The 144,179-nt window shown below is 32.3% G+C and overlaps 3 protein-coding genes and 1 long non-coding RNA gene across 5 annotated transcripts; 1 reads left to right on the forward strand and 3 right to left on the reverse strand.

The window, feature by feature from the left end:
* The first annotated feature begins 27,724 nt into the window (after positions 1-27,724).
* Positions 27,725-41,770, forward strand: LOC123695094 (homeobox protein Hox-B4). The gene is made up of 3 exons (XM_045640813.1): positions 27,725-27,897; positions 28,284-28,891; positions 40,583-41,770. Exons 2-3 carry the CDS (start codon positions 28,366-28,368, stop codon positions 41,230-41,232), a joined length of 1,176 nt encoding a protein of 391 aa, XP_045496769.1. The 5' UTR covers positions 27,725-27,897; positions 28,284-28,365; the 3' UTR covers positions 41,233-41,770.
* A 21,971-nt stretch (positions 41,771-63,741) lies between these two features.
* On the reverse strand, positions 63,742-80,244 carry LOC123695134. 2 transcript variants are annotated; one of them, XR_006751904.1, is made up of 3 exons: positions 80,136-80,244; positions 68,309-68,357; positions 63,742-65,764 (listed from the first exon to the last, which is right to left on the reverse strand). It is a non-coding gene; the product is annotated as an uncharacterized LOC123695134 (long non-coding RNA). The 2 variants fall into 2 exon arrangements; XR_006751903.1 differs by lacking the exons at positions 68,309-68,357; positions 80,136-80,244 and adding an exon at positions 66,983-67,498.
* A 4,115-nt stretch (positions 80,245-84,359) lies between these two features.
* Positions 84,360-115,461, reverse strand: LOC123695054 (homeotic protein Sex combs reduced-like). The gene is made up of 3 exons (XM_045640749.1): positions 115,274-115,461; positions 111,100-112,012; positions 84,360-85,963 (listed from the first exon to the last, which is right to left on the reverse strand). Exons 2-3 carry the CDS (start codon positions 111,857-111,859, stop codon positions 85,659-85,661), a joined length of 1,065 nt encoding a protein of 354 aa, XP_045496705.1. The 5' UTR covers positions 111,860-112,012; positions 115,274-115,461; the 3' UTR covers positions 84,360-85,658.
* Positions 115,462-137,179: 21,718 nt separating this feature from the next.
* Positions 137,180-138,631, reverse strand: LOC123695197 (segmentation protein fushi tarazu). The gene is made up of 2 exons (XM_045640961.1): positions 137,710-138,631; positions 137,180-137,598 (listed from the first exon to the last, which is right to left on the reverse strand). Exons 1-2 carry the CDS (start codon positions 138,629-138,631, stop codon positions 137,180-137,182), a joined length of 1,341 nt encoding a protein of 446 aa, XP_045496917.1.
* Positions 138,632-144,179: the final 5,548 nt, after the last annotated feature.

A 144,179-nucleotide genomic window follows, 5' to 3' on the forward strand; every position in this document is an offset into this window, starting at 1 on the left:
GACTTTTGTTATAAAATTTTCATAGTATGTACCTATATGGAAGAAAGATTTACAATTTAATCATTGAATTGATTTCAAACTGAGAAAAGTGAAAACAGAAAGAAACTTGTCTTATATACTTACCGATTATTACATATATAAAACTTAAACATTAATAAAGAAATAACTTGTACCTATTAGAAATAACATTTATACTCACTGACTTGCATCACTACATATTTAATGTTTCAGCCAGTTACCTTCGATCTTCTGGGTTTTTCTAGAACAATGTCAAGACATCAATTGCATCAAGTTACTATACAAAAGAAGAATTATTATGGCACATTCGTGATCTACCCTGTAGATCCGGGCTTTTGTAGAATATAGCACATCAGAAGCTCGTCTCTACAGGTATCTCACGGCTGGAAGACCTCGCTACTAACTACATCTACTACTACTTACTACTAGATAATTATGTATGAAGATTATGCTGGGCTGGGGGCCGAAAATTTGATGGTTACAAAGAACAGCTTATATAAAACTAGCTTACCGCCCGCGGCTTCGCCCGCTTTGTCTAAAACCTAATAAATTATATACTAAAACCTTCCTCTTGAATCACTCTATCTATTAAAAAAACCATAATATCAAAGTCCGTTGCGTAGTTTTAAAGATTTAAGCATACAAAGGGACATAGGGACAGAGAAAGCGACTTTGTTTTATACTATGTAGTGATGATGTTCCAACTTCCAAGATGATGCTGGAAGAAGACTGAAGAAATATTATTAGTTGAATTCTGTTTATAATGTATAATTTATGTAGTAATGTACAATAATATTGTCGGTTGATAAACTGAAAACTTATAAAGCTTTTTATAGAATGTGTTGGTTATAAAATTAATGTTATGTATGACGTATCTTATAATCATAAAAAGCTAACTTTTATTCGTATCTGCAAACAAAATATTGTTCCATGAAATAACATGGCTCACTGTTGAGATACTTCAAGCTATATTTATAAACACCAAACGAAATAACATTCTTGTAATTTAACAAAAGTATAAAAAGCTTTATAAATACTTCTACTAATAACAATTTCATGTACATCTATACATATAATAAATCTGTAGAAGGGTCAATTCTGTACATTGAAAATATTGAAAAAATAAATAGCAGGGGGTGTTACTGGATCGATACCAAACCCAAATATGTGATTAAAAAAATTTTTGTCTGTCTGTCTGTCTATCTGTCTGTCTGTCTGTATGTTCAGGCATCACGTGAAAACTAACGGTTCGATTTCGATGAAACTTGGTATAATTATACCTTATTATCTTGGGCATAAAATAGGATACTTTTTATCCCGGAAAATTACATAGATCTTCATTTTTCCGCGCGGACGGAGTCGCGGGCGGAAGCTAGTACTTTAATAACCGTAATTATCCATACAAGATCCATTCAGAATTTACATAATCATTAAGAACATCAATAAAGGTTATCACCCATTATTCACCATGGAATTCCTTTGTAAAGTACACTTCAATACAATGTATGTGACAAGGTAGCAATATAGCGATGTGCGATACCCTTTATTGCGCTATATATTACTATCGTAAATCCTGTATATGGCTTTTACAACGATTTATGACACTTGTAGTAGACTATAGACTGTAGTGTATTCACACTTGAGCGCTTGGATGGTGTATGGATATCTTTATTAGTACCTAAGTGAGTAACCTATGTACCTATATAAATAAAGAAAATTTTATTTCATAATTATTATTTATGTATTAAACAATTTAATGTATCACATAAAATAAAAACATTTACATAGGAGTATATAATGAAATTGTATGTTAATAAATTTGATTCATAATAATATCAACAAAATGAATAATTTTACTGTCCTCAATCTTTTGTTTTGCATACATAATCACACTAGTTGAATGAATATTTTATTGAATGAAAACAACATTTGGCTTCAATTTATATTTTCAAAATAAACATAGTTTTAAGTATTACTAAACGAATGGAACATGCAAAGAAAGCAATGTATAAATGCGTATTGTCGTTATGTTACAAAATATTCGTTGTGCTAATGGTTGTGCTGATAAAAATGTACAACGAATATTTTGTAACATAACTTAATCTACTTAGATTTTATTTATACAATTTTATGTTTAACTCTCCCAGGAGATTAAAACTGAACATAGATGGATTTTTCATTTAAATAAATTCACTGAAAGTATTTATTATTCTACTTTGTTAAAAAATCAGTATCTATTAAATTTTCTGTTACCAAAATACGATAATATTGTGATGTTTTATTTAGAAAGAATTTAAACAAAATATTGTCTTTTATTTTCCCAAAAATACCTATGTTGTACAGTGTGTTATCTAAAAATACGACAAGTAGATATTTAATTTAAAACTGCTATGTTTATGAAATTATACTAATTTAAAAGCATTAAATTTTTTGTTAACTCAATTATTTTCTGAATTGACTAAGCCATTTTATATTATGTACTACAAACATAATATAATATTTATCTTTTACATTGAAATAATTTTATTAAGTCGTTAGGTCTACTAATGATACCTAGTTCTTATTTCAAAGAATACATTCCTTTAGTTATCAATAATTGCTTAATTATTATTGGTTTAAAATATTAACTCTGCGGGGTCAGTTGAGGTAAAGATAGTGAGATACCCAAAAATATATATTTTCAGGTGCTTACTGAACTACTTTTTACTAATTTAACTTGATGCCTAATAAACAGATATGATTTTTTAAAAGGAAAGATGGAAGATAAAAGGTAGTAGTAGATTCATAGAGTAGATTCTAACATAAATGTTATACTAGCCACATATAATGAATTTATCAGAACCTATACTAATATTATAAAGCTGAAGAGTTTGTTGGTTTGAACGCGCTAATCTCAGGAACTACAGGTCCGATTTGAAAATCTTTCGGTGTTAGATAGCCCATTTATCGCGAAGCGCAGCTAGAGTTTTATAAAATCTCGCTAGACAGGCGATACAATTGCCTGTACCGTCATTGCATGTAATACGTAGTTTAGTGTAAATCAAAATACTCATTAAATATAGCAAAAAGTGTATCTTTTGCAATGATAACATTTTTTATACGAAACTTATAGGTACCTATTATTAAATTTTGTATCTATACGTTTGCCTAAAAGGATTTATTTATTTATTTATGCGTTTGTTAGTTCAATAAAATAGGGGAAATATTTGTATATTACTAGCTAACAAAATTATCTTTATTTTCAATACTGTAACAATAAAACCATGACCATATCATTTATTTAACTGTTTTTGATAATATTTTACTAACAAATATACAGGTAATATTTATATGCATGTTTTGTAAATAAAACTAAATATTTTTTTATGTAAAGCTTATCAAATTATACAGATCTTGCTACTCAACAACAGATGGCGGTATTAGCTAGAAGCTGGTATCTATGGTAGCACATTTCGATTTTACGTTTTCTACATAACGAGACTTAATCAAATAGATGGCGTTACTTATTGATATTTATAATTTGTAAAATAGTAGCAGGCATCTTTTTGTACCGGCTGAAATTCGTGAATCTGCGCAATGACAAAAATATTTATTCAAATTATGTCAGAAATACGTAGGTATTTATAGTTGATATATTTAGGTACATAATAAGATTAGTAACTTGTAGTAATAACAAGGGCAGTGTATTAGGTACTGTATTTACCGTATTTCAGTAGGTACTTACGTTAAATAATTTTATAATGATTAATTATTATTGAATTAGCTTTACCCAAAGAATTAGTTCCATCTAAATGCTGGAAAAATCAGGTTGGCAAAAGTTGCTATTAATCTCTCAAAAAATGGTATTTCATTAAAGTGTAAGTTTTTGAAAATTACATAATTTAAGTGTTGTAATTACAAAAACTGTCTGGAAATTAACCTATAATTATTGTGATACCTTGATAACCTGAGAAAAGCCTCGATTGTTCTTTACACTTATAAAGTATAATAAATACTTACTTTTCGACTAAATATTGTTATCCTAAATATTATCCAGACTTGATGATCTTGAGGACGTGACTTCAAGATCCATATAAGCATATGTCTTAAACTGCATAGTTCATATTAAATTGGTCACCATTCGTAGACTTATAAAATAAATCACCTGGCTTACAACACGGACCGCCCATTTTGACTTCCCTTATCGGATATTGATTAATAGCTTATGACAGAGTTATTTTTTAATAGTTACCTAAAAGCATAATCGGAAACACGACAGGATCTTGGAGGTAAATGAGTAGTTTTTGAGGAAGAATTCGAATATTTTTAATATTATTATAGGTAAAGGACTCAACCCTTCCATTGTATTTTTAGTCTTCACACTGTTTATGACTTGGATAGGTACACGTATGGGAATAAAAAGAGAGAGGATTTGATTAGCATAAAAAGAATTACCTACATTTGAAACACATGCTTCTTGATACATAGGTACGCTTTGTCATTATTTTTTTTAATCTTTCTTAAGAAAGAAATTGGAAAACAACTCCTGAAAAAAAAAGATTATGCCATAAAGCAATACTAACATTTTATAATTATAGTGCATTGAATCAAAGATATAAATAGACGTGTAAAAGTATTTTAAATTTACATTAACGACCCCGATAAGAAAGCACAAACTTTACTTAGGTACTTTCAGATTAGAAGATATTGTAAGAATAGATAATTCTTACAATATTTTACAAGAATTTATAATTGAAATTAAATACATCATATAGACTTCACACTTATAAACTTAACCTTTACGAAATACTAACTACATTTTTAAAGCACCATACAATACAAAAATATATTATAACACCAACCAGCTCTATTCATTTCCGAAGACGACAATGCTTCCAGTTAAAAAGTGTCCCTACAGTAGCTGATCGTCGGTCATCAAGCAAGATAAGGTGTTATTAATGTGGACGTAATGTCTATAATCACGTCAGAGTAGCTGGAAACGACTTTCGATAATTGAAATCAATTAAGGCTATGATAAAGAGTGTATGTACGGTTGGTGTCAATATGGGAAAATACTTATATTTTTAACTGTTGGCAAGTCAAGTTTAAAGAGACAACACGGTAGTAGGTACATAGTCTAATTAATAATTTTATTTTATTGTGCATAGTCACTAATCATAATCATTACTTACAAATTACGATTGAAGATCTTTTTCATACAAATTTGAATACCTAATAACATTGTATACTTAATGAGAAACAACGATAACTTTATATTTCGGCATAACAATATCCCAATTATTTCAATGTACTAAGAACGATTAACAACTCTTAAAAAAGTCGTTTTAAAACAACATCACTCAAAGGAGCGAACCCGTTGAAAGTCCTAAGCCTTCACTATTTCTTTATCATTTCGCCATTAGTACAATTCCTTAATAACGATAACTTCTCGATGCGAAAATTCGTAACATTTAAATTCATCTGATTGATGTTGTTCATTTATCACTCCCCTCGTTCCCGATCGCCTTCATATTATAAAACTTTTAAAACAGGTCACGGGGTCTCTCCTTGATTACTTCGAACCACTTAATATTTGAGTAATTAAAATCTGCCAATCGATTCTAGAGTGTTTTTGGATATTTTAATCGTAGTTCGTTCTAGGATTGATGGTGCTTTTATTGCTTCGGTACAATTTTTAGGTCGTTTTATAAGATTGACTTCTTTTTAATGTAATTGATCCATTCTTATTTAAGTACAATATTGAGGACAGACATGTGTTTAGTGTAGTTCACATCACTGTATTAAAATTGGTTATTAATTATTAAGGTTGTTACATTGTGAATAGATAAAGTGTTATATTATTTGAGCATTAATCATAAGAAAATTATAGACTTGGCTACATTTATAGAATACGATTCTGTTTTGTAGGTTGCCATTTCCGATATGAAGCTCACCTTTTTTTCTTACCTCATTACAAAGAACCAGGCGTTTATTAACTTCAAAAAAGTCATGCATAACAAGTTCACTTGGAATTTGTAAACTACAGAACTAAAGTTTGTCTACTTTAGTTCGTGTTATCTGCGCTGCGTTGCAAAAAATTATTAAATCTGTACCTAGTTACAAATTCAGATTTAAATATTTTCACACTAAGAAGAGCAGTAAAACTACATATATCAAAAGTACTGACTGCAAGGCGTTGTCCGTCCACCTTACTGGGTATGATAAGTCCATAGCTCTATCACATACTCCATCTTAGTCCATATTAGCATCGTTCATGACCATCGTTCAAAACTACGGGTGTTGTGTAGTTGTTCTGTGAAGACACTTTTTTTTAACATACTGCTCAGGCATTTGACCGCCATCTCACCTGATGGTAAGTGAAGATGCGGTCTTTCAGGTTAGCATGCCTGATCAGTAAGGTAAAGCCTATTCACTTTGGCCTTGAATAGATCCAAATACTTCTACTGCTAACTTACTAACTAACTAACTTCTGCTTATACTGCTGCAAAAGATGAATCTAATTTGGTTCACACATTAAGCTCGATTTTCAGGTCGCCGTATAACCTTTTGAATGCTTGATTCGCATCTGACTATTCTTTTCTTTATAGTCTTGTAATCAATATAAAATATAATGAAGCTTCATACCCCGTAAACTACTTCAGTATCCTCGTCAAAACATTGACGTGAGATCACGTCACGGCGTGGCGTAGATGCTATCATCCGATGATTGGGAATGGGCGCCCCCGCGTAAACTTCCAACTGATTTGAAGATAAGTCAATCAACTTGAAATACAAGATTTGTTGTGAATTATTCATCTTCAGTTTTGGAATGAAATTTTAAAGAAAACTGTCCGATGCACGATGTCAGCTGTTGGAGGATCAGAATTGTTATCACCATTACAGCTGTGAGTAAACATTATATTGTGCTGCGAATAGAGCAACGTATGTTTTGGGTCAATTGGAATTTGGAAAGTTGGTTAAAAGATCTTTAAACTGTGCTGACAATATACCTATATCTGTACCTATAATTGTATTACTACGAAATTAATGTACCTATAGATTTTCCCACCCATATTATACAGCTTATTATCTTAGTTTCAATAAATTTGGTTACCTAAGACTTTTTAACACACCAATTACTTTAAATAGTTGTAAGGTGTTTCTCATCCAATTTGTCAAAGCACAAAAATATGAGTTTAGTAAATCGAAATGTATCTGCGTAAAAACGTTTCCGGACGATTCATAGAATGAAAGCTGAAGCGATGGCAAGCATGTAGGACGTGTGCATGTGCTCGCCTGTTTGCCACTGATATCATTAATTTTGATTTTTTCGACTTTACTCGTCTTTACAAATCCGGGCTGCTTGACATTTTAGTACCGTTCGCAACGACACATTTTCAGTATTTTGTAGGGTCATATTATTCGTATATATTTAAAGAATTTCAAGAGTGAAACAATGTTTTTTTTTATTTATTTAAGCGAGCAGGTCTTAAATATTTATGTTAGGTAGGTGAGTACTAAGTTGTAAGTACATTGTACAACCATTTGGAATTGTTTGTTTTAAATATCTTAATAAATAGTATGAATATGCACATAAACAAAGAATATGTGGTCGTCCATTTATGACTCATATAATTTATGATCTGTTAAACGGCGTGATAATTATTGATAATTAATGATCAACGCGTTATGTTGTGTACGAGTTATTTACACAGTTTATACAATCTAGCCTAGAATAAGATTACATCATTGCTAAGTAGGAGTTTGTTGAAGTCATAGGAAGTCCTTATTACTTGCTTCATTGATATTCATTATTATCAACAATGTAGAACAGTCTGTACAATATCGTCAGATTTATTTTCAAAATCTCATAAATACATTTCATTGACCCACTTTAAACTCTTATCGGTGACTATAGGTACAATAATTTCATGAGATTATGCGTGTTGTTTTCTTTTAACATTTTGAAAAATAAGTATTACATTATTTTTCAATAAATATTTTCGTTATTAATATAAGAATGCTTATCATTGTATTCAATTTTGAATTGTGTAAGCTGCTCGTAAGGTTTCTACAAAAAATAAACATTAATTTTTCAAATCTAAATTATTTTGCAAACCGTACTAGTCAAGTATATAATAATTACTCGTTTTCTAGTTCCGTGCTTCGCGTAGCTACGTATATATCGAAAAACTTTTAATTTAGCCAAGTCGCTATTGTGAGTCTTTTAAAAAAGCTTCAAGTATTGTATGCATTTAACAAGGAGCCCTGGTGACAGTTATTAATGGGTTTTCTACTATTTTTCTCTGCAAAGGATCGGTTTAGGTATCTACGCTCTTTGTTAGCGAGCGTCGTTCTGCTTCGCTATAGAATTGTACAGTTGGTATTTTCTTTGGAAATATATCAAATATTATTTGGTGTTTTTCGTGAATCGTGTAGTTTCAAGATATCGTCCATATAGGTAGTATGTGGATTATATCTAAGATAAACCTAATAAACTTAATTTGGGTATCAATAGTTACATGTTTTTTATAAAGGAAAATATGTGTAGGTACCTAATACATGACTTCCTATCGACCATCACTTGATAAACCATATTCTAAACTTTGACTTAGCTAGGTTGAATTTTCTTTTATGACTGAAACTCGAAAACGGGAAAAAAATGTTTAAATTATCAGTAGACGAAAAACTAATTCCAATAGAGATACTTTTTAAATCTCTATAACTCTACAATTGCTTTCTTAAATTGCAACACATAATGAACGGAGAAATAGGTACTTTTTTAGAATATAGTATATTATTTTTTAATATTCAAATAATTAAATAATAAAGTTTTAATTTCTGCAGATATGCATAATTTCAAGTTTTCCTTACACGACTAGAATAAAAAATATAATTACCTACAATATGTTTCGACTTTCGCAATCCACATTTCCACATTCGCATATACGAATGTAATTCGCCACAAAAAGCCGCTTTCTACAGCAATGTCAATTATTTTTGTAAATTTCAATCGTTTCGGATGCGACGAAGCGGTATTTTTCGGAATCCTCGTACGCTTTCACCAGATCATTAGTCACTGGGTAGCGCTGTAAAGCGCTTTTTGCGCTGCCTTCCTTGCTGCACTTGTGTTGAAACATATACGTATAATTGCACTCGAATTTTGCAAATCTTATGGACTTTCACGAAATAAGCATATCGTGATAACGAATATCATTACTAATTGTATATTGTAAAAGGTAATATCATGATCATAATTTAATTTCATAGAGATGTAATTGATAAGATGATGTTAATTTCCTTTCTTTCTACGATCGATGTAGCGTTTATCGCATTTTTCAGATTCAGTTTTTAATATCGGTTAGCAAATATAGTTCAAAATAAACATTACAAGTTAGTTTAGTAAACGTATTTCTGAGATAACATGAAACACATTTGAGATCGCTGAATAAACAATCGACAATCGAAATTGATCTGAAATAAAACAAAGCAAAATTAAATATGTAGTAAGAGCAGAATGTGTAATTAGATCTGAAAAACATGCCTAGGTCTGTAAATATCTATGCTAAATAAAAAGGTTTATGAATTCTACTAAATAAGTAATACCTACGAATTACAACTAAATCCATAAAAATATTGTACATAATGTTCGGTTGTTAAAATAAAACGATAGAGCATACATATTATAAAGTTATAAACAAATAAATCTAGTGTTTGAATTGTATTCACAATACAATTTTTAAACAATCATTGTAAACAACATCATACACTATACTACACATTCCATAATTCGCTAGAGTAACAACTTTATACTGTTTCACTCCCAAGCGGTAGCATTCGGTAATCAGGCTTTGTCACTGAATCCCAAAGCCCATGGGGCCGATCGCTCAAACTTGGGACATTGTAAACTTTGAAGTATTTGTGCATCGATTGTTTCGTAATACGATATTGGGATCGTGTCAAAATATTTACGCCAATTCGGTACAATTTTCCACGCGATCGATCACTTGTTTGTAATACCGGTGGTAGTTAGAAAGTGAGGTGATATAGAGACGCGTGAAATTGGAGTTGATTTAAGTGTAATGTAACAGTCAGTGTAAGATTGATTGGGCGAAAAATTGAGCGACTATGAAGACGTGATCATGTCGGAGATTGAGATATTGAACGAATGATAGAAAGTTAAAAGTTATGTTGGTACAAATCTAATGTTATTCGGTAAATAAACATAATTCTAAATTAAGTGTTTCGAGATTAGTCGTTCATTCTGCTTTAAGACAATATAGGAATTAGCATCACAGAGAAAGAGAGATGTTTACCAACTTATATTAAGTTTCAAGATGAACTTCCACGATGCATTAGCAATCAAGATTGTCATTAGATACTAACTTATGCTTAAATTATCCCTTAATTATTACACTATCTTTGAAAAAGAATCCAACATTGACTGGCGATTTCAAATATCCATATTCTATCATCAAATAAAATCCATATCAAAGTATACATGTATAACCTCCCTCATTGATATTCAGTGAGCGTTAACAAAAGTAACAGAAAAAGCGCGCAACAGTCCTCATTCCCAGAGGGATTATTCGCGGGATGGAGTGCAAAGAGTGACTGAGGGGTGTAGATAAGGGCGATATTTAGGGACCTCCAGCTCCGCCATGTAGGTTAAATTATGCATTAAAATGTAAATTGTTGGAGGGTTGTTGAAATAGTGGGTAGTGGGAACACATAGTTGAGAGGATATTTTTGTTTTTTGGTGCAGGGGGTTTTTTAAATCGATAATAGTTTCAAGTAGTTGCCCTCCTATAGGATTCTGAATTATAAAATTCATAATGTACCTACATAATATTTTTTTAAATATTTTTTTTAAGATTTCACTAAACGATTTCATTTCATGATAACAACACACTTACCTAGGTTATTTTACGTCTGCAATCCAACTTTTCTCGTAAATATACCTATTATACTTTTTGTGAATTGTGTTTTGCAGTGTAAGAAATAAAATAACTTAAAATTGAGTTAAAAAATGGAATTAATAAACGATTTGGGTCAGATATACACGATTCAGAGAAGTTTCAATATGAATGTTTACATTTTCCGTTAACCACGGGACTACTATAATAATTACTCATCACACGAGACGGAACGTGTACTTAACTCTAATGCTACATATACGAGTAATACGTTCTATTGATTAAGACCACCCAGTCCCTCAGAATCCCAGGAAATCGCGTCCAATAACAGCATAAGGGCGCAAGAGGAAAAAAATTGTACCGAGACGGAGTACTGCTGCACTGTCGCGACTGCTCCCTGATTAATGAAACCTCTGCTTACTCAACTGTACACAACCTTATCAACATTTACCACTTCTTCGAAAATCTACTCTATAGCTGTGTGTCAAAGATCAAATTGCTTTGAATCTTTTGCCTATACAAGATCGTTGATTCCATATAGATCAAGAATATCAAACGTTTCCCCTCAAAGCTGTAACATTTGACGTTTTGGTACGACATGCGTATGTATGAAATGGCAAATATGGGATTATTAGCTTTCGCAATATATTTGAGAACTTTCGTCGCCAATATTATTTTGGAGCTGCAATTCGAAATGGGATGACTCAGGTTCAAAAGTAATTGCGTGTAGGAGTGTAGTCACAATAATATGTTATACACAAATATATTTCTTTACTTACGACGTAGGATAATAATAAAAGCCACTTATAATTTTAAAGTTATAGGTAGTTCTTCTCTTGCAAAACAATAATCAATTAACAATTTTTAACAAAAATCAATTATGAAATATTATAGACCAATCCAGGCACCTCCTATTATACTTCAACTTTTATGATTCTTTAAGTCCTGCATATGAAACAAAATTTGTCACAATACCAAATATTAGAAGAATGATATATCTACATGTAAGAATCATGCACAAAAATACTCTCAACACAACATAAAGCCAAGGGCGGAGACGTTTGTTTTCAATATTTGACACACCCTCATATTGCCACGTCAGAAACTTGCGGTTCTGAAGTACATCTTGAAGAGCAAAGTTTATAATTGGATGATAAGTGTATGTAATATACTGAAATATATCCAGAATTTTGATTTAGTGTCATTGTATGGCTCTATTTTGTTTAGGGTCAAAAAGTAATACCAACATAGATAAATAGTAAAGGTTATAATAATTAATTAATACTATTAGCAGTATGAAGAAAGTCAACAATAATTAAAATTAAAGTTCGGATTATGCTAATATTTGATAATGGTTACTTATTCTCAATCATGAAGGAATTCTATATTATGAACTAAGTTTCCGCCCGCGGCTTCGCCCGCGCAGTCAAAGTAAAACCCGCATAGTTCCCGTTCCCGTTGCGTCATTTTCCCGGGATAAAAAGTAGCCTATGTCCTTTCTCGGGTATCAAAATATCTCCATACCAAATTTCATGAAAATTGGTTCAGTAGTTTAAGCGTGATTGAGTAACAGACAGACAGACAGACAGAGTTACTTTCGCATTTATAATATTAGTATGGATATGCATTTAATAAAAAGGTAGAGCAATGTACCTATCTATATCAAAGCTCCCGTCTATATATTACATATGCACGCCTTAAGGAATGCAAATAAAAACAGGAATAGCTTGGCATATTCACATGTTCCCTATGAATTCATCGCCAAACCTCGAAGCGGGAGGGGAGCAAAAAACGGCGGCATTCCAACAAAGATAGGAAATGCAACCCGCCATCACAGAAAATTGGCTATACGCTCCCTGCCGAACGATGTAGACAAATCGATTTTTTTGTTCAAGAAACAGATCAGAAATTGGGCAATATTTTAAATAAGTTCTCGATTTGATATTAATTACAAACATATGTTAATGTCCTAACAGATACAATAACAGTAAATAACTAAAAGGTATTAGGTATCTACCTACATCGTAAAAAGAATCTAGATAAATTATAAAAACTTGGAATAAATTGTCGTAGTAAACTTTTAAAGAAGTTCTTTAATACAAAGTAGATATATTTTATATTTACAGTAATATATTTAGAGGCAAAACAAGAAATAAATAACATGATCAAAGTCGGCTAAATAGGTTTTTCTTCTGTTGACAACTTGGAATACGAAACGCCTTAACTGTCCTGTTTGAACAGAGCAATTTATACTTTGTATTAATGGGGTAGAGTTTAAATTAGTTTGTTGCTAAAGTTAGAAAATTCAAAGTTTGATTAAAGGCCTGTCGTATTGTTCATTAAACTTGGATTAAGTTTGTGCTGAATATAAGGAGCTAGCATCCAGTTAGCGTTTCAAAATATGCTAAGAAGGGGCGGCCTGCAGTTGAACAATTCCTTGTTATTATTTTAATTAAAATTATTTGAAATCTAATTTAATATTAAAGAGAGAGCTAATCGCATCCGTAATTATGGTATGGTATGGGAAGGAATTAGGAAAAAAAGATACCTAAGTTAAAATAAGACAAAGTTCAAACTATTTAGATACATAGTTCGCCATTTATACATTACACACTGTCGTACCCATAAAATAGAGATATCGATTTAATATAATATTATAATTTATAAATAAACCCATTGACTATGATATATCTTGCTCCAATGTTCATGATATTGCTAAGTGATGTAAGGACTAAGATATTTTAACTGGCTTAATTAACAAATCAGACGCTTACATTAAACTCTTGCTATCTGATTGTTGTTTGCATTGCATATTGCATTACATATCTCAATAATAAATGTTTTATTAATATTTCAAACTAGAATTTTCTGGTATGAATTGAATTCTAATACTAAGTATTGTGTGGTATTGTTTTAATAATTATAAGTGACGTAGGTAAATGGATGGATGCCTGTAACTTTTGTATGTAGGTACCTATGGCTGATCAGAACTGGATGCAATATTTTTGGTCAAAAATAGATATCTAATATTAAACTTATTTACGTTAGATACTACCTAGTTACCTATAGGGTTCCTTCAAATGACTCTGCAAGTTTTCGAAATTATTTTAAGTAAGGAAAAGGTCCACATTATAATATTATATTTAAATGATTTTAAACTTCAACAATGTTTATTTTGAAAAGTTGGTGGAAGCGGTTATAATAAAGAATACCTTTTTTAGAAGGCACCACTGTAAAGACATCACAATAATGATGGGTACATTAAGTTTCACCTCATTTTGCAAACAAGAAAAAATGTTCAATAGATAAAAGTATATCACTTCGACTTTTCATAGGTATAGCACCAATTAGGGCACAGTATTCATCAGTCTGGTTTACTCAACACATCGTCAAACAATTTACCGAACCAAATCAAACTTCAGAAGATACCGACTATTGATCAAATAGCCATTGAACGGGTGTTCCCACCTTTTGTATCGCTCGTTGGGAGCTACTGACTCAGCATTTTTACATTACAAGCATTGTGATCGTCTAATTCAATAAGAGCTGGACATTTTTGTTTATTTGCCGGCTCCCTTGACGGACTTACTGTTGTATTAGGCTTACATGAGTGGTTACTGTTTTGTTTTTGATATGAGGATGGTATGATAAGCGTAGGCAGCATATTAGGTATGTAACTGATAGTTATGGGTATATACATTATACATGCAAGTCTATTTTTTTGAAGGTCAGTATGTTGCAATTTGTGTTAAGAATTTGGTTTTTGGACCAGTCTTTTGTGTTTTTTGCAAGCTAAATTATTAGATAATATGGAAACTGGAGTGAAGAAAATGTTTTTTTTTTAAATATACATTGTTCATACAATCGTACATAAGTTGGGCAAAATATGTTGTCATTACCAAGCAGCGATCTTATTTAGACGACAGGGTATGTTCCTAGATATTAATGTTTCTTATGCAACAATTGTGTAGCATAATGTCATATAATTTGATTGTAATAATTATTGCAATTGTGAATGGAAATTATATAGGACTAGGTTTATATGACTAGATAATAAAATACTTACCTAACAATAATAGACACAATAGTCTATTTAATAACTAATAAGCATTTCACAACGATAATAATCTGCAGACATAGGTAGGTACCTACAGTAAAGCTCATTCAGATCGAATAGAAGAATAGGAAAATGGAACTTTAAAAAAAGTAAAGCAGTCAGCTTATTGTAAGTTGGTACTTTTAAATATTACAATTAATAATAATTTAGAGAAATATAAATAATACCTAGGTGATAAACGATTTTGAAAAATTAAATATTGTCCAATCATTAAATTTCAATTTTTAAAAAAATATACATATTTGAATTGTCTAGTTTAACAGAATAACAATTATTATTAAATACGTTAAAGTTAAACATATTATTTAAAAACATAATTGGCGTGAATATTTATTCACAATTCAATGACAAAAATATTTATTCAAATTATGTCAGAAATACGTAGGTATTTATAGTTGATATATTTAGGTACATAATAAGATTAGTAACTTGTAGTAATAACAAGGGCAGTGTATTAGGTACTGTATTTACCGTATTTCAGTAGGTACTTACGTTAAATAATTTTATAATGATTAATTATTATTGAATTAGCTTTACCCAAAGAATTAGTTCCATCTAAATGCTGGAAAAATCAGGTTGGCAAAAGTTGCTATTAATCTCTCAAAAAATGGTATTTCATTAAAGTGTAAGTTTTTGAAAATTACATAATTTAAGTGTTGTAATTACAAAAACTGTCTGGAAATTAACCTATAATTATTGTGATACCTTGATAACCTGAGAAAAGCCTCGATTGTTCTTTACACTTATAAAGTATAATAAATACTTACTTTTCGACTAAATATTGTTATCCTAAATATTATCCAGACTTGATGATCTTGAGGACGTGACTTCAAGATCCATATAAGCATATGTCTTAAACTGCATAGTTCATATTAAATTGGTCACCATTCGTAGACTTATAAAATAAATCACCTGGCTTACAACACGGACCGCCCATTTTGACTTCCCTTATCGGATATTGATTAATAGCTTATGACAGAGTTATTTTTTAATAGTTACCTAAAAGCATAATCGGAAACACGACAGGATCTTGGAGGTAAATGAGTAGTTTTTGAGGAAGAATTCGAATATTTTTAATATTATTATAGGTAAAGGACTCAACCCTTCCATTGTATTTTTAGTCTTCACACTGTTTATGACTTGGATAGGTACACGTATGGGAATAAAAAGAGAGAGGATTTGATTAGCATAAAAAGAATTACCTACATTTGAAACACATGCTTCTTGATACATAGGTACGCTTTGTCATTATTTTTTTTAATCTTTCTTAAGAAAGAAATTGGAAAACAACTCCTGAAAAAAAAAGATTATGCCATAAAGCAATACTAACATTTTATAATTATAGTGCATTGAATCAAAGATATAAATAGACGTGTAAAAGTATTTTAAATTTACATTAACGACCCCGATAAGAAAGCACAAACTTTACTTAGGTACTTTCAGATTAGAAGATATTGTAAGAATAGATAATTCTTACAATATTTTACAAGAATTTATAATTGAAATTAAATACATCATATAGACTTCACACTTATAAACTTAACCTTTACGAAATACTAACTACATTTTTAAAGCACCATACAATACAAAAATATATTATAACACCAACCAGCTCTATTCATTTCCGAAGACGACAATGCTTCCAGTTAAAAAGTGTCCCTACAGTAGCTGATCGTCGGTCATCAAGCAAGATAAGGTGTTATTAATGTGGACGTAATGTCTATAATCACGTCAGAGTAGCTGGAAACGACTTTCGATAATTGAAATCAATTAAGGCTATGATAAAGAGTGTATGTACGGTTGGTGTCAATATGGGAAAATACTTATATTTTTAACTGTTGGCAAGTCAAGTTTAAAGAGACAACACGGTAGTAGGTACATAGTCTAATTAATAATTTTATTTTATTGTGCATAGTCACTAATCATAATCATTACTTACAAATTACGATTGAAGATCTTTTTCATACAAATTTGAATACCTAATAACATTGTATACTTAATGAGAAACAACGATAACTTTATATTTCGGCATAACAATATCCCAATTATTTCAATGTACTAAGAACGATTAACAACTCTTAAAAAAGTCGTTTTAAAACAACATCACTCAAAGGAGCGAACCCGTTGAAAGTCCTAAGCCTTCACTATTTCTTTATCATTTCGCCATTAGTACAATTCCTTAATAACGATAACTTCTCGATGCGAAAATTCGTAACATTTAAATTCATCTGATTGATGTTGTTCATTTATCACTCCCCTCGTTCCCGATCGCCTTCATATTATAAAACTTTTAAAACAGGTCACGGGGTCTCTCCTTGATTACTTCGAACCACTTAATATTTGAGTAATTAAAATCTGCCAATCGATTCTAGAGTGTTTTTGGATATTTTAATCGTAGTTCGTTCTAGGATTGATGGTGCTTTTATTGCTTCGGTACAATTTTTAGGTCGTTTTATAAGATTGACTTCTTTTTAATGTAATTGATCCATTCTTATTTAAGTACAATATTGAGGACAGACATGTGTTTAGTGTAGTTCACATCACTGTATTAAAATTGGTTATTAATTATTAAGGTTGTTACATTGTGAATAGATAAAGTGTTATATTATTTGAGCATTAATCATAAGAAAATTATAGACTTGGCTACATTTATAGAATACGATTCTGTTTTGTAGGTTGCCATTTCCGATATGAAGCTCACCTTTTTTTCTTACCTCATTACAAAGAACCAGGCGTTTATTAACTTCAAAAAAGTCATGCATAACAAGTTCACTTGGAATTTGTAAACTACAGAACTAAAGTTTGTCTACTTTAGTTCGTGTTATCTGCGCTGCGTTGCAAAAAATTATTAAATCTGTACCTAGTTACAAATTCAGATTTAAATATTTTCACACTAAGAAGAGCAGTAAAACTACATATATCAAAAGTACTGACTGCAAGGCGTTGTCCGTCCACCTTACTGGGTATGATAAGTCCATAGCTCTATCACATACTCCATCTTAGTCCATATTAGCATCGTTCATGACCATCGTTCAAAACTACGGGTGTTGTGTAGTTGTTCTGTGAAGACACTTTTTTTTAACATACTGCTCAGGCATTTGACCGCCATCTCACCTGATGGTAAGTGAAGATGCGGTCTTTCAGGTTAGCATGCCTGATCAGTAAGGTAAAGCCTATTCACTTTGGCCTTGAATAGATCCAAATACTTCTACTGCTAACTTACTAACTAACTAACTTCTGCTTATACTGCTGCAAAAGATGAATCTAATTTGGTTCACACATTAAGCTCGATTTTCAGGTCGCCGTATAACCTTTTGAATGCTTGATTCGCATCTGACTATTCTTTTCTTTATAGTCTTGTAATCAATATAAAATATAATGAAGCTTCATACCCCGTAAACTACTTCAGTATCCTCGTCAAAACATTGACGTGAGATCACGTCACGGCGTGGCGTAGATGCTATCATCCGATGATTGGGAATGGGCGCCCCCGCGTAAACTTCCAACTGATTTGAAGATAAGTCAATCAACTTGAAATACAAGATTTGTTGTGAATTATTCATCTTCAGTTTTGGAATGAAATTTTAAAGAAAACTGTCCGATGCACGATGTCAGCTGTTGGAGGATCAGAATTGTTATCACCATTACAGCTGTGAGTAAACATTATATTGTGCTGCGAATAGAGCAACGTATGTTTTGGGTCAATTGGAATTTGGAAAGTTGGTTAAAAGATCTTTAAACTGTGCTGACAATATACCTATATCTGTACCTATAATTGTATTACTACGAAATTAATGTACCTATAGATTTTCCCACCCATATTATACAGCTTATTATCTTAGTTTCAATAAATTTGGTTACCTAAGACTTTTTAACACACCAATTACTTTAAATAGTTGTAAGGTGTTTCTCATCCAATTTGTCAAAGCACAAAAATATGAGTTTAGTAAATCGAAATGTATCTGCGTAAAAACGTTTCCGGACGATTCATAGAATGAAAGCTGAAGCGATGGCAAGCATGTAGGACGTGTGCATGTGCTCGCCTGTTTGCCACTGATATCATTAATTTTGATTTTTTCGACTTTACTCGTCTTTACAAATCCGGGCTGCTTGACATTTTAGTACCGTTCGCAACGACACATTTTCAGTATTTTGTAGGGTCATATTATTCGTATATATTTAAAGAATTTCAAGAGTGAAACAATGTTTTTTTTTATTTATTTAAGCGAGCAGGTCTTAAATATTTATGTTAGGTAGGTGAGTACTAAGTTGTAAGTACATTGTACAACCATTTGGAATTGTTTGTTTTAAATATCTTAATAAATAGTATGAATATGCACATAAACAAAGAATATGTGGTCGTCCATTTATGACTCATATAATTTATGATCTGTTAAACGGCGTGATAATTATTGATAATTAATGATCAACGCGTTATGTTGTGTACGAGTTATTTACACAGTTTATACAATCTAGCCTAGAATAAGATTACATCATTGCTAAGTAGGAGTTTGTTGAAGTCATAGGAAGTCCTTATTACTTGCTTCATTGATATTCATTATTATCAACAATGTAGAACAGTCTGTACAATATCGTCAGATTTATTTTCAAAATCTCATAAATACATTTCATTGACCCACTTTAAACTCTTATCGGTGACTATAGGTACAATAATTTCATGAGATTATGCGTGTTGTTTTCTTTTAACATTTTGAAAAATAAGTATTACATTATTTTTCAATAAATATTTTCGTTATTAATATAAGAATGCTTATCATTGTATTCAATTTTGAATTGTGTAAGCTGCTCGTAAGGTTTCTACAAAAAATAAACATTAATTTTTCAAATCTAAATTATTTTGCAAACCGTACTAGTCAAGTATATAATAATTACTCGTTTTCTAGTTCCGTGCTTCGCGTAGCTACGTATATATCGAAAAACTTTTAATTTAGCCAAGTCGCTATTGTGAGTCTTTTAAAAAAGCTTCAAGTATTGTATGCATTTAACAAGGAGCCCTGGTGACAGTTATTAATGGGTTTTCTACTATTTTTCTCTGCAAAGGATCGGTTTAGGTATCTACGCTCTTTGTTAGCGAGCGTCGTTCTGCTTCGCTATAGAATTGTACAGTTGGTATTTTCTTTGGAAATATATCAAATATTATTTGGTGTTTTTCGTGAATCGTGTAGTTTCAAGATATCGTCCATATAGGTAGTATGTGGATTATATCTAAGATAAACCTAATAAACTTAATTTGGGTATCAATAGTTACATGTTTTTTATAAAGGAAAATATGTGTAGGTACCTAATACATGACTTCCTATCGACCATCACTTGATAAACCATATTCTAAACTTTGACTTAGCTAGGTTGAATTTTCTTTTATGACTGAAACTCGAAAACGGGAAAAAAATGTTTAAATTATCAGTAGACGAAAAACTAATTCCAATAGAGATACTTTTTAAATCTCTATAACTCTACAATTGCTTTCTTAAATTGCAACACATAATGAACGGAGAAATAGGTACTTTTTTAGAATATAGTATATTATTTTTTAATATTCAAATAATTAAATAATAAAGTTTTAATTTCTGCAGATATGCATAATTTCAAGTTTTCCTTACACGACTAGAATAAAAAATATAATTACCTACAATATGTTTCGACTTTCGCAATCCACATTTCCACATTCGCATATACGAATGTAATTCGCCACAAAAAGCCGCTTTCTACAGCAATGTCAATTATTTTTGTAAATTTCAATCGTTTCGGATGCGACGAAGCGGTATTTTTCGGAATCCTCGTACGCTTTCACCAGATCATTAGTCACTGGGTAGCGCTGTAAAGCGCTTTTTGCGCTGCCTTCCTTGCTGCACTTGTGTTGAAACATATACGTATAATTGCACTCGAATTTTGCAAATCTTATGGACTTTCACGAAATAAGCATATCGTGATAACGAATATCATTACTAATTGTATATTGTAAAAGGTAATATCATGATCATAATTTAATTTCATAGAGATGTAATTGATAAGATGATGTTAATTTCCTTTCTTTCTACGATCGATGTAGCGTTTATCGCATTTTTCAGATTCAGTTTTTAATATCGGTTAGCAAATATAGTTCAAAATAAACATTACAAGTTAGTTTAGTAAACGTATTTCTGAGATAACATGAAACACATTTGAGATCGCTGAATAAACAATCGACAATCGAAATTGATCTGAAATAAAACAAAGCAAAATTAAATATGTAGTAAGAGCAGAATGTGTAATTAGATCTGAAAAACATGCCTAGGTCTGTAAATATCTATGCTAAATAAAAAGGTTTATGAATTCTACTAAATAAGTAATACCTACGAATTACAACTAAATCCATAAAAATATTGTACATAATGTTCGGTTGTTAAAATAAAACGATAGAGCATACATATTATAAAGTTATAAACAAATAAATCTAGTGTTTGAATTGTATTCACAATACAATTTTTAAACAATCATTGTAAACAACATCATACACTATACTACACATTCCATAATTCGCTAGAGTAACAACTTTATACTGTTTCACTCCCAAGCGGTAGCATTCGGTAATCAGGCTTTGTCACTGAATCCCAAAGCCCATGGGGCCGATCGCTCAAACTTGGGACATTGTAAACTTTGAAGTATTTGTGCATCGATTGTTTCGTAATACGATATTGGGATCGTGTCAAAATATTTACGCCAATTCGGTACAATTTTCCACGCGATCGATCACTTGTTTGTAATACCGGTGGTAGTTAGAAAGTGAGGTGATATAGAGACGCGTGAAATTGGAGTTGATTTAAGTGTAATGTAACAGTCAGTGTAAGATTGATTGGGCGAAAAATTGAGCGACTATGAAGACGTGATCATGTCGGAGATTGAGATATTGAACGAATGATAGAAAGTTAAAAGTTATGTTGGTACAAATCTAATGTTATTCGGTAAATAAACATAATTCTAAATTAAGTGTTTCGAGATTAGTCGTTCATTCTGCTTTAAGACAATATAGGAATTAGCATCACAGAGAAAGAGAGATGTTTACCAACTTATATTAAGTTTCAAGATGAACTTCCACGATGCATTAGCAATCAAGATTGTCATTAGATACTAACTTATGCTTAAATTATCCCTTAATTATTACACTATCTTTGAAAAAGAATCCAACATTGACTGGCGATTTCAAATATCCATATTCTATCATCAAATAAAATCCATATCAAAGTATACATGTATAACCTCCCTCATTGATATTCAGTGAGCGTTAACAAAAGTAACAGAAAAAGCGCGCAACAGTCCTCATTCCCAGAGGGATTATTCGCGGGATGGAGTGCAAAGAGTGACTGAGGGGTGTAGATAAGGGCGATATTTAGGGACCTCCAGCTCCGCCATGTAGGTTAAATTATGCATTAAAATGTAAATTGTTGGAGGGTTGTTGAAATAGTGGGTAGTGGGAACACATAGTTGAGAGGATATTTTTGTTTTTTGGTGCAGGGGGTTTTTTAAATCGATAATAGTTTCAAGTAGTTGCCCTCCTATAGGATTCTGAATTATAAAATTCATAATGTACCTACATAATATTTTTTTAAATATTTTTTTTAAGATTTCACTAAACGATTTCATTTCATGATAACAACACACTTACCTAGGTTATTTTACGTCTGCAATCCAACTTTTCTCGTAAATATACCTATTATACTTTTTGTGAATTGTGTTTTGCAGTGTAAGAAATAAAATAACTTAAAATTGAGTTAAAAAATGGAATTAATAAACGATTTGGGTCAGATATACACGATTCAGAGAAGTTTCAATATGAATGTTTACATTTTCCGTTAACCACGGGACTACTATAATAATTACTCATCACACGAGACGGAACGTGTACTTAACTCTAATGCTACATATACGAGTAATACGTTCTATTGATTAAGACCACCCAGTCCCTCAGAATCCCAGGAAATCGCGTCCAATAACAGCATAAGGGCGCAAGAGGAAAAAAATTGTACCGAGACGGAGTACTGCTGCACTGTCGCGACTGCTCCCTGATTAATGAAACCTCTGCTTACTCAACTGTACACAACCTTATCAACATTTACCACTTCTTCGAAAATCTACTCTATAGCTGTGTGTCAAAGATCAAATTGCTTTGAATCTTTTGCCTATACAAGATCGTTGATTCCATATAGATCAAGAATATCAAACGTTTCCCCTCAAAGCTGTAACATTTGACGTTTTGGTACGACATGCGTATGTATGAAATGGCAAATATGGGATTATTAGCTTTCGCAATATATTTGAGAACTTTCGTCGCCAATATTATTTTGGAGCTGCAATTCGAAATGGGATGACTCAGGTTCAAAAGTAATTGCGTGTAGGAGTGTAGTCACAATAATATGTTATACACAAATATATTTCTTTACTTACGACGTAGGATAATAATAAAAGCCACTTATAATTTTAAAGTTATAGGTAGTTCTTCTCTTGCAAAACAATAATCAATTAACAATTTTTAACAAAAATCAATTATGAAATATTATAGACCAATCCAGGCACCTCCTATTATACTTCAACTTTTATGATTCTTTAAGTCCTGCATATGAAACAAAATTTGTCACAATACCAAATATTAGAAGAATGATATATCTACATGTAAGAATCATGCACAAAAATACTCTCAACACAACATAAAGCCAAGGGCGGAGACGTTTGTTTTCAATATTTGACACACCCTCATATTGCCACGTCAGAAACTTGCGGTTCTGAAGTACATCTTGAAGAGCAAAGTTTATAATTGGATGATAAGTGTATGTAATATACTGAAATATATCCAGAATTTTGATTTAGTGTCATTGTATGGCTCTATTTTGTTTAGGGTCAAAAAGTAATACCAACATAGATAAATAGTAAAGGTTATAATAATTAATTAATACTATTAGCAGTATGAAGAAAGTCAACAATAATTAAAATTAAAGTTCGGATTATGCTAATATTTGATAATGGTTACTTATTCTCAATCATGAAGGAATTCTATATTATGAACTAAGTTTCCGCCCGCGGCTTCGCCCGCGCAGTCAAAGTAAAACCCGCATAGTTCCCGTTCCCGTTGCGTCATTTTCCCGGGATAAAAAGTAGCCTATGTCCTTTCTCGGGTATCAAAATATCTCCATACCAAATTTCATGAAAATTGGTTCAGTAGTTTAAGCGTGATTGAGTAACAGACAGACAGACAGACAGAGTTACTTTCGCATTTATAATATTAGTATGGATATGCATTTAATAAAAAGGTAGAGCAATGTACCTATCTATATCAAAGCTCCCGTCTATATATTACATATGCACGCCTTAAGGAATGCAAATAAAAACAGGAATAGCTTGGCATATTCACATGTTCCCTATGAATTCATCGCCAAACCTCGAAGCGGGAGGGGAGCAAAAAACGGCGGCATTCCAACAAAGATAGGAAATGCAACCCGCCATCACAGAAAATTGGCTATACGCTCCCTGCCGAACGATGTAGACAAATCGATTTTTTTGTTCAAGAAACAGATCAGAAATTGGGCAATATTTTAAATAAGTTCTCGATTTGATATTAATTACAAACATATGTTAATGTCCTAACAGATACAATAACAGTAAATAACTAAAAGGTATTAGGTATCTACCTACATCGTAAAAAGAATCTAGATAAATTATAAAAACTTGGAATAAATTGTCGTAGTAAACTTTTAAAGAAGTTCTTTAATACAAAGTAGATATATTTTATATTTACAGTAATATATTTAGAGGCAAAACAAGAAATAAATAACATGATCAAAGTCGGCTAAATAGGTTTTTCTTCTGTTGACAACTTGGAATACGAAACGCCTTAACTGTCCTGTTTGAACAGAGCAATTTATACTTTGTATTAATGGGGTAGAGTTTAAATTAGTTTGTTGCTAAAGTTAGAAAATTCAAAGTTTGATTAAAGGCCTGTCGTATTGTTCATTAAACTTGGATTAAGTTTGTGCTGAATATAAGGAGCTAGCATCCAGTTAGCGTTTCAAAATATGCTAAGAAGGGGCGGCCTGCAGTTGAACAATTCCTTGTTATTATTTTAATTAAAATTATTTGAAATCTAATTTAATATTAAAGAGAGAGCTAATCGCATCCGTAATTATGGTATGGTATGGGAAGGAATTAGGAAAAAAAGATACCTAAGTTAAAATAAGACAAAGTTCAAACTATTTAGATACATAGTTCGCCATTTATACATTACACACTGTCGTACCCATAAAATAGAGATATCGATTTAATATAATATTATAATTTATAAATAAACCCATTGACTATGATATATCTTGCTCCAATGTTCATGATATTGCTAAGTGATGTAAGGACTAAGATATTTTAACTGGCTTAATTAACAAATCAGACGCTTACATTAAACTCTTGCTATCTGATTGTTGTTTGCATTGCATATTGCATTACATATCTCAATAATAAATGTTTTATTAATATTTCAAACTAGAATTTTCTGGTATGAATTGAATTCTAATACTAAGTATTGTGTGGTATTGTTTTAATAATTATAAGTGACGTAGGTAAATGGATGGATGCCTGTAACTTTTGTATGTAGGTACCTATGGCTGATCAGAACTGGATGCAATATTTTTGGTCAAAAATAGATATCTAATATTAAACTTATTTACGTTAGATACTACCTAGTTACCTATAGGGTTCCTTCAAATGACTCTGCAAGTTTTCGAAATTATTTTAAGTAAGGAAAAGGTCCACATTATAATATTATATTTAAATGATTTTAAACTTCAACAATGTTTATTTTGAAAAGTTGGTGGAAGCGGTTATAATAAAGAATACCTTTTTTAGAAGGCACCACTGTAAAGACATCACAATAATGATGGGTACATTAAGTTTCACCTCATTTTGCAAACAAGAAAAAATGTTCAATAGATAAAAGTATATCACTTCGACTTTTCATAGGTATAGCACCAATTAGGGCACAGTATTCATCAGTCTGGTTTACTCAACACATCGTCAAACAATTTACCGAACCAAATCAAACTTCAGAAGATACCGACTATTGATCAAATAGCCATTGAACGGGTGTTCCCACCTTTTGTATCGCTCGTTGGGAGCTACTGACTCAGCATTTTTACATTACAAGCATTGTGATCGTCTAATTCAATAAGAGCTGGACATTTTTGTTTATTTGCCGGCTCCCTTGACGGACTTACTGTTGTATTAGGCTTACATGAGTGGTTACTGTTTTGTTTTTGATATGAGGATGGTATGATAAGCGTAGGCAGCATATTAGGTATGTAACTGATAGTTATGGGTATATACATTATACATGCAAGTCTATTTTTTTGAAGGTCAGTATGTTGCAATTTGTGTTAAGAATTTGGTTTTTGGACCAGTCTTTTGTGTTTTTTGCAAGCTAAATTATTAGATAATATGGAAACTGGAGTGAAGAAAATGTTTTTTTTTTAAATATACATTGTTCATACAATCGTACATAAGTTGGGCAAAATATGTTGTCATTACCAAGCAGCGATCTTATTTAGACGACAGGGTATGTTCCTAGATATTAATGTTTCTTATGCAACAATTGTGTAGCATAATGTCATATAATTTGATTGTAATAATTATTGCAATTGTGAATGGAAATTATATAGGACTAGGTTTATATGACTAGATAATAAAATACTTACCTAACAATAATAGACACAATAGTCTATTTAATAACTAATAAGCATTTCACAACGATAATAATCTGCAGACATAGGTAGGTACCTACAGTAAAGCTCATTCAGATCGAATAGAAGAATAGGAAAATGGAACTTTAAAAAAAGTAAAGCAGTCAGCTTATTGTAAGTTGGTACTTTTAAATATTACAATTAATAATAATTTAGAGAAATATAAATAATACCTAGGTGATAAACGATTTTGAAAAATTAAATATTGTCCAATCATTAAATTTCAATTTTTAAAAAAATATACATATTTGAATTGTCTAGTTTAACAGAATAACAATTATTATTAAATACGTTAAAGTTAAACATATTATTTAAAAACATAATTGGCGTGAATAACAATGAATCAACATAATAAAAATTATCCATGCGATAACTAGAACATATTATTACAATGCACTGACTATTAATTTACACCAAATTATAACTCACATTAAAATGACCCAAGCTGTTATAAAATAAAGGAAATTGCATATTAAATATTTAAAACGGCATGGCGCAAGGAACGAAACCATGTTCGTTCTGTATTATTATTAAGCAGCTTCTTAATCTACGCACTAAGCTTCTATAGTAAGCGCTATCCCTTTTTCGTAAGCTCAAAAGCTCTTATTAGAGAAAGAGACAGCACGACATTTAATGCGCTGTTTGCAAAATTCTCATCGATTATTCTGACTCACTCGCACGAGTCCAATTGAGATACGTGGAAGGGGGAGCAATGTTGTTACGGCTTCTTGCTCGAAGTACAAAGCGAACTTTAAATTGAGCTTTATTGTTAGAGATGTAGAGTTTATATCAGTTTGTTGTATTGTAGTATAATAGAGTTGAAAAACAGCTCCGCCTTAAAAATGGAAGGTGGTATGTAAAAATTGATGGACATGTATAGAAGTCCTTAAAGTGACAGAGTGCGCTGGCGTGTCGGGCAGTGTATATTGTCTCAAAATGTCGCGAGAGTGCGCGTTACAGAACCCATTGTTTATTATCAAAAAGTGATAAATCAAATGACTTTGCGATTATTTTCAGTACTTTGATATTGATGCTGTGAACTGTTTCAAACTTGAGTGCAAGTGAATTTAAAAAATTTGTGGACTAATTAATTGTAAGTGAATATAATATCTGCGTCGTATTGTAATTTTATTATTTTTGAACAAAATTTTATGTTGTGCTGTATCTTTGGTGTTATAAGTAGAGTTACTGAGTGTAGAGTTAACTACAGCAGTAACAATTTATGAGTATGTATCAAATTACAATACCTATTTTTTACATAACAAAAGTAATTAAAACGCTTTAATACCTAATAGAGATCGATCTGCTTATACCTATGTTTATTTTGCAAGTATAGAGTTTAACATGATAATATAAATACATTTAAAACAGAGAATTCATTAATATATTCAACCAATAAAACTATCAAACGAGAATTCTAGACACAGCAAAATTACATAACGGCGCAGTATAGATAAGTCACAAAAACATTATTTACAGGGAATGGGAAAAATGCGCTCACATGTACGGCGGCCATATTAGCGGGCGTGTAGTGTGATGCGCCGAACGAACCCCGCCCACCATGAGCTCCTTCCTCATGAACGGTGGATACCAGCCGCAGCCGGACCCCAAGTTCCCACCATCGGAAGAGTACAGCCAAGCGGACTACATACCGCCAGGGGAGTACTACCAGCACCAGCTTCAGTATGGCTACCAGCATCAGTACCCTGTTCAGATCGGGACAGGGTATGGATACGGGGGGTACTACCACCCGATACCGCAGCATCCGCCTGTGGCTCCGCCACCGCGGCCGCCGGAGCCTTCCCATCCTTCAGACGCTGATCACGGCTACATTCCACCACACAGTGACGTCGCTCCCGGTCTAGCTGAACTAGGCTTACGGTTAGAGAGGCATATTGAAGAAGCTGCCCCTGCAGGGAGAAAGCTCCAAGCATTAGGTCGGGAAGGCTCCCCTGTATCTGAAATGGATGATGAAAGACTACTCCTAGATAGTCCGCCGATGGAAGACGATGACTCTTCAATATGTTCGGATAACACAGATCGGGTCATCTATCCTTGGATGAAGAAGATACATGTTGCTGGCGCGTGTAAGTATTTTTTTTAATTCTATCAGGGTAGTTTTTGAAGTAACTTAAACATTATAATACAAATAGGTAATGTTTTGAAAACCTTGTAACATTGATATGTTGCATGACACGTTGTGAAGAGATATGACTATAGTTGTTATTATACCTAATGCTTATTGAGAGTTGACCAATAACGGCTGATGTCTCCATTTTCAATTGAACCTAAACTAATCTAGACTTTGAACCAATGTTATTTGCGTGCTTAAATGATACAAGAGGGAAATGTATTGTGTACTTAGATTTTGTAAAATATATCTTATTCTGCCTGCTTATTCTTTTGTACACAAACAACGTATAGTGTACGAAAATTCTTCCCATTAAAAACGACTGTCATTAAACATAAAGCATCTTATTGGTAACATTACAAGCTACGTACTAGAATGAAAGCTACAACTATAAACGGTTTTGAAAGGAAAAAATATCTTATACCTAACTACATTATTCTATATAACATTCATAATATAACTGTAGAGTCTTTCCATTCCTATACCACAACAAACACTTACTATAAAGTTACTTACAAAAGTAGTTTTTTAACTTCTATCTCAATAATATTAGGTATCATTAGGTATCACCGCAACTCCACAGAAAAGTTTGAAAGCGCTGAATAAATTTGTTTTAAATTATACTACATGTTGACAGAAAATTGAAAAATACTCCCTAACTATGAGTTTCTTACCGATTCTTCTAAGCAAAATCGAAATTCCGAATCGGTGTGAGTTTAAAATTTGTAGTCTAATTACATATGTTTATAATTATTATTATCTATGCCTAGTACTCACAATTACTAATAAATTAATGTAAAAGTTTGCACTCATAAAATCTTTTGAGTTTATTTTTGAGATTCGAGACTAAAAATAGATAGTTAGGTAGGTAGGTACTTACTTTGCTTACAATGTGATTTCTATTGAGTAGTGAGAGCTAGCGCGCAAGAGCAACTTTGTCTCCGCAACTATTTTGTCTCTTCCATCAACGCTTTTATGAACTTGCGTCGCTACGTGCGCGCACTTTCTTACTAAGCCATAGAGTTGATGGGAGAGACAAAATAGTTGCGGAGACAAAAGTTGCTCTTGCGCGTTAGCATATTATATTATTATATTCAAATTTCAAAATGTCAAGAAATGTTTATAACGCGTAATGATTGACTGCCTAATTACTGTCACTCTATACTCATATTGTGAGTATATTATTACATTAATAGGTATGACGTGAAGGAATTATTTTCGAACACAATTATAACTCAATGAATGAATATAGAGAATAAATGAAAAAAGTCAATAATTATTTCATCTTAATCATTAATATATCTACCTATACAATTTTGATATGAGGCTCTAGCTCACTTTCGAAATTAAGTTTAAAATAACACACAGGTGTTATTTTAAACCTGCCAGCCAATACAATAAATAAACAGTTATTGGTCCTGAAAATAATTAAAACTGTTGTTTGTTTAAATATGTATATTCTACTAAACACGATTTTTTACGTCGTAAGTCACGTAATAATAATATGTCAACAGACAGTCAAATTTACATAGAAGATATGCCGTCAACTCGCCGTCAACTCTACAACATTATTTGCCCTATATTGGCATCTACTTTGAATAATATATTGAAAAACATACATTTCTTTATTTTGTTAAATCTTAAACTTAATTTATTTGGAATGAAATTTTCTCACGGCTTTTCTTTTGAATTTCGTATTTTAAACAATTAATTAGAATTAGATTAGTTATTGTTTTACGAAGCTTACCTACGTTGTGATATTTACGTATTTTATTCGTCGATTTTTTAACCATAACTGCACTGTGAACTGTTGAAAACAAATAGTTTTACAAACCAAAGAAAATCAAACGAAGCTTCTCTTGAAAAGACAATTCGCAGAATGCTTAAAATTAATGAAACCTTATTGTTAGTTATTAAGGTATTTACAGTCAGTACTAGTAACTAGGTACCTACCTACATAAAGTTCGTAAATAAAAAATGAATGACTTTTAAAGGTCCAGTATATTAATTTTATAAAATTAAAGAAGATTAGTTTCAACAAAAAAAAATAGTTAGGGAGTCTAAATAATTATTTTGTACTTTTTACCCGACTACGGCAAAGCAAAAGGAGGGTTATGATTTTGACAGGCTATGTATGTATGTATGTATGTATGTATGTATGTATGTTCATCTGTTCCCTCGTAACGTCTAAACTACTTATCAGAATTTGACAAATGACATATCATTAGAAGCGTCTTAATTGTCCGCTGGTTATAGGCTATATGGGGTTTCACAAAATCTAATGTGGCGTCCTCTATCGGACAAAACATACAAAGTAAAAAAATAAAGTTAATATAAATATCCCGTGTTTAGTATCATTTGAAAGCGCTTTCCTTGTACATTTTGAATATATATATATATATATTACTAGCATTTGCTCGTGACTTTACCTGTATTCATGGGCTGATTGCATATAATTCACATCTTTTCGTCCATAGCTTCTTTATTAGTTCATCAGTTTAACTTTTGTTAATATTATGCCCCCAAATACACTTTAACACCAAAATAGTACAAATAATATAAAGTGAAAAAACTAAAACCCAACTACGACAATAACCGGCGCTGAAAAAGTATAAAACAAGATTTCAGAATACTGAACTGAACAAAGTTGCTAATGTAGTTTCAAGTAAAAGGACACAGTAGACTCTACCAAGATGCCTTCGTTGTAAATTGACAATAATGTCATACAATACTATTCTGAAGTATGCAATATTCCACTATGTAAAGATAAATTTTCATGTTTGGAAAGGCGTAGTCACACCAGTTACATAATATACCTATCTACCGTAGCTCTTCAACAACGTGTGACTACGCCTTTCCAAACATGAAAATTTACCTTTACATAGTGGAATATTGCATACTTCAGAATAGTATTGTATGACATTATTGTCAATTTACAACGAAGGCATCTTGGTAGAGTCTACTGTGTCCTTTTACTTGAAACTACATTAGCAACTTTGTTCAGTTCAGTATTCTGAAATCTTGTTTTATACTTTTTCAGCGCCGGTTATTGTCGTAGTTGGGTTTTAGTTTTTTCACTTTATATTATTTTACTATCTCATTTGGTTAAGGCGAAACATGAAAAATATTATGAACTAAAATTAAAATAATATTTCTGCAATTGTCGATCATTTATGTAAGCTTATCACTATCATCACTACATAGTATAAAAGAAAGTCCCTATGTCCCTTTGTACCTACGCTTAAATCTTTAAAACTACGCAATGGATTTTGATGCTGTTTTTTAATAGATAGAGTGATTCAAGAGGAAGGTTTTAGTAGGTACTCATATATTTTTTTAGGTTTTAGACAAAGCGGGCGAAGCCGCGGGCGGTAAGCTAGTTTTTAATAAGACGGAAGAAAAGTTAATTTTAGAACGAAGGACCAGAACAAAATTTAATGCTTATCAGTTCCGTAAGAGTTTTCGTATTATACTTAGGTACGAGTATATTGTAGTTTTTAAGGTTTACTTAATTTTGTCAGGTCTCTGCAGATAGATACTTATAATACCTATTCATGCTGTAGGTATGATTAGGTTTGTACATTCTCTCTGTTTTATGTTTTTTATTGTATTTTTTTCAAGTTATTTTTATTTTTTGTTGTTATAGCAACAGAAACACATCATCTATGAAAATTTTATTTGTCTATCACTGTTCATGAGATAGCCTTGTGAGTGGTGATCACGATGGTAACAGACGGATAGACAGACCGACGGACAGCGAAGTTTTATTAAGAGAATCCCGTGCCCCTTGGGCACGGAACCCTAATTATATTATATATTATATTGTGCTCTTTTATATTCAAACTTAAATTGGTACTGATATTAGTAAGTCTAAGTTTATGCTAGCTTCGCTAAGCATATCAAAAAAATTCCTACATTAGATACCTATTAAAAATGCAGGTCTCCGAAGAAAATGCTCAAATTGACACACGTGAACAGTATGTGAACATTGGTAGGTAAATGTTACGAAAAATAAAAAATATAAACTTGTATTTACTTAGCCTAGCATAAGCTAGGGCAAGTTTACTCTATTATTGTTTAAACTATTTTTAAGCTGCGGTTACAATATCGAGATCACTATAAATAGTAGTTATTTTTCAACTTCCTACCTATCTTTATCAATATTCTTCTGAGTACCTACTAACCACAGGACGGATTTTGTTTTCCACTTTGAAACTCTTTATTGTTTAATTTCTGTAAACAGTTTTTTTCGGGTTTAATTTTTATCTACTGATTATTTTTCTTAGGTGGAATAGCAAATATTTATAAAACACAATGTAGGTAACCTATCTATACGGTAAAAAAATATTAAATTGAATTTAAGTAACCTAGAGCAGGTTAGGTAATTGCGAATTATGAGGTATAACCAATAATGTAAAATTAGCACTTCGCAAGTAATCAGCTAAAGCTCAGCTATAATCATTTTTAAATCCGTATATTTTCAAACCGTCCGTATATTTTCAAATCCGTATATTTTCAACGTGGTATTCACTAATTTCTGAGCGATATTCACTCCAAGCACTAAAAATAGTTTTTTTTTAAATTCTTAAACCTACTTTAAGAGTTTTGGTGTATTAGGAAGTAGATAGAGTCTTTATTTTTAAAAGTGTTTCGTTTATTTTCAAAAACTATGAGATATAAAAGTAAAAAAAAGTAAAATTTATTCATATTAAATCGATAACGAGATGGTCCGTTACAAAAGCCAGTCTTATAATTATTTTCATGAATGAAGCATTTTTTGAGACGTAGGTATCATACATAGACTACAAGCCCGCATAGGAAAAAAATATGGGTCAAATGAACCACCAGGGGACATAATATCTAGAACGATAGCAGAGCAAAAAATAATAAGATTCATCACTATGCCGTCACTTGTAAGCTGTCCAACTGAGTGCAGATGAGAATTGAAAAGTACAGGTAGACTCGGTAAATTTTGGTCATTTGACCATGTACGGCATTCTTAACCATCGATAGATCCATTAAGGGCCGATTTTTCAATGCCCAGATAAACAGCTAGATAGACTTTATTCTTCAGATAACAAAATATTCAATTTTTCAATAGACGAATAGGACTTATCTATCGAATAACTACGTTATTTGAGGAATAAATCTATCTGCTGCTCCAACGGCCAGATAGCATGCTATTCGACGATTAGACGTTTGAGTTGACAACTGACGCGTCAAATTTGGGATATTTTCGTATGTAATAACATAGAGCGTAGAATTTTTACAATAAAGCCTCTTTCTATAAAATAATTATCAATTAAAATCATATTGAAATTGATGTTTTTGATAGTACCTACTGATGATCATGCCATTGAAAATTTGCCGGACGCTGCCTTTATGTCGTTTCCATCGTAAAATATATAAATTTTAACACAAATTTAATCAAAACTCTTTTCTCGAATCAAAACAATAATCAACAATCATAGAACACAAGATAAACTTAAAATGCACTCCTGACGTGAGTCATAATGACGGTTGTTGACATATTGCAAGTTGACTCTATCCCGCTCTAACCTGACTAATTTAATATGTTTGTTTCGCCACTCCAAGAGCAGAGCTGCCAATATGGAAATATTTGGTCAGATAGTTATTCATCAAATAAATCACGATTGAAAAATAGGCGAGCCGTTATGAGTTAGATAAGCAATTGAATAAATCTATTCGAGGGGTAGTTATTAGACTGTTTATCTGGGCATTGAAAAATCGGCCCTAAAAATAATAAGAAACCGCTCAGTGCCGTACAAAAATGGTGGTCCACAAAGTCGGAATTTTTATTTAATTTCCGAGAGTTACCGGGGGTAAATTTGGTCATTTGACCATGTACGGCATCTGTGTCATACTATGCCTATACTGCTTTTAATCCATTATTCCGCAACGCCGTACAAAAATCATGGGGACAAGGGAAAAAAATCGAGAGTTGTAATCCCCTCTCTTTCCCCACTCCAGGGGGTCATTTGACACAACACGAAATAAATTTATTTTTAAAGTATTTTATGCATAGATAATATTTTTTCATGTGCCGTACATTTTCGTTGGTTCAAAGGGGAAAAATCTGAAAAAGAAAAAATCCATATAACGAAATGTTTGCTTTATATTTTGATAATAAAATATAAATATACATTAATATTAAGAAGCTCGAGGTGGTTAATTATCACCTTGGAAAGTCGGAGTCAGGTGGAATGGACTCCGTTAAATTGATGAACTAATAAAGAAGCTATGAACGAAAAGATGTGAATTATATGCAATCAGCCCATGAATACAGGTAAAGTCACAAGCAAATGCTAGTAATATATACATATTCAAAATGTACAAGTAAAGCGCTTTCAAATGATACCAAACACGGCATATTTATCTTAACTTTATTTTTTTACTCTGTATGTTTTGTCCGCTAGAGGGCGCCACATTAGATTTTGTGAAACCCCATATAGCCTTTAGCTAGCTGGTCGCTGGTTATCCAGTGAACAATTCAGACGCTTCTAATGATATGTCATTTGTCGAATTCTGATAAGTAGTTTAGAAGTTACGAGGGAATAGATGAACATACATACATGACCTGTCAAAATCATAACCCTCCTTTTGCTTTGCCGTAGTTGGGTAAAAATATGTTAATGCCGTACTGTATCAAATGGCCATAAAGCACCCTTAAAATTGTAGCTTTCGTCGCTTTCATCAGCCTAAAAGATGTGGTCTGCACAAAAATGTACGGCATCGTTTTTTCCTAATTTATCTATGTTAATACTATTTAAAACAACGAATAAAGTGTAGAAAACTATTATATTTCATTAATCTACGATGTTTAAACTTTTACAAAATTTCTGTTTTTGCATTTCTCTATAACTTTTTTTAGAACGGTTTCTTTTGAACGGCAATACTATACAACAATTGAATTTTACAATATCATGTTAAAAAAAAGTTCCCGTACAGGGTCAAATGACCTTACAGCTCTTTATATCAAGAATTCGATGAAATTAAGATGATTATTGGTATACATTTAAAAGAACAATTATTTTTTGACGGCATTGCTTTTAATAGTACTTTTGAGTGCTAGATAATGTTTTGGAACCGAAGCCGTACTTAGTCAAATGACCCCCTGGAGTGGGGAAAGAGAGGGGATTGCAACTCTCGATTTTTTCCCCTTGTCCCCATGATTTTTGTACGGCGTTGCGGAATAATGGATTAAAAGCAGTATAGGCATAGTATGACACAGATGCCGTACATGGTCAAATGATCAAATTTACCCCCGGTAACTCTCGGAAATTAAATAAAAATTCCGACTTGGTGGACCACCATTTTTGTACGGCACTGAGCGGTTTCTTATTATTTTTAATGGATCTATCGATGGTTAAGAATGCGGTACATGGTCAAATGACCAAAATTTACCGAGTCTACCTGTACTTTTCAATTCTCATCTGCACTCAGTTGGACAGCTTACAAGTGACGGCATAGTGATGAATCTTATTATTTTTTGCTCTGCTATCGTCCTAGATATGTCCCCTGGTGGTTCATTTGACCCATATTTTTTTCCTATGCGGGCTTGTAGTCTAACACTCAGATATAGAGGCGAGCTTTAATGAGCTTTTTACAGAAATAAGATATCCATCTATTCCTTTAGGGCAGCAGTCATGCGTAGGCTTTTTACTGTAGTAAAAGTTTGAAATTGGATTCGAATTAAGGTATCGACTTCTCTGCAGGCCCTTTACACTTTTAATACAGACAAATATAAGAAAAGCCCTATAATGCAAAACATCATCTTTGTATATTAAATTTCACATTTGAATCAAAACAGAGAATGTTCTGGGCCTCCACTTAAAAATTCTCATATTTTTTACACACATATGGGTTTATCACCCGAAAAAAGAAATAGGGAAAACGTAGGATTTTTAATGAAAATAACAGCACAGAGGTAGATTATAAACTGCATTAACATGAAGTAAAACCAGTTGTAGTATAAAATATTATGTCTTTCGGGACGATATTTCATAATGAACAACTTGGTTACTTAATTAAATTTTATTCAATCGGTACGTTTTCATAAAAACGGTAAATTGAAAGCTAAAAGAACACACGTTACACGCCGTCGAAAAAAATATTAATGATTTTTAAATGAACTTAAATGTAAATACAAAAACTATTTTCAACTTCTCCAAGAGATTAATAGCTCACATTAATAATTCTGACACTTAATTCGGCCATTGTTAGTATCACGAGTGCAAAAATCACTTTCAATAGCGTTTAAAGTGGCTCCGCGGTGCGTTTTAAAGAAATAAACAAATTGCATCCAATCAATAACCCCCAATGTTTACGAATACTTGAGTTCTTCAAGATCTTTTGATATGTTTTGACAGTTTACTAATGTGGTGTCATTAAGAAGGTCCTGTAAGACGCCAAGAGCTTTGTTACGCGACAATAGGGCATGAGGCTAATGAGTGTCATTTATTTTATAGTTTTCAAATAGATGTTTGTGGTCCGGAATTCGCCGCGGTGATTATTGGCTTTTTGTTCGATTTCGTTCGGATGTTTTGGTAACTTTCTGTCATTGTGTTTTTCTATCTGTTAAATTATTCAAGTAGCATGCATCAGGAATTTTAAGTGTTGAAATATAGGTATTGATCGTTTTTTTGTATTTCAATGAAAGTTTCTTTCTCGAATTCATGACTAGATCTAAACTTTACATTACCTATACTATTTCGCAGGGAAAGTGTAAAAATAACTGGTTTCTATGAACCAGTTAGCGTGTTTCTGTATAAACGTAAAATTTATTTTTGAATTGTGAGCAAGTTTGAAATTATAAGGAAGAAAAATATGTGCTATTATGCCTAATTCTAACTGATCGTTTCTGTAGGGAGATAGAGGGAGTAGCCTTTTGAATGGATATGTTTAAAAAGCATAAAATTAGCCAATTTCAATTTATGACACAATTTGGTACATAACTTTGGTTAGTATAATACAACCAATACCTCTAACCTTTCAATAAAACCATATCACACAGGGCATTGCCTGCCACGCTTTGTAAACTAAACAAAACAAGTGGTTTAACGACAACGTTGCGAAGTTTTCAATCCTATCGCTTATCGTGGGCTGTCAGTGGGCGAACATTTTTCACTCTATAATAGTGATACGGAGGATGTAATGAGGACCACCGAGCGGCGGAGATAGTGCCGGCCGAGATTGTTGATTAGCAGATCAGTTATGAGACCACACGGTCGCCAGGTAGCGGGTAATTCAATTCTGATTGTCATCGTCGATGACGCGTATGATATGGTTAACGAACGGCTGCTCGTTTTGCATCGGGTTGTGCACTTGTTTGAGCGTTGTTTTGTTTGAGTGGTTGTGGAACTGTACTTTGGTGTGGTAACTTTCGAACTACTTTCGAGTGAATTGTTTGAGTTTTGAAAACTGAGATTAATGTTACATTTGGAACACTATATTTATAGCATACTTAGTTTTCATTTCTTGTTCAAATATTTTCCAAAAATAATAATTAGTGTTAAATATCTTTTGTTAACACACTAGCTAGTCACGGTTATAGGAAAAGGAAAAAGGATTTATTTGTACCTACATCTCTCCAATTCGTACGAGTGTAAACAAAGTTAGCTAGTTATATATATAGCCAGAAACCAAAGGACTGAACCCGGATCAATGCGATGACCACTAGAAATCTCAGCCGACCGCACATACCTCGCCCAAACCGCGATCCCGAGGCATTCCACCCCGGTATTCCTGTCCCTTTCTAACGGCCAGTGTCTTATCTTTTGTGCTGAATAGGATATAGTTTGCATCTTGCGGATTTATTCTGGAAATTCCTTCGCATCCTATGTGACCTTTTTGCTATGTATGTTTAATTCGCCTACATTCATGTCTTATGTACCTAGATCTACCTACCTGTGTTGGAGAATATTTTATATTGTAATCGAGAATATTTTATTTCTAATCGATGAACATAATATTTTAATGGATTTAGAAGACCTTACCTACTTCTATACCTAATTTCGATAAAGTTGGGAAAATTTTAAAGAAAAAATTGGATTACGAGGCAGGATTCGAACTCCTCTGCCAAAATAATAATAGGGATAAAATTGCTTACCTTAATTTCACATTATTCGGCCATATCATTATTTCCTATTGAATTAAAAGCTTTTCCAAAAATATGAAGCTTTTATATAACTTATGAAATTAACATTTCAACAGAAACTCCTACAATGACACAATAGGCTACATACAGCAGTATAATGTCCTGGAGCCTTTAATTTCCGCTCTACTTCTGTATGGGAAATTGCCTTTGTATTGGTACAAAAGATCGAGGCACAATAACGAATTAATCAGTATTCACACTATTGACTTATTTGTAAGCAAAAAATTGGTTATATTCAAAAGATTTTAATATAGTTTATGAAAATTTGGTTACATAAAATTAGGATTGAAAGAAAGACAAGCAATTTTGATATGCAACTAGCGGTCCGCCCCGGCTTCGCCCGTGGTACATGTTTACGTTTTCTCTACATAAGAACCATCCTCGTACTTCAAGGAATATAATAAAAAAAGAATTATCGAAATCGGTCCACTCGTTCACGCGTGATGCCGTGACCAAGGAAAACGGGGTTCATTTTTTATATACATAACTATGTATAGACACATTGAATTTTGTCAAAATAAAATAAAAATCGTAAAGAAAAATGTAAAACCATAAATAAGTACAGCACAAGTTATCAGTTGGCTTTTTATTTTATTTGTTTCGTAAGTATAATAATACCGATGAAGCGTCGAACTTTGAAGGATCACAATTCACAACACAATAACACAAAAACATGTCTGACGGGTACATTCCAAGTCTGGACCAGCGAATTTAATATATAATATTACCTTTAATTTTTAATTACCAGTGTATTGTTTGTTCTTTATCGCAAATCACGATATGACCTTTATAGTCAACATTTGTAGAGAAAAAATCAAAATGTCATAGTATTTAAGTTCATTTTTCCAAAAAATTATGCTACTTTAAATTACTCAAGATCGTTTATTAGATTTTATGTTGAGTTATAAATAAACTTTGGTATGTCTTTTAGAAGTCTATAAAAAAAGAAATAAGGATCCATTATTTGTAATCGATAAGTTACGTAATGAGAAAACAGCTGCCAATACATTTTCCTCCATATTGTGTTATAAACAACTAATTTGCTAAGCGCAATTAATCAAAGCAAAAAGGAAGCTCATGGTACAGTAATTATTATGCACATTAATTAACAGAGTGCCCTGAGAGGTTGTTACTAACGCATACATAATTCAGTACCGCGGTCCCTGCACGCAACCTATTTCAAGTTTTATGTTCATTATTGGTTTTATGTTTACTAGTTGTAAAGTAATTGGTTAAAGTGAGATGGGTAAACTCGTCATATTTTGTTTGAATAAAACATGTTAGTTTTAATATTTAATATGAAAAGGTATACTTTATATTGTAATTTAGAATGTTTGTCTAATTTATTACAATGTGCATGTGCACATTTATGTAATTTTGACGATATTTTTAGACTATCTATGCTTGCTATGCATACTATGCTTTGCATATAGTTTGTTACCTTTAACTAACCTATTTTTGTATTTACAGCGAACGGAACCTTTCAACCTGGAATGGAGCCAAAACGGCAGCGGACGGCGTACACTAGACACCAAATATTAGAATTGGAGAAAGAATTTCACTACAATCGATACCTTACTAGGAGAAGAAGGATAGAAATAGCGCACACTCTAGTCTTATCTGAACGACAAATCAAAATTTGGTTTCAAAACAGACGGATGAAATGGAAGAAAGACAATAAACTGCCGAATACCAAAAACGTGAGGAGAAAAACTAATCCCGCTGGTATCACGACGACGACAACGAAAGGAAACACACCAAAGAGTAGATCGAATAAGAACACAAACAATAATGACAAGAAGAAGTCCAATAACAACGGAAGACCGGACAGTATAGAGAATGTAACGGACAATATAATGAACGATTTGCACTGTGTGGGGGCGCAGAACATGTCGCACGATTCCGTGATCAGCCCGATGTCACACCCGGGGCAGATGAACCACGGGCACTCGATGACGCCGCACCACCTGCACATGATGGGCATGCACGCCGGCATGGACCCCGCGCTGGTGGCCAGCCTGTCGGCGCACAGCTCGCCGGTCGGCAACGCCGGCTGCGGGACCGGCGTCTCCAACCCTCCCCCCGTTATCAAATCCGACTACGGTCTCACCGCCTTATAATCTTTAGAATTGTAAAGAAAATGATATATTTTTCATTAACAAATTTTCTTTAACTCTTACCATTCCCGCGTGTTGATAATTTGTAAAGTGATTATTTATAATTTAAGATTTGTAATAAGTTGTGTAATTAATCCTAGCGTAACCAGTCATTAATTGAATGTTTGAATAGTTAAGAGGAAAACTTTACAATGTCAAAAGTGTGATTATTTTAGGGTAGGCATAGAATCTCATGAGTGTTGATTTTTGTACTTTTCTCTTCAAGTCATTGTCATCTTTAATTTATGTCTATTTTGTCTTGTATCTAATGTGTTTTGCATTAAAAGTAGTTATAATAAATAAAATGTATTCACTAATGTTATAAACTGTGTACCTAATTCATTATTTTATTGTAAGCATTATATTTTCTTATATTAAAAAAGAGCCTATAAGTGTTGCGGTCATAATAAAAAAATGTACCAATTTTATTTTTAATTCAATTTGCTTTGGAACCAGTATTATACTTAAATGAAATACAAATATAACAGTATTGACTATTTGTTTATAAATAATATTTAGTGATGTATTAGAGTACGGAAATGTATAATTCTTATGAATGTTTATATAGAGTTAAAAATAGAAAAGTTGAATTTTATTATTGATGCAACAAATTGTGTAAATTTTGAGAGTGTACCGTGATATTTTCTAACACTTAGACAATGACTTAAGTTTAAGTACAAACTCTGAATTAATTTTAATAAAAATTGTTTTGTAATTAAAATAGGTGACTGTGAATACAAAACCAATAAAATATAGTATAATATAGCACTTTGTTTTCTTTATTTCTCAGCCACTAATAAGTATGAGGAATGCTGTCTTGCAAAGATTTGGTATATAAAATATTACATTCATTATTTGACAATATTATACTTGCACTCTACTCAGTCTTGATCATGTCTTGATAGATTTGTGCACATCCAAATTGAACAGAAACACGAAATAACTTCCACACTTATCGCTTCCATTTCTAACGCTCGCCTTATCGGCGAACGGTGTAAGCGTTACTTCTATATCATAACCTTGCTATTCGTATCGAATGAAATGAAAGCAAAAATCGTAATGTATTCGTTGAATGTACGGTCATCAATCTCTGTCGGCTCATTGTGTGGCCGGCACGCAACCTCTCTGGAACTACGCAAGCCTTGACGCCGTTAATACACACTTTTATCATTTGATTCGAAGCCATGTTTTGTGTTTTCATAAATGAGATCGTGAGATTCGTTTTCTATTTGTGGATCCGATATTGAATTCTAGCGCTAGCGCAAATTTTTTGATTAGGTAGGTATAGAAAAGTTTGAGTAGATACCTAAGATAGAGAAAAGGCTAATTTTAGATACGACAGACGATGTTCAGTTACTCTATAAATTACTTAGAATGTCAAAGTTCATTAAATAAGTTTAGAATATAAAAAAAATTACCATCAATACATCTCGAAGGTGTTGATTTTGGTACAATCATGATCGCTATCTAAATAACGTGCCGAGTACTTTATTATATAGTATGTGGTTTATTTTGAACTACTTGTGCCCTGCGGATAAAACGGACACATCTAAATTTTCTTACATTTAGCTCTAACACTGCAAAGTTCCATTAAATAATTTGATTAAAAATACCCATACCATACCTACATACAAAAGTGTTATTCTCATCTAAACTATTCGTACAGATTTATACTTATTTATGCTTTAACAGATTAGACTTAATTTTAACGATGTAGAGCCGTTGTTATTATAATATAAAGTGAAAAAACTAAAACCCAACTACGACAATAACCGGCGCTGAAAAAGTATAAAACAAGATTTCAGAATACTGAACTGAACAAAGTTGCTAATGTAGTTTCAAGTAAAAGGACACAGTAGACTCTACCAAGATGCCTTCGTTGTAAATTGACAATAATGTCATACAATACTATTCTGAAGTATGCAATATTCCACTATGTAAAGGTAAATTTTCATGTTTGGAAAGGCGTAGTCACACGTTGTTGAAGAGCTACGGTAGATAGGTATATTATGTAACTGGTGTGACTACGCCTTTCCAAACATGAAAATTTATCTTTACATAGTGGAATATTGCATACTTCAGAATAGTATTGTATGACATTATTGTCAATTTACAACGAAGGCATCTTGGTAGAGTCTACTGTGTCCTTTTACTTGAAACTACATTAGCAACTTTGTTCAGTTCAGTATTCTGAAATCTTGTTTTATACTTTTTCAGCGCCGGTTATTGTCGTAGTTGGGTTTTAGTTTTTTCACTTTATATTATTTGTACTATTTTGGTGTTAAAGTGTATTTGGGGGCATAATATTAACAAAAGTTAAACTGATGAACTAATAAAGAAGCTATGGACGAAAAGATGTGAATTATATGCAATCAGCCCATGAATACAGGTAAAGTCACGAGCAAATGCTAGTAATATATATATATATATTCAAAATGTACAAGGAAAGCGCTTTCAAATGATACTAAACACGGGATATTTATATTAACTTTATTTTTTTACTTTGTATGTTTTGTCCGATAGAGGACGCCACATTAGATTTTGTGAAACCCCATATAGCCTATAACCAGCGGACAATTAAGACGCTTCTAATGATATGTCATTTGTCAAATTCTGATAAGTAGTTTAGACGTTACGAGGGAACAGATGAACATACATACATACATACATACATACATACATACATAGCCTGTCAAAATCATAACCCTCCTTTTGCTTTGCCGTAGTCGGGTAAAAATAAAATATCAACTAAAGACGGCATGACTAATGTAACAAGTACTGAATATAAGATTTAAATAGATCTTTTTTAAAGTAACAAATTACTTTGCGCTTTGTCAGATAGCATGCGACAAAAACCCTTTTATTTCGGCGCGTCAAAGGATTAAAATTTCTTGCAAATTTTTGCAAATAAACAAAAGAGCTTTGTGACTGGAGTTGTATGCAAATAACAGGATTTGCTACCGTTGCTTTTTGACGAATTTATTACTCATTTTTTGCATAGGTTTCTTATCCTGTTTGTCTCTGGAGACAGATTTTGTAACAACCGGTAGCTATCCGTTTACAGTTAAGTAACTTCTGAATTCCTTGTGGGATTTGATTTTTACGACATACCGAATATTGGGTATCTCTTAGAAAATATTGCTTGGTAGTAGATGTGTAATTTCATGTAGGTACAGTTTAGAATTATTTAAATAAGCATCTTATAAATATACAATCAAACACGAGCATGACTGACTGAGTTGTCTGTCTAAATAGTTCCTTGCTTCCAAGTGATATTGTAAGTGAATATTCTTTCCATCGAATATTTCATATAAGTAGAGCCGCATGAAACAACACGAAAGAAAGCTTTTATTCCCTATTGTATTGCTAACGGCGTCGCACATTTATACACTAATAAAAAGGGCACATCATCAATCCCTAGACAGGGACCTTGAAACAAAGGCGGTAAGTAAAAGGAGCCCTCAATCTTAGCAATTGGCAGGTGGGTCCCAGGTGACCATCCCTGAGGCTATATAGAAAGTATTGCGAAGGTACACCTGATGACTTGCCGATCCTTTCGGTAAGAAAGCTTTAGGATGCCGCTACATTTTGCAACTCAACATTTTTGTCTAAGGATAATAAAATGGTAACCTTTTTCCAATAATAAATTTAAAGAATCTAGAAACAATTTATCTTATTTTTGTAGATCCTATAGGTATCTATCTAAATAAATGAGATATGCTATATGTATAATTTAATGTCTCTGTACAATACGCTGATATTATCTACACTAGATTGGAAAAACTAGTTAAAACTATTATATCCTACCCTCTAGTAATTATACATTTATTAGCGTTGGTATGACTTAAAAGCAGGAACCAATTACATATAATATTGATCTGAAAACAAGAAACTTCCTTGATAGGACGATCAAAGCAAGAGCCAGAACACATGATATAAAAGTACCTATATAGAGTTTTTGAAGACCCTACAAAAACAAACCTCATCTTTACTTGTAAAAATACGTATTATATGCCGTGTATGATCCAAGAAGGGGAGGTAAGTACATGTAATCCGTTCAAGTAGATTTTGAGAGGAGCGTACGTGAGGACGCGAGGGAGCCGCGAGTGGATTCCTCTGTTTCAATTGCTTTCTACGGCTTATTGTTTGCGTTTGTATTACGAATTTAATAAAAATATGTAGCTGGTAATTTTATTGATTTGTATGTCCGTTATGTGATATATTTTTAAGTTGTTATTGTATATTTTGCTACAGCAGCACAGCCAATAGCTACATTTCTAAGCTTAGCTCGTTATTGTGTCTACAAAATATTAATGTAATAGGTACCTATATTAAGTCAGGCACAAGAAGTTAGGCACTTTGTTGTAATTGTAAATTAAGTATCTATAGCTCAATTTATTAGCTAAAGCTTGTTATAATTAAATCAAGTATGCATATTTTGATTTCAAGGTGCGTCGAGATGTTATAAGAGATAGATTTACAGTAACGTAGACAAATCTAAAGCTAATACTCAAGGTTCTCCTTAATTATGTATATTGTATATAGGCTTCATATTTAGATCTATCACGCGATACATAATAATAAAAAAGTTCATAGGTTAAAATAAAATTTGAAAGTATAGCTAGAGTGTGGTACAAAAACACGAGAAATCTCTATCAGAAATATAACTAGATTAATTATAAAATGAATTAACTACTTGTTTTGATTTCATATCTATTGCTTTACTAGCTAGTAAGTATTTATTTTTTTACTTTAAGATTGTACTGTATTCACTGTCAAAACAAAACTTATAGAGTATCAAAAAAGCGACAAATTCTTCCAAGTCGCGAGTTATACATAGCTATTATGTACGATATGGCGGTAGTCAGTCGCAGTCCCTTCAGTGGGGAACCATACAGTGTTCGTGCCTGTTGATGTGTGTGTTGATTTCCCGACACCGCCCGGTACGGTTCAATAGAGTAGGGACAGCAGAACAGATGATAATATGTACTTATTTATGATTATTGTTTTTGTTTGCCTATATAGAGGAATCCAACGTTTGTTATACATCGTAAATTTTGATCAGTTAAATAACTAAGTTCGCAATGAAATTGATAATAGCTGTTGTTAATGCAATTTTTATATAAATAATTTAATATATTTTTTTTCCCAAGGAGTTGCATATCATAATATGCGTAATATTATCAAATATTATGCGTTTTCATTATTGCATTATATCCATTCATTTTGATCCTAATAAATGAGAAATGAAATCGATAATTGAACCTCTTCCAATTCATTTTTATTATACTCGCTGATATTTGATTTCATTCTTTCGATCGATAATACCTACTGTACTTTATTATACAGATGTAAGTAATGTAATTGTTTATCTGTAACAACATCAACTAAAAATGTTTATTGAAGCTTTCTTTGCCGACGCTACTTCAGTTCGTCTACACGACTCTACCCAGCTGTCAGCCGTTTCGACGAGGGCACTCACACACCGACCGTCTACGTACGCACACAACCACACGAGGGGTGCGTCTAAGGGTGGCGGTGGGGACTGTATTAAGTTCCTTTCTTTTCTCTAAAATAATTTTAGGGGATGGTTTTACTTCGATATTTTTTCCGAGGGTCCTCGACCGCTGCGAATGCGTTCAATTTGAGAAATGGCTGATTTCATGCAGTATAGTCGCTCGAGGTTGAGATGTCGACGACCGTGATAGGTATTTGTTATTTGATCAATTTCAGAATTCCACATTACTTGGAGAGAACTTTGAACTTTATTGCAAAAGAATCAGCTTTCATTTTGATACAAAACAAATACCTAGACGTGAATATCAAAATATGTTCTGTATAATAATCATGTCACATGAAGAGATTCATAACATTATAATACTAAAAATAATATGAAAACAAACGCCTCTTAACCTCCATGTACCTTTCAAACTCGCAAGCTTTCGCTGAAATATTTTTAATCAAAATTTTTACCTGATACCGGCGTCCGAATGAACCGACCTGTCAATCTCTCAAATGGTAGATTAAAAACATCATCTTCACTTTTTTAGCATTCGAAGGATCAGGGAATTATGTTTCTTTAAAAAAAGAAATGATTATATAGATAGATTTGACGAAGGTCGACACCGATTCTTCGCTATGTTTTATTACCTGCCGGTGTATTTAACAATATTATATACTTGGGAAACTGTTGGAGGTGTGGGAAATAATCGTGGGTTCTTAATTGATCTGAGGAGCAAGATATACTGGCCTCTAATTATCTTTTCAGACAAGCTTTGTTCATAAGAAATAAGCTTACAACGGCGCTAAACAATTGCTTGTAATAAGATCGTTCTCATCGTAATTAGTTAGTATGTCACATTGTTATCTCTTCTAAACTACCATCGAAGTTCTTATCAGACTTTCGGTTGTGGAAATGTTGACCTTCTGTCGTTGGTATAAGAGCGATATTGCGTTTCCCAAGGTTCTAAGCAGGTGGTTTATAAATTGCTGAGTCAGCGCAGTGGCACCGGTAGTTTGTGGTAGCGCATTCGAACCTCCGTCCGATCACGATTTACATGTCACTCGCGCCGCTTGATATCGGATTTTGTAGTCATTCTAGTCGATTCTATGAAAATAGGATTATAATGCGGATTTAAATGGTTTTATAGACGCGATTATAGATAAGGTAAAAATAATACAAGTTGTGATTACAATCAAAGAATATGGAGTGTTTATGTTAAGGAAACTGATAAATATTCATGTAGGCAATTGAACACATACTAATAAATTATACTTGATATAATTAATAGCGAGCAAGCTTATATAATAACTACCTACAGCTTTAGAATGAATGCTATTTTATTTGTATAAGTATCCTCACAACAGCGTATCACACAAAGAAGAAGCTAACATGTACTTAAAAGCCAATAAAAGTATCATTTATAAACACTATATTATCAGCAAAGTCAAAGTATAACAAATACAAATACTTAAACTCTATGCAGTGATTTGCTAATTTGAAATTTAGCGTCTTTATTGTATTTACGATAATCCGACGGCTTCCGTTATACAGACGGACATGTCAATTGTACCAATAACACCCACACTTGATGCACAATTACCGTCTGAAAGGGTAGGGTATAAATAAAAATCATTTAGGTATATTGTAGTATTTCTTTTCTCTTTAAATAAAAATAGTCAAATGAAATGGATACCTAATTAATGGTTTAATATGATATATCCATAATGGAGGCATAGACATGTAAATATTACAAAATATATTTAAAAAGCTATATAAAACGGAAGCTTTCTTTAAATTCGGCATGCAGTTTTCATAATAGTCTTTTAATACTAAAATATAAAAAAACTGTTTAATATCTACTTAAGCATGAATAGATTGTTTAGAGAAGATGAAGGTGCTGCTAGAATGATTGCGAATCAAAAGTATATTGTAAGTAGTATTATATAAAAATTATATCAGTAACAAATACATGTAAAGATTGAAACCTCAATATAATCTACGTATAGTAGGTACCTACGCAATACTCCGAAGTTAACATTGTCCGATCTTTATTCAATTTGCCTAACATCGCTTTCTTTTTGAAAGTCACGCTATAAAATATCAGTCTTCATTCATTTGACGTCTCAATGTTAGTAAATGTGAGATGGAGCTAAATTTTGATACTGACAGTCGAGCTTCTTAATTAAATTTCGATTTGTTTTCTTTACGTAAAACGAAACGAAGTTTTGTAAGTTTATTTTCATTCATGGAAATATTTGCTGTTACAGATTAAAATTTGTACGCAAATATCATACTGTACGTCTTAATGTACGAGATTGAAATATAGGTACTTAATGGTCACAAGGACGTTGTAGAAATACAGCATAATATATCATAATTTAAAAATAATGAACAGAATACCATAACTCCTTACAACGATGAAATAGGCACCTACTAGACAAAAAAATAGTTACAACATGCCAGCATGTAGATCTCAAATCAGCGCACTTACAGAAAGATTTTTGAAAAAAGCAACGCCATCTGCTGAGTTATTATCATATTAATAGGTCATGAATTACAGTGATCTTATCTTTCATCAACTAATCACGAATTAGCATCTGCCTTCAGTAAGGCAGTAGGCACGTGCTCACATGCACCGTCATCGGGCAGCCATTATCAGGGGTCAACGGCCCGTTGATTACCTTTGAGCACGCCCTGTCGTTCATCATTAGCCTAGGTTAGGATGTTGGTAAACATTACTTTTTAAAACGGGTTGTACAGATGTAGGTCACTCATGGGAATGCAACTAATTAGCAAGACATGCCACATTGAAACATGGAAGTGTGATGCACACAGAATGCTATAAATATTCAAAGAAAACAATTCTTGTTTATTTACAACTGAAAAGTCGTATTTCAGAATTTATGGCAGAAATCAACTTAAAATAATTGGCCAATATAATTAATCAAAATCCTTCAAATATAATTTATAGATCAAATATAATTAATAGACTGTCGTTTTCGCTATTTGGTTATAAATTTACGTTCGAATTTTCAGATTTATGTTTCGAATACAGTTATATATTTATCACAAACATAAACGTGAAGCGAAGATGCACTGAATTATGTTGGTGCAAAATTTGTATCAAAATATGTTTTTAAATTGTAGTACGCTATTTTGGTCTGTATTACATGTCGATAAACTGTACATTTGCTTGAATTTTTCTTTTATTGGTGTAATAACTTGTGTTATCTACGGCTATATAGGTATTGACAGTTAATAAATCAAAACGTAGGTACTCGGGCGCACGATTTTGCAGTACAGCATATATTAAAGCAGCTTGGTGCCTCACGACTCTATGGAGTATCTACCCTTTGTTTAACCGGCGCTTTATTTAAGTGAATTTATGATCGTTAACCTACTTACTGGCTACTTATATGAAAATCAAAATAACTCAAGCAATGTAAGCTAGTATTTCGATTTGTGTACAATGTTAAACGCAAGTAGGTAATTTGCTTAAAATATGTTAATGTTGTATCTGAGTCCTTAATCTGAGTCAATTCAAAATTATAACTTATTAAAACTAGTCTTCTTCCGTATATACTGAGCCTCTATTTTATTTCAAGATTTCATCTCGATCTCCAATTACATTTCATATTTCAAACAATGGAGCAGATGCTGTGGGCGGCGCGTCTCTACATTTGCTAATTACGAGTATAATAATTTTATACGATAAAATGCCGTGAATCCACATTTCCCACGACTCTATATATTATCAAAATCAAATCTATATATAAAGGTATATTATCTAATGTATATTTAAGAAAAAATCGTGTTAGCTACTCTAATTTTAACTCTAGAACGGTTGAACCGATTTTTATAATCTTTGGTTCGTTAGATTCGTCTCCAGTAGGATACGAATATAAAACTAATAATTTGAAAAAATAAACTACCAGGGTACAGCGAACAACCAGTATATTTATAAAGATAGAAGTTTGATTTGGGAGTGTTATGTTTTAAAAAAAATATTAATAGGTCGTGGTACTGTTACGGTAATTATGCTTTAGTTTCAATAGCCAATAGGCCACAAAAGGGCAGATCTTTGTCTAAACTATTATAATGGATTGTGCAGTTGACCCAGTCTACGTGATTGTTTATAACTATATCTGTCAATCTTTTTTAATCGACTTGCACAAAATGACGAAGGTTATCATTTCGCAGTAGAATCACTTCTTAAAAACATAGAGAAATTTACCACAAATTAACATTCACTTACATACATATAATATATATCTAATTGCTGCTTAATACTATTAATATTTATACCTAAAAGTTTACATACATTTTTTTTTAAACATGAGTTTGACTGCGCTATTTTGGGTTGTTAGGAAGATCCCTTCCTGTGAAAAGATCGCCATCTGAAAATTTGGTATGTACAATTTCTTTATGTGTCTTTAAACTGGTGTAGGTAATAAAAAATATTTTTCATTAAATTACTTATTCAATTTACTTTTCAAACAATGCACATATACCTCTCACATCTTTCTTGTTTTTATTGTTAATCAATGCTTCAGTGCGATATCAGCTATACATGTCCTATTATAATTACTATAGTCGAAATTCTTAGAACTGTTAGGCTCGTAGGTTTTAGATAAGTTATATATCATAATTCAGCTAGTGTTGCGCATACGCACGGCCGCTTTGATCTCCGTTACAATCGGCCATAATTGATGATTGCACACCACTCCATACACGGCGAGACCAATCGAGAGCGCGTTTCTATGTCTAAAACCTTCGTGTAGGTATTTAATCAATTTATATTTTATGATACATAGTTTATGACCTGTATTTCGGCATAGATGTGAAAAATATTGTAGATTAAATAGTCACTTTAATTAACTAATCTGGTGTAGAGCAAACGGGGATACTTAGCTTTACTTTTAAAAACAAAACACAAAGAATAAAGTCTGCTGTCTGTAAGTTTTTCAAAATGTATGAGAAGTGTACAGATACGTGCCCTTAGAGTAACTAAATGTAATATGTTAGTAAGAGCGAACTAATTTAGTAAGATGTCGTCATATTTAAAGCAATCACGGGACACAAATACCAAACAAAATTAACAATTTGCACAAAAAGTATAGTAAAATATTCGCTTATAAATACATTTTAATGAGTCCATTGAATTCATAATAAGATATGAGTACGCGATGATTACGTGTCGTAAGTGGATGATATAAAAACCTATAATTTTCAATTTTCTTGCGAAGTTTTACCGCGGTAATAATGCAGTCCTTGTGGTGGGTAATGAAGTCATAGCCTGCGCCATCAGCGTAATGGATAAACGCTTTTAAAACTTAATCGATCTTCGTAATAATGTGTTCGTAGTTACTTCAATAAAAAACACATTATTGATTTTTTCTACAGCGTGTGGAAAGACTGGTGGCCGAGCATTTACGACATAAGTGTGCTAGTTATTGCTTCTTATTGCGGGTTTTTATGCTCACTCTGTATTAGTGTCTTTCAGTGGTAATACACTTTGATTGATGTTATTGTTGTAGGAAAAACGAAGAATGTGTTATTGTCTTTTTTTTCAAATTATAAACAACAGAGGACACTGAAGCTTTAGGTAGGTACTCTCATATTTGTAAATTATGAAAAATGTACGTAGGTACCTATATTATGCCCTTAATCGTTATATAAACAGTGATAGAATTTTATAACTGTAGTAATAAAAATTTAAAGTCTGTTGAAATTGAAATGAAACATTAATATATTGTATTATATATATATGGTATTGTTTCATGTTGGTAATTGAAGTTTGTCTGTCGTGTTGTGGGTCCGCTCGATGTTACCAAAAGTCGAGCACCAAAAATGTAATAGCTGTCACTGGTTATGATTAATGCAATTAATTCCACAATACCCGCAACGTTTGTAGCTACACTGCGGGACATACTTTAAAATGTTGGTACGTTTTTAAATATATTTTTAGATGCTATCAGCTTTAGATTATATGTGAAAAGGTTCTTACTGAAATGTATCCTCCTAAAATAATATTTCGAACGCAAAAGTTTGTAAAATGTAGGATGTATGTTTGTTAAGATGAAAACTTCTTAACGGGTTTTGATAACTCCAGATTCTGTACCAGAATACCATATAGCTAGTGATAGTACCATAGCTAGTGATCAATAAGTTCCATTGGCTCCATATTTCCTTTCAAATATTGGCAGTAACTATTTTGAATTTCATACGCAACTTCAACTAAAAATAAAAAAAATATGCAATGTTCTTAGTGATGTCGAATTATTCATTCAAAAATTGATTCACAGAGCCTATATAAATAGGCTCAACACTTCCACCTAAAAATGTTTAAACCTCGTGATGTGTCCACATTAATGCACCGCGTTGTAATCAGATAGTTCGGGCTCGTACAGATAGATTTCATAAATAACGTGTAGAATTTTTGTACATAGATTTATTACGTTCGGCGAGCGAAAATGGTGGGAGATTGTTTTTCAATTTAACCAGGGGTCTCCTGCTGTGCGCCTGGCGGGGTCTGGCGGTACGGATTGGTACATACGAATGCGCTTGTACATGTAGATGTAGCTTTATACTATGGTAATGTCTGTTGTTCTAACGAACGCCGACTTAAGGGATTTAATTTATTGATTCTTTGAGAAATGCTAGCTGATTTATATAAGGGAAGTTGTGATCGGTGAAATTTTTATTGTGTTTGTGTTTGTGAAAGAGATTTGTAAGAAAAAAATTTGATCATCCAAGTTTTCTTTACTCAGAAAAATAACAATGGTGTTATGTTTTTTACCCATATGTTATATTATATACCTATCCTCTATACCTATCAATATTTTGAGATACGCAAACAAATAATATAATTCAGCGAACTAATTATTTCAGTGTTTTGAAATCAAATGTTATCAAGGAAACTGATATAGAAGGGTATCTCATTTATTTGATCAGTTAATTTAAATCTGTTTCTCAACGACGTATTTGACTAATAAAATTAATTGTAATAAAATATTAGATTTTATTTAATGTATACGGTTCTTTATACTCTACTTATTATTCATTTCGCACGGCTTCCGTTCAACTTGAAGTATTTTTAATTATGAATGCAAAACTAGTTATTAACCAAGGGGAAAGGCGTGACCTTTGCTAAGTGAGATCAATTCTGAACCAAAATCTAATTACATTTAACCTGATATAAGTAACTCGATCGCAAAAAATATGTATTTAAAATATTCATAGATGAGCGAACGATAAATTTGCTACAGAACCACCTATTATAATATGTAATTTTTACTTAAAAAAATAACACGCTCCAAGAACATAACCTCTGCCAGAAAAGTCAGTTCAAAAGTAATAACATGTGCGTTTCCATTAATATAGTTACTTATATTAAGTCAATGATAATATAATAGAGTATAATTTAATGTACAATTATGTGATAGCTGATAAGCACAATAAGGGGCATGCGTGGAAAATCAATAGCTTTTCCTGTAATGAAATGTCACTTGGTAATGCGCACGGATTAAAACCCCTTATCAAAAATCTTTAATCCAATTAACAGCTCTGGACGCAAGCCTTCCTGAATAATACAGGAGTCGTGGTCACACAACCAGTTTAGAAACAACCTGGCTATCAAACATTTTGTTACCTGGAAGGGGTCATTGGAAGTGGTCATTTAGGATTCCGATCAGAGGGTGTGGAAATGACCATTCCAACTCAAAGCCAGGGCTTAATGGACTCTCTGGGAAAATCTAACAATTAATTAATGCCTTGACCCGAGGGTTAGGCTTCATCCATTATTACCTGGCTAGTGTTAAAAGTTTGTGAGTTAAACTAAGTTTGCTGTTTGGGTTAATGTATAGCTTTGTTCTTGGTTAGAATTACATTCCTTTTCCAGCAATCAATTGGTGGTTGTTTTCTTTTAAACAAAACTCACAATATACATGGAAACTTTATTAAAAGGTTCTATATTCACATGTGATTTGTTCTCCGTAGTTTTGTAGGAATATTTTAGAAATAGTTTATTTAGGTATCAGACATTATTATAACATAGATTTGAGAGTTTATGTTTTGCCTTCAAAAGCCTCAATAAATACAATTCTCAATATCTTATTCACTATAACGTTACATACGTTATGTATAAATGAAGCACATGACAAAAAACGTTGGCAGTCCCTCATGTACGTTGAAATCTTCCCCAATCCCTGCGGCATTATCCTCGAAGGGGTGTTGATTGGTCCAGCTACACTGGATTACAGATGCGTTATGGCAGTTTTCCTTTAGGATTAGGATTGGTATTGGGTTTCTTATGGATTTTTGTAATGTTTCTTGTAGTGGTAAAATAAATATAAGGGATAAGATACAGAAAGTAGTAATTTATTGGATTATAGTGACACAGAAAGTATTTATTTCTTTTTATTATTTTGAAGTGAATATTTGTGCCTCTTTCATATTTTGTTTTAGTCTGTACAGTAGAAAAAATAATAATATACAAGCTTTTCTTCTTTATGAAAGTTTATCCTATTTATATTTATTACTACATATATTAAAAAATAAAGAAGTATGATATAGACAGTTCGATAAACACACATCCCAATACCCTGTTTATTTATCTGTAAAATGTATCTTTCAATGCCTTACCCGTATAAAAAAACATAGGTAGGTATCACAATAATGGAAACGATGTGATTTTTAAAAAAGAACACAGATATCATATCAAGAAACAAATCGATTAATAACATTCGCAACGGACTCCAGCCGATCGACGTTATTCCATCTCGCCTCGAAAATTTCTCGAATGCCCTGGCAATACTTTATGACGCGTGAAATTGTTCCATTCAATACATTCCGACACACGGACCGACAGTTTTTCCATTTTCACACCGACAATACAATTCAGTTTAGACGTTCGTTGTTAATGATTGCGTTGACGTGGCTCTGAGGGGGCTTTATTTGGTGGATTTTCAACAATCTATTGTCATATTGCGATTTAAAGTTTTTTAGAAGGAACTGATGAGGGCGCGTTTTTAATAAAAACGTGAAATTTCTTCGATGTGGGAATATTGTAAAATACATATCACGATATGATTTGCGAAGGTTTTGGCGTAAAAAATGTAATTCAAAAGCTCTATATTAATCTCTACATTAGTACCTAATCATATGCTACAAGATGTAACGATGGCTATACCTATATTATAGTTAAGTATTATAATTCCAGAACTTCTGAAATATGACTATCTACTGTTTCAAAAAATCTCCTGAGAAGTTTTTAAACCTATAACATATTTATAAAAATGTACCACAAAATATTATGTAAGTATGTACCTATTCTTCTTTACTCTAACTCTACATCTTACAGTAAATCATATTTAAAAGTTTTTGTATGGAATTGTTCGTAACAGTTCTTTTTACGTTAGCCGGGCAGAACAGGGAAACCGTATATTTTTCAAAGTTTTGTAATAACAAACATAATCCTTGAAAATACCATCTAACCTTAACGTTGACAGTTACCAAAAAACAATACACCATTAAAAATCTCAAATTTGCAAACAAAAACCAAGAATTCGTATTGTGTAAAAAAAATAATTAACGTATATTTAGTATCCAAGATATAAAAAGTTAATGAGGCAAAATAAAGCAGAGTTTCGTAATTCTAATTATATTTATCCCTCTACGAAACCTGACGTGGCTTGAGTTTGTGATTAATAGATCTTTGTGTCACATGTCTTGAACTATGTACACTGTATAGTATAAATATATACTGTACGTATTTTGCTTTCATAGTCAACATACCTAAGTGAGCATTATTGTCAGTTATTTAGCTATTTTGGTACTAATTCAAGATTAATTGTAGGTATTCTGTTGCTGTATGGACTAGGTTTTGCCTGTTATTAAACTTTTTAATTACTAATAAAAATTATGCTACTAATACAGTAAATTCTAGAAAATATTGCTTTGTTAAGTTTTACTATTATTTGGAGACGCAAAATATTAAAATACAGCTAAATGTTTTCGAATAAAGCATGTCATAACAATAACAATACAATTGTAAAAGCACGAAATTAAGCTTTTTGCTTAAAAATTTATTAGTCTATAAACATGTTTTTGGGTCTATTATAGCTGTTTGTTTAAGATGTTGTTGTGATATGTAAAATAAACACTGAACATGTAAAATAAATCAATATACGCACTTTTAACATGTTTTATTGCTTTCGGTAACAAATTTAGATACAGTTCTTGTACCTACAGTATGATCCATTATGCTAAACCTTGCACAGCAACTTCTTTCTTACATACACAAAAATTGCGGCTAAAATCGTGTGTATGTGTAGCCGTTGATTAAACTCATTACGTAGGTGTGTACGACTCATTCAAGAAGCAACTCGTGACCTACATCCTTCAATCATTTGCGTGCGTTTTGTATTTAGTCTCTTGTATCGTGCTGGTTGAAAAATAGCTTTGCGAATGAAAAACTTTGAGTTTTTGGAGACAAAAGGCGTGCGTGGGTGATTTGAATGCTAAGACGATCATTAGCCGGCTATTGTCGATAATGCCAGGAGTTCGCAAGCAGCGGTGCCCAAACTGTTTTTGGTTATTGCGCCAATATCGCTGTGTGTCGTTGTTAGTGACTATGACGTATAGTCCCAAAAATATATAATCTATTACAGACTATCTCCATTTCAAAGTATAAATCTATTAACTAACTCTATCAACGCTAAGAAGTTAGGAGTAGGTACCTATACTTGAACATGATCATATAGCTAAATGATAAATCCAATGTTTTGAAAGCGTTCTGTTTAATATTTAATACTTTTCTTAACTATATAAAGTACTATATCATTGTTTCATACTGAATTTACAGGTATTTAATTCCGGGAATTTGCAGGGCTAAAAATTTGAGAAGCACAGACAGCTGTATGCCAATAAACACAATATCTGGAAGGGGCTCCAATAACTGACCTACAAAAGCGCATGACTTGCCAAAACAGCTACCAAAGACCACCAATATACCCCATAAATTACAAACCAGTAAAATTGTATCATTTGAAAACGGTAGTAAATTCGCAAAAGGGTTATTCCTTAACTGTATTGGCAATAAATCAATTTCTTTTGTCTAAATCTAACAAAACTACGACAATAGCTCTGGAACAAACATGTCTACCGTTCAGGAGCTAATCCAATTTTGTAAACAGTTTTGCCATTTTTTATGATGGTAGACTACTTTTAATACATAGAATATAGAACTAAGTATAAAAAAGTTGTTTTGAAAATTCGCACACGTTAGCCCTTTCCCATAGGTACTATTTTCCATCCACTAGAAACTTTACCAATCATAATATTATTGATTGAGTAGAAGTTGTACAGTATAATATTAAATATTAATACTTGTATCTATGTTTGTAGATATATGTATAGAAATAAAGCATGAAACATTTTATAAATTAGTTAAGCGGCTTGGGCGGGAAAACTAGAATACTACATTTTTTATCTAATTATGTTAAAATCGTTTGTATATCACATAGTTAAATTATTTATCAACATCAAGCAAGCATTCAATTAACCCAAGCAAACTTATTCAATTTAATACCTATCACGGCTGTTATTATAAATAATGAATAGATATTTCGTACCAAAGAACATCTGACACTAGCCTAGGCTATGGAATTAGGCTTGTAAATTGTTCGTTCAATGTAATTGAACCTGATACGGATCTAGCTACTGTTCGGTGTTAATTCCGAACCAATGATGACTCAGCAAGACGAACAATATGACACGCTGGGGCGGATTATCGACAAATACGTTGTTTGTGCTCGTATCTTGATGATATTGTTTGAAATATTTTAGGTAAAATAATAAAGATATGAGAGATATGTTATAAACAAAACCAAGTCAATTTTTTTATAGTTCGAGCTTTAATGAAATTAGTTATAACACAATCACAAAATATATTTGTATTATTAAAATAGAGTTATTATCTCTATACTTTAAGCTGAAAATGAAAAGTAACAAGTTACGCTTCGTGAAGGAAAAAAATAAACTTTTGGTAAATGGAAAAACCTTAATATTATTTATTGCTAGCTGTACATATTGTTGGAATCATGGAAAAAGATGGAAAAGATTAAATATATTTTCAGAACTCATTACTAGGGTACACGTAATTATTATATGTATATTGTAAATGTTGTAGTTGTAGGTAATTCTGAATGTAATTTATATGTTTATTCTTACGATTCTGCAATTTATACTTATGAATTGAATCATCATGTGTTAGATTATATAGATTCTGGAAATCTAGTAGGTAATGATTGGATGATTAGATGCTTAAAGAACTGACAACTCTATTCACTTTTGAAATCAATCATTTATAGTAGGTACCTAGTAATCTTGTAATAAAGAACTGTTTTCATAAAACGTTTTTAGAAGAATAGTTGTGTTAATTAGTATGTTTATTTATTTATTTCAGGCAACAAATGTAGTTACAGTTAAAGTAGTAAAAGTATAGAAGATATTACCTGGGAAACAAAATATCTATATCCAAACTAGTAACCATGTTTATACTTTTATTTATGTGAATAGATTTAAAGAACCTAAGGTGTGCTAAGATGTTGTTTAGTAGATAAGTTTTGGTCGTATTAGATTTCTTGCCGATACCTAAAATTACATAATCAACTCATTGGAACTAGACCTCAATAGGATCACAATTATATTGTACATGAGAACTTAATAGCTGCTAATATTCAATGCTCATATGTATTAAATTTTCTTTGTTTGTATATTCTTAATTCATCGAATAATCAATCTCAAAGAACTCAATCCTAACCTTTTCATGTTATATACCTTGCCTAGTAATAAATTTATTTTTATTAAACTGCTAGCCTAGCCAAAGTTTTAAGCATCGTTTCCAAGATATCCCGATTTATAAGAAGCGTAGGATATACTCGTAGCAGTATAGTGCAGCGAAATGTAGTGATTAATGGAGAGCTGCCCACGGTGGGCGCCGGCCGACGACTGCGGACGATTGCTATAGATGCATAAGCTTTAGAGCGGTACGTGTTTTAAAATATTGTTTTTGAATACCATTTTAGTAAGGTATTCATGATTACAAGAGAATGTGGCTGTAAACATTGAACAGTTAAATGTTAGTCTTTGTAAAAATATCCATCCAATTTTAAGGAAATTATAAATGAAAACGATAAAGATTTTTATTTGCCTTGTTGGAGAAAATTGTATTTGAAATTTCATTTCTTAATTCATAAAAAATTGTAGCCTTAAGTTATTATGTATGGTTTTCTAGTTTCTGAGTCGTGTAATATTGTTCTGTTATAAATTTGAGGGGAGAGTACTAATTCATCTGTGATAGCAATTCTTCTTCTATGGATGCTTCGTAATGGCTGAAATAAGTAGGTAATTCTATAATAAATATGTAATTCTATAATATTTGTGTGCCATGTGGCCATTTACTATTTTAATAGTATTACGATCTCATCAATGCCGTATAACCTATAAAATAAAAACATTTTCGCCCTCTCTATCGCTTTATAAGTCTATGGTCATAGTAAATCGTTTCTCCAGGACTTGATTAAAAGTTCGCTGTGCAATGTTGCAATGGGATTTCGATATGGCAACTGCATTATTATAAGTTTCAAGACGGACCCCTTGGAACAATATCTCTCTACCTATTATCTTTTGTTTTGTATGGAACAGTGGAATACTGGTAGATAAGTATTTGTATTTAATCTATTTATGTTAACATTACTGTTCATAGACTAGGTGTTCTAAATTTTATTGCAAATTTATTACATTTGCTTTGTTTTTATTAATGAGATTTTTCTGATATGGTATAAAATAAAATTAGCTATACATTATTATGTTTTCATATAGGTACATTAAAAAGCTGCCAGTATAAAGCTTTCCTTAAATTTCCTTACTTACATTAACTTTTGATTAGGGTAGGTATTTTGTAAACTTAATATTTTAAGGTATTAAATAAAATATGAGTAAGTATTCCATTTACATTCATCTAAAATTATGTTAGAAAATATTATATTTATTCAGAACCGTACAATGATACTTAGTGATTTCAGTATAAAAATGTAGTAAGAAAATTTTCATTCTAAAAGAGTTAAAGAATAACGACTATTGTACATCAAATTATTAATTAAATTAGCATATAGCATTTCATCCCAACACATAATAGAGAGTTACAAAAAATATTTACGCCTTAAATTCGTTACGCCTTTCCTAAGCGGTATTTAAAAAATTGCATTTAGTAAAATTTTTAATTAATTCTCTAAAGAAGCCCTTTCATAGAAATCGTCGGAACTTTTCAAACGTAAACGGTATGAATAATAGTTTTAAATGTATTTGAATAAGCAGTTCATTAATTATGTGTCGGGGGTATAATAGTAATTTTTGACGTGGCCCTTCCTGCTTTCAATGCAGTTGGCTCAGTTACACAATTTTTGAGCGGGGACTATTTTTGCAAGCGTTCGATATAATGGCGAAGTGCGAAATATTATCGAATGTTGTTGTATAAAATTGGATGTAATCGAAATTGTATAAAATATCGTTCATGAGAGAATGAAATGCAGAGTCATAGAGTCACTTTTTTATGTTAATTAAAAGCTTTTAAATTTTTAATCATATAATTAAGTTTGAATACGACTAGGTACCTAAGTACCTACTTAAACCTATTTAAATTAAAATAGATACCAATTCAACATAATTTTGAGAAATGCATGAGGTTTATTTTTGATAAAAAAATCGTTCACAGAAACTTCGTGCAGAATTTTTTATTAAATCGTATAATCCGAGCCATACGTGATAAACACCACCCAATATATCGAGTACGTTCAGAATAACCACCATTTTCGTTTTTTTAATGCACAGGTCGTTAGTTTTGGCACACATGCAGTAGATCCTTATGTCAAGGAGTGCTTATGTAAGAACAAGAAGGTCGCCACTAGGTATGATTAATAGTGCTCATTACTTAGAAAGGTACCCTGGATACGGCAGATTTACATGTTCTAAATAGCATTTGTTAGTACGTACTTGGATCGCGTTTACGGATCTTTTTGGGTAATTAATTATGCTAGTTTAGTCAAGGGTTTGTGTAGAATCTTTGGGAAATCTTTGAGTGACTTAAATACTAATAGTATCTATGTTATTTTTAACAGGTTTAACGAGTGAAATAAGGCCATGCTGAACAGGATATTATGTGAAAAGCTGAAACTTGGATACTGAAACTTTGGAAATATTAACAAAAAAAATACTGCTTATCATATTTACCGCATTTAGTAGGTGCAGTGGCATACTTAAACTTTTCCCTTATTTCGTTTCAAACCCCAAATCCTATTTAAGATTATCCTTTCAGCAAATTTCTGGATGCCTGATAACTGTGTTTTGCCTACCACCGCTTTCCCTTGCGTTACAGAGGTAACGCAAGGGAAAGCGGTAAACTAATAATTATAGTATCTAATACTGCATTTTAATAAATAAACATTAGGTATATATTTGAATAAATTTTATATTGGAACCATGGTGCTTTTATGAAATTGTGATACTGGAATAAAATTTGCCTGTTCATTAATGATTGTTTTTTTTTTTTGTTTACTCAATAGCTATGTTCACGATAACAGTCTACCAACTATATCCCACTATTTAATACGGCTATAAAAGTTCCTGAAAGCTGAAAGGGCGCGTACAGCGGGTCGGGCCAATTATGAAAATAGCGCACCTGCGCTTGTCAAACACCGCCGCGCTTGTCGACCGGCCTGCACTAATCATTAATCTTCTTCGCTCCTTATGTATTCCTGGTACCCGCTCCTTCGCCGATATGAAAATTATAAGTTTAGAAAATAATTGGATTTGCAATTATTTAAATGTTTCAGAAATAAAACTTTGTTTCCGATGAATTTTCCTAAAAGAAAAACTGAAAGTCATAGATTTATAAAATATAATATTGGCATGCTTTTATTAGTCTGCATTTATTTCTTTATTTTTATTCCTACTGTGCCCTTTTGCAAATAACCTTTTTTCATCACATCTTAGCTGCTGCGTGGCTGCTGCAGTTTACCTAAAAAAAATTAAAACCTGTATGTAGTTGATACTGTCGCCATCTCTTGGTGAAAAGCTTTAGTTTCTGTTTGCTTGTGATCATAGAATATAGACGCCATAAAATAAATATAAAACAGCGCCATCTTGTGTTCAGTAGCTGGATACGAAAATGTAGAGCGCACAAGAGCGGAGCGTTATCGATTTTTTAAATAATATTGCTAGTAATAAATATTTTACTTACTTTTAACTTGTATTTTTATATATTCTTAGAAACAACAGAAATTTCTATAAAGGCTTCTTTCTTATCTTTGAGAGCTTACACATTTATGATAGGCACCTGACTAAAATATCCTCTTTATATGTATTTTCCAAGTATTTATCACTTAAAGCAACGTGAACATTGTGTAAAATTACAATAAGCAGGCACCTTAATTTTTAAACATACTACACGGACCACGGTTTTGAAACAAAAATTTCATTAGGTACTTCTGTATTTTTAAAAACACAGTTGATATTGTATTTCTTATAAGAAAATTTTGAAATTCAAAATAAAATGGCAAGCTAGGATTACCTTGCACCACAGCCTTGCACCTTGTAGTATCTATTTTCATTCAAACTACATAAATTTTTCAGATATTATTTTGTTAAAGAGATACTTTTAGTATGATAGAGTCTTTAAAAACGTATGAAAAGGTATTGTGGTAAGTGTGAAAATTATGGCAAAAATTACCTTTTAACAAATATATGGTTAAAATTCATTGAAATTAGGATTTAAATGCAAAAGACTGGAAATTATGTATTGATAGATCGTTGTTTCATTGGCTGGTTTAGTTCGAAATCTTATCATATTTAATATGCAATCTAATTAATCTATATTGAAGGTTTAATGAGAAAGAAATGAAACAAAAAGATTATGATGGTATTTTTTATTATTTTGTATATTCAACCTAGGCACATGTAAAAAATCAAGAATGTATATGAATACCGTTCATAATACTTAGAAACAGACAATCACATAATAATATCACATAAATTTACCAGCTAGAACATGGACAATTGTTCCAAATAAATACCTATAGTAATACAATGTTTACAACATGATATTATAAAGGACCATTAAAATTTTAAATCTAAATTTTTGTAGGACAATGTTATGCATGTTACAGTCAAAACCCTGAACCAGTCAATATCCTTATTGACGGTTATTTTTACGCGTTAAATTAAATATATCAACATACCAGAAAATGTAGTTCTAAAATTATACACAGTTACAATAATTTGTATTAACATTATACAAAAACCACGTAAATACATTGAGGGCACATAACATATTATCCTAATCTAAAGAAGAAGAAGAATTGTAAAAGGAGATTTTTTTAATCTGCAGGTTTATTTTTTTATTATATACAAAAAGCAGAAAGCATACAAAATGTAATAGATTAATTTAACAGTTTGTTAGAAGATATTTTCTATAGTAATAACTTAAGGAAGTAAATAAAAAATAAAAATAAATATTTACCGGGTTAAAGTACCATTGAAGTTAATTATTATAATTGTATATTGCTATTAATCTAAATATTATTGGTGTGTTAAATAAGGTTTTTTTAATTTTAGCATTTAAGTTTATTTCACTTATTAATATTGGTAGGTAGATATATAATTATACTTTAAGCTCGAAGAACGGAATATTTGATATTTCGTGGTAATAAAACACTTCATAGAGCTAATATTTACATGCAGTTTTATACTGCTTTTGAAAATTTTTGGCACTTGGTACTTTGTGAACATGTAATAAATTATTTATTCACTTCTATGTAGGTACGTATCAGTGATATGATTAAAATAATATCTTTATTTATTTTAAAAAAGCTGTGACTTATAAAATATACAACCATATTATCCCTTCACTATTACTATAATATTATATAAACATCCACACATAAATCTTGTTACATACAAATACACAGTTGCATTAATACAAATGACTCTACCTTTATGGAATTTATAAAGATTGAAGTCTTTATAAATTCCATATACCTCACACATTACACACAATTTATTAAACACACCAGAACATTACACACATCCTATTCTTACATCTATGTCAATGTACAACCAACACTACTTATTAATAAACTACTAAGAAACTCCATGGTTTTTTTCTTCCAGTCTCCCCACATTGTCTTGAAGGACGCAGTGCATGCACCACACAAACCTCTCTAGAACCGAATTTGTCGCCTCACTTCAAACAAATTCGGATCTACAGGGTAGATGTAGGGCACTAATATTGATGCCGTAGGGCACCAACTTCCTTCCTTGATCTTCTGCATCTTCGAACCCAGCTAGTTAGATATGGACTACAGAGGAATAAGTAGTGGAAACATTGCATAGACACAAATAATGTACAATTATGTACATATTCAAAAGTTACATACGGGTTATATTATAAATAAGTACAATTATGTATGATAATAAAAACTAACATACTCTAGGTACATAGAGTTTAATATTTTAATATTCAACGTCTCGATTTAAACAAATTACAATGTTATTAGGTATACACATGAAAAATTTAAACATACCTATAACATGATATAGTGAGAAAATTATTTACATCGAAATATCGAGAATACACACAAGTGAAAAATTATATAATTTTGAGATTTTAGTACCATTTTGATAGAATAAATTTATAATGAAATGAAATTACCTACAATAATAAAAATATTAGGACTGAAAAAATGATATAGATGCTTCAGATACAACTTATATAACATAAATAATTAAATAGCATAATACCAGATTGTATTGAAATGAATAATAATTTTTTAATCAATTATTATTCTAAAATAATTAAACTAAATTACATTACCAAGTACCAACCAAGAGCGCCTTGATGCGTGACCCACTCGGCGACGAAATCACATCTGAAAACTATAAAAAAGGAATTTATAACGCTGATCTATTTCACGAATGATTCATCATGTGTTAATATAAACACGTCATAACACCTATCCATCATAATTAAAAGTGGTGATGTCAAACAGTGGAACAATTTTGTCGATGTTCGTGTTAATACAATAAACGTTACATAGTAGCCGCTTTCTGTCGTCATCAATCAATATATTGTATAAAAAATCCCAATAGGTTGTAGTTACGACATCGTGTAAGCAATTTGATAACACCAAATGAATAAATATTTTGTAAAACGTGACTAAAATTTGCATTAAAATCTTGCATTTTAACGTCCGACACCGGAAGGGAAGCGCCAGCGGGCGAAGGAATGTATTTTAGACGGCACATGCTAATTAATATTCAACAATGAACATACATATGCCTGATGATATTCCACAAGTATTGCATCACAGTGACTCACGATATAGTAAATACAAAGAAAGAAGATTATTTTAATGTTGATATTGTAAAGCAAGATTTTTAGGAATATTTTAATTAACAAATTTTAAAATCGAATTTAAATTACAAAGAATGCAGAAACAAAGGCAGTAGGTACGTAGCCAATGTACTGCGAATTTAACAGAAAAAATAGATGCGCCAACGAATTTAAAAATAAAACTACACGCTACCAGACGTACCTGTACCTATCAGACTGCTAGACAAAATACAAAACGGGTTTAATACGAGCAACAATTAGTAGCGCGTCACAAAGTCTGCGCGGGCCGGCGGTTCCACGATTCGCCAAGGCTGGATCGGGGCCGTTCCTCACAAGTGGGTCAGAGGACGCGCATGCGTACTCCGGACGTAGGCAATGAGCGCCGCCCCCGCCCTATCGAATGAATGGCTCAGACCCCCACTTCGCATCTCCAGGATAACTTGACCCACCCTTTTATGAATCTTTGTTATATCGGAAACCGTGGAACTAACTGGAATCGGCCGTTATAGCCAGCTGTTGTTCTGCTCGATACACGTTCAGTTAAATTTAGAATCGATAATGCAGTTTTGAAATTAAAATATTTCGAGACGCAACTATTTCAAGATAGAACAATGAAATGTAAAAATTAAAACACGATGTGTTTCCTTTCCAATAAAGGTATCTATCTATAAAAATATAATGAAACGAAATTAATAAAATATCTATGAAACGCGTGTTAAAAAAAAACGTTAAAGTACACGATAAATCAAAGGTCGACTCACCTAAATATCCGGAAAGTCAGTCGTAAAAACTACAAGGCAACTATTTGAACGCAACCTAATTTAAAATCGAACGATAAAAAATTTGAATATCGAACTCCACAACCGAAATCTGATGCGATCACAGCGAGAGACGATCTCGATCTGATGGAGCTCCCACACGGCGCGTAGCATGAAACTATTGGTGATGAAAGCTATTAGCAAGCCACTAATTGTACGGCAGCCTACATAGCCAGCGGTAATTGCCCCATTTACACGTTTTGTTAGTTCTCTCTGCATAATTGTTGTCTGTTTACACCGGAGATGATACGAATGTGCCAACCACGAAACGGAATATTATATTAGAAATTATTCCCGCATCGGTCACTAATGAAGCGCCTGATGAAACTGAACGTGTTAATAGGTTCGTTTATAGCTTTTATTAGTTGCGTGCTGTTTTATCAATACCGGAGTAATGAATGACTCATGAAGTAACATTCCATATAAACCCAACGGCCTGGTAAAAACGTACATTCAAATCGACAGGAATAGTACCGCATGTGTTGAACTTAAATTATTTTAAGTACCTAGGTACCTACACTAGTATTATGAGTTAGATATGTAATATAAATACGGTCAAAGCCGTACGTACGACCGGTTAGCTGTCATTTGCATTTCTAGTATTGAATACGAGACAATAGCGATAGATCACCTACTGATTGCAAAGCCATGAATGATGACGAACAAAAGCATTATGCAGAATTTGAATCAGACTGGTAATCAATGCAAACATAATTGATTAGAACTAATGGAATTCTTATCGATCATCTAATATCTAGGTAGGTAAATAAGGCATTATGAAATTTAAACGATTGCTTTTAAAGATCATATTGGAGAAAAACTGAGACGCTAATGAATACTAAGAAAGTCCATTTCTGTATTACGAGCATTATCAAAGAAGCTTTGTTAAGAAAGATTTACAGATGCTGTACGGATCCATTGTTAGAAAATTTTACGGTTTTACTTATACAATTTCTATAGGTATATTACTTCTATCGCCTCTGGGGATTTTAACTAGAAGCCAAATAGCTATTGATTTAAATTTTCTAGGAACTAATATTTCAATTATTATACTTCTTATTTAATTAGGTAACATAAATTGATTGACATCACGTTTGAATTTTGGTATTTGTTAATACAAATACCAAAATTCATTCATTGTATTTTAATAAATACAATTAATTATATCAGTTTAATTTTTGTTCTCTAATTGAAATATTATAAAACGTATGAATCGGATGTATTAATCTAAACGACATTTTTTACATAAAACAGATGGTGGCTACTTACAAAATTAACGACGATTGTCTTCCTCAATAGCTCTGACAGGTCGCGGCACCTGAAAATTTTCGAAGACTTCATATTAATATTGGTCTAAAAATAAAGCGTCATCGATACAAGGGCACCGCTAGATTAATTCATTAAAAGCTTCCACTGATGGAAACTGACCTTGTTCATCCTGCTTGAATCGCGCCAAACTGGCGTTGACTTGTCAGTCCCGCCAAACATGGCTGCCGGTCGTGTGGGAAGCGGAAATACACGAATTACTACGAGTCAAAAAGGATGGAGCAATCCATGCGCGTGTGCAAAAACGAGACAGGCGACAGGTCCTGGTTGCTCCAGTATGTAGAGAGAGACGGCGATATCGCCCCCGATTGGGGAGTGAAGAGAATAGAAATCTCATCTAAACGGTTTTTAGGGTGGAGCTGTCTGGACTATCGGGTCGGTTCGGCGCGCAGATGGCAACAAAAAGGGACCCAGTCGGGAATAAATTTTGGGCATAAATTGAACGACATTTTTGCCACATTGCTTCGAAGCCCTCTCAACATTTCGTCTGGCCTTTCCTTTTTAGGAAATCATGTTAGTTCTAACCTTTAGATTTGACACTGAATTCTTCGACAGTCTGGATCTTGCCGCATATAATAAATACCTTTTTTATTTGTTGTAATAATACTGTGTAGTTATTTTAAGCAAAACAAAACGCATTCGCCTAACGGAATTAACCATATTCAAATAACGGGGTCATTGACATGGGATTTATTGTGTTCTTCCTGTCATTTTATTAAAGTTCATTTTTAGACAAACGCGAATATGTAATCGTGACAACAATACTAACGAGTCCAATTGAAACTTGTGTCTATAGATAGAAAAACATCGTACCTTCCTATTTAAAATATAGACGGTAGGTAGGTATAAAATAATTCGTGCTCAAAATAAAGTGATACTCTATGGATATTGTTTTGTAGTCAGCACACAATGGCTTCACATCTTAATTAAGTTTTAACTAGATCAGGCCCCTAAGGATATTCTCCGTATAAGGAATCCATCAGTCCTTAAGATTAAGGGCGCGTACACATTGAGCAATGTAAAAGAAACAAAAATGGTACGATAAGATAATAAACACAGGGGTCCGTTTAAATGTCGCCAAATCCCTATGGAGTATAAGTGTGCGTCTGTCTGCATTGCGTATTTATGCGAATATCGATTCGATTAAGGAGAATACATATACAAGATACATAGACATAGGTATTAAACCAAAAATATGTTAGATAAAAATAAATAGATACGAGACGCATTAATTACGATTTTTAACTTTCTGATCGCATAAAGCATTGAATCTATTAACACAGTTTAGTTCGAATATGAAGCACATATTATAGTGTCTTAAAAATAATAACACCGCTTCTATGAATACAATCCTAACTTTCCACGCGTTGATTAAAAACCATAAGCCTTGATTATGTTAGTCTAGTACATTTGCTCTATAATAAAATGCGCTAGATAAGAGATTAGAGCAACGGAAGCTGCCGTATCTCTGTTTACCATCCAATGTAATATCATATCAAATGAGATTAAGGCTGCATATTGTTTGTCATCTATTTAACAGGTAGCTGCTGATAAAACTTTGTTTAACTAAGATAGCCCGGATTATCTGGAGAGTGAATTACGGCACTCTTGTTTTATAAAGTTAAATGAAAAAAGTTAAAAATTACGTGGAGAATTTTCTAGAAGAATTCACGCGGGCTATACGTAGATTACTTTTAAAGTAACTGTACCTACGGATCTACTCTATACCTACATTCAGTTGAGGCAATTTACGCGAAATAATAATTCTTAAGTACCTATGTACCTAATAGGTACCTACCAGGTTATCTATTAATAAAAAGATAGGTAATCAAACAACAACAAACAAACAACAGTTCTACCATTGTATACTGGACGTTTTATAAACATTTTAATCCTGAATAACACAATTTATGTTATGATAGAGCCCTATTTGGTATTGACTACTTTACGTTTATATTGTTCAAAATGTGCATTAATATTTGTTCAGTCGTGTCTATACAATAAAAAAACTAAATAATATCATTTACTTCATGTTAAACAGAATAATGCTTTTATATTTGTTCTCCGATCTTATTATCTTGCCTCGTTTGCTTGGGTGAGCCGTGAGCCCTTAGTTATTTCTAGTAGGTACCTTAGAAGTTAGTGTTTACGAAACTATATAAATGTAACTGAATAGGTGATATAGTTTCTTATTATAGGATTAAATAATCCTATAAAAAGAAACTATATCATATTTAAATAAATATCACTATAAATCAAAAATATTGCCTATCAAAGGAGCTCATCAGTTATTGCGTCTCAAGGAGCCAGGATTAAAGGCTTGTAATTCATAAAGTTAAATCGTCAAGTAGATGACAAGGCACGCAAGCCATGGACAAATTATTTATTAACAGGCCTGTTTATGAACTTTGGAAGTTTAATGACGGTAGATATAACTTTGCTGAGTAATAAAATACATTAATTTTGATATAAGTTTGTCACGCGAGTGACAATTTTAAGGAGAAGTTGGGCTCAAAGTTGTTAAAAAAATATTATCATGCGTATATGTAACAATACATCGATACCTACTCATATATCATTTATTATTCATGAATACACTGGTAATAAGAAGATGATATAAGTAACTTAATAGGTAATTTTGTAGTGGCATGGTTACTTTTAACAGAACTACCTACAAATCAACGCCACGCCATATATTTTTTATACTACGGGTTTTCATATATTTTCATTAAACGTTATCTAATGAAATTTAGAAATATTCTAATTATTTTAAACATTAAAGGCGCAAATGAATACTCATTGCAGAATTGCTCCGAGTCTCTCCCCTCCCGGTAGATCGATAGAGAGAAGCCGTTTGGTAATTCTTATTTATTTCGTTTTACATCAAGACTCCTATTTTTCATAATACATATTGTAACTTTCATTTATTTTTGTGCTCATTAGTTTATTGTTTCGTAACTTTAATATGATAGGTACCTACCTATTAGGTAGGTATCTACGTTCGAGAGAGCCTTTATGTGTCAAATAATGATACTGTATTAAGTTACTCATATTAAATCTTTGTGATAAATAATAATCTATTTTACTATTAGCTTTAATAATCCAGCATATACAAGAATATCTAATAGTAATACATAATATATAATGTAATCAGTGCCCACTGATGACGAAGGGCAAATACTCAAATTGCAAAAATTACTTACTAAAAAATAATATAACGTCTGTCAGTCTTAACTTATTTACTTCATCCTACTTTCATTATATATAGTAGGTATGATATTTCATATATGTAGTTATAAACTTATACATAAATAACTCTACATTTCAACGTTGAAGCTTACAATGTTTCAAAGAATTTGTTAATATTATTGTTTTCATACGAAGATGGAATATGAAAAATGACTAGGAAATTAATAAATTTCTTATGTTTTCCGATTGGGTCTATTAAATATAAGGTTTTCACTTTTCATATTAATAATTTTTATATACTATCTATATTTAACTTCTAATCGAAAATAATAATTAGACTAGGAGTTCTTAATTGAATGGGTAAAAAGTATAATAGTAATTTATTACAGTACAAATATAAAACAACTTTTAATAAAACGTTAGATGATTTATGTTTTGTGCTAAATAACTGGTCCATTTAATTAAAGTTGGCCTTGATATTATTCATACTCATATGCAATATCAAATAGACGCTACTACAATAAAAAAACAAGTGAATGCGAACAATATTTTCCCCTATTCAAATATACCAAGATTGGTCTGATTTTCATATTATACATTAGCATACATAATAGGAAGAATCAGAATATAATCAAAGTATGTACCTACAAGTTTCCGCACATGCGTACAAGGGGTCCCTTTATCGACAGGCGGTGTAGGCGTCACTGCGCAAACTCACAGCCGTCCAATAATTTAATACAATAAAAAATAACAAAATTATATCCAAATTCCAAATGTCTTGGTACAGAGCTCTAGTAACAAAAGATTCCCCAAACGCCCTAATTCAAGAAACGATGGTATTCAGTTGAGTTTTCTGATGCTGATGGATGTAAGAACAAATATTGGCCGAAAGATAGTATAAGATTAGTTAGATTAATAATCTTGATGACTTTTCAAGGATTTAGTTAATGGATTTCACCCATATATTCATGAAATAACCTACTAGTTCATTCCGATGTTGGATAAATCCAGGGAAAAATCGCTCTATATGTAGGTATATTCATAGAATAGAATTTTAAATTATTTGTTAAATACCTTGATATTGTATATTTTGAAAGTTATTTGATTCTTATCAAAATCCAATCGCTCAATCAGTATTACCGATAAAAGAAAATTAGTTTACACTTCCACTGAAAACATCATTAGCGTTTAAAATACAATCACAACAATCTAAATTCTCAAAAGATATTTACTGCAGCTCATAATATCTTTTAAAATCTAGGATTCAGAATGAAAAAAACAAAGCTGGAACTGTTAAATTTACAAAAAAAATCCAATGGGATAAACGAGCACAATACAAGCTATTTATAATGAAGGTAAACGAACGAATGGTTTATCTTTACCCAAATTGAGATTTGATTATTTTGTCCTCAATACTTACATCACTCATTCATTGAACACTTATTTACATGAAACACAAACTAAGCGCCGCATTTAGTATTGAATAACAGATTTGTGTCCAATTAAAGGATCGATTTTAATAAGATTACCATTTTAGTAGATAGTTAGTCTACGAACAGTATTGAATAGACCTACATTTTATAAATATTTTAACTAGAAGTAGGCTGTCGTATTTACCTATAGTGCCTACACTTCCCTTATATAGAGTGACAAGATAACGTATTACATTGATTTAAAGGCATCGATAGAAATTGTTTTTAATATGGAACATGTGAATTGGTCCTTAATCTGTTACAAGGATTCCGAATCGGTTTGACTAAAAGCGGCTGTTCATGAACTTGTGAAGTGAATTAACTAAACATTTATTAATACCTACGTTTTATAATTCGTTATATAGGTATCTAGCAAATAAGGTAGAGCCCATTTAATTATTTTTGGGTTTTTGTTGATAGCTTTAGTAATGTTTTGATAGGTAATCCTAAATTACCTACGCCATGCTTGTTTCAACATTTACGGGATAGGTTAACCAACTATAGTAAAAGACTTGAATTCTCTCAGGAATATCTCTAAAAATGGCCATGCTCTAAAACGTTACTTTCCAAAAATACCTATATTAAAACATTACAAATTTCAAAAGTAACTTCCAAGACTATTCCTACCTCCCAAGGAATAAAACACAAGCTCATAAAGATGGGCGATTCGATAAGTTACAAAAGCATCGTAAAATTATAAAACAAGTCACGATACAACAATACTAACAATACTTCCTATGTAACTAAACAGAGGCCGGTATCTATTTAAAATAAGTGATTAACTTGTAGGTACTATAAATATATGAAGGCCGGAAGGAGTACGACATCGTTGGATTTTTACATATCGCGTACACGTAGCAATTACGTAATAAAAAACAATGTTTAATTAACATTTTGAACTATGGAAAATAACTTCGATTAGCAATATTCGATCAATAGAATTAACGTAATAAAATGTGGTAGCAAATTTGAATATATAAAACTCCTCTGTTGTTAAAGCATATGCAATGAAACACTTAAAAAAATTAAATAAAAAAATGAAACTACCTACACACAATACAAGTACATGTCTGCTTACCTAAATCAGGAAGGCGTGGGGTATCTGCGCAGGGCAAACTGCGACTCCGTCGAGAACCACCCTTGCTGCCGCCCCACCCCGCGCCGTACCTACAGCCTACCCCTCGATAGAGACGCTATGATAATATCCGTTAATTGCTTTCGAGCTTCCAGTTATATTTGCTTTCATGTTATAAATTTTTGATTTTTTATAGAGAAGAACACGTACGTTTATTGCAGATAGAGCAAAATAAAAATTATTTTGTTTTTTTTAAAGTGCCATTTTAACTACTTTTATATTACCTTGTTAAAAAAACTACTGAAATGCAATAAAAAAAAACAATGTACCTAACATATAATTGGCCCTAAAGCTAATATAAATGCTTGCATACGACGCCTAGATTAGCTTTTAAAAAGATACGATCTTTAGTGTTCGAGGAAGACTAACAGTATATTATTATTATATAAACGATTTATTACAACAATATACAATCGATAAAAAACATGAACTTTCCTAGCAATAAACACGCGCAAAACCAACATTGCCAACGCAATAAAAACGAAAATAAACTTAAAGATTTCGTGGCTATCAAATCTATTGTTGCTAATTGATTGTTTTAGGTATTGAACAAATATGTGACGATAAAAATTACGCAAATATTACGCGTACAAAGTGCCAATTGACAGTGAAACCGTTACGGTAACCGGCCGTATGTGAGCTGTGACGTAATGCTCAGCCTGTTCGCGCTAGCGGCTAGGGCGTGTGCATACTGGATATATATGCGATTCTTGCAATAAAAGTAGTATTTTTATTTATTAGTTACCGGCTTTATAGAAGCTTTGAATTTAGTGTGTGGCTCCACTTTTTACTACAATAGAACTAAGTATCCAAAATTTTGATTTGAAAAGAAAGTCAACGAAATTTTAAATGTAGATATTATAGTAAATATAAAAGTATCAAGTAGCTATATTTTGTTTTTTATCCGAATTTTGAATGTATATTACCAACAGAAAGAACGCCTGTTTGATGTTTTGTATGATATTTTTTACGTAGTTATTCAGTTTATTCTGATCAGGTATTTTCTATACAGGATGTCCCAGCAACGGTATACTAAGCCCCAAGGAGGTTATAGTTTTGCATACGCTGACTACGTAAAAAATACTGATAAAATTCCAGACGAATTCTTTTGACAAATTTTTTAATTCTTAAAACTCTATGTGTACACCCCTATCAAGCAACCCGCTCAACTTTGCCACCCGCACGTGAGCTATGGTTTAAGATTATGTTTTCATAGACAAAATGCTCACATTAGCGAAGCGGTATATTATGCCGGCCTCGCGAAGCTAGAGACGAAAACATGGATTTTAAGGAAAAATTAAGCAAAAAATTTTTGGCGTAATTTTGTTGTTTAAGTATTTTTTACGTGATCACTGATCAGTGTTTGCAAAACTTCAAGTGCCTTCGCGCTTAGTATACCAATAGTGGGACATCCTGTATACTCCTGAACTGATGTTAGTTTCACAATCAAAAAAGTCTGTTAAAGCTAGAGCGCATTCACAATAGCTGATACTGTTACGTTTATTAATGGTGCCCTCAAAATTTGTTAAGTAATTTAATTATTATAATATGTATTACGACCATATCAAAATGCATTATTTTTTATTCTGAATTTTATAAAAAAAAATGTTTTAAAAACAAAAAGAAGATAACAACAATAATAATGTGGACTTAATCTATTAAATAACCATAATATTTTAACCCATTCAACAATAATATCCTATTAAACCTACTAATAGAAAAAAAGTACTGAAATGTGATGAAATTAAATACACTAAGCATTTCTCTGAATATAATTACTCTGTAGATAGGTATTTACTTTTCAAAAGCACATATGTGAAGAGCTCTATGTGTGTCTATGTTGACATTTTTAGTTAGCGTTTTAATTTTTGCGACATTGACTTATGCTTTTTAGCCTTGAACAATGAATTTGCTATATTATAATATAAAAGTCATGAAAGCATGGTAGGTAGATTTATTGATATATATTTATTTTTATTTATTATTCATTTATTCAGGAAAAAAATATTTACCTACTATTCCTAAATACCAAACAATTAAAAATATAGAGCTACCTCTAAACAGCTACTTCTCAACAATTAAAATTATAGAGCATTTGCGATTAAAATTAAAACATAATATAATAAAAATCTGTCAAGTGCGAGTCGGACGCGCATCACTATTTTTTATTATTTGTTGTTTAAGCGGCAACAGAAATACTAATTTATCTCTGAAAATTTCGGACGAAACGGAGAGACTGGCAGAAAGCGAAATCTCAGTTTTACCTTTGACGTACGGAACCCTAAAATATGTGTGTTTTGATAACCGGGAGTATATTATATAACCGGGAATATAAGACTTAGCAGAGAAAAATATAAAGACTTTTAAACATAATTTTATTTAAAAGTATTGAATTTTTTAATATGAACGCTTAAAGTCGCCAGTATAATACAGGCCAATATGAACATGTTCAAACTTTCAAATTACGAAGGAATCTAAACAAAGCGAAATAATATGGCCTTTGTATAAAGGTTTTAAAAGCTGATGCATTTTTTTTTTTGTATTTTTAAGAGCTAGCGCGCAAGAGCAACTTTTGTCTCCGCAACTATTTTGTCTCTCCCATCAACTCTATGGGGAGTTGCGTCGCTACGTGCGCGCACTTTCATACTAGCCCATAGGTGGAAGAGACAAAATAGTTGCGGAGACAAAAGTTGCACTTGCGCGCTAGCTTTAAGAGCCAGCGCGCACGAGCAACTTTGTCTCCGCATCTATTTTGTCTCTCCCATCAATTTGTATGGAGAGTTGCGTCGCTACGTGCGCGCAGTAGCCCATGGGTGGGAGAGACAAAATAGTTGCGGAGACAAATAGTTGTGGAGACAAAGTTGCTCGTGCGCGCTACCTAATAGATATTTAATTCAATTAGAGCCAGCGCGCACGAGCAACTTTGTCTCCGCAACTATTTTGTCTCTCCCACCCATGGGCTAGTAGGAAAGTGCGCGCACCTAGCGACGCAACTCCCCATACAAAGAGAGACAAAATAGTTGCGGAGACAAAGTTGCTCGTGCGCGCTGGCTCTAACAGCTGACATTAATTCGAATTATAAAAAATTCAATTATTCGTTAATGACACCATGACAATTTTTTTTCAAATAGAGAATTGCTCAATTTTAAATAATTTGTAGGCGGCATATTAAATTAAATTTTGTCTTTCCAAAAATTCATTAAACTCTCTTTAATGTTAATTATAAAATCATCATTTTTAAAATCTGCATAATAAGTATCTAGTTATTACAAATTGAGGCAGTTAATATTTTTCAAATCTATATATAGATCGAACTCCATGATCCTATATCAAATATTAAAAAAATAAAAAAAAGCAAGTAGCAAGGTTCACGTCAATCAATCCAAGGATTACTTACGAGTGAGCCAATCCAACGTTACCCTTCCCCCTATTGGTGAATTTAAAGGAATTCCAATTTAATCCGCTCCCCTTCGTACAGCTGACAGGCGGGTTTGAACCGAGCTGTTGCTAACGGACTTTCATGTGCTATTGTAAAATTATAGGGCATTTTATACGAACACTTTTTAGTTACAGAGCAATATTCCATAGTACCTACCAACCAATTGGTTTGGAGCTTTATAATGGTGAGAAAGATTTTGAGAGGATGAAAAAAATGATAAAATATTTTACAAAAATAATGACATTTCACTGAAAACAGTATATTATAAGGTACCTATACATAATTAATTTGAAAGTACATTTTTTATAAATATGTAAGATATTATTTTGAAAATATTTTTCTTGGAAAATAGTACAATATAAAATACGACCATACATTCAGAATAATAAAGAAAACTATTTCAAATATTTAGGTGTTTGTTATAATATATGAAAGAAAACGAAAAACTTAATTGTTCGTTAAAGTAAAAACGTGTCCATGCCGCATGCGCATTGGTAGAGAGTATAGTGTTCTGTGGGTCTTAACTAGCGTTATGCTTGTATGCAAGAATACAGTAGTGATTTTTTAAACGGGCTCATTTGATATCACAAAACAAATTGAAAAGTTATAAAGTTTTAATACATACAGTATCTACGATTTTTTTCATATTGAACACTACTTTTTTTCTATAGCGTTTTTAAGACTTATGCTCTACATAATAAAATTAAAATACTTATAATTAATATTCATTGATATCAATTATTAAAAATTAATTTGTGTGTAAGTAGGAACTAATTTAAATAATTTAATATTCACAAAAAGTACTAAATGAATCCTTCAAACAGCTTTATTTTCGTCGTTTCTCAGTTATCAGTTGTCAGTACCTACCTATAGATAGATACATTTCAAATCGATAAAACAAAATTTAAAAAATACTCAAAAATGCACTGTTGTAATATGTATAATGTATATGTATGATGTATATAGTATAGCACATTATACGTATACTTTTGATCGAATGACAGTTACCGCGCATCTCTTTGACAAGTTGTCTGCGCATGCTTGGGTATTGATTTTCGAACAAGGTTCGCGTTAAAAGGTTTACGCAACGTTCTGAAATTTTATTTAAACTACAATAGAAAAATAAAGAAATATTTAGTTATGCCAATTTATAATATTAAGATTGATTTTAAAAGCTATCAATTTAGAAACCTTAGTTATAATGTAGGAATGTTTTAACTCATTTCGCGCATTCCTTTGACAAGCGGTCGCGCAGCTCATTACTATTGTTTCTCGATTCAAAAATTTCTGAACGCTTCGAGTTTTGCATGAAAATCGCAGTTTCGATTAGTGGATATTAACAATGTGAAAGTTTTTTAAGCGGGGCATGTTTTTTTTCATTACGCAGCAAGATGATAAATAATTTTTACATCTGAAGATTAGAGTTTATTTATATAACACCTATGCTTTATGCTTAAGTTATTTATAACACTTCAGAAAGATGACTAAAATAAAGTTACTGAATGAAATTAATAATAAACTAAGAATGAAACATTTTAACATAGTCGTAATTTCTTAATTCGTAGCATAAAATATTGTTATCTGCAAAATCTTGTACAAACAGAAAATCCAAAAGCAACTCGATCGAGAACGTATTGGTGCGAGAACCGCTAGTATCCCCGATACTCAAAATGCGCAAGTCTGGAGACGGCACAGGCGCACCAGAGGTGCCTTTGCGGCGGCCATATTTTATCGCTTCTCTTTTTTCGGACAGGGTTTGAACAAAAATAACGCCATTCATGGAAGCCAGGTATAAATTTCACGTCAACAGTTTTTGTATAATGGATTTTATCGTCGGCTGCAGACCCGCACAATTGGCTTTACTCGGAAATATTTTTATGGCTTAAGCGTATTATTTACTCACTCTAAATGGATTACAGAATATCTGTAACACCCTTTACAATGGATTTTGTACGAATTATTCATAAGCTTTTGTAAGGATTGGAAAACGGATTGTATGCCAAGACGTGTCTATAGCTCCTATTAAGTAATTAAGAACTATTAATAACGAATAAGTAGCCCAGAAAATAGAAATATATTCGCTATTGATATTAATGATGCCATGGACGCAGTATGGATTATGCAAATTAGAGCTCTAACAATGACCCAACACATTTTGAGGAGAAAAAAGTCTATTAGGTATAGAGAAAAATTTAATATCTAGAAAAACGACAATTTTCGTCATTTTCTTTTGTTGAGATTAATTTTTCTGCCTTTATAAAAATTTGATGCAATTAAATTTTTGTAAGAACCAATTGAAGCGAGTTGATTAGAAACTAGGTGGTATTGATTATTTTTATACAACCCGCATATCATCTGCTTTGATCGTTTAATAAAAACAAAAGAAATTTTTGACATTTGTTACAATAAGCAAATGACATTAATGTCGTAGAATAAAGTCTACGATTTTCCTCATAGTAGTGTAAATAAAACGCTTAACCCAGTATATTTTTCGATTAGTAAAACTATTATAAAATAAAATGAAAATTTTCTTACCCTCAAAATCCCATTGTCTTGCAATTTGCAGTATCTGGATAAGAGAAAAGCGATTGAAAATACGGACATGATGCGTCCCTTCCCGACGCACGAACTGGAGCTTTCAAAGCTCACTCGATATCTCCGAAAACTCTATAAACCTGTTTTACCTACATTAGCCAACGGAAAAGCGCCATCTATATGTTTAGAGAGGAAACAGTTCAAGATAATTCATAACTATACTATGTTTAGTATGTTAAATAAATATTTTTAAAGAGTAATATTGATAGAATTTGAAATTAATTCATAAAAGCTAAAATTTCATTCACATGAATTTATTATAAAAAATAAAAATATTGTCTTATTGGAACTTTACTCCACGGTAAATATTGATATCACTGCCATCTATGAACAGCAATGAACAAACGACTACAATGTTTGAACTAGCGAACTTCGTTGTAGACGTTAGGGACTTGACGTAGTTTTATAGTAAAAACATAGATGGCGTTAAACTAAATTACTAGAAACAGAAACTCCTGGCATTATTTCAAAGCTTCAAATTTTTATTTTTTCAAATTAGCTAAATATCTGAATCACGCTTGTGATAAAATTTAATGAAAAGGCAATATTTTTCTCATCATAAATAAATAGTACCTAGTTAGGTACGTAAAAATGTAAAAATAATTATTTTGTTTTCTAAAAATTTCTCTCTCTCTCAATGTAAACATGTTTATTAAGGTAATTGCAGTCGTCTAACGTCTTAGTATTCATAAAATATATTCATGATATCTTTAAGCTTTTTGATCTCCTACTACTTTAGCTAGGTAAGTATCTGTAATTTTAAGTTTTAACACTGTAATTTTAACAATATCTGATAATTATTGTAGTATTGTTAAAATTTCAGTGTTGTTAGAATTTATTATGTGACTTTTTCAATTTGAGGGCATTATTTCAGGGAGGGAGAATATCAATATTTTTTTGTTACATGAATAATCATTCATGCTGTAGGTACGTAAGTACCTAGGTACCTACATGAAATTAACGCTGCATATCACATCCATATAATATTATTTATACCTACTGATTACCTATCTAGTAATTGGACATTATTATCTAATAATTAATACGCAGTGAGCGTTAAAAATTAAATTAATTTAAGTTTAAAGATATTATGTAACTTAAACTATTTAAAAGTACCTAATTAGTATTTGTGAAGAGTACCTACTAGGTACATATTATGCGGTAATTACTTAAGTACTACCTCCTTACTTTATTTTCTCTGACTTTGGCATTCTATGTTGAACTTTATTGATTAAATAAACATTTAAATATCGCTGCTCAGAACTAAGTTAAATGAATCCGTTAAATATTTATTTTGTATACTAGGTAGGTATCACAATCACAAAATAATATATATCTAACATGATTACGTACGTATCTATAACGCTAGATATAATTAAAAATGTGATCATCATTGTATTTTGAATGAATTCTTATAATAAATAGTAGGTAAGTATTCTTAGTAGGTAGGTATACGTACCTCATAAGTCATAACCTACTGGAATTTTTGAAAACATACTATCTGTGGTTTTACCAAATTTTATTCCACTGTTTGAAGCACGCATACCTATTTAGAACAATTTCCCAAAAAGCAAAACGAATAAAAGAATCGACATGATCGCCCAGCTTGCAACCATTAATCAAACGATTAACATTACTCCACATCGTATCGTTGTTATTTAGTGTTTAAAAGCCACGAATAACGCTAACCAAAACCAAATATTAAATCCTACTTTTATCTCGAAACTGTCTGTTCAAACGATGAATATTATTTATTAAATCAACAACTAATATCTTCGAACGAGCATTACTCAAATGCCTCTAATCTTATCGTTTTCAAAACAATGTCATACACGGCCCGTGAGAGACAACGGATGAAAAATGATTCGCGACCACAAACACACCTTAATGCAAGATATCTCGCGATCTGAGACTACAATCGGACGGACAGGCCAACATTAATAATATTACTCATTGTAACAGAATCGGATATCGGGTGGTATGCAGGCTTCATACAACTAGCGGTTCATTCAAGTTGGAATGGCGTGCTTGGCCGCGATGATGGTTGTGTCTATTTCTTATAAAATCTCTGGTAGGAATAAAGTTAATAATACCTGTTATTATTATATCTGTGATTATAGTTATGCACTATGTTAGTAATTTTTACTATCTTTTCTGTAATATTTTTCTGATTTCTGATTTTTCTGTAATAACCCTACAGTAGTCGCGTGGATTACACGTGTAATCCGTTGATACAAATTTCTAAAAATCCAATAGCTTCAGCTATTTCATCCTGAGAAGCTGCAGTAGATGCCTTTACTGGAGAAAAAATTGAAACCGGAAATATTATCTCCCTATAATCGCACCAAAAATGAAGTGAAGATATTTCCCGTTTTATTTTTAAAAAGTTATTATTGTCATTTTACTCATTAGGTAAAGGGCTTTCGATATCAGTTTAAAGTTTTTTATATCTGCAATAGTTACGTAATAATCGCCTGTGCACACTTAACGATTACACCCTGCACAACCTTCTTCGATAAATGGGCTATCCAACACCGAAATAATTTTTCAAATCGGACCAGTAGTACCTACTTGAGATTAGCGCATTCAAACAAACAAACAAACTCTTCAGCTTTATAATATTACATATTATATAGATTAACTGCATATGGATGTAATTGTCTCAAATAATATATTTATTGAATCTATTCTTATTTCTACCCATTTTCCCATACATTGTGTGTATCATCTATGTGAAATAAAATGAAAATTGAAAATGTATTTGCCAGAATTGTGGTTACAAAGTTTTTATAAAATTTGTGTCTCGACCTCGTGTGTATCATAATTCCATCGATGTACCTATACTCTATAGGCACGAACACTTATTAGGTAAAATTTGAATATCCAATAAGAAAATAATTTCCAGAAATGCAATACCTAATCATTTCAATAGTTTTCTGCATAACAGCTTAACTGAAGCTTTTTACTATTTTCAGATCTCAACATCAGGTGCTCACTCGCAAAGCTATGGACCGCTCGGAAACGAACTTCACAAAACGTAATATTCCGTCAGGATGATTGATATTACAGCCTCCGATACGCACTCGCGACCTACAAACTAAGCAACTTTCGTACACTCTTTTGTTGGCACGTGGTACATCGCCGCCCCTAGCTTCGGCTGTCATGTCATCGGTAGCGATCATTTTTCATCACTCAATACGAACATCAGTGAATGGCGTCGAGCTGGCGGTTGCAGTACAGAATGGATCAAATTGTTTTAATATTCACATTTCGGAAGCAATTTTATACTAAATCGTTTTAGCTGTTTTGAACAGCTCGCGTGTTTGGTTCTAGAGATTTTGTTTGGTTAGTTGGAAAGCGTGTTCTTATAAGTTCATCTTATTCGAAACTTACGTATTTATTAACTTACTCTATCAGCTTCTCTTATTCACATTTAGATAGCATTAATAACCACTCTGACAAGCTCAATTATATTTACAACAGTCCAATGCGAAGATAATATTATCAGCTAACAATAAAAAATCCAAAAGTATCTTTATAATTTATTTTATCTTTTTCACCAATTTTTCAAAATTTAATACACTTTATTCATACAATACAATAATTTAAATGAACATGTAGCATACTTAGAGCTTTCATTTAAACTGGAATGAACGATAGATACTTACATTTTATTAATTACAAAAAAATAACACAAGTAAATAAACAATTTATATACAAAATTAAAGAATGAAAAATAGGCCACGTCCTATTGCACAGAATAATTTACAAAGTGAATTGTAGGTACTTTTTAATAATAATTATTGTTATACTATGCGATTTAACGTTTATTCTAAAGTGCTTAAATATTTACAAACAATAAATAAACTAACAAATGAACCAGTCAAGGAAGTGACGTTTAGAATGATCAAAAGAGAAATAGTGAGAGACGTTTTTAGTAATGTTACAAAGGATTGTTAAAATTCGGATTAAAATAAATACGTTTTTATATTTCAAAATTCAACTCATTGATTTTCATTATATTTTTCCTCTTAAATATATAGAAATAGATACTTAGTAATTATTTAATATCGAAATCAAATGAAGTAAATAGATAAGTACTAGCTGCGATGATTTTGTTATTTCCTTTGCGATGATTTTGTTATTGAAAATCTTTACGTAGGTACTTAACATTGCAATCATAAAAAAATCAGACAGATCGATAAACTCAAATTCTGATCTCCTTAAAAATAAATTTAACAAAATATCACAGTTAACCACGACATTTCTAATGAGATGTAACAAATTAAGAAAATCATAAACTGGAGAAAGTAAAATTTAACATAACAGTAAGTAATACAAATCAATGAAGATTAATTTTAAGCCTAAAATTAAGTACATTTTACAAATACGACAGTTAGTCTAAATCTAGACCTCAATTGAAATAATTAATTGGTATCGTTGGTAGATTATCATAGATTATTATTATCAATTAATTTTAATTTATTTATCTAAGTAATGACATTATACTATTTGTATTTATGAATATTAACTTATAAATATTATTTGTTATTTACACTAGAGACAGGAACATAAAATAGTTCTTTAAAAGTAGGTTCTACATTGAATATATTAAACTTTTCAAAATACCTACAAGATATTCAAAGTATTTACAATAGAAACAAATTCTAGGTATTCACAATTTTAAATTAACTGAGCTTACTTCATTACAAAGTTCACAGCGCTCTTTCAAGCCCTTGCCAATTAATTAAAAGATTTACGAAATCGCCTACCTAGCAAAACATTATATTTCTGAGATTTCGAATTTTCCATTTCCCTGTACAATTCCGAATTTGTCGTTAAAGCGATGGCTGATCTGTACACGCCTATTATTGTACCATTTATTTGTAATAAGTGTGGGAATCAGTTTAATAGAAATAAATTAATAGGACTTAAATCATTTATCATTTAATATAGCCATCATGATTAATACTATTCCTAAATTTGTAACAATTACTCTCCCCCTTACAACTTTAAAAATTATGTAGATCGAGCAATAAGCTTATGACTAGGTAATCTTTTACTAAAATTTCAACACAATTATGACATTAGCGAGGAGTGACGTAATTCCTATAACTGCTCTTGTAAAAATTATATCGAATCCGTCATAAACATCTTACAACACTTAATTACGTATTCATGTAGAATCCACTGGGCATTTTCAATTCGATGTGTTGGCTATTTGTCCAGAAGTTTCCTCAATGAGACACTAAACTTGTCCACTCAAAGTCACTGTTCACGGCACAACAATAATTTCAACAAATATGTCCGTCCAAGAAATTTTTCGAACAGCGAATAACTGATTCAGTCTAGTTGCTATAGCACCCAACTTCGTAGTTGTTGCTACATACAACTCCGTTCCGCAACGGACGACTGAAAATTTTAATAAATCAGTTATCCACTATTCGAAAAATTCCACTGATCCTATGCGGATAGATGCGCAAATTGACTGGGGTGAAGGTCGAACTGGTACGGGTGGCCATACGGATTCATATGGTACGGAACGATGTTCATCGAAGCCATCTTGTGTTCCTTCTTCCACTTCATGCGGCGGTTCTGGAACCAGATCTTGATCTGCCGTTCAGTGAGGCAGAGCGCGTGGGCGATCTCGATCCGTCTCCTCCGCGTCAGGTACCGGTTGAAGTGGAACTCCTTCTCCAGCTCGAGCGTCTGGTATCGCGTATACGATGTTCTTTGTCGCTTTGTCTCCCCGTTCGCGTTCACCGTACCTGAAAAATAAATTCGATTTATCAAATAGATGTCAACCGTATCATACATTATTAATTATTCCGATCGGAATACTCGATAGGTTGATATTAAGGGCTGAATGCCCGTTTTAGCGGCTATGAATAGTTGGTCGGAGCGAGTTCGTGCCACGCTTGCTCGATTGTGATGTACAGCTTGCGGCAATGCGCACGATTCCGAACGAGATTTCTGTTAAGGGTTTATAAAGCGCTGCACAATTTATAATACATTAGAAATTATACTACGTTATATTTTCGTATTGAAAGTGCTAACGATTTTAATTAATGTTTAATGACGCACTTATAATGAATTATATTTTATTCAAAATAACCTTACGGTAGGTACGACCATTTTCTCAATGCGTTTAAATAATGTATTGGACAATATTGCGCATAATTTGTTGCGAGTCTGGTTACAGAAATTGGTTAATGAAATATTTTAGATATGTGGAGTAATTTACAGAGGGAGTAAGTAGTGTGAAGCGACAAAGTCGTGGGCTGCGTGCACCTGTCACGGCACGTCTATAGCGAGCCCACCGAATGGCTTGGACGAGCGCCAGTCCGCTCGTGATCGATATGCGACCTGTCTTCCAAATTAAACTGAACCATTTGTTTCATTTCTTTAACCACCACTTTAATTAATCGCTCGCCAAATTTTCAACAATTAACCCTACCCGATCATCACTCAAGAGCTACGATGCAGAATAATGCAATCGATACCGAATTGATCAATAAAATAAACACAAAACTAATGAATACAGCAGCAGCGTTCGATACTTCGCTCCTGTCCGACATGTCAAACCCGCGTCGATAAAGATGTTTAAAAACTATAAATATTCGATGTCCTCCCGGGCCTACAAGTGAAGCCGCGGCAAAAAGCTTATGATTGAAATGTTAGTGACAGCGCGATGCACAAACAACGGAATCGAAGCATTATTTTAACATAATCCTTGTACAGAGACGAAACGACGGGACACAATACGAGGCTATATGAATTTCAATGTGTATTGAGGAATATGGTGATTTTAATGAAACGCTTACATCAATATCCTAATTTGAATTAGATATCATTAGGAAGTGCAGATGAATAAAGTGGTACAAAAAATATGAGAACAGGTATATGAAATAAATCACAGGAGACAGGCGGTGCTTAATACATTATTCTGTAATACATCAAGTGTCACTGAATTAATAAGTGGCTATTGATCCAAATAAAGCTTTTTACAATGTACTGGATGAAATATTTTATGTGTGTAATAAAGCTGAAGATAATAAAAAAAGAACAAATGCGGAACAAATTATTGTTATGGATGTATAATAAAATTTTTAATTTTTAATGATTTCGTCGACGACTTAGTTAAAATCACGTAGAAAAATCTTAAAGTAATAAAATCCAAAGTGTACGAAAAATTAATTGCTAATAATATAAGGACACTCTGCCACGTAATTTATTAAAATTACTTTTTGCAATAACTTCAATTTACACTATACGAATTTTCCCTCTCATGCAGATTAGTACAATAATATTACAATGTGAAATAAAAATTGTTTGTGCCAATATTCTGCGAAAAATCTAAAAAAATGTTATTTTTTATCGTTACATAGGTAATTCTAGGTCACAGACCATTTATATTCCGTTTGAGTCTAGACATATTGCATGGTCGAATTTTAAACGAATGACATCGTATTACCTATGGATGAGTCTAAGAATTTAAAAACTAAAATAGGCTATGTCTGGAAACGATCTTGATGTTTTAATACATATATTAGACTTGGATAGATTCATCTAAAATCTAGATTTAAAAAATATGTAGTTATATTTTATTTTCTATTCTTCACCCTCACTAGTCCACATCCACATGCCCCCTTTTTTTCGCAAATACCTGGACCTATATTATTTATGAGATACTTATTTATTAAAACCTATGCTATCCATCCTTATAAACTTTACCTTTTCTTCACAAAGTTTTTGTAAAAATATCTTAAAATAATGATTTTTCTGTTTGTGAAAGGGTGATATCCTGATGTGGTAGAAGTTCGAAAACAAGCTTCAAAACACTTATTATTGGCAAAGATACAGACAAAAACACATTTTAATAAGATCTGTCATTTTTTCAGCACATACCTACATACATGAAAAATTATAACATTTTACACCATTTCGAAAATTCTCGATAGAATGTATATCTTTCTATCATCGAAGGTACATACTTAATAAAATGGGGTTTTATGCCAACATAAAAATGTTTAGCAATAAAACATCAAAGAAACATGACTAATGATATCTAGATGAAAACGGAATACATGTGATAAAAGTGTCACATGTATTTTTATAGTTATAGCTATTATATACGATCATAGTACAGATAAACTTTAGAATAACGATTATTGTAGAAACGTTAAAGAGTACGGAATCAACACTTAATCCGTAAAAGGACTGGCTTTTAACTGCTGTAATTGGTAATGCGCATGATGCTCTTAAATTATACGCGATAAGCGATATTTTTAAGGATTTTAAAGAATAAATTTATGTAGGACAAGGCATTAATCAAGTGGAATTATATTCCGTCAAAATTACAGTTCCGATATACACTACTTTACCCGATTTAAAAATAAAATTTAAACGTAATGAACCATGAAATGCCCATGACCAGATGATATCGTCATTTACTTGGGCTTTATCTTTTACTTAAAGAAAAAATAGATATTCAATAACTACAATTTTCCCCAAAGGATTTGATATAAGTGAGAATGCTTATAAGCACAGCACTTACATACATAGAAACAATAGACACATTACTAGCAAAAAACAACAGTTGCTATGGAGTTTAAGCCGGTGTATGTATAACATCTGCCCATTATAAGCAGTCGGTGCATCGCAAAACAGGTCATCCTACAATATTCAATATAAACACATTAATCATGAGAGACGGGGATTTTTTGAATTTTGAGCTAGAGTTTTGTACCTAGATGTTTTCTAGACGTCATCTGCAACGGTTTCTAAAATAAATGAATTAAGTATGGTTCTAGATTATATTTACAAGACCTAAACCTATCGCGATTCATATAGCATTAGATTAAGGAAATGTAGTGATATCTCGTTTCTTAATTTATATACCTAGGTAATATGTCTTTCTTATTCGATTTTATTTCAAATTAAATTATGGACAAATAAGACTTCTAGCCTAGGCTAGTTGACCTCCCAAAATATTTTTAGGTTTGTAAATAAAAATAATTAGGATCTCTCTAATCGCTGATTTCACTAGGATAAAAATATTATTTTAGTTTTTTCTGGTTGGTAAAGTTTCAGCAGTATTTAAAAACAAGAAATTATTCTTTAGTCTCTTCCATAGTATCATTTAAAAATACGCAACCCTATTCAAGACCACAGCCAAGTAGCATATAAACGCCATACAGAACTACAAAACGAAAATTCCGCGTTAATTTATTGCAAGTTGTGGGGTAATTATTTTAACTTGTCGCTTGCCTATCACGAGTCTACTTAAGGTACCTGCGCTTCGTGGTCGCTTTCATTGGTATAACCTTTTATTTTTTTGTTTTTACTACAGTATCTCGCGAGCTATCGCGGCAATGTGTTAAGCTGTCCCGCGGTGCTTCTTTACAAAACTTTTGAATTACTTTCAGTTAGTTTGTTTCTTTTTAGCTACAGATGAGATCTCTGGAGGCTTCATGTAGGAATTATATCACGTTCATTTGATAATGTGATAAGGTTTGTGGGAATTTTATGTTTCAGGGTTCGTCTTCAGTTCAGGCAAGGGACATTTATTTATATTTTCTTTTTGTTATTTGTATCGAAGTTATGACTTTAGTTACGTAATATAATCTATTACGAGCTACGTATTTCTGTAAGAGATGCTTGTTCATTTTCTTGTTGTTCGGAAATGTTGGCATTTATTTCGCACTTAATTTCCATTTACACGTCCAAATTCAAACATTCAGAGAATAATTAGATGAACAACACGACCAAGGAGACTCTGAATCATACTACTCTGTGGCTATTAATCATTCCATCTTATTCTATAGATACTACTGACAACATCCTCTTAACACAGAGCATGCGTGTTTTAAATTATGTCATCAGCCAACCACGGTTCATGTTTAGTTACATCAAATGTCACATCTTAGTCGCACTGACTTACAGTTTGGCGCACTGCCTTACGATTATAAGCCGGAGCCCTGAGTACCTACTCAAATAGTGCTTAGAATTTAGTATATTTTTATGAAGTGCTACAGGATAAAGGTACCTATCAGTTATAAATGATGTAACTTTCATTATGGATTATTTAAGACCAATTATGTTTTATCTTCTGTCGCGGTTTTGTGATATTCTAATGTTAATATGAAGCTACAGAATTTTCCATAGGTATGTAAATACGACGAGGAAAAACGAAATGTTGGGGAATTTTTTTGCATTTAAATTTTCCAGGTGCAATGAGTAACTTAACATCGAACATTCATCATGATTTACTGTTTTTACATGACTTATTAAATAATAAATGTTATAAGAAAAAATCGAATACGAATATACTAATGTTATTCAGTTATTTTGTGTATTTTTTATCAATTTGCGCATTTTATTATATCGCATTCCAAATACTAAAATAAATCGCATCGAATCGCATACGATATTATTCTCAGCCGGTACATAAAAGGCGAGATCGTCCGATTGGTTCCCGCGTGGCCAAAGGCTGTGCATTAATACAGTATATCTCAAACCGACATAGAATTATTAAGGACGCTAATATCTTGTACACATTTACATAACACGCAATAAATCTATGCACGGGAGCAGACGGCGCCGTTGATAAATTCTTATTACAACTTTTTGATCGTCTATTTCTATGCGACTGTCTTAATCTAAAACTGAGCGCCATTTTGTTTTAGACTCTAAACCAACTATGCGATTAGACGACTCAGATTGAGTATCTAAAGAGAGATATAAGTTAGGTACTAGACGAGACTATAGAGACATAAAGTTTACTCTACAATAGGAATTATTTGTGGTTTATCGAGATTATATCTAGATAGCTATTTATATACACGCACTAACTCATTTTAGATTCCTTTTCAATAATATTTCATAAATTTTGCCGTGTTTTCGACATATCCTCTTCCTCAAAAAGAAATTCAAAAATGGCTAATACGTATTATAAATATTGTAAACCATAAACACTCGTTATTAATATTGATATTAATATGCAAAGCTGTTAATTCGAGTCAAATAGGAATATTTATGAAAATTATGATTAATAAACCCATAAAATTAAAACAGAACACCCAGTAATAGATAATATTAGTACCCAGTATAGATATTAAAATTCAAATGCTAACGACTTCTAAACTGATCGATATCAAGATAAATCAAAATAATAAATATGCATGATTTATTAATTACAATTTTAACGTTATAAATTTGATATTGGACATGTTTTTGTAACCATTTATGTGACAATAATATTTTGTTTGGGATATATATATATAGAGTATACTTATGTGTGGATTTTATTAAAAAAAATTAGTACTTGACAATGGAATATACATTACGGAAAATCTAGTAGGTAGGACGATAATAATACGATAAAATAACTTTATTATATTCAATGAAAACAAAAATATATAAAAATAACTAACTTTGAACATAATATTATTGCGATAGTTATGTGTCTATGTATCCATCGATGTGATTAAAATATTAAAATCGAGGTAATTGGTCAACAGTAAAATCATTAATTAACATGCGAAACGCTTTCTATTTCATAATTTAATAGCAAACGAGTGAAGACGTATAATACGCATAGTTAATATTAGTAACACACTTTAAGATCGTTTATCAGCAAGACAAATTGCTTAATGTATCCATAAGTGGTTGGACCGGTAAGTAGGTAAATTCCAAGGTAGCTGGGACCCGAAGAATGGGGAAATATAAAGGTAATTAAATTAATTGTTATGACAATATTTCGTTTGTTTTGAAATTGGTTGTATTAGCATGAAACGTTCTATACTGTGTAATGTGTATTGTCACAGATTAGATACTAGGTATTGCTTTTCATACCTACTTATTAAATTTTGATTGTGTTCAAGTTTCCTATAAACTGATATAAAATCGTTTGGAATACACCCTACTGCTGATAAACATAAAATTCTCCTATATTTGAATTCAAATGGCAAATCCATTTACCTATACCTAGGTGACCCAGGGGCCAGGTTACCCATATCAGATAAATATATCAAATTTAAATAAAATAAATTTTCCCCATCTTCACATGTAAAGAAGTACCTACGTAATTAATAAAGTTTCTGAAGTAGGTAATAGTATGAAAAAAATATTGAGATAAGAACAGTCAGTACTAAGATGACTGTCTGAAAATTGACTCCCTCCCCTCCATATATTATGCAATTAATTTCATCTGTATTTATTTTAAAACTTTCATAGAAGCCTTGTAGCAATCAACGCAATCTTTTCTCTCGCAATCACAATTACGACGAACCGTTTAAAACGGGTAATAATTTAAAAATCGTCCAGCAAATGATGCCATAAATTAAACTTAATAATACGCACGCCCAGCATCATGTGCGGAAAGCTAATTGAATATTAATTTTAAAATAAATCTGGTTGAACGAGTCTACAGAGGTCGTTTCATGTATAATTTAGTATAGAGATTGGTTAGGTGCATCCTTTCCATTTCGAGGCAGTTTTTATATTTGAAAGTTGGTATTTTAAAAGTACCTTGATCGTGAGAGTGGTTGTATTTTTATGCAAAAGGCCGCATAGCATTAAACTTTTTGCACGTGTAATAGTGATGTAAATAGAGTAGAAAGTAGTAGTACCTAGTGCGTTAAAACTTAAAATAATCTATTCTATTTATTATGCTCTACAATTCATCTCTTGTTATCATGTAGAGTCTAAATGATAGTAAGAGATGAATTCAATAAATCAGTTGAAATAATTAATGGTGGCGCTTTAAATTAATTATGAAGGAGAAAAAGCTCTACAGTTCTAAAGCATCTCGTCTGATGACGAAAAGCTTTGGAATTCCCATTTCTAAACTAAAAATTGGCTAATGGGATTATTTTTTTTTCCTCTATAGTTGTTTTATGCATCGTCTATAATTTTATGCATCATCTTTTAAACATTTTAGTGAAAATAGTGCATCTTATCAAAGCCGTTGGTTATTCTTACCGTGCGTCTCCTAATGCCACACCTCTGGCGGCAAGCATTACAAACACCTTCCGTTTCATGTAATTTATTACTTTTATCTCGGGCACCAGTCGCGGTCACCGAACACAAACAAACGACATCTTTGACAATAAGACAAATCGACCGATTACGAGACATTACCTGCCCGCGGTGGGTCCGGCCATGCAAATATGTCACTCATTATTGCTTTCTTTGAAGGAGAGTAAAAGTATAATAGAACCCCTTATGGCCATTAGTAGATTAATTGGAGCGCTCCAAAGAAAGTACTTACAATAGACGTCTGGCGAAGTTTCAATGCAAAGACCTTGAGCATTATGCGAATTTTGCAACATTTGGCAACTTTGCAATCTTGATTTATTGACCGTAGGTTTTGTTAGGCTGTGTTGTTTTTGAATACCGCTTGTGGCGAATTTGTAACAGGGTTGTAAGGAAAACCTCTGGCAAATATGCATATAAGCATAGTTATTTTTTATATAAGTAACAATGAATATAACACCAAAAACTGTTTGTCTAAGGGAGAATAGAATGATGACATCATAAAAGGCGTGTACTAGGCACGGTATGCATTTGCGTTGTTATTGTATTATAATTTGAATATATTGTTCATATTGTAATTAATAAAAATGATGATAGAGCTATGCCCTTATTAATCTGTTTAAGTTATGAAATGATTCATATTAATTGTTTTATATGTGTTTTAAAGTAATTAAATTGGCAAGAGCAATAAAATAAGATTGCCAAAAATAAATTACGTGAGATTTTGCAGGTACAAACAATAATCTATTTCAGGAACATCTATGTTTGTATCCACATTATAATCTTTCATAAGTAACTCAAGCATTACCCTACACATACGTTGTCTAAAATTTTAAACACATACATTATAATTAGTAGTCGAACGTTCAAATGCCTTGTACACTTGCGCATAATTAACTCGGTACATAGATACGTCGGCGGCTGACTGAGAAACTAGCGTTTATCAATATCAAGAATTAATTTACGACTAGATAAAGGCCACTACACGGCAACCGGTGGTTTCGTCGAAAGAAATCTCCATACAAAACATTACTCGGCTTTGTTGAAGGATTTATGCGACGTACAAGCCTGAAGTACGGCGCTTATTGTATATTATTGTAGTGACACCGACTAATTTGTTGGCCGACTGATGAACCGGCAGAGATGGTTTATGTTCAAACGTATCAACTTTATATGTGGTGTGAGTTTACGTTTCTATCGAGTGCCATGTGGTAAGGAGTATAGACAAGACGTACGGTTATAGTTTTTGGTTGTATTCTATAAATATGATATTTTGTAGAGGCGGATCTTGTGATGTTTGTTAATGTTGAGCTTCTTGTAAAGGTAAGTATCATCTAATAAAGCATACAATTGATAATTGTTACATGTCATAATAATAATAATAATAAAAGGGCGTAGGGATGTGACGACCCCATCGCCCACGGTTGGGATATCTATTGTTTATGTGACAATAGATATTCCACCCGTGCAATCAGTCAACCCGCAGGACACCTTGTGGCGGGGTGTCGGGGAGTAGCGACCCCGCGGGAACCGAGTGCTCCCGGGGGAGGCCCCTGTCTTCATCTCCGGCTTGCCTTCACCGGCCGGTCGGAGTGAAGCCTGACGAGGACAGGACCCCCACCTCTGGCTTGCCTTCACCGGCCGGCCAGAGTGGAGTCGCGAGAGCTTTTAGCTCGAAGGGTGGATGCGAATCATAAGTGGCGAGTGGGCACGTGATGCTGGACCCTCAGGGAGCGCGTGATCGTAGTTTAAAGTCCAGGGACGCCTCTCCACCCTTAGCTGCTCGCAATATGTTGCCCCCTTGTCGCACTTTTGCAGCGACTTATTTCGGGGGCCCATACAGTGAGAGGGCGAGTCACCACCTGCCAACAATTTTTTGCTATATTTTAGTAGAAAGGCAGGTGCCATAGTCTTCCATAGTCCTAAATTCCGGTCCATTAACATCCCTTTCCATAGCCCAGTTTCTTTTGTTTCCTTATTTTGCAATAGTCCTACATTGGCCGCGGACTGCCCAGGGCTGTATCTCTATAGTGCAGTCATGGGCAGGCTGCGGCTGGTGTCCCACAACACAGTAAAGTTCTCGAAAGGGCCTCTGCGTGTTGGATCCGTGTCCCCACGTAAGCCTTCCAAAGGACCGGGTACCTTCCTTATGATGGTACCCGTGTATTATGGAATTGAGATACATAATAATAATAATAAAAATTCTTTATTGTACACAAAAAGAGAGGATAAAACAATTATACAGCAAAGTACAGAACAAGTACAGAGGGCGGTCTTATCGCTTCGAGCGATTTCTGCCAGACAACCACAGCAAAGGAAAGCTGCAGAGAAACGGAGTAGGTGGTGCACAACTGAAAGTTGAATTTTAATACAAATATGTATATAAAGTACTACACATAAATATATACATACAATACATACATATACGATATATATACGATATATATACATACAATACATACATATACAATATATATACATACATATAATATATACAACAAATATACATACATAAATAATACATATACTTACAAAACAGTGTTAAGGTTCATCAATCTTGTGATAAGGAAGCATAATGGTTCCTTAGCTCCTTTTTAAAAATAGGCAGGCTTTGAGCTCTCCTCACAACCTCGGGTAATGCATTCCATAGCGAAATGGCGGTGACAGTAAAGGAAGAGTGAAAGAATTTTGAATGATGATGAGGGAAAGATAATGTCAGGTTGTTCGAGGATCGTAAAGCTAGGGAATGGTTGGAAGATACGTAGGAAAAGTTTTGTTTCAGGTAAGGAGGAGTTTTAGGATCAAATAGAATGGAATACAAGAGGTGGAGTATGTGAGTATTCCGGCGAAGGCGAATTGGAAACCACTTGAGCCTGGCTCTAAATTCAGAAATGTGGTCGTATTTACGCAGTCCAAATATAAATCGGATACAAAGGTTTTGCAGTCGCTCAAGGGAGTTAAGCTGGCATTCGGTGAGGTCGGGATAACAGACATCTGCATAGTCTAAAATAGGGAATAGAAGGGACTGTGCAAGCGCAATTTTAGTGGGAATTGGTAAAATATTTCGTAGTCGCCTAAGGGAAGCAGCGACACCAAACATCTTTTTGCGTACTGCGTTGAGTTGTACCGTCCAGGAGAAGGTTTGGTCAAAGTGCAAGCCGAGGTTTTTAGCGGTAGCGGAATAGGGAATAGGAGTGTTGTTGATTTGGATGGAAGGAATAGCGGTCCAATCCACTTTGGCAATTAATTGAGGACTTCCTATGATGATTGCTTGCGTTTTGGACGGGTTAATAGATAGGCCATATTTATTACTCCAGTCGGCAATACTTTTTAGGTCAGCATTCATAGTTTTCACGGAGTTATGTAAATCAAATAGAGAACATTGCGTGTACAGTTGTAAATCGTCAGCATACATATGGTAGGGAGAAGAAATATTTTGGGAAATTGAATTAATAAAAATTGAAAAGAGGAGAGGAGACAACACGCTACCTTGAGGTACACCGACAGAAACATTGCACCAAGAAGAAGTGGAATCATCAATCTTGACACACTGCCGGCGACCTTGGAGAAAACTACGAAACCAGTCAACAGCTGCTGGAGATATGTTAAGAGAACCAAGCGAACTCAACAGAATGTCGTGATCCACGGTATTGAAAGCATTGCTGAAATCAAGCAATGTAAGCAGAGTGAGTTGCCTGTTGTCCATTCCAATACGAGTCATTCATACGTAAACACAACAAAAACTAACTGCAACTATTACTTGGTATAATTATCCTCCAAGCACCATTAGCACTGTTTCTATCAATTAATAGAGCTATCATTTAATCGTCTGCTAAGCAGTGACGATTATAAAAGCATTATTTCGTATCACATCTACTCTATGACGACTTTTCATCTTAGTGAAGGGATTTATTTAATCCTGGGTGTATTTGGGAGCAAGCTTGTCCAGTGACAGGGACACTCGCGCGCCGCTTCAGAACTGAGACAGTGCGTTAGGAAATGTTAGTTCAACGCTGCAATAAAACGACTCACAGAGTATAAATAAAATTTGAATCACAGATAATTAATACAGAGATGTACATGTGTGTAAAAATTGATGTCTTCTTTTGTTTGGTGCTTGAAATAGAAGTAGCATTGGTGTATAATTTGTTTAGAACTTCTTTCTTTGATAAGTTAATAATTGTTCATAGAATGACATAGTATAATTTTAGTACCTATATCAACTAAACGAAGTATATTGGTATGTTATATTAATAAGTAGGAGATATTTATAGTTAAGCAAACTGGTTTACATAGACGGTAAACAATCAATACACGAGTTTGAGTTAGATGTAGGTACTAGGAATTGGAACAATTATAATATTATGTTTAGGTACATGAATCTATCCTGCAGCTTGCGTGAACTATAATTAGCACGTTTTCAGTACTATACTGCTTATTTATTATATAGTTTTTTTATGAATAAGCATGGATATCTAAATGTTTTCCTTATGCACAAAATTTTAGCCAATATTTTTACTATAGAAAATTTAATCAGTTTCTTGAAGGTTTCTCTTAATCTGATGCAGATTCTATTCGATCACAAATAATATCAGATTCTATCATCTACCTACAGGTTCCATATTCATGTTTAATCCCTATGATATATAAAATAGCTAGATACGTTACCCGCTCTCTATTTTGGCAAGAACAAACTCAGCTAAGTGCCCGAGTTTCACTTAGTCACGCACCATTCAGCGTCGTGGCTGGACGTTCTTTTTATATTTTAATCGGCAGTTGTTATTACGAAGTACAATGAGTGAGACATGTATTATGTCTCGTGCGGGAGAGTGAAAGAGAGAACAACTGTATTGGTGATAATGCGTTAGTAAGTAGGTATATGTATTAATTACGCTGTTTTTTAGTGCAATGATGTTGGCGTATGCCGCGTCTACTAGTATAATAGGTCATTGCCTACAGGTTCCATATTCATGTTTAATCATACATCTCTCATACAATATAGCAACTGTTATAGCATCTAAGGTTACCAATAGTACACAGCTTACGTGCATATACATTAGATATCGCTATCAAAGGGATTCAATTTAACTTAGGTACCTACTACCTAGTACAAAGTTTACGTGCATTTAGTGCCTAGTTAACGAACCGGGGGCGTATTCGTGACATGCCCGAGCGGCTTGCAAGCGTCACTCACGACATCTCAAAACAAACTGTCAGTATTTACGTGAGCTCGAACGTTTTTCGCGTTTCCATAATGTTTATTATTGTTTTGACTGCCCACGTCACTGTTTACTATTAACACGAAGATTTATTTGAAATAGTGAGCTTTTATTAATAGCAAGATGAGTTGTTAGATGATTAATTAAATATGGCTTATAGCATGTGCTCAACCGATTCTTTGAATCAATTCTTCGATATTAGGATAGTTTTTCTTATGATGGAGAACCATTAAATGCAGGACTTTCTCTGGTAGGAAAGGATTAAATGTAAAAGGGTTATTCTTTTAATACCTACCTACTAAATTTGTTCACAGTTCACACCCACCGATATAATACTTATAATGAAACAATAACAAAGATATTATGTTCCTAAATAATTAGGTATTTATAATCGTTTGGTAAAGAAAGTTATCTTCAATTGAATTATCTCCAATTAAATAAACGCTCCCTTAGTTTCCATTTATCCAATTACTGCAATAAGCATGCTTAAGTACTGCAGGTTAGTATTAAAAGAAAAATATAACGTTAATATCAAAAACCTGTATGTATTAATCAGAATAATTGCGTTACGGACAGTTACCATGGAGATTTTTTATATTTTTTAATGCAAAACATAGACCCAGTTCTATAAATACATTATAGTTGAACTTGAAACGATATTAAAAATAGCAAATCACGCATGTTTTATCTTGTAGTCATTTTATTTCGAGTCTCATGAAGGCTGTGTTTACATGTAGGTATGTAGGTATGTTAGCCGCCCCGCCCAACCCAGCTGATTATAATGAACCAATTACAAAATGACGTCTTATCTCTACCGTTTTAATTGGTACTCCATTGCTATGCATTGATATATAAATCTGTCAGTGATTACATCGTTGTGGCACTAATAAGGTGGATGCGAATGATAGGTACTTTAATTGACGTAGAACTTATATTAAGGCTTTATAGACATTTTGAGCTTTAAACATAGGGGTGTTGAGTTGGTTTTCATTAAGGATACATTTGAAATTGTTAAGTGCAATCCGATTATAAACAAATCCAATTATACCTACCTACTTATTATTTTGTGAAAGTTTTTCACTGGTCGACTCTATCTAGCTTTACTTATTCATTTTTGTTATTGGTAGAGCCGTTTCGGATTTTTGTCGGAACAGACACTTACATAATCTTGTTTCATATGTCCTTTTACAATATATTATTTTGTCACTTGTAGCTTGAAGGCACATTAATCTAAAATAAATGTTCTATGTCTAACAGTTAATATTACAACATTAATAAATAAAAGATTTTCATAGTATCCGTAGTGGTACTTTTGAATCATTCCTTTTACAGTATATTTCTATTCCATAATTGGTAACGTCAAGCTTCCTAAGATGATACCATTATGTCATCGAATGGTCTTAGCTAGTGTTTATGGACACCTAATATATACCTAATAAAATAAAATTGTGACGAGCCTGTTTCTATATGAATCTTTATCGATTTTTGCTGTTACTGTATCTTTGGAGGTCACAAATGTATGATTTTATTGGTATGTAATTTGCAAATATTTCTTCCATAATTCGAGTATGGTCTTATTTTTTTGAACATGAACGAAATCAATAAACTTTGGAATTTATCGTTATTTTTCATGTTACTTTTAACAGGAATGTTTTTGAAATACCAATGGATTTGTAGACATCCAAAAAGAAAAATATAACAAATATTATACCGTAACAAACGGACAAATTAATCAATCCATCAATCTGCTATTGGCGTTTTAATTGCACATTGTTTATTACGCTTTAAAAGCTAGGGAAAGGAAACGCAACGATATTTTTCCATATAATCATTAATATCTGTCAGTTTGTAGCTTTGACGCAGCCCTAGCGCGGTTTGGGGTAGTTTTATACAACTGTTCTCTCGACCAGACTAAAATACGATATCATTTTAATAGTTATTTATCATTATTTTTGAATTTGATTACCAAACGTAAGAATCGTTGGCCTCTAACGTAAGCTTGAAAAATTTAAAAAAAATTATAAAATAATTGATAATAAATAATAATAAAAAAAGGATAACATTTAAAAATGGTTTACAATTTGATGTATTACCTGTTCAATCTTTTACAGCCAAAATTTTTATTCCAAACAATCGAATAAATATTTCAAAGTCATACTAGGTATAGGTACACTTGAAAATACCTTTTCGCAAGAAAAGCGTCAGTCACGTCTTTGTAGCAATAAGGTATTGATTAGGAGTTTGAAGAATTAATGAAGTGGGTATGTCAACCCCCGTCACACGCCAAGCCGTGTTCAAGACCTTTGGTATGTTGGCTTCTATTTGGCATAATATACCTATGTAATTAAATGTTACTACGTTCTTAAATAACCTAATAATAAATGCAAATAAATTATTAACTTCAATTTTGTGAAAGAATTATTAAGTACCTACCTAGGTATTAAACGGAGGTATTTTCGCTGAAAATTGCTCTTAAACAACTTATACGTCAACGATTTACAAAGATAAAATAATTCAATGTTATTTTTTGTAAACTTATTTATTTTCTAATATAGTAGGTATAGAACTTTCCGTCTAACAGTCCTGATATAAAATTTCATCAAGATCCGATCAGCTGTTTTTGCGTGTAAGAAACAAATATTATCTATCGATCTATCCTAACAAACTCAGGCCTTCCTATTTTTACAATAACAAATCCGACCAGAGAGTGGCAAAGTTCATTGATGATTTCAAAAAAGTTTTGTAACTTTAATGATTTTGCCTACATTCTGATTTGTTTCAATTTGAACTCTAAACCATTAATCGAGGGTTTAAAATGGATTGTCCACTAACCGTCCCCTAGATTCCGCACGATCAGAGTGGCGGCACTAAAGTCGTCTACAGACTATTTAAATTCCTCTCCGGTTCGTTGCTTTCCTGGTTTATACGGAGCCGTTAATTTTAGATTAATTGAAAATACGTACTAGATCGATACTGTGTGATACATAGAAGAGTTACACAATAGATTTATTATATCGCTTTTTAACTATAGGTTTGTATCTTTAACAATGGCTGGCTGGGTGTGAAAGGGCAGACAAGGTTCAACCCGATAAAATTAATAGTAACGGAAAATTAAATTTAATGTTTTCAAAATATTATATTAGGGAAATAAAACCTAGATGTTTATTGACTTTACTCTATTAATTGGTAGTAGATAATTTTTATCCCCAAAAACAGCCTTGAGTTTTGAAACAATTATCTTTGTAGCATCGATTTTAAAATTGGATTACGTCAAATAAAGGATGTATAACATTCGCTGACAGATGTTTTGACAGCTCCAATATTAATTGTAACGTCACGCTGTCGTCACAACCGACTCGCCCAGGACGTTTCCGCTTCCACGTCATTAATAAAATGAGCAATAGTCGAAATATTTATCAATGGCATAATCGATACAGAAACAATTATAACCACATCCATCAAAATTCTCAACTCTGTTCTTCACAAAGGTGTTCGAATTCTTGAAATGGTTTAACTAAAAGTCAACCTTATTCGAAAGTCATAGGGATAGAAATCTGTTACTCCCGCGCGCTGAATAAAAAATCTCTACTTTGTGCTTTATTCGGTTGTAACAGATATCATATTCGACTGGGTAATTAGAGAGTGAAGTACAGTCAGTATAAAATAACATTAGCATTCTTATCTCTGGTCTGTCACACAGCGAGAACGTCAAAGTTCGAAGTGAAGAACGCATTATAATTAATAGTCGATGATACGCGAGCCTCGTAAACAAAAGCGGTGATAAATGGATTATAGTTTGATACTAGATAATGGTTCACGTAGGTGGATATCATTTCATAAGCGGTCAGTATTTCGTGTAACCTGTTGGCATTTAGTATAAGGAATTCTATGAACAGTTTTGTACTAACTACTCCTTAGTTGTTAAAATTGTGAATGATATTTTAAAGTAACAGAAAGTTAAATAAATTTTTAATAATATAAATACCTCAACCTCACCAGCCCAGTAGATTATTGCGAATATTATCATCTAGGTATTTATCATAGCAAATCTGCAAATATGATACGTCCTTAAAGTAGTAGGTAACAGTGAACAAAATTTAAAAGCTCTTGCAAAAAGCTCTAAGCTCCAGCTTATAAATCAAAGACAATAATCCACTGAGTATTATGTAATTAAAATGACATATAACATGTCAGACGTTTAAAAACGTGATGAACTAACACCGTGTTATTATTGAGATAGTTTATTGATTGCCTTTGACAATTTGTACCGTCATTATATTCGTGTGAAGTGGGTCGATGCTCATACTATAAGCTTTACTTTCACCTTGGCTACAAATATGAATTTACCTTGGAATTAAATGCTTCTTTATTATGATTTATATAGCCAGACATACGAGTTAAATACAAATAATGTTATTATGAAAGTTTGATGAGGTTTCGACTTTTCTGATGCAGTTTTCCGCAAAAGCTTTTGGGCCGATTTGGCTGTAATTTGTTGTGAATTCATTTAAGTAACATTTAAATAACATACTTTTAATTTAATTTTCTAATAATATACCTACGCAGGCTGTGGGATAAAGCACAAGCTTTAAACTTTTAAACTACAAAGTTTATTAAAGGAACAAGTCAGATCAAACACAATAAACTAAGTTTTAGATTACTATCTTAAAACCTCTAGGTAAAGCCTCCATCTAATAAACAGGAATTGATAAAAATATACTCGTGTTGAACAAATGTACCTATCTATTTCAAAAGCTCTCAAATCTCAGATAGTAAGTGCATTAATTTTAAATTATTATTATTGCATACATAGGTAATATAAGATCAAACCGAGAAATAAAAGCAACCTTTTAAAATTATACGAATAAAAAAATTACAAATTCAACAAACTATAAAATTAGTATTCCACGAACATTAAAATGCTTTATATGATGCTCTCGCAAATTTATTATGTGCTACTAAACTGTGTGTTTATTGCTTATACCTACGATCGTAACTCGCCCGGATCGTTCTCAACACGTGTGGTTACAAAATCAAATTAAAATCATGTTTGATAAGATCGAATGGTGGTTATGGAAATTTATGACTATATTACCTGCGCGGCCGCATCGACAAAAAGCTGGTTCGAAGTTCCGACTACGCAATTATTTATGGAGTCCGCAAATGATTATAGTTTACGAGCGTTTGACTCGGTTCGCCGTTGGCGTGGACGGAACAGTGGTACCCTTAATGGGATGGGAAAATCGTGTCATTATGCATCGATAATTGAAAAGCTTTATAGAAATTGTGGAACTACTGCGGTGGGTTTAAGCGGTCTATAAATATTGGACCCGATGCGCTAGACGGGTTATTTTCTTTAGAAACACTTCCGCGATGTTTTTAATACAACAAATGTTAAAAACATGGATAAATTTTTATGTTTTGTTTTGGTTGAAGCTTTTGGTTACCAGATACCACGATTGGTTCTGAATCGATCTTGGTTAACATGATGGAATAAATTTCCAGTAGCGGCAATATAACAATAATAGTAAAACCATAACTTATAAAACGTGCAAAAATACTTTTAAAAATATGCAAAATAACAAGTTTAATTCTATTGAAACAAATAAAACGCATTGTCTCTATGTAGAGCGCCACAGCTACCAAATGTTTTAAAGCCTATCTAATAATATTTAACTGTGCTTTCCATTATGAAATTTAATATTGCTAATTATGAAATACCTATATCCTGTTTTTTAGATAATCCAAATAAAAAGAATACTTAACAGAAGAAAGCATTCCCATTTCTACATCCGAAAGACGGGACGGAGACAAAAATGTGTTGACCGCAAAAGAAACAGAAATAAATCAGACAGATGACAATTTAAAGTGGTTAACCCACTAACTGTGACCATTTTAGATACTTTGATCAGATCTTGTCGAAACCGAAGTTACGTCGATGATATAAGCTTATTTAATTTCTATTAATGTTCCGCTAAGGTTTAATTTTGATCGCATTTTAATGAAATAGTGGGTGTTTGTTCTACAGCGTTTAAAGTCAGCCTCAAGATTTATGTTTTTATTTAAGAATTAATGATACAGTGTGAGTAATCACCGTTATGCTAATTTGAAATAAGCCCAGGTCGTAAAGATAAATAAAATTAATATCTTATAAAGGTTAAAGCATCTTTCTAGTGCGTAGTTAATTGATATTTAAACGATAGCAGTTTTGTTTTTAGTTTCTTTTGCTCGAATAAAAATGACAACATCCATATATCAAAGTGTTAACATTATTCGAGCCTTTCTTTGTGTTAAGGAAACATTATCCAATTATGCTAAAAGGTTAATAACGGAAGAAGGATAGGTATATTTATTACCATTAAAAGTATGTTTATTTTTATTCATCTTTATTACAAGAACATCATAAAGTACCTCATCATCATTATTTGACCAAATTCACAAAGATTTTATTAAGTGCGACCCCACAAAAATTTGCAAAGAATTTCAATAGACACCTGGCGCCAAAGCTCGCCCCACTCGACTCTACTTTACGATCTGTTAAAAGACGCTCACTGCCCAAATTAACACTAAATAAAAACGAAATCGATCCATGTAAAAAATAAGCGAAGGTACAAGATAAAAGCTTAAAAAAGGCCCACGTCAAAACATTTGATTGTATTAATATTTATAGTCGTACCGCCGCAGGAAAGTCGGTCTCGAGATGGAAGAAAAAAAATGTTTATCAGCCCGTTTAACTTTTGAGCAAACCGCGAATCTTTTGTACGAAGTTATTTATGGCTTCGAAAACAATTGTAGTGTTAGTATTATATCAAATATGACAGAAATAAGTGTATTATTGGCTTTGTCTCCAGGATGAAGTCGTTTCCTTCGTTTAACAATATAAGGGCAATGTGCTCGAAGTGAACTGTATCGGAAACCTTTCCGTAATTTTTTGTGAGCTACCCACATGTGAAACAACTTTATTATACTCAAAATATTATGCGATACTTGATTTTTATAAAAATTTTATTCACAATCAAAACAAAGAAATTATTTTACGATAATAAAAATAAAAAAAAAAAAACTACTGACTACGTTATTATACCTATCTCGTTTTAAATACAAGATTTAATCATTTTAATTGATCATTGTTGCAATAATTAACAGTATCGTCTAGCTAATATTTTATGTCATATGCTGTCTGTTTTTATGCCAACAATATATTATTTTCGTCTTAAAACATTCCCGTGTTCCCTGCAGCCGAATGGTCGTTCCGGCAAATTTAAACAATAAATGTGGCATATCATAATATATGTCTGTCTTCAAAGTATACTTGAATATTAATGTTGCTTTATAAGCTTTTTAAGACGAATTCTTTCGTTTTTATATATTGTTATATCGTACGCTTTTAAGTTTTTAACAGTTACACGCATCTTGACGATATAAAGTGTCAGATAATTTTTCTTAGAAATATCTTCCTACAAACATGATTATTGTATCTCTACATTTCATTATATTGATCTGTAATTTCTCTAAATTATTATTGATTACGTACACACTTAATATAGGTACCACTTTATTTCATAATTGAATGGCAAAACACCTTTTCAATCATCATAATAGTTAAGTCGCAGTTAAAAAGGATACAATATTAATTTTCCGATTCCAATCGTTTACAAACACAATCACTTATTCGCGATAGCATTGAGTAACGACTCGAGATGCCTATGCTAATTCAGAATACGCAATATGCGCGGGCGCATGTGCAAGAACCCTTGATGTTAATCAGTGTCGGCGACATGGCCTATTGAAAACGAATTAAACCTCTCAGACGGCCTTTATTTTGCATGTGTTAATTCAGTATATATGTAAGGTTTTTATTTCGAGGTTGATGAACTTTGGATTCAATTCTTGATTCGTAATTACATATTTGCTTATTTCCTTTTCTGTACGTAAAGTCATAATGTAGAGGTAAGTGATAAAATGTTTTTTTTAAAACGTATTTCGTTATTTTAACATTTAAAATAGGTAATATTAAACTCTTGAACTTTTCCAATGGCATTTAGTATACTTATTTTGAAGATAAAATATATTCCTGTGAAAAATTACCTAACTAATATTTTAAGGGTACTGTAATATAACGATAAATAAGATAACCTATCACATACACATTTCGCCTTAATAATTGAATAAAAAGACTTGCAACAAACATGTTTAAAAGCATCGAACGAATAGCTTATAATTATGTTCCTTCTGTAGCAAAACTGTACTCTCTAGTTAAAACGATTAAAATAACGACATGGTTGGAATAAAAACGTGGCGCTGCAAATGGTCTACTAATCGCTGTAATGGTTTTAATGAATACTACAGAACCTGTTTAAATAGAACCAATACTGTAGAATTATATGTGGGTACCAGGCTAACAATGTAGATAGATGGACCGATCAAAAAACACGTGGAATAATTTCTACGGTCACACTTGGTAGTGAGCTTCTTACTTCAGCACAGATCGCATATAAAATAGAAGTAGAAATAATGGGGTTGTATGAAATGGTAATTAGATTAGAAGTTATCTATCACATATTGAGCGTTAATAAGACGCACCTTTTCTTTGTTTCTTCTTTGAATCGCAAAGCGTATGAAGGTAAGCCGCTATATTTGGGTTTAATAATATTTAGTAAGTAGGATAAGTATCCTTTACCTGCCATATTCATAAAAAAAGATCCGCAAAGCTTAATAATGTGTAATCGTACTGTTATTTTTTTTAAACAAACCGAAACTTAAAAATATATTTAGCATAAAATGTTTCAAATATTTATGTCAGTTTTTAAATGTTTTAGATATTATGCCATGATCATTCTACGTCAGCTTTTGATATATCATTGTGGCAATGACACAATTTAATAATTTTAATGTTAAATATTCATAGAGAAATAACTATGACGAAAGTTAGTAGGCAGCGAGGATAATCAAGCGTAAAATCTCTCCTTCACAGATAGACATCGATTCTTGATAATGACAAAGGCATCCATACCATACTTGGTAAATGTATGTCAGTGTTACCTCATTCTAAATACAAACACATTAATATTGTTTGTTTCTCTGTATTATTGTGAGCATACTAGATGTTAAATCATGTGTGACCATCTATTTTGTATGTGTACATTTTATATGACTTTTAATGTGGCTTGTACCTAGATAGTTTAAAGTGAAAGTTTTATTAAATAATTTCTATACGAAAAGTATTACGAAAGAGAAACATTAAATTTATAGAAAAGGGATTGGCCTTAAATATGCCTAATCTAGTCTAAATGGTTATAATGGGTTATTAGGTATTTTTTTTTTCAATTTTACGTTTTTACAATAATGATAAATGTAACATCTTACAAGTAAAAACATACCAGACACTTATACATTAAAAGCCAAACCATGAGAAATGTGCCATCACCGCTATATTTTATAGAGGTTAAGTCGGCATTAATATTTGAACTTGTTTCCTCCCAGAGGACTTTGGGAAACTCACGTGGCTCCCGATTGATGTATTGCACCCTTTTTAATACGTTGATTTAAAGACGAACTTTATTATTGTAAATATTGTGTGCATGTAGAGATGCATGTAGAGCATATTTTAGTTCTGAGTAAGGTTAATTAGAAATATGTAAATCAAATTCATAATTATTAATTAATAATAATTGTCTATGCAGTTAAGTCGTTGTAACCCGATAGCCTTATCCATATAGCTCCTTAGTTATCTATAGTAAGAGAATACATACGAGCCCGTTTCGCGAGCGAATTCTGCAAATCATCGCCGCCATTACGCGCCGACCAACCAGCGTTCGGCCACTAATCCCCATGCCACTTTATTTATTCATTTTAACCAGTTCCTTTTATTTTTATTTACTCGTATGCATATGCGGCTGGATGCACGTGTTCTAGAACTTGATTGCGTATCTTTCATCTTGGTAGCGGAATTTGATAAATATGCACTTCGAATGTGCAAATGCGTTTGCGTACCGAGAGTCGAATTTAATTTGAAATTGGATTTTTTTAAATAAAAATGAAAATTTTTATTAAAACCCCATAAATAAACAATATATTGTTTAAGTAATTATTAGATAGGTAGGTATGTACGTTACAAACTTAAAAATAACCGTCCATAAACAGTGTCTAATTCAGAAAGTGTAAGTAACATTGGTTCTTAGGATATGTTCCAAATAAAATTCGACATATGGATTGCGTGCAGTTAATTCGATCATGATTGAAATTCACGCAAAAATATCTTGAACAGACCACGCCTAATTTTTTATAGCATCTATCTCATTACAAATTTCATACTCAACATTTCAGGCTCATTATAAAGTAAATTCATGTCCAAGCAGTAATAAAAGTCCAGTGCGGTTTGCAATTTCCACAGATTAATAATAAAACAGTAAAAGGAATATACCTCAAAACCTTTCGAGTATACCTTTAGCATTATTATTTGAGTCATAATTTACCGTCGAAGTAAACACTTTGATTTATTTATGAAACACTCTAGCAATAATTTTAGCATTAGCGTTGTAGTTTTTTGAAGTTGTTATTAAAATAATTAATGACTTGAGGATATTGATACTACGTTCTTGTTTATTGGTGAAAGATATAACTTTGAATGGGCCTTAAGGGATAGCTTTTAATTTAATTGAAAAATTTATTTTGTATAACTGTAATACCTATACTTCTATTACCGGCAAAACAGTTTTGATAAAAATGAAGTAGTTTATAAATTTGAACAATTTATCTATGTGCGTCCATTTAAATTCAACTTATTTCGAGATAAAGTAGGTACAGTGGGTCCGTTAACGATCGATATATACCTACCTAATTATCAATTTTTAATTATAAAGTAACGCCAATTATACGGAGATGTGATTAGGAATACCATAAAACTGGTTTATTAACCATCTAGAGACTTACGTAATTATAAGTACAAATTTAATAAGCTTCACATGGTGTACTTAATAAGCTGAAATAATATTGGAACTAAGAAGTTAGTTAACACGCATAGCAATGTCTAATTCCACTTGAGTTATTGCAGTAAAACATGGAAGATTTCCGACCTCTGTCTTTGATATTTTCATGTAAGCTTTATTATAAATCGAATGCATGAGTCAATGTTCAAGTATCTACTATTAACAAATGTTTGTACATATTTTGTTATAATAAATTGTACAACTAAAATTGACATTAATTATTTATGCTGCTTTTGGGACCCCAGTTATGAAAATTACTACGAGTTTAAGAATTTGTATTGCATTTATTATTTTTTGGATTATCAAGAATTTTTAGGACAAGAAATTCAAATATAATATTCATGTCTTCAAATATTTAAATCAAGATATGATAAATATCAGGAATATAGTCTTGTTCTAAAGACGTTTGAGGCGTGTAATAATTCACATGAAACTAGAAATGCACACGTCTCATGTAACATTTGAACTAACCCAATTCGAAAATCAAGCGTGCGATGTATCACCATCCTAATATAAACGCGTGAAAACTATGGCGCGAAGCTACACCGAAGTCATGTACCCGACACCAATTAACTGTGACACCTAGTGACACTAGTGAACCTTGACAAGGCCAGACAATGTACGTAAAAACAATGGATTCGAAGAATTGAGTGCACCATGTGCGCTGTCCTATCTCGGGATATCTACAACGTGTGACAGGCCGGCTGTGTTGTGATCGTGTTTTCATATTTTTAGGCACGTCTGGCTATTTTTTGAATTACTTAAATGATGGGAAATTTTATTGATAAATATTGCGATCATCCGTAACACGAAATGAAAAATAGAGATGTGAAATACATACGGAAAGACACATTAATTTTTTAACAAAAATTGTAGTGACCTATTCGCGTTTTCTTGCAGTAAATCATTTGACTTTATTGTATTACCTGCCTTATAACTCTTCTAATAGAAGGTTTAGTATCGCATAACCATAAGACTATATATATACTAAGTATTTTTTTAAAACGAACTATTTTAGATAAACTTAAAGCTTTCCCTAGCTATGCTTCCCCAATAAAGTGACAATACTTTTACCAGACGCAAAAATGTCGCGTGTTTTAGGGACATTTGCTATAAGTGTCAGACTTTGTTTAATTTCTGTTACTTTTTCGGTTAATGTAAAAATAATCATCAGATGTTTGTTATTCGCACGTGCTATGCGTTTAGAACCAATTTAAATGAAATTAATAACCTTAAGGTTGACACTAGAAGGTTAGGAGCCGTCAAATTACACGTCATAGTGATGGTGCATTTTTCCTATCGTTAAGAAGAAAAAATCCTGGGTGTTCACTTGTGAGCGCCCGCTAACAAAACCATTATGGCTTATTATGGCCATCATCCATCAGACTGCCGCATCGATCCTACATTAACGCATGCTAATGCTTTTATAAACAGATATATAATTTATTTTGTCTCCACCTTGGCATCCGATTGATAAATAGTTTTCAAATTAGGCAGAAATATTTGTTTTATGAATAGGCGTGGTTTTGGATGGATGTTGCTTCTAGAGGGAGCTTAATCGACTTTTTACACAAAAAACGAATATCATTAATACTTATTAATTAACATCTTTATAGCGGATGCTTGAGCGTGTTTTTATTATAATAAAAATTTACTTACTTTGACCTAGATGAACTCTCTTCATCCACGGGTATATTTGCGGTGGATTAGCTTGGGTATTTCCTGAAGATTTCGCGTTTTTAGCGTTGCTTGAACTCGAATTATTGGCTTCATTACTGTCGTTGCTCGATGTGCTCGATGCTGGACTTGAGATGTTCTGATTAATGTTAGCCTTGTGCTCAACTGGTGAGGCAATTGGCGTAGTCAGCCCAAGTTTAGTGCTAGTACTTCCACTTGTATTTTGTCCTACACCAAACCCAGGGGACGTCCGTCCTGGCCCTGACGATGTGGATAAATCTTGAGGTGATGCAACACCCGTTGTAGATGTAGAATCAGCAAATTTACAACTAGCATTTGCAGCTTGGCTCGCAGCAGCTGATAATAAATTCGGTGATAATGCTCCTGGGCTCGGATTTGAATGTTGGTGCATATGGCTTGCCGTGCTTCCCAGTCTCTGTGGATGCAGTTGTGTGTAATCTATCATAGTTTGAGGTTGCATGTGTGCACCGCTCGCTGGTGTCGCGTACGGGTGTTGTGGGTAGTGATGCCCAACTTGCGGCGGCGAATAACATGTATTCGGATATGCAGAAGCTGCTGCATTAGGGTTGTAGTAATCCGCTCCCGGTGTCGGCAGCCCCGGATGTCCAGATTGTTCCACCGGTGTCCCCGTGCGACCTGGGACTTGATTCCCATAGCATGAGGCTAGCGAATTGACGAATTGGTAGGAACTCATTCCTGCGTTATAATTTAGGTCGTTCATCGATAACAGATTATTATTTCTTTCTCGTCTGAAGTTTACTCTTAGGTTGTCATGCTTTGATGGCCGCTGAATAGTTCAGTTGGACATGTTAAGTGCTGAAACGTTCGCGGTCCGGTTCAATTGTCCTCTGAGAGTGGAGCTTGATTGATGGACCTGTGATAAAATGAAACACATTAGTTGGTCAAGTGCGACGCCTCGTTACTAGTGACGAATGGTTGTACAGATCATGTCAAATAATATTTCAATGGGATTCACTAGATGAATAAATTGGAGCATTATAAGTTTTTAAACATATGACATTAATTATAGGCTATATCTATTTTTAGATTTATTTTTTGTTACGAACTATACGAATGTCAAAATAGGTATCTTGACTACTAACTTCTATTATGTCTAGTCTCTACATTCGATTGTTCTTAATACAAATACAAATTAACAATGTGGTTATGATTTCTCGTGAAAACTGAGCTATTACTTTAACTTTGTTACTACTAATAGTAATTTATGTCTATGAGACCGCTACGCATTATAATAACGTATAAGAGCAAAATTTCGAGGCAATTTCCACAAAAGATCATTTGCGTAACACGGGGGGTCTATTAAGAAACAATAAATTTACATGGGATATTCTAAGCGCGGTACACATGTTAAGTCAAGTGCGGAAAAAATCTTGTCCCCGCCACGTGGTAGGGCTATAAAAGTGTCTACCGAGGTTTATGCGAGCGCGGTAGAATGTGACTTCTGCCGATTTATGAACTTCGCCGGTGCATACATCTTTATGAGCAAATTAGTAGTCATTGTGTATTGGATTTATTTGTCGCGTAACGAATGACAAATGTTCTCACTTTTCTGTACATCGTGTAATTTTGTGCATTTGATGCGTATGCGCGATTTATTGGATGCGCGCGTCATGCGAGACGAATTCTTGAGTCCATTTGTTAAGATTTTATAATTTTGATGCATTGCGATGTTTTTATGGTAGTATTTATTATTCGGTGCTTCGTACACGTTATAAATGCATTATGGATACCAAATATGCTGAAAAATTGTTGTAAAAATGTGTTTTTCTTAATGCTCTATTTTTATTTAATTTGTTTTTAATAATGTAGTTGACTATCTATTTGATTTTAAAGATTGTTAAAATATAGTTGATACAATTTCTCAATATCTACTAGAATAGCAAAACTTGTGTAGGTAGGTAGTAGGTACTACTACTGTCTACTATTCCATTCCAACTAATATGATTTTCCTAAATAATTAAATATTAAATGTTAGTGATACTTTTAAAAGCTCATTTGGATGTTTAAATAAATTTATAACAATAAAATAGCAGATTTTCAACGCGTTAAAAATTATCATTTATCATAATTAATTAACATGAATTAATTATTGTTAAGCATCTGAATTATACACAATTACCTACATTAGATATCCACTTGGGTGCACAGTGCGCACTATTTTTGATAGTAGGTACTGAGATATACATATTATATTATTATGCCTTTGTAACTTAGATTGCAATATATTAATTGAATTTATAAAAAATATGCACTGTGAAAGATATTATTTGTAATTTTTATAAATTTCATACGGTGCAGTTTCGTTATTTGTCATAGGATAATTCGTTAAATATGCTTATTATATGCTTTTACTCTTAAAATATTTTACTTTTAAAATACTAACTTTATTTTTCTATAGGCACCTACTAATTCATTAAAAAAGAAAGACTTATAAATAAAGGCAAGTAAGTTCTAAGTAGCTACTAGTGCCTACATCTTTATGAGCCTACATCTATAATATAAGCTGTGTTAGTACCTACCTATCGTAACTCAATTACTTACACGGATACAATATTAAATAGAAACTATAATATATTATGTGCGCATTCTTCGTGAAGAACAAGTCATTACAATTTAAATTTTATTTATTACATTATAATAGTCTTATTACAGTAATCATAAGTAGCCTTATGAACATATCATATTAAATGTAGATAGGTACATAGGTAAGGGCATGTAATGGATATTTAAAATCATTGCTGAATTTAAAAATTTAAAAATTATAAGTTAAACTATTGTTTATATCATGTCAGCAATTTAAAAAAATACTATTATTGATAAGCTTATCTGATTACAAAGTTCAGTTTGCAGGAAAAAGTTTGCGCTTCGTTTACCGCGTTGTTCTAATAAATTGTAGCTTCAGTCAAAATAATTGTTTGTATCATATTGCTGGGTATATTATTAAATTCTTTATTCAATTTTAATCATCTCATACTATAAATAACATACTGTAGTATGTATATTATGTGTGTAGATATAAAAAGTTTGAATTCAAGACTTATTTCTCTTTATATACATGTTCTACGGTTTTAGCACAGATAAAATGATAATTTAAATACATTATAAATAATTTTAATAATATTATTGGAGTAATAATGAATTTGGAATCCCTATTACAGCATGTGATGGTTGGGCGACATGTGTGGTTTATTTCAGTAAGATTTTTGTCACTCCCGTCCGGTCCATGTTAAATGGTCCGAACGATTTCATTGCTTTTCATTTTATTTTTTATTTCTAACATCCCGACATCCTTTGATATGTTTGTCTTAATCTTGTGTGAAATTTTAAATAATTAAATCTATGAGATTTTCTTATTGTTCCAAGTTTATGACAAACTCTACTTACTGGCATTTTTTATGGAAAAGCTTGTCTGTTTCTTTCAAGATTAATTTTTAATCTTCAATGAGTATTTTTTAATACCTACTTTGAATTTACTTTCAATTCAAATCGTCAGCAAGAGACAAAATACATTGATTAAAATTTGTAATAACTCTACGTAGAGCACATTTTACCAATTTACCATTATTTTTTCGCTTTAAGGCGACTATGGATTTTCAATCAGTTTTTTATTACATTCAATAGTTGTCATGAAAATACAATGAAAATTCATTATTAGGTACATTATGATTCCTGCGAGATTTAAGTAAGTAGGTAAGTACTATCTCTGTTTGAATGTTTATTTACTATTTTGTGCCGTTTAATTCAGTACCTACAGACGAGTTAATCTGTGTGTTAAATTAAATAAGATTAAATTTTCTTGTTCAGAAACAATCGCTATAATATTAATAAAAGTCGTTTGCATAGGCATTATCAAATCGATACATTTGGAGAGCAAATTTTAAATATTATCTTATAATTAAAAATTCTATCGAAGAGAACTAATAATATGTGAACAGAAAATAAGAAGCTACCTACTTACTTTAATATTTATAAATTTTTTGAGATCATTGTTTTATGATCCCATTTTATTTATTTTAATGCTATATTACTGATCATAATCTTTCAAATATAAAACTTTAAATAAAGTTTCCCTCCCTTTTTTTATTGTCATGTAAGGAAAATCGCAAATACTCACTCCAATAAGTTTCAGAGTGTCGAAAGCTCAACTCGACAAACACAAAAGTGGAAAATTCACAAACATCCCACGTCAAAATTCACTTCACAAAACAACTTTCGAAGGAGCGTTCGAAACGATCGTACTCGAGTATCGCGGCGAAGTTGGTGCGGAGTTCGCAGCGGAAAACGGCCCGTGTTTTCCCGGCGTTCGAGCGTCGAGTGCACTGCGCGTCTGACAGGAAGGTGAGCGGGCTCGGCTGCGGGCTGCGGGCGGGGCGCGCGGGGCGGGCGGGGCGGGGCGCACCTGAGCCGCCGCCACGTGTTCTCCGCTCCCGCTCCACGCTACACGCTACACGCCAAACGCTTGACGCGAACTTCGCGTAATTATGGCCCGTATTCAATGAACCGATTGATGATTATTGATTGTAAATTGTTCTTCTGATTTCCCTTTATGCTAATCGATGCGTTTGCGTCTGATATTATTATCCTTTTAGGTGGCAATTTTACGTTTATGCCAAATTGTTGGTTGCTAACGATACTTCTATGTTCGATGATATTGTAGGTAGGTGAGATCTCTAAATTTAGCATAAATGCCGTTTAGCATAAATTTCAAATGCAGATTCCTAAATGATCGTACTGTAGCTTTTTTGGATAGAGACGATCCGCGCATTTTTCGATTTCGATTCCAATAGAGAACTAATTAACAATGTACATATATTGAAATTACTATTTCTTTGGAGACTTCGTCTTCTTAATTACATGATAAAAATTATTTATTAAAATTGCTTACTGATGACTTGGCAATATTTACATATATTGACAACAAATCAAATGCCCGTTTGTCAGACATGAAATGACAAACATCGCAAGCAATGTATTAAAATACAGTCCCACTGCACTTAGTACCATTCAAAAAGAACGGACATTCTCCATGCATCAGAGGTGACGTGACATGACGTCTCACTGAGGGATAAAAATTACTGGCTACTCCTCATAATAAACTGGAACATCTATTTTTATGCACCCTATGACAATGTGAAAAATCGCATAGAATACAGAAATTATTTTGTGTTCTGACGACTCTACATGCAGGTGATGTATTCCGATGTTCCGGTGTCAGCCGTAATATATTTGTTGCGTACTCTATAATATATAATTATATGTAATATTATAACCGTCTTTGTAATGAGACCTCCCGTATGATGATTGAATGTGCGTAATATGAAGAAAACAAATATAGCTGGAAACATTTAAACAGCTCTATCTATGAACAACTCTACATATTTGTTTACGAGGCTAGGTATTATGTTTCAATTATTTTAAGTTGGTTTTTTTAATATAAATACTTATTTGAACTACCTTATTCACAATATTACATTTTTGAATTAAGATCAAATAATTAAAAATATCCGCTAAGAGGTACCAAAGTACCAAAATGTAGGTCTTACATATGCAAATGGTTTTATGAATATAACTCAGAGCTTACCCATATAAACATTATTGGATTATAGTTTATACTAATAATACTTAAAACCATATAATCAGGGTACCTACTAGGTACAGCTCTACAGCTTTCTGCAATTTAATTCAATTCAAGCTTTTATATTCTTTTGGCTGTTAAACAGATGCTATAGAGTATAGTCTATATCTAGAAGAGAAGAGAAGAGTATGTTTATGTACCTACCTATAATATTATGCTCTTTGGTAGTTTCATGACTCTTAGTTAAATTAACAATTAATATTCATCTGGGCTGGCATAGTCATCTGGTCAAATAGATATAAAATTACCTAGGTATATTATTTTTAATATCTAGCAGATTTTAAACTATTAGGTATGTTGAATATAATTTTTATAACTCACGTATGTGAAAAAAAAGCTCAGATTAAGGATTATTTACTCAGCCTTTCGATTTATCAAGAGAAAGACGTGTACGATAAAAAATAAAGACGGTACCTACAAAAAATCCTAGTTGGTGTGCATTTCTTCTCTATTCCTTGTAACGCGGGTATAATTTCGTTAATGATCACATAAAATATTAATAAGTCTATTAAATATAATATGTACTTAGATTTAACTTAGCGTACCATAAGTATTGGAAAAACGAGGCAGAATTTAACAGCTATTCATGACTTATAATATTTATCTTACCTACTGACAATTTCTTTGAACTCTACTAAAGTTTGTACCTACCACTGATTTTGGTTACCAATAAATTATACGAAGAAAATCTCCCTGCCTGACTTAATTTTTTATAACCAATGAAAACATACATCACCTTATTGTGGTCCCAATACACTATCCCATGGGTTTTGGGTTTTAAATTTATTACAACTTAATACGAGCAGGCTCGCGACAATCCATACACATGCTAGCTTATTCTTGTAATTTACGACCTAGGGTGAATATTACCATCCCTTACTAACTAGTATAATTAGATAGAGATAGAATTGTTGTTGATTTAAAAATCGTTTATTGGTATTTAATTGTAACGAGGTTGAGGTTGCATTCCTTTTTGAATAGTTCGTAGGTCAGTTAAGATTTATTGTGGTATTATTTTCGTATTAGAATTTGTCCTAAATGTAATATAGAGTTATGTGTTGGTAAAATTTGGTTCTTATTGGAATGTATTACCTACCTGTTGATACATTAAACTACCTATTGAAAATACAATTTTTTTGTTTATAATTGCAAAGTATATTTTTAACAAAGAACCTGATAATGATGATGCATTTATTAAATAACTCTCCGTCTAATATTGAATTCTAATTATAAATATATATTTTTTACAAACGCATATATTTAAGCAATTTTTTTTTAATTTATGAAAACAAACTTTAATGTACAAGCTGAAATATTCTTATTATTTTTCTATTACAATATTAAATATATTTCAATTATTACAAGCTTATAAGGTATAATTATTAAAATGACAGGGGGTAGGTAATAATATTGCATTAACGCAAAAAACAGCGTCACTATCACTTCATCCCATAATACAAAACACTCCTGATTTCACATAATAATACATAATTACTTAATTCAACACTTAATTTGCAACTGAATAAAAAATTTGCATGTAACGGAAAATGCGTGTGTTGTCACTCTTGCACGGATGCATTTAGTATGCGTGTAAAAGAGACGGATAGATGGAGATAGTGTGGTTGCAGTGGACGCATGCGCGTTGCAACAGCGATGGGCGCGGCCCCTTGCGCGGTTCTTAGCCTTTCATTGGACGAATACACTCGGAAAGAGGGGTGCAAATGTATTTGAAACTTGATGTTTCAGCGTGGAAAACTTTTAAAATTATACAAATTTGCCTTTTCTTTTTTAGATCGTGATCGGATTAAATAATCGTATTATAATATTAAAATAGGCTGTAAAATATCTATAAAATTAAAAAATTCAGGAATTTATTTTATAATTATGCAGCAACTTTTTATATTTTTAAGATAGAATTTATATTTGTAGATTTGTCTTAGTCATCGTTTAAATTTACTGACCTAAAATTAATTTCGCAGAAATTATTTTTACAGAGGAATGTAGCTCTAGTTGTAAGTAGACTATCCCTCTGAAATATTATAGCGAATTAATTAGATATTGTAATTTTATACCTATGCTTATTTAATTTCTACTAATTTATAAAGCTTTAGAAAAAAAACAGTTGGTAGATATTTACTTATAAGAGTGTCAAGTAACTATCTTTTTACAAAAAAGTTATGAACAGAATGAACAAGACTGCAGACATATATGATTTAACAAATTATTTTATCAGAAAATACCTATACCAATAAGATCTTGTTCATACATTTTCTAATGTCTACCTAAGTGAGTATTAGGTAGGGTCATTGCGCTGGTTTTCGTCCAATTATAGGAGTTGCCAACTTTGTGATACGAAATAAATATTTTGGAGCACCCTTCCTTAAACATATAATTTTTTTTTAAGTCCTTATATAGTCTTCTTTAAGATAATATTAAGGGAAAATAAATCATTTTGATGTATCTTTTTATTTAAATTATTTTCTGCAAAAGTAGGGTAAATGCTAGTTTTCGTCCAAAAAAACTGGTTTTCGTCCTAGTGTAAGCTAGTTTTCGACCACCGTGTAGAAAAAGGAGGGTAGGTCAACTATTAAGTTAAAAATCAATTACAGGTATATACGTTTATTTAATTAACATCACAATTTCTCACTACCTTACAGGTTTAGTTTTACTTGTGGTTTTACTAATAATAATCAATATAACTAGTCAACACTGAGATCTATGTAGCACTTGGCAGTCCTTATAGGCGTTAGTGATGACTGTATAATCATTCGTAATAAAGAAAGGAATGCGTTCCTTACAATGTAAATGAAACAAGTAATAATTACAGGACTAAGAAATAACATCAAAAAACAGAAATATTCATTCTAACAACAAAAATGTTCATTCTAATACTTTGTTTATCAAATGAAACGTACTATAAACACACAGCCATAATAATAAGTTTTAGCTACAGAATCTTCAGTGTACGCAGCGTCTTTTTTTTTCTAGATTTCTTACCTCTAGACTCCTTCGAGGCCATCTAAAAACAATAAGATCTTTCTGAGGATACGTTGAGTAAGTATAATAAAAAAATACTGCATTGGCAAAACAGACCTAGAATAAAAGATGATACTCAAGTGAATGATAATCAAGAAAAATACAGTGTATTATGTCTGACCTACCCCCATTTATGCTACGAATAATTGACTCTACTTCACATAAGGAGAATGATAGGTGCATGACTGAATGAATGACAATATTAGGTACCTACAACACTCTGGCCCTCACCAATTATTTATAAGGAAGATACTGAATAGAAAACTTTTCAATACGTAAAAATAGACGAAAAGTAATGCAAAAGAATGGCTATATTTAATTTTTGGATACTCCAATACTCATTCATGGACGAAAACTAAAACATTTAAAGCTAAATTTAGTTTTCGTCCACTTCTTTAAATATTTTTTTATTTTGGCAGCACTGACATAGCAGTGGACGGAAACCAAAAAAACTAAACTAATAGCAATAAAGATCACTTCGGGAGAAACTATTCAGTATTTTAAAGGTCCGATAAAGTAAAATGACCCTAACAAATATTCACGTAGCTGTTTGAGTTTCCGTCCACTTGGACGAAAACCAAATATTTTGAGAATTTGGTAACCTAGTATCCGTCCACTTAATATTTCGAAGAGTATTATAAAAATGTATGATAAACACTTATAATTGCGTTTATTATGCTTATAAATAAACATACGTACCAAAAACATTACGTAAACTAGTTAAAACAGTGATTTACCTTACCATGAACTTTTCTCGCCGGCAAATTTTTCTCTCGCGCGATGACATCTGCAAGGCACGTATGCGAAGCGGCCACATTTACGTTAATTTTTTGAACTCTCTTCTTGTCAAATCAAATTTTAATGTGGATAGTACTGTTGCTTAAACATTATGGACCGTAAAAAGTGCAAACTTGCGCGGGAAGGTAGGTTTGTATTCAAGTTTTACGCACGTGATTGTAGCAGGTCAGTCAAATGGACGAAAACAGAAGCTGGACGGCAAACCAGCGCAATTACCTACCTACCATCATTTAACGAGACAAACGTTTGTAGCGAAATATTCGATTTGTTTAATCGAATATTTCCTGCTTATAAGAAATTATGTAAATTTTACGACTGAGTACTCCACTCCACTCCTAATAAACGGAAAACTTTGATTATTATTTATCAATAAGTTAAGCGGGCCTCGTTGGTGTAGGTACCTATAAGAAATAATTCTCACGACTGACCACATTCAAACTTAACTCTAGTCTCTACATTCCGCTACATAGAGAGGAAATGCCATATGATATACATAGACCGCACCTAATTAATCTTCATAACTTTTTAAATATTCGGATATTCGTTCCATATAATCACAGTACCTATATTATTATGCTCTATATATTACCTACCAAATTACTGCAATAAATATTGACGTAGGTAAAGACACTTCACACGATCAATTTAGCTTTTTTATAAAACAAATGCTCTGACAATTCATTAGGCAACTTTTCATTGATAAACTGAGTTAGCATTTGAATACCTACGCTGGTCTAAAATAAATCAGGAAGGCATTTATCTCTCACTAAAGGTCAGGCTTGCTTTGATTCATTTTGTGAAGCAAAGGCCGGTCTCGTAATACGTACCTACTTATTCAACTAAAACAAAAATAATTTAATTTGGATCTTAATATAAATTTTCCTTATTCCCTAGAACATAAATATTGGTTTTAGCTCTGTGATTTCGGAGAAACAGTAAGGTAGAGTAGCGAGATAAATATATTCCTCATCAGATATAATATGTACTAAGATGTTACCGTGTGATGTGATTAACATTATATTCAAAGCAGAGCGCGTTGAAAAGCAATAAGCGCATAAGTATGCTTTTCAACTTTTTTTAAAATTATATATTTCAAGAAAGTTGCCCTTTCCAACACTTCCGATACCTACATCTGCGCTCTTGAACATGTATCTAGTATCTACTTCCACTTCTTATCTTGTTATTTCCCTTTCGAATTCAGATTGTAGAAAATTTATATCAAGCATACTCTGTTTCTCTGCTTTAAATATCCTATCATGCTATTATGCATTTTATTGCAATACAAGCAAACTTTTTTTCAATTTTAAAACTAATAAATTGGTTTGGTAGGTAAGAAGGCATCATTCTTTAGTAATATGAGATGTGCCATGTGGTGTTTGTTTCAATGCTAATGCCTACTCTCAAACACATGAACAAGTAGGGAGCTATTGGTGTAAAATGCATCTGCAAACGTTTCGACTGTACATCGCGATACAATGTTGTTACTAAATTATCGCTAATAATATGGTAGGTAAAATATATTGAAATTACAAACGTGGCGCTGCTGAAAATTTGAAGTAATTGAGCCTTACAAAAATATTGTAATTGAGCTGTTTATTCTCGCTTAATCTGAATTAGATTTTGGAATTCATTAGGTAGGTAAACTTACTAGAAAAAAATATATTTTCTAAGTAGAAAAAATGTGCCATTATGTACCTACCTATGTTTTTGTACCTATACAAATATAAAAAATCTGATTTGCATCTCTTCAAAAAAGATTAAAATTCAAACCCAGATGTATTGAGTTTAGCTGTTAGTGGTTACATGACAACGATAATATTTCCATAATATGAATGTTTTTACAATGAACAAAGCCTCACCTTCAACTTGCGTCACTATTTCATAGATATTTTCAGATCTTGAAAGAAAATCTACAATGAACAAAACTTTACCTTACTTGCGACAATCGCTATTTCAAATTTGTTTTCAGATATGAAAGTAAAAGGTGAGAACGAGAACAGGCCATAATAACATTTATATTTATTTGCTATTTATGTTTTAAATACTTCATGAGGCTACCACTGGATCCGGATACAGCTGGATCTGGAGTGATAAGTCAAGTAGTAGCCTTAAAAGGCTTAAACTGCAACATAGATTTTATTTACCTATTATTACAGGTAGGTACATAAGAAATATACTAAAGGGATTGACACCATATATTTTGATATACATATATAATACCTGGACTAAATTTGGCTCTAAAATCTAAATAAAGAAATGATATAGGTAATCTGTTACAATACAAATCTTTCGTAACATAGTTTCACCTGATTTCATAGTTTTTCTAAGTTCCACAAGATAGGTAAGAGCTTTCGTGATAGAGGTGTAAAAATAAAACGAATTGCAAATCAGGTACAAATACAAAAATATATCTTATTATTCCACATTATTATTTAAATCATAACAAGTTATATCGGGAACCATACACAAAATATGTTATAATATATACGATTAATTTACTATTAACTTGAAAGCTTGTCACACAGTGGCGCCACTGAGCAAATACTTTTCACGGTGGAAACTCGTAACAAGAGCGTGGCAAAACTAACTTCACAGTGACCACTAGATGGCGCACAAATTAAATAGCTGTAGTTAGTGTATGTGGTTGTGACTATAACCACAGAATACATAATAGTAGCTAAACGCTACTATAACATTATAGACTATTAGTATGGATAGTCATCTGTCTACTTTTATATTTGTGCCTGTGCCATTCATATATATTTTGAAATGCAAATAGATCGTATCAGCTACTATTTTATTACAATATCGATATGTGATATAATAGTAGCTGACACGAATAGCCCCAATTATTATAAAAAAAAATGTTTAAGTACAGAATGTACTTAAAAATATTTTTTTAAAAGGTAAACAACCACTGTATCTTAATAACGCATGCATTAAATACCTGCCTGTATGTTTCAAATGGATTGTAGTAACATGTAAAGTTTATTTTATTGATTGAATTTTATTTAATGCGTAATTTTAAATTACTTAAACCATTCGGCACTCATCTATTACGAAACTTATAGGTACCTAAGTGTGCCAAGACCAGCCAATTCTTACTCTTCCGTGAGAGCAATTTTATAAATTTCTATACGTATAACTTTTCTCTTGCACCTGTTTCATTAGTCGACTTCATATTATACACGTCAGTAATTAGTTTTGTGTATAACTATAGCTTTTTAAATCTATTAAGTATTAAGCCTAAATCTCGGTAAAGGTCGCCTTTATTCGCCTTTAGTCGCCTCCACCTTTATTTCTATACTGCTTCGATTCTCAGTTCTCTTTCTAAAGTCTCTTTAAAGATACATTTCGTGATCACATTGTAGCAATGCAGGTATGGTTACATTGTTCAATGTATTCCACATATTGGAACTTAAATTGCGTAACAGAGGGAGTATTATTGTAGCTAAGAAAGTAAACGTTCACAATCATTACTCAAACTGTCGCCCCTTGTCAAATGTGAACTTGCCCTTTCGACACCTAACTCACTAAGCGTTCACCTCGTGGCCTGTGAATGTACTGTAAATATTTGATACATTTTAATTTGGTTGGCTAGTATATAGGCCAGATAGAATAGCATCATCATAGTATATTATCCATGTTATTACTTAGCTTTAGCTTTATCGTGATATTTCATTAGACAACCATCGACGTAACGATTTGACGTAAACAAAAGCTCATATAAACTCAAACATTTATTTATTCAATTAGACTTCTTATAAGAGCACTTTTCAATCGTTAAGTATAATGTTTTTTAATATTTCCCTCGCCAAGGGATAAGCAACAAGCAATCCGCCCAACTTTGCCACCAGCACGTGAGCTATCGTTTAAGATTATGTTTTCATAGACAAAACATAAGAGAAGCGGTATAGGTATGCCGGCTGCGCGAAGCTAGAGAAGAAAACATGGATTTTCAGGAAAAATTTAGCAAAATTTTTTTGTTATTTTTACGTGATCAGTGTATGCAAAAGTCCCTTCACGTTTAGAATACCAATAGTGGGACACCCTGTATATATATAGCTAATTAACACCAAGATACAGAACAAACATAGATATTCACCACACAAATATTTTTCCCTGGTGGGAGTCGAACCCACGACTTCTGCTTCGAAGACAGTGACGCGAGTGCTAATAGTTTATTTAAGTTAAAAGACGTTGCAAAATTGGTATTCAGGTTACGTCGCAAATAACAGTGAATTTTTCACGTAATTCTTGGCCACATTGGTGCAGGGTGGTCTGACTTGATTGCAGATACCAAAGGAAATGATAGGTAATGAGCTTTAGGTACATAACTGTAATCAGTGACACTCCTTGTACCTATAGTCTTCAATTTTCGAATTATACTCGTCACCATTCCTGTTTATGTAATGATATAATGCTTCTTTAATGATAGGAAAGTATATCGCACGCTGAGAACGAAAGTGACCTAATTCAAAATTTTGCAAAAATGAGTTATACTCATAAAATGACTCAAAATAAGGTATTCTATCATTTAATAAATCAAAAACTATCCTATGTCACCTAGAAAGAGAAAAACACGTATGTTGCGTCTCTTTATAATTTGCGTATTTTATACGTCCCTCCGCTAAAATAGTGACCGTTTTAGTATTATGTCGGCACAGTGATTAAATTTCTTAGTTTTAAAGTGATTCAATCCTGATTGCGGCGTTTTTTTACCGAAAGGTAAGTAAATATTTTGTCAATGTTCTAATCTTAAAAAGACCGTTTTTCGTATTAGGTCACCTTCTTACTAAAATGCAGTTTTTGAATTGTGACTTAAATCATATTATGTCATTTTTGTATTATCAACTATTCTAAAGGTAACGACATATTTCACGTTATGCCTGTACTTTATTAAATGCTTTCTTTGTGTAAGTGTATTATGTATAATTAGGCCGTTTTAATAATATTTTGATAAGCTAATTTTATGGCGTATTAAAGTTTATGTCGTTGTTTCAATAATAATTTGTTTAAATATTTATGTTTAGGTCATTATATGAAGAGATTAAAGATGATTTTATATTACAAATGGTTCAAGAAAATGAAAAAGAAAACGAAAAATTCATACCCAAAAAGTTATCATGAAATACAAGAGTTTCCTCGCTGAGTGATCATCATCATCTGAGGCTCTACAGCTGCTAGTGGGCCTTGGCCTGGTCCAGTATTTTCTTCCAGATCTCTCGGTCCTTTGTCTCCAGCTTTTCACACCAATCGTTCGATCCCATCCAACCATCGGAGTTTCGGCTCATCTGGTTTTCCATAGAGAAGACGCAGAGGTGCCTTGTTGTCGTCCATACGTGCCTCGTGTCCGGCCCAGCGTAAACGGCTTAGTTTTATGGTCTTTATGACATTCGGCTCCTCGTACATTTCATAAAGCTCATGGTTATACCGCGTTCTCCAATGTCTATTTTCCAGCACAGCACCGAAAATCCGTCTAAGGATTTTTCGCTCGAATACCAGCAGGCAATCCTCATTTTTTTGCTCAGGACCCAACTTTCGGACCCGTATGTTCTTAGTAGGGTCTTTTATAGCAGTACCTTTATGTTTCGGGATAGCAGTTTCGAACGAAAATATCTTAGAAGGCCGAAGCAGCCATAATTCGTTTACATATTTCTGCAGATATTTCGTTCTGGTTTGTTATTAATTATGCCAGGTACACAGTCACGTACAGCCACGAATGCCTTGTCGCCGATGACAATATTCCTACCTAGTTTCGTAAGTAGCTTTCAGGTATTCTGTTTTGGCAGTGTTGACTTGTATACCGGGCTTTTGGGCAGTTCGTTCTATAGCAAGATATGCGTTAACAGCAGTAGAGGATCACTGCTGGTAGCGTCCTCGCGATCCAGGTCTATGTCATCCGCGTATCCCAGTATTTGTATCTATTCGAAAAATAGTGCCCGATGTCTCAATTTCTGGAATCTCGGATGCATTTTTCTAAGGCTATGTTAATCAGAAGGCTGGAGAGCGCATCACCCTGCTTAAGGCCTTCCATTGCCCTAAAAGGTTCCAAGATACTGAATGGATCCGAACGACGCTTTGTTATTTTTTTTTTACATCATTGCTGTAAGTAACACCAATTGTGGTGGAATGCCGATCTCAGTCAACGCTTGGTACAGGAAATTTCGGTGAACATTGTTGTATGCAGCCTTGAAATCCACGAAAATAATATGACATTGAACACAAGTGCTTTTTTCAAGAGCAAGTCGCAAGGCGAAAATCTGATCAGTAGTCGACCGGTTAGGGCCCCAAGCGCAGTGGTAGTCGCCTAGTTTGTCTTCTGTGTATGGAGATATTCTATTGAAAAGGACATAAGCGAAGATTTTATATGCCGTGTTTAAAAGAGATAAACCGTGATAATTCTGCAATCAAATATGTCACCTTTCTTGTGCAGTACACGCTGCTGTATATACCCTATATTACAGCGGTGTTCCTCTCATCGGGCGTATTAGATTATATTAGAAAAATTTAACTTTAATTTTTCTTATGTCACTGTGGCAACCCTGTACTTAGTCTGTGGTTCTTGTACCTATGCAATGTGTAAAGCAATGTCCTTTTAGAAAGAATAAAGAAAATTGTGCTAAATAATAGTTGTTACCATTAAAACCCATAACTTAACAGGGCGTCGTTTCAGACTTCCACACCTGGACTATCAGCTCGTAAAATTTCTCCTTAAAGCAAGTTTCAGCATATTTTAACAATTCCACAGAGATGTTATCAGTTCCTGGTGGCTTATGATTTTTGAGTTTCCTATTGGCCAATTTAACCTGGTCTATTTGTAGGCAGAGAGATATCTGGGATGTTAGTATAATTTTGTATGGAAGATGATGTTTCAGCAGTTTCTGTGCTATTAAGCAGTTCTTGGAAGTACTAATTCCATCTTTTAATAATATCGTTCTTACTACATATTTAGTAGCTCGCCATCTTTACTTTTACAAGCTGAGGTTCTAGGTTTGAAATCTTTCCTACCTCTATTAGTTTGGATAGAGCTAAGTTCCTTGAGTAACTTTTTGCAATCTCTTCAAGCTGGTTGACATCAAAACATTTCTTCTTCTTTCTCTTATGTAGTTATTTTTTTTCCTTCGTCGCGCTTTATGCTCTCTCTCGTCTGCAAGTGTAGGTCTGCTGTAACGATAGGTATGCTTCATTCTTTTCGTTAGTAACCTTTTGGCATTCGTCGTAAAACCACTTGTTGCTGCATCGTATCTCATTACCCAGATCTTCACTCACAGCTGTTAGAAGAATTTGACTTAGTACTTCAATTAAATTAAACAAAAAAAACAAAAAAACTAAACTAATAATACCAATATTAGAGTTTTTTGCCCCATACGTATTAAGTAAATAGTAAAAATAAGTCTTGAAACAAACAATAAATATAATTTCTTAGTTAACATTTGGTTTCATTAGACTACTTCTCATTAATATTTTAATACTAAGTTGACATAATTCAGGTTACGTCCAAATGCATGCATAGTAAAAAAATACTAAAGTGACTCATTCCCAAACTAGTCAAAGACGATTTACAAGTTTTCAGTACTAAAGTGACGCAATATCTAATGGTAATTTTTAAAAAAAGATAAAAAATATTTAAATTTAATTTTATTTATTTTTTATGGGTTGTATGTTTGGACAATATCCTCTAAAATGATATCAGACTTTAATATCCTATATAACTTTGCATGCGAACAAATTATGACATGATTTGTAAATAGTTCTGTAAATTACGAACACTTTTTTGATGATTCCCAAAAAACAAGAATTTCGTTTTAGGTCACTTTCATTCTCAGCGTGCGATATTATCTATGTATATGGAGATAATTGAAAAAACTCAAAAAGTCTGTTATTAAAACAATGTTCAAAAACTAAGTACTTATGGGCTTTAGCTAGCGAGTTATTAATAGAGGCATACAAATTGCATTCTCAGGGACTAGTTATATTTTGACTTACTTGTTCACGAAAAACTTCAACTACGTTAAGGACAAGACACAATAAAACACCTTATTTTTTATATTGTGTAATTTATTGCTTTATATGAAAAAAAATATTCCTATAGTATATAAATAATAAAAAAATGTATTTCTTTTTTACCACAAAACGATTCATCTGCACGTTCTGAACCTGTAAAGAAAAAAAAATATTAAATATAAATTGTTAAAATTTTTTATAATTGTCAATACTTACCTAGGTATCATATTTTATGATCTATCATTAAAAAAATATATCAAAAGTGGTTAGGGCGTCTCAATCCTATCAATTAATATTGGTCCTATCTTGGATCGAAAAAAAAATCGATGATTGTATAATGAAAATAAAATAAGACCAGTAAAACGAATGTGAAGTACACCTATCACACCACCAGAACCTATATTGCATACCTATATTGAATCTATAATCATGTATAAGAATTTAAATGAATATCTATGACGTAAATTTTTCACCAACAAATTTTTGCTCTTCCATATTTACAAAAGCATGCTGATAAAAATGCACAAGAGACTTACAAAGTAAAACACCAAAATTTTTGACGAAGTTTGATCCTAAGCATCATACAGTTCATATTGACAGTACTTTATCTAAAATCTATTATATTCCAGATTCCTAGGACTATATTAAAAGTTTCAGAACAGAAATAATTATAGAAAGAGCTGGGATACCGAAGGCTGCGGTGCGTCGCTCAAACAACGCTAACTTACATTTAGCTGTCAGTCAAAAACAATTTGGAATTTGGTGAGGGTCGGAGGATATAGACTAAGGTTAGAAATATATAGAGCTGCTATTACGAAAACTGTTTGTTTGAAAAATATATAAATATATTAATAAAATAAATAATGGTTTGAAAAGGAGAAAGTATTAAGTGTAATCATAGTTCATAGACATATTGAGATTTCGTTTATCACGTTTAAAATTACCTATACCTATCATAAAAAGTGAAAATTATTTAGGTTATAGGTACCTAAATATTATTCTAAATCCTATGTTTTTAACTTTCATAAACAATTTAAATGCTGTTGGCAAATTATCCATACTGTCCGATTGTTTCTATGCTTTTCAACAATTTGCCTCCACGAAACAATTAATAGCTCTATACAATTCCCAGTCGGTCGATCGCGTTTCAGCATCGGCCCCGTTACAACGCCATCTATCATTTCCTCCATCTTCTCGCCGGGTTAAACACGTAAGTGACATTGACGCCAAGACCAAACAAACCTGACCCTTGCCATATTCACCACTAAAAGAAATATCCAACCAAAATAGCTTATTACTTAATAACGCCGGGGCTCGAATTATATTGGTACTTTTAGGTCAGTTCAGATTTTCCTCCACGTCATGTAAGGTTATGCCCAGGTAAGTGACGTGTGTTTTGATTTTTACTGCTCGAGACGGGTCTGGAATTAATAGAATTTGTATTTTTTTCTCGTATAAGGTAAGCTAATCTTAGCAAAGCAACACTCCATAGTCCATAATAATATGTATTATGAAAGTAGGTTATACATACGTATTACGTAGGTTTAAGTAATTAATGGTTTTAATTATTCTTAAAACTAATAAAAACTTCAAGATTCGTGATTAATGTGTACCTAAGTATAACTATGAATTTAAAACTACGTGTTAATAATGTATAGGTAATAATTACCTATACGCTCGTACGAATTGTAGAGCGTTTTTGCACATAATTTCACCGTGATACAATATATATGTACATACATTTTCGTTGTATAATGTATTCGTATTACAATAACGCATGTTTCTTTTTGGTACGTGCAGTGAAGCGCAGGTGAGATTCAATAGAAAGGGTCGGTCTAATTTGGGCCATGGGCGATCTATAATGCATGTACTATAAACACATTTCAGTTACAACGAATACGTTTTATTGGTATAATTTTAATATTTTTAATGTTATTAATTTCCTATATTACTTTTAACTCATACATAATATATATTATTTAATAAAATTAATATGTTATAAAACTAGTTGACGTAACTTTATCTATATGCGCGTATAGTATAATTCCAACCCTAATTACTCCCCATAATAAGTAAAATCATACAAAAATTTGAAGCAAATCACCCTCATCTCACTACAACATTGATCAGCTCTGCTTTCGACCGATGGCAGCCAAGCGTTCTTGATAAATGACCCTGGACAATGCGCCCTGCAGATTCTTTTGTGTGTCCCGCTTTTTGTATGGACACTGATGTTTCTGTAAACGTGACGCGTCCGTGATCCAATTATGTAACACTACCGAAAACGGCTGCTTCCCGAATAACAAAACATTTCTACCTACCAATACTAGGTATACTATAGTTAAAGGTACAAGTTCATCAAACATTCCATTATAACTTATGCGAATTATACTCAATATTGTACTGATTAAACGAGACTAATATTGTGCCAAAATATAAATAAACAACACGCATCCGCACTTAATCGCACGGTTATAATTACATATTAATATTACATCTTTGAACGTTTATCAATAAGCTCTTACGTATTCGTACATCAAATGCTACGAGAGATAATTTCATATAATTAAAACATTCTCAACCGTACGGAATCCACCTTATCATAATGAGAGTAGAATTTATGGCCACGATAAGTCATCTCTTTGATCGGACGAAACATCAAAGCATCTGTTGCATCTTGCATGTGGTAACGCGACCGATAATACAGTTTTTAAATTACATTCTTTCATAATTTTTCTATACATAAATAACTGAATTCAATCTAGTTATCATATGATAATCTATAGCAATAATTAATATCCTATATTTTACGACTGTAAGTATAGTAGGTAATCGTGAAAGTTATAACAGAATGTCTTTTTGGTTTACGATGTTTAGTATTCAGATAAAATTATATTAAATAAAACTATTTATCATATATTTTATAAAACAATTGGCTCGCTGATCTCGAAATATCTAATCATCACGAATATTATATTTCGTGATGCTGTTTTCTAAATTTTTGCTTTATGCTCCATTTGTCCACAAGTATATTTTTGAATAACATTTTTCTAGTCATTCAATTTATGATATGGTAAGCGTCAGCCGGGAATGATTCATTCGAAAAAATCGTCATACCTTTTACAATACCTAAGTACCGAATGATAATATATTCAAATGTCGATTATAAGATTCTTTGGATACGAGTTTAATAAAGGTGCCCTCGGCGTTAGGATTAACACGTTAAACGCTTTAAGAAAAATCGAGTATTTCCATTCAGGCCACAAGGCTCATCGGTGAGCCTTATCATACCGGACCATTCGAGCCATGGTGGTCACCCGTGAGCCGCGTGACAGGTCCAACGTAAACGCTTCCCACAAGCCACAGACTGCAGCTATGAAACAAAACGCGTATGGAAGTGAGTCGCGAGGCCCAGTAGCCGGTACGGACTGCGTGGTTTTCAAATCCGATGGAAACTTACTAGTTTTATCCGGGTTTTTGTAAGAATGCTAGGGTTGTTGTTGTTTGCGATGCTTTCTAACTGCGTTAGCTCCTCTTGAGTTAGTTCAAAATCATCAAAATCATCCATTTTTAGGATTCCGTACCTCAAAAGGAAAAAACGGAACCCTTATAGGATCACTTTGTTGTCTGTCCGTCCGTCTGTCAAGACCCTTTTTCTCAGGAACGCGTGGAGGTATGAAGCTGAAATTTATATCAATTACTCAGGTCTACTCAAGTCACAAGGGACTTGAAGCTGTGAAAAAATCAAACTTCTAAGCCAACGCAATCAAAAGATACAGCCGTTTATGCCGCAAATTTTCGACGCTTGCAAGGGAATCAAAACCTACAGGGTGCTTCCCGTGAACTTAGAATCTTGAAATTTGGTACGAAGCAGCGTCTTATAGCATAGATAAAGGAAAAATTACGAAAACCATAAATTTTTAGTTACATCACATAATATATTTTTTTAATAATTTTAAACTTACTACCCATTTCCTCATAAACGCGTAGAGGTATTAAATTGAAATTCATACCAAATACTCAGGTCTATAATACCTTTAAGCTGTAACAAAATCAAACTTCTATGTCAACGCAATCAAAAGAAACAGCAATTTAAGCTGCATATTTTGAAACTCGCAAGTACTCGCAAGGGAATCAAAACCTAAAGGGTACTTCCAGTCGACCTAGAATCTTGAAATTTGGCATGAAGCAACGTTTTATAGCACACATAAAGGAAAAATTCCGAAAACCTTAAATTTTACGGAACCCTCGATGCGCGAGTCCGACTCGCACTTGGCCGGTTTTGAAGAAAAAAGCGTAACCGATCCTCACTACTCGACGTAGCGTGCGGCTCCGTGGGCCGTGCGGTGACCCCGCGGCCCCCCGCCAACGGAAAATACAAAATCCTTTGCATGAGGCCACGGGACTCACCCGTGAGCCTTTTACAATATCTTAAAAACTAGACGGTAAAAGTCGCTAGTTTTGATTTATCATACGAATTACTTAATTTTATGAACATTGGGATTAAAATTTTAAGTTGATGAAAATTACCGATTATCTGATTACGGCTTGGCTCGAATGGAAAAGTAAGCTGGGCTCACCGGTGGGTCGTAAAGCGTGCAACGTGTTAATTAGAGCTGCCATTCAAACGAGTTGAATTCAAGGTATTGTATTCAGAAAGAAAATAATTTTATTTTAATTATTTGAAACTACCTATAGGTACGTACTGTTATATGTAGAATGTAGATACTTATGTAGTGTTATTTTTAAGAATCGTAGTTGAAGTTCTACATCATTAAATGTTTTTTTATTACCTAATATGAAAAAAAATTCGTGGTCTTGTTGGTGCGAATAATTTATTTACAGGGTGGAAATTTTCAATAGGCCCTGGAGGGAAAGTACTTGGAATAGTGGAGATAGCTAATTATTTTGCTAAAAGGAAACATTCCTTTATTTTTAAAAAGAAATAGAACTGCATTTAAAATTCCAATGGAGGGCCCATTCAAAATTTCCACCCCGTATAATATGTAGCTGCCTACTTACTTAATTAATAATAATTTTATTATAATATTTGTATAATGCAAACAAAAAGTTAAAATTATGCAAAAAAGTTTTTTAGATTAATACTTGCAAATGATTAAGCACGAGAGTTGCTCACTAATTTTGTTATTTCACCGCAAAAAAAATTCGTGTCGCGTTGTTTAATACCAAACTCCTCTGAAAGCTGAAACTCTAGATATAATAATATAGAATGATGTTGACGCCTGACGTTGTACCTTACTAATGTTAAGCCGCCAGCGGTATATTTTTATGTTTTTCATTTTAGTCTAAGTTTTAATTAATTTCAAAAATAATAAAATTCCACATAGTTAATATTGCAATGCTTATAGACTTGCAATTAATTTCAACTGTAGAATATTATTTTCGTACATCTTCAAGAGTAATATGATCTTCTAATAATAGTGATACCTACGTAATTAATCATAATATTATTTTTTTCTCAAAAAGTTACCTACGCTGAAAAAGTTTGTTATATAAAATGAATCCAATCTCCCATTTATTTTGTAAATTACACATCCATCAAATAACATAAGCATAGTTCAGGAAATATAGAACAGACAATCGCACGAAAATATAGTAAATTAGCCTAGTAGCCTTAAAGATTTTTTTATAATTTTTTTTAGACGAAGAACCGATCACATTAAATTAACGGTATTATTTGAAAAACTTAGAACTGGTTTTGCTAATTAAATTATATAAGTAATTAAGTACTTATATATATCTAATATAAGTTTATACACAAAAAAATTAATGTTAGACATTTAGTACCAACTTACCAGCTTTCAAATTTAAATTTAAAAGAAGACAAATAAATTAGTATACACACCTACAACTTATTCTGATAATGCAATATGCATAAATCGTAATCACTTTTTTAAATTAATATTCATAACATATTTATCTATTTAGTTGTATCATAAAGTTATATATTTGTTTTTAAAGTGAAACTTTTATTACATCGTCTCAAACTTTTTGGTCTGTGTAGCGCATGTCGCGTGTATCGCGGCTGCCGAGTAGGTATACCTACTCGGCAGCCGACCGTCACGCGACATGCGCTACACAAAGCAGTGTTCGGAACCGTTCGAACAGTTTCACTTTTACCGTGGTTTCATAAAACCACACAACATTTTTTTATTTTATTTTAAAAATAAACAAAACACAACCTAAACAGTAGCAGCCATCTTTCTAAAATGTCGGCTGCACATGCGCATTTCAACTCACCCTTGAATTTGGGGATGGTGTATCTCTGTCCTGTTTTAACATTCGCAATAGTTATCTGTATGTCCCTTTCAGCGACGTCTATTGTTATTTGGCATCATTGCCAAGGGTTCTGTAGTGTGAAGTTAGCAGCGAAACTCTTATTGTAGAAGAAATGAAATATATTAAAAAAATAAATATTGATAATTGGAATATATTAAATGATGTTAAAAGCGCATACCTACCTACGCTTTACGTTTACGTTTTTTTTTTTTTAATATTTAATGGCCTTACGTTTACATTTATGGTAAATTTACTTCACTTAAATGAAAAAATTAAGATAATAAAAAAAATTACGGCTTAAAATATTTAATTTATTAATAAAAAAAAGTAACGGCTTACATTATTTAATTTAAGACACCAAGTTGATATTTATCGATGTTAGGTATATTTTGATGTCTATTATTAAATTAATGATAGATGAATCCTATAAATTGTATATTGCCTAAAAACTCTAAAATGTTACCTAGTAGGTTTTTTTAATATTTTAGAATTATATTTTTTGCAAACATTTCATTCTTATTTAATTTCAATGAAAATTATAGAAAAGTAATTATCATAAATATTTTGTAGATGCAAAAAATCACCTTATCATATATTATGTACATAATATATGAAATTATAAAGCACCTACATAGGTACCTAATTCTAGATTCTTTCATTGTGTGGCATATGCTCGGCTTGTATAATATTTTTTCCTACATAATGTTATTAAGCCAGGTAGCACAAAACCATTAAAAGGATTACTAAGCAAAATCCCACTTCCAGTGATGACGGACAAATCCGATAAGTAGTCAAAACACGTCAAAATTATTGAAAACATTTGCACATTTACCGACAGTCCCCAGAGAGTACTTTGGTCCCAGTGTTTAAAGTTAAGCCCCTTGAATGTATGCGGCGCGAAAGGGTTTAAAATATTTACAGTTAAGGCAATTAGAACATTGTTTACAAATATTCTGAATCAACGCTTTTGTGAAACATTCTGTTTTACGTGAAGAAGTGTTTTCCGAAAATTGAATAGGTATCGTATCGCTATTGTATTGCAGTTTTGTTGGTAAAAATTACTATATTTTACGTTTATGTTGAACTTTTCCCATGGTTATATTAGGGCCAAACGATATAATAACAATAATGATACGTGTTTTATTTTTTATCACTATAAATGACTAGCTGTTCCCCGCGGTTATACCCGCATTGCTCCGCGTGACGATATATTATAGCCTAGCCTTCCTCGATAGATAGGCTATCTAACACGGAAAGAATTTTTCAAATTGGGTCAGTAGTTCCCGAGATTAGCGCGTTCAAACAAACAAACAAACAAACTCTTCAGCTTTATAATATTAGTATAGATTACGTATGAGGTAAGCCGTGTAAACTTATTTGTCTTTATGCACTGACACTGTGACACTCTCAAGATACTATTAGTGAAGGTCGACATAAAATGATCACTTCACATTTATTTGATTTGCATCAAAATTAAATAAAAAAACATCGAAATAAATAGCGATTCTATTTTCTTTACCAATATTTAAGTAGTAGTTAGTACCAATATTTAAGTAGTACTTAAGTTAAAATCTTTATTTTAACATTACATTATCTTTATATAAAATGTAATGTGAATTGTTGTTAAAAAAAGAATGCCAATAAGGTAAATAATAAAATTGTTCGAATCACAACTCCTCTTTATTTATAGCGACCATGTTAATTGACTAGAGAAGTATTAAAATAATTAGTTATAAATAATCAACCTTAAGTATTATACATTGTTACTTAAATATCTAACTATAGGAACTGTTGGTTTGACATATTTTTTATTGTAAATTTAATTATATTATGTACACTTATTAACTTTAATCTACTTACATCTAGATAGGTATATGCTATGTGATAAAGATAAAATTATTGCCTATTACATAAAATAAACTTATTCGATGTATTAAAGTGCTGATTGATAATTGCAACTATTATCTAAATTACCTATTATTAAATAATATTATCGTAAAAGGTAATTATCTATCTAACTTGAGCATAATGTCCTTATTTAGCAGGAGGTAGCGCAATTTCAAATGTTTATTAAGTCCAGGATAAGAAATAGTATCTATTAAAAATATTCCTACTATAGTTATTTACAACCATAAAGGTACAAAATGATATGTATAAAATATTGTCTATGCGTCTGTACAAAATATGTTTATTCTTTTATTGACTCTTTATTTAAATACATCTACTCTATTGTCGAGATATGCGTCACATTTTTGAAATTCCGTACGGAGGCATTAAGCCACTAGGAGGTAAATTACCTACGGGATGATTTAAAGGAGATGCGTGACCATGAGCCATGTGATTGTAATTCGGATATTCAGTGAGACCAGGCATTTGCCTAGTATCCATATATTCAGACATATTAGCTAATTTGGTTGCACCGACGTCATCTAAACCGTAAGGATCGGGTGAATTTGTTAACTTCCCATCTTTCTTAGCTTTCATCCTACGATTTTGAAACCATATTTTGATTTGACGCTCTGTGAGACCTAACGCGTGGGACACTTCTATTCTTCGTCGCCTCGAAAGATATTTGTTGAAATGGAATTCTTTTTCTAGTTCCAGTGTTTGAAATCTGGTGTAGGTTTGCCTCGTTCTCTTCGATCCTTCCTTCTTATCGTCACCTGAAATACAATAATTATTATAAATAAACTGCATTTGAAAAATTCATGAAAATTAAAATATAAAAGGAATACAATTGTATGTATAATGTTTATATATTATGCAATACGTACTGCCAATACTCTTCATCCACGGATAATATCCTTGCGCTTCGGGTGCAGTCGCCATTTTGTTGTCTGCATAATCCTCATTGTCTCCGCCTGCTTCGACCCTCGTCACGTTCTGACAGTTCTCTATGGCACTCGCCGATGACTTTCCGCTTTCACAATCTACAATCGCCTTTCCTACTTCTTTGCTCCTGATTTTAGGATCATCGACACTGTTTTTGTATTCACCATGAAATTGCGGCAAATTGCGGTCCGTTTCAATTTTCACTTCATTATTTTTTTCCCACTTCTCTAAATCAGTTGCATGATACATCATTTTTTGTATTGCTTCTTGCGTATATGTGTCGTTGTATTTATTGAAATATGGATGAGATTTTGTTGTATTAGGATTAGTAAGTAACGCTCTCAGGTTCGGCGAATCATCATCTTCTGAAGATTTGATTGCACTCGAAGCACTGCGTGGTGATCCATAACTTGTATCAGGTATACTGCATTGACTAGGGGAATTTACAGGTCTTGCGCTTTCTCCTCGTGCTTCCAAATAAGCATTATTTGTCAAATTGCCATTGCCATGTTGATATTCGTAGTTCTCGTACTGTTGAGAATAGTAACTCATTTCCCTCCACTTATTTATCATTTCCATATTCGCGTGACTATCCCGATTCGTGTAGTTCATTGAATAATTTTGCCAATTAATGGGTTCAGACTTGACAACACAGTTCTGGTTGTTAGTTTCATATAACTTATTGTTTGCATTTTGTGCATAATACTCACTGTTTTGATGATAATTCTGTGGATAATTATAGAAGTTAGGCGCAACCGGATACTGGTGGCAATACCCATATGAATGTTTAGCACTTTGAGGGTTCACATCACTCGCACTGTTCCACATATCATTTGCACGATTAGTTGTTGCTACGGATGACATTTTAGCACTACGAAAAATATTTAAGTCATTAACACTTTATAATTACACTTTTTCCACTGGACTACGTAGGTGCACTGCCTTCTAGGTTGTCTGCGAAACGAATGCAGCAAAAGTACGACCCTAACAACTGTAATACTTTTATGTGACCTAAAAAAAGTTTGGGGTACTACAACAATAGCGTCACTATTGTCCCTCTGCAAAGTTGTAAAACCAGATCGTGTGTCCCTTTCATTTCTTATCTAATACGGGTTGTGTGTTGAGAAAGAGGGAGATAGCAATAGGAGGAATATTAGGGGAATATATTTCGCAAATTTCTATAAATGTTTATAAAGCCAATATTTCCAATACTTTACGTTTGTGTGCGTGTATTGACACAGGGAAATCATTGATTGCGATTTGTTAGTATGCGTGTGAGAGGGTGTATAGATTGATTTTATTCTATTATTGGTTTAGTGTAAAGCCGCGTATGTGTGTCACTGTGCTGCAGTGACGATTGCATTATACAGGATGTATTGTATTTGATATATTTTTTAATAATATTGTCAAATTATATATTAAAGAATTATACTTTATTCTATTCTGAGAGTTATTTATATTACTAATAAGCTAGAACGGTGAACTTCATGATACCACGAATGTTACTTTTCTTTCCTTCGCTTAACGTTTTAATTCAATATTTTCTACAATTAATACTTTTGACTGTTATTAAAATTAAAATTATTCTATCGTATATGTCAGTCAAATAAATCATAACATAGATTTGCCTAGATAAATTGTATTACTCAGGCTATTTCAATCAAGCTTTTAAAACTGCTCAATTTTTCATACTTACTCATAGACTTATAGTTTCATAAAAAAAGTATGTATCATTCCTTTGACTAACGTTTCAGTTTCGTTGAACTAAAATTTAAAGTAATTCACAAACAATAGAAACAAAAAAAACGGCCAAGTGCGAGTTGGACTCCTAACAAACCTATTTTTTATTATGTTTGTAACTTAAAATTTACACTTTTAGCAATTTTTCCTTTATCTGTGTTATAAGACGTTGCTTTTTACCATATTTTAAGACTGTATACACGGCAAGCATCCTGTGTATTTTTTTATTCCCTTGCGAATATTTATTTTGCGGAAATTTGCTAGTGTAGTGTAGTAATTTATTAACGGATGTAGGTATCTTTTAATTGCGTTGCGTTATAAGTTTCATTTTTTTACAGCCCCAAGGGTTCTTAATCTTGAGTATTCAATATAAATTTCAAATTGATACCTCCACGCGCTTCAAAAAAACGTCTTAACAGACAAACGGATAACAAAGTGATCCTATAAGGGTTCTTTTTTCCTTTTGAGGTTCGGAGCCCTAAAAATCTAACATTATTTATGTTAAAAGTACTAGGTTTTTAACCAAAGGCTTGAATGAAAGTCTCATCTGAGTTTTCATAAGAGCCTTTTGACATTTTTATAATGTTATTAAAATAATTAACTTTTATGTTATTTTGAGGTAATTTTACTTCACAATATTATACGTTTACGTATTTATCTAATAAATACATATAACAAGCTATGCCCTGAAAGCATCAAAATCAATAATTAAAATACAATAAGATCTTTTAAATAAAATTATTAGTAGTTTGTTTCAATAGCTCTTTTCTTTGCTACTCTTTTTTAAATGTTTCTTCCCTAGTCAAATTCAGTTTTTTTAGCGTGGCGCATGATGTTTTAAACTGAAATATCAAATAGAAATGCTTATACCAATAGCAATCAAGATAAAAGTTCTCAAAAACGATAGAATCATCAGTACTATGGGGTCGCGTCAGTCCACTGGCGCGATATCTGACATAGGACTGATGCCAGCGGATTGATAAAAAGGGACTTAATATGAGATTATAATCACAAATTATGTTTTTTTGCCTTATTTCTTATATCAACAAACTATATTTTTACAAATCATACTTAACCATGTATGAATGAAAATAAAAATCAGTTTAACAATAAAATAACGACTCACCATAGGACTGAAATGTTGACTGGCGCAGCACGAATTTAGAGGACAAACACAACCCTAGCGCTGGTACAGTTATGACGGCCATCAAAATATGGGATGCACAAGTAACTTCATTACCAACATTAATATTTAGACAGAGATTTGACCTCGACTTGGTGATATTTAGCGAGAATTTCAAATTTAAAAAACACACAACGGACCAATAAAAACGATGACAAAGTTTATTTTTATTTTTTAAATAAAATGTTAAACATTTCGTTATGAAAGTTATACTATATAATACTATGTATATCAAAGATTGTCCTGAGTTAGTAAGTTTTCTCTAATCAATGATAATGTTTATAAAATAGTCACTTGATTGTTGGTTTTCGGAGTTGTGACATGCCAAAGTACTGATTATTTAAGTATTAATTTTGTTTTTTTATCAATTTGTATTTTAAATAAAGAAGTGAAAGTGAGTGACCAAATAAAGGACGCTTTATTGTTTTAAAATAGATTGTTATTTGATTAAAATATAATAAGACTTTGTATAAATTGGCTGGTGACATTGAGTTACCCCATTTTTGTATAATGACCCATAAGTATTTAATTAAAATTGTATTTGTATGTTTATCAGCCATTTGGTTTCCATAACACAATCGAAAGCTTAGTATTGGATCAGATCGTACCGTGTATGAAAAATATCCTGAAATATTTATTATTGAAACACCCTGTATCATAAAGCACATAACTCATGTCCAACAGTTCAATCGGGGGCCGCGACAATAGCACAGTATGCTATGCGCGTGCGACGCAGACTGCAATGTAATTAATTATCGCCTTTAATAAATATGTCTTGTAACTTTACTTATTTTACCAAATACAAGCTATTTTGTGTTTGTTATTAATTTAGATGTAAGTTTCGGATCAATAAAGTTTCTTAAATCGATAAATTAATTCAAAGGATTATGACGTAACGTTGCCCTAAAGTTGACCAAACTACGTTGCTTATATTAATTTTCTTTTTGAAAACAATATATGTATTTCAATAAAAGTAAAGTATAAATTAAATAGCTCAGTAATTGAAAATGTATCCTTTCATAGTTTTCTATTTCAATATTTCTGTGGGTATTGCCTTAAATACCTTAAATAAATCAAATTTCTAACCGAGTCAAATTATGCACCAATATTCACTTCTAATTTTTCAGAAAATTTACGTGGACATAAAACATAATTAATTTTATTCTAACATGGTACTTTTCAGTGAGAATAGGTAATTTTAGTTCGTTGCGTTCAGCCGTGAAGGCGAAGTGGGCACAAAATATTTTTAAACTTCAATTTTGATTTCATTAATTTCTAGGTACTTTATTACAAACTACAAGACATATTTTCCGATACCTATCTAATATTTTACTATTTGATTTCTAGTACATATAAGAAAATTCGCCTGATCATTCTACGTGTGCACATTTGATCGACCAATGCGAACATATGCATTCTTTGTTACACCTCCCGTCACATCTGTTGTATGCACACCCACCGTCACCCATTGTGTACGTACATAAATCACGTACATACTGAATTTAATAATAATTTATTCATTGTACTTAAATGTTATTTAGCGGTCTAATTGTTACTTAAATTTTTGGATAAAATAATTGGATCTTTTTTTATTGGTTAAAGTGTTGTAGAGTGTGAAAGCAAAACATGAACGATCACTGTTAAAATATCAACTAAATAGTAATAGTACAACTGTGGCACAAAATAATATTATGTTCCATTAATTATTTGTGAAATGTGACTATTTTCAAAGATACCTAGTTCAAAGTTTTATTAATAACTTTAGATGCAATAATATTACATAAATTTATACAAAATCGTTAACGTTCTAATAACATAGTACTAACCCTTGCCATAAAAAATAAAACATCAAATATTTTACCTCTAATCGATTAGTAAATAATAAATATTATTAACCAAACAAAATTAAAATCATATTGTTGAATTAAACAAATTGAAATGGCTGTTTAAATTGATATGGTTCTAAAGTGACCAAAACGCGTGCAAAGCTTTTATTTCAATTTCACACCAGATTTCTGAATCAATTCTATAGAAAATATTAATAGAACGAAAAAGATTATAAAACAGTTATACCTTTTCAATCAAATTTAATCTCTATTACACAAGCGAAATGTGTTATAATCCCGTGTATTAAAGCCTTAATAGTATATTCGTTCGGAAGCTAAAAGCATTTCAAAAATGAATTTGTTAGCTCTTATACAGCAGAAAATAAAACTGATTTTGGTGGCTCATACCTTCATACTATGGCACTGACAATATGCAACCATTAATCTTGCGAAATCAATCGATGGCTTATTCAGAATATTGTATTCGGTTTTGCCATGAACCTTTCCCGATATTTACTTTGGACTTTTTCTCAATCTAGTATTTGGTTAAAAAAATTGACATCTGTCGCGGTATTTTTGAACACAAAGAACATAGTTCTGGGGATTTTGTAATAATACCGAGTAAAATATGTACCTACTTTTTTAAGTAGCATATTTTTATTACACTTCAAATATTCCGATAGTTGAAAACAGAAGGCGGCATGTTTAACTATTCAAACAGCGTTATCAGCCTTTATTGGTGTTGTAAAACAAAAGCCTTTCTAGCAAATTTTGAGCTATCCAATTGAACATTTGCCGACCAATTTTTTACCTGCACGTGTTTGCAAATTTTATCTCAATATTATTATTAAAATGAATCTATAGCAATCTTTAGTAAGAATTGATCAGATCTTAGAACATTAAAGTACATATTTAAAACTTTAGGTGTTATAAATGTGAGTGTTAAAGTGCGCATAAAATTTAACTCAATAAACACGGAGCACGGTAGGTAAGGCAACTGTTTGCGTTTGAATTCGCATCTAAGGAATTCCATAGCTAACCAGTAAGACAGAGCAGATCAAAGGTTTATAGAATAAGTAGTTCAAAAGGCGGCTGAAATTTATAGAAATCTGACTATGGATGCCCAAATTAAAAAAAAAACGACTTTTACGACAGACGTAAAGAAAAGCGTCTAGAATATCGAATTGGTAGTAAAAAAATATTTTTTGAGTTTATATGTGCCGACACAACGATAAGACGCGTGTCTATTTTTAAATACCATGCAAAGAAGTAAATCGACAATTATTGCTCCTATTATTCTTCACAAAGGACGCAGGAACTAAAAAATCTTTATCTTTTTCTGTAAACAGAGATGTTTTGCTTCTTAAAATACCGCCATTGTTTATATTTCTATATACCTCATTGTTTAGAACAGTGTTGACTTTTTAAGCTTTTTAAGTAATAATTTGAGGACAATAATATTCCCTGTTTTTTGCTAAAAAAGACAATTGCAAATAATATTTCGGCACAGGCAAAAGAGATTTCACTTTGATTGGTGTCACGATTTTTTGCAAAATTACCCGTTAGTAGGTTTTTACAGATAACTGTTTCCCGTTTTGCTACTAATTTGGCATAGTTATTGTTAACTGAATATTTTAATATTTAAAACATGTTATTTTGACCA

This window comes from Colias croceus, chromosome 10 (assembly GCF_905220415.1).
Source record: "Colias croceus chromosome 10, ilColCroc2.1".
In the NCBI taxonomy this organism is placed as follows: Eukaryota; Metazoa; Arthropoda; class Insecta; order Lepidoptera; family Pieridae; genus Colias; species Colias croceus.

Excerpts from the sequence above, each read along its gene's own strand:
- LOC123695094 (XM_045640813.1), top strand. The coding sequence starts at position 28,366 with ATGAGCTCCTTCCTCATGAACGGTGGATACCAGCCGCAGCCGGACCCC. Across the intron at positions 28,892-40,582 it reads GATACATGTTGCTGGCGCGT|CGAACGGAACCTTTCAACCT; the intron begins GTAAGTATTTTT and ends TTGTATTTACAG.
- LOC123695054 (XM_045640749.1), bottom strand. The coding sequence starts at position 111,859 with ATGAACGACCTAAATTATAACGCAGGAATGAGTTCCTACCAATTCGTC. Across the intron at positions 85,964-111,099 it reads GAGAGTTCATCTAGGTCAAA|GTACGGTGAACGCGAACGGG; the intron begins GTAAGTAAATTT and ends TTTATTTTTCAG.
- LOC123695197 (XM_045640961.1), bottom strand. The coding sequence starts at position 138,631 with ATGTCATCCGTAGCAACAACTAATCGTGCAAATGATATGTGGAACAGT. Across the intron at positions 137,599-137,709 it reads GTGGATGAAGAGTATTGGCA|GTGACGATAAGAAGGAAGGA; the intron begins GTACGTATTGCA and ends ATTGTATTTCAG.